This window comes from Lucilia sericata, unplaced genomic scaffold (genome assembly GCF_015586225.1).
Source record: "Lucilia sericata isolate MDLA Ls3-8-SP2 unplaced genomic scaffold, ASM1558622v1 Contig000751F_arrow, whole genome shotgun sequence".
Taxonomy (NCBI): Eukaryota; Metazoa; Arthropoda; class Insecta; order Diptera; family Calliphoridae; genus Lucilia; species Lucilia sericata.
This window is the reverse complement of record NW_023994748.1, coordinates 84,603-212,500: the sequence shown is the minus strand read 5'-3', so window position 1 is coordinate 212,500 and position 127,898 is coordinate 84,603. Positions and strand designations below refer to the sequence as shown.

Sequence of the window (127,898 nt, the reverse complement as noted above, 5' to 3'; positions counted from 1 at the left end):
ATTAAATTTTCACAGCAACTAAAAATTAAACAACAGCATTACTTTACCTCCTACGTATTTAAGAGGGCAAAACTAGCAAAGGCAAAAATTTATACATTTTAACTTTTGACATAAAAATCATTAAAACCGCAAAACTTTATTGAGTACTTTTCGCGTTAGTTGTTGGCACAACTGTCTTTTATTTGCTCATCGTAGTAGTAGTAATACAACTAGAAAATATACGGACTTACGTACCGTGTGAATGTTCTCTACCGTCATTTATTATTTATTACAAAACATGGCAGGAAAAAGCAGAACAAAATTGTTTGTAATGAATTTCAAAAAAACTTAAAGTTGGTAAAAGTTTAACAAAATATATGTATGTATGAATGTATATGGAAATAATAACTTGCCTTTTACATAGAATGACCTTCAATTTTTGTTTATATTTTTTTCTTCGTAGAAAAAATTTATGAAAAGGAAAATAGTAAATATTACAAAATAATAAGTGAGAGAAGAGATCATGAATAGAAGAATAAGTACGTAAATTTTATTACATAAACATACATACATATAAGACTATTATATACAAATAACTATGTTATTATATAATATACAAAAATTATGTTTTTTATGTGCGTAATTATATAAAATATCGAATAAATGGCGTTGTCCTAAATTCCAACTCATACCCAACTCATAACTGTGGTTATTTGGCTTACTGTCATGACGAGAACAAGTGTTAAAATATGTTATTAAATGGCGTTAATGGTGTGTAAAGAGTACATACATATATACACATATACATAAAATATATTTTGGTTGACTGGTCGTCGTCGCGTTTTGCTCAATACCTACATACAATCAGTGGAAAATATACTCACTCCCTCTAGTTATTAAGGCGGCCTCAGCAAAACAATAACTTATCGTTGCCGCAAAACCACAAAAAAAAATTGGATAAATTGTTTCATTAATTTTTAGAAAAAAATTGATTTTTGTACAAAATGATGTAATTATTTAGCTTTTTGTATGTGGGACCCTCCTAATTTTGTTCATACACACACATATATATATATATAACAAAGCAGACAGCCATAGAAAATAAATACATACACTCCAGTAGAGAAAATTGGAAAACCAAATGATTGGTTGTGGGTGGATGGTTTGAGGATTATTTTGACATTCCTTAATTTTTGTTAGATTTTATGAGATTAACCCACTAAGTAAGTTCGGTAATTTATTGTTATGCCATTAAATCCTGTAAAACCCACACCATATGAATTAATACATCAACACATCGAATGTTAAGTCTGATCTTTGAAGAAACTCAAGAACAACTTCTGATGGACTCTAATTTCCCATCTGGTATAACGGCTTACGATGGAAACAGCAACAAACGTAGAATTAAGTGGAACGATTATAAACCCAGATTTGGTTGTGTCCGATTGCAAATCGAAAACAGCAATTTTTCGGAATTGTGAAGCATTGATCTAAGATAATAGATCATGGGTAAAGCGAAACATAAGAATAAATTTCAAGCTACATAGATGGAAGTCTATAGTCTAGTCTAGTCTAGTCTATAGTCTAGTCTATAGTATAGTATATAGTCTAAACTATAGTCTAGTCTATAGTCTAGTATATAGCCTAACTATAGTCTAGTCTATAGTCTAGTCTATAGTCTAGTCTATAGTCTAGTCTATAGTCTAGTCTATAGTCTAGTCTATAGTCTAGTCTATAGTCTAGTCTATAGTCTAGTCTATAGTCTAGTCTCTAGTCTAGTCTATAGTCTAGTCTATAGTCTAGTCTATAGTCTAGTCTATAGTATAGTCTATAGTCTAGTCTATAGTCTAGTCTATAGTCTAGTCTATTGTCTAGTCTATAGTCGTCTATAGTCTAGTCTATAGTCTAGTCTATAGTCTAGTCTATAGTCTAGTCTATAGTCTAGTCTATAGTCTAGTCTATAGTCTAGTCTATAGTCTAGTCTATAGTCTAGTCTATAGTCTAGTATTGTCTAGTCTATTGTCTAGTCTATGGTCTAGTCTATTGTCTAGTCTATGGTCTAGTCTCTAGTCTAGTCTATAGTCTAGTCTATAGATATAGACTAGACTATAGACTAGACTATAGACTAGACTATAGACTAGACTATAGACTAGACTATAGACTAGACTATAGACTAGACTATAGACTAGACTATAGACTAGACTATAGACTAGACTATAGACTAGACTATAGACTAGACTATAGACTAGACTATAGACTAGACTATAGACTAGACTATAGACTAGACTATAGACTAGACTATAGACTAGACTATAGACTAGACTATAGACTAGACTATAGACTAGACTATAGACTAGACTATAGACTAGACTATAGACTAGACTATAGACTAGACTATAGACTAGACTATAGACTAGACTATAGACTAGACTATAGACTAGACTATAGACTAGACTATAGACTAGACTATAGACTAGACTATAGACTAGACTATAGACTAGACTATAGACTAGATAGACTAGACTATAGACTAGACTAAGACTAGACTATAGACTAGACTATAGACTAGACTAAGACTAGACTATAGACTAGACTATAGACTAGACTATAGACTAGACTATAGACTAGACTATAGACTAGACTATAGACTAGACTATAGACTAGACTATAGATAGACTAGACTAGACTATAGACTAGACTATAGACTAGACTATAGACTAGACTATAGACTAGACTATAGACTAGACTATAGACTAGACTATAGACTAGACTATAGACTAGACTATAGACTAGACTATAGACTAGACTATAGACTAGACTATAGACTAGACTATAGACTAGACTATAGACTAGACTATAGACTAGACTATAGACTAGACTATAGACTAGACTATAGACTAGACTATAGACTAGACTATAGACTAGACTATAGACTAGACTATAGACTAGACTATAGACTAGACTATAGACTAGACTATAGACTAGACTATAGACTAGACTATAGACTAGACTATAGACTAGACTATAGACTAGACTATAGACTAGACTATAGACTAGACTATAGACTAGACTATAGACTAGACTATAGACTAGACTATAGACTAGACTATAGACTAGACTATAGACTAGACTATAGACTAGACTATAGACTAGACTATAGACTAGACTATAGACTAGACTATAGACTAGACTATAGACTAGACTATAGACTAGACTATAGACTAGACTATAGACTAGACTATAGACTAGACTATAGACTAGACTATAGACTAGACTATAGACTAGACTATAGACTAGACAATAGACTAGACAATAGACTAGACTATAGACTAGACTATAGACTAGACTATAGACTAGACTATAGACTAGACTATAGACTAGACTATAGACCAGACTATAGACTAGACTATAGACTAGACTATAGACCAGACTATAGACTAGACTATAGACTAGACTATAGACTAGACTATAGACTAGACTATAGACTAGACTATAGACTAGACTATAGACTAGACTATAGACTAGACTATAGACTAGACTATAGACTAGACTATAGACTAGACTATAGACTAGACTATAGACTAGACTATAGACTAGACTATAGACTAGACTATAGACTAGACTATAGACTAGACTATAGACTAGACTATAGACTAGACTATAGACTAGACTATAGACTAGACTATAGACTAGACTATAGACTAGACTATAGACTAGACTATAGACTAGACTATAGACTAGACTATAGACTAGACTATAGACTAGACTATAGACTAGACTATAGACTAGACTATAGACTAGACTATAGACTAGACTATAGACTAGACTATAGACTAGACTATAGACTAGACTATAGACTAGACTATAGACTAGACTATAGACTAGACTATAGACTAGACTATAGACTAGACTATAGACTAGACTATAGACTAGACTATAGACTAGACTATAGACTAGACTATAGACTAGACTATAGACTAGACTATAGACTAGACTATAGACTAGACTATAGACTAGACTATAGACTAGACTATAGACTAGACTATAGACTAGACTATAGACTAGACTATAGACTAGACTATAGACTAGACTATAGACTAGACTATAGACTAGACTATAGACTAGACTATAGACTAGACTATAGACTAGACTATAGACTAGACTATAGACTAGACTATAGACTAGACTATAGACTAGACTATAGACTAGACTATAGACTAGACTATAGACTAGACTATAGACTAGACTATAGACTAGACTATAGACTAGACTATAGACTAGACTATAGACTAGACTATAGACTAGACAATAGACTAGACATAGACTAGACTATAGACTAGACTATAGACTAGACTATAGACTAGACTATAGACCAGACTATAGACTAGACTATAGACTAGACTATAGACCAGACTATAGACTAGACTATAGACTAGACTATAGACTAGACTATAGACTAGACTATAGACTAGATAGACTAGACTATAGACTAGACTATAGACTAGACTATAGACTAGACTATAGACTAGACTATAGACTAGACTATAGTTAGGCTATACTAGACTATAGACTAGACTATAGTTTAGACTATACTATACTAGACTAGACTATAGACTAGACTATAGACTGGTCTATAGTCTAGTCTATAGTCTAGTCTATAGTCTAGTCTATAGTCTAGTCTATAGTCTAGTCTATAGTCTGGTCTATAGTCTAGTCTATAGTCTAGTCTATAGTCTGGTCTATAGTCTAGTCTATAGTCTAGTCTATAGTCTAGTCTATAGTCTAGTCTATAGTCTAGTCTATAGTCTAGTCTATAGTCTAGTCTATAGTCTAGTCTATAGTCTAGTCTATTGTCTAGTCTATTGTCTAGTCTATAGTCTAGTCTATAGTCTAGTCTATAGTCTAGTCTATAGTCTAGTCTATAGTCTAGTCTATAGTCTAGTCTATAGTCTAGTCTATAGTCTAGTCTATAGTCTAGTCTATAGTCTAGTCTATAGTCTAGTCTATAGTCTAGTCTATAGTCTAGTCTAGTATAGTCTATAGTCTAGTCTATAGTCTAGTCTATAGTCTAGTCTATAGTCTAGTCTATAGTCTAGTCTATAGTCTAGTCTATAGTCTAGTCTATAGTCTAGTCTATAGTCTAGTCTATAGTCTAGTCTATAGTCTAGTCTATAGTCTAGTCTATAGTCTAGTCTATAGTCTAGTCTATAGTCTAGTCTATAGTCTAGTCTATAGTCTAGTCTATAGTCTAGTCTATAGATAGTCTATAGTCTAGTCTATAGTCTAGTCTATAGTCTAGTCTATAGTCTAGTCTATAGTCTATAGTATAGTCTATAGTCTAGTCTATAGTCTAGTCTATAGTCTAGTCTATAGTCTAGTCTATAGTCTAGTCTATAGTCTAGTCTATAGTCTAGTATAGTCTAGTCTATAGTCTAGTCTATAGTCTAGTCTATAGTCTAGTCTATAGTCTAGTCTATAGTCTAGTCTATAGTCTAGTCTATAGTCTAGTCTATAGTCTAGTCTATAGTCTAGTCTATAGTCTAGTCTATAGTCTAGTCTATAGTCTAGTCTATAGTCTAGTCTATAGTCTAGTCTATAGTCTAGTCTAGTCTAGTCTATAGTCTAGTCTATAGTCTAGTCTATAGTCTAGTCTATAGTCTAGTCTATAGTCTAGTCTATAGTCTAGTCTATAGTCTAGTCTATAGTCTAGTCTATAGTCTAGTCTATAGTCTAGTCTATAGTCTAGTCTATAGTCTAGTCTATAGTCTAGTCTATGTCTAGTCTATAGTCTAGTCTATAGTCTAGTCTATAGTCTAGTCTATAGTCTAGTCTATAGTCTAGTCTATAGTCTAGTCTATAGTCTAGTCTATAGTCTAGTCTATAGTCTAGTCTATAGTCTAGTCTATAGTCTAGTCTATAGTCTAGTCTATAGTCTAGTCTATAGTCTAGTCTATAGTCTAGTCTATAGTCTAGTCTATAGTCTAGTCTATAGTCTAGTCTATAGTCTAGACTATAGTCTAGTCTATAGTCTAGTCTATAGTCTAGTCTATAGTGTAGTCTATAGTCTAGTCTTTAGTCTAGTCTATAGTCTAGTCTATAGTCTAGTCTATAGTCTAGTCTATAGTCTAGTCTATAGTCTAGTCTATAGTCTAGTCTATAGTCTAGTCTATAGTCTTGTCTATAGTCTAGTCTATAGTCTAGTCTATAGTCTAGTCTATAGTCTAGTATATAGTCTAGTCTATAGTCTAGTATATAGTCTAGTCTATAGTCTAGTCTATAGTCTAGTCTATAGTCTAGTCTATAGTCTAGTCTATAGTCTAGTCTATAGTATAGTCTATAGTCTAGCTATAGTCTAGTCTATAGTCTAGTCTATAGTCTAGTCTATAGTCTAGTCTATAGTCTAGTCTATAGTCTAGTCTATAGTCTAGTCTATAGTCTAGTCTATAGTCTAGTCTATAGTCTAGTCTATAGTCTAGTCTATAGTCTAGTCTATAGTCTAGTCTATAGTCTAGTCTATAGTCTAGTCTATAGTCTAGTCTATAGTCTAGTCTATAGTCTAGTCTATAGTCTAGTCTATAGTCTAGTCTATAGTCTAGTCTATAGTCTAGTCTAGTCTAGTCTATAGTCTAGTCTATTGTCTAGTCTATTGTCTAGTCTATGGTCTAGTCTATTGTCTAGTCTATGGTCTAGTCTATAGTCTAGTCTATAGTCTAGTCTATTGCCTAGTCTATAGTCTAGTCTATAGTCTAGTCTATAGTCTAGTCTATAGTCTAGTCTATAGTCTAGTCTATAGTATAGTCTATAGTCTAGTCTATAGTCTAGTCTATAGTCTAGTCTATAGTCTAGTCTATAGTCTAGTCTATAGTCTAGTCTATAGTCTAGTCTATAGTCTAGTCTATAGTCTAGACTATAGTCTAGTCTATAGTCTAGTCTATAGTCTAGTCTATAGTCTAGTCTATAGTCTAGTCTATAGTCTAGTCTATAGTCTAGTCTATAGTCTAGTCTATAGTCTAGTCTATAGTCTAGTCTATAGTCTAGTCTATAGTCTAGTCTATAGTCTAGTCTATAGTCTAGTCTATAGTCTAGTCTATAGTCTAGTCTATAGTAGTCTAGTCTAGTCTATAGTCTAGTCTATAGTCTAGTCTATAGTCTAGTCTATAGTCTAGTCTATAGTCTAGTCTATAGTCTAGTCTATAGTCTAGTCTATAGTCTAGTCTATAGTCTAGTCTATAGTCTAGTCTATAGTCTAGTCTATAGTCTAGTCATAGTCTAGTCTATAGTCTAGTCTATAGTCTAGTCTATAGTCTAGTCTATAGTCTAGTCTATAGTCTAGTCTATAGTCTAGTCTATAGTCTAGTCCATAGTCTGGTCTAGTCTAGTGTAGTCTAGTCTAGTCTATTGTCTAGTCTATAGTTTAGTCTATAGCCTAGTCTATAGTCTAGTCTATAGTCTAGTCTATAGTCTACTGTATAGTCTAGTCTATAGTCTAGTATATGGTCTAGTCCATAGTCTAGTTAATAGTCTAGTCTACAGTCTAGTCTATAGTCTAGTATATAGTCTAGTCTATAGTCTAGTCTATAGTCTAGTCTATATAGTCTTGTGAATGAATCATGGGTCCATCGAAGTTGATATTAAACATGATTACAATAGTTAGTTAGTTAATTTTTTTAAATTAAATTTATGTATATCATTAAGTGGCACCATACCACCCCTCCCCCAATGGGTTAATTGTGGTTACCAAAAAGAGCACATACAAAATATTTGATTTGAACTTTTTGTATGTAATTTTTGGCCAAAATAAGTATATGTTCCTGGAAATCACAAAATCTGTCTATTTTTTTCGTTTCTGTACATTCAACTTCATTTGATTGACATTGTTGTTATTGGTGGTGTCGGATATTGTGTTCTTTTTTTCAGTTTTTCCTCTTTGTTGTTGCTGCCATGATGTTATTGTTATTATTATCATTGTGTTGGCTTCTAATATATTTACAATTTAGTATTTGTTTGTCTTGCAAAGTGTTTTCTAGTTTTCTGGTTTGGGGTTTTGCTGTAATATTATTATTTAAACATGATTATTGATGAATGCCAATGGCTAGCAGTGTATACAATAAAAGCATATAACAGAGATTTTGTTTTAGTTTTTTTTTTTTTTGCTCTATTATGTCTATGTGTCTAACTGTCTGTCCGCCCATCTGTCTGTCTATCTTTCTATCTATCAATCTGTTTGTTATAAATATATTTATTTGATATGCGGAAAATGTAATTTTGTTTTTGTGTTTGAAATGATATTTAAAAATGTCGAAACGTTGTAGTGAGTATAATTTTAATTGAACATTATGTTTAATTTTACAGAAAAATTTTAATAAGTTATTACAACTGAAGGGATACCAAGAGTAGCGATAAACGTCCTCATTTTATTCTAAGATGTTAAGGATGCTAACGTCTTAGTATATTGGTAACTTGTGAAGTTTTCAATGTTACTAGGACATGTTTGCTTTACTTTTCGAAAGTCTTCATCAGCACTTTAACGAAAGTTCCCTCACTGATATATTATTCCCTCACTGATATATTCTTCTCTTAAAGTTATACAAATATGTTCAAGCTAGTATAATAAATCATCCAAAAAGTTTATTTCCTTTAATATTTTAAGCAATTTTATTTTCATATATTTTATTCCTCTGGACCCTTCAAACCATCACATTAATAAATTAATTTATTTTTCTATGTTTTCAGCAAATAAAAAAAAACATACATATGTTTCATGGATGTTGTGTTGTATGAACAAGTAAGTAGATTCTTATCATTATTTATAAATCAAAATCCAAAATAGCGAAAGAATAGGAAGAAAAATACATAAAAAACTCAATTCACTTAATTTTCATTACTTAATTCTACCCATCTCTAGAGGCCCCCACTACGCGCTTATAAGCAAATGAAATATGTTTGTATGTAGTAAATATAAATGAAACAGTTTGAGCCAAAAGTAAGTGGACATTTTGGGGTATAAAGAAAAAGAAATTATATAAATATAAAGTTTTTAAATATTTAAAATTGAATAAATTTTAAAATTTTTTCGACAAGTACTAACACTAATGGTACAAAAATTTTTCGTTCCCACTTTAACCATTATTGTAATGATGCTTGTCTTTACCCAACGGTGTAGCAGAAGTCAATGCATCAGTAGTTAGTTAGTTAGTTAGTGAGTGAGTGTAGTGAGTGAGTGAGTTAGTTAGTAGTTAGTAGTCAGTTAGTTAGTTAGTTAGTTAGTTAGTTAGTAGTAGTAGTTAGTATGTTAGTTAAGTTAGTTAGTTAGTAGTAGTTAGTTAGGTAGTTAGTAGTTAGTTAGTAGTAGTAGTTAGTTAGTTAGTTAGTTAGTTAGTTAGTTAGTTAGTTAGTTAGTTAGTTAGTTAGTTAGTTAGTTAGTTAGTTAGTTAGTAGTTAGTTAGTTAGTTAGTAGTTAGTAGTAGTTAGTTAGTTAGTTAGTTAGTTAGTTAGTTAGTTAGTTAGTTAGTTAGTTAGTTAGTTAGTTAGTTAGTTAGTTAGTTAGTTTAGTTAGTTAGTTAGTTAGTTAGTTAGTTAGTTAGTTAGTTAGTAGTTAGTTAGTTAGTTAGTTAGTTAGTTAGTTAGTTAGTTAGTTAGTTAGTTAGTTAGTTAGTTAGTTAGTTAGTTAGTTAGTTAGTTAGTTAGTTAGTTAGTTAGTTAGTTAGTTAGTTAGTTAGTTAGTTAGTTAGTTAGTTAGTTAGTTAGTTAGTTGTTAGGTTAGTTAGTAGTTAGTTAGTTAGTTAGTTAGTTAGTTAGTAGTTAGTTAGTTAGTTAGTTAGTTAGTTAGTTAGTTAGTTAGTTAGTTAGTTAGTTAGTTAGTTAGTTAGTTAGTTAGTTAGTTAGTTAGTTAGTAGTTAGTTAGTTAGTTAGTTAGTTAGTTAGTTAGTTAGTTAGTTAGTTAGTTAGTTAGTTAGTTAGTTAGTTAGTTAGTTAGTAGTTAGTTAGTTAGTTAGTAGTTAGTTAGTTAGTTAGTTAGTTAGTTAGTTAGTTAGTTAGTAGTTAGTTAGTTAGTTAGTTAGTTCAGTTAGTTAGTATTAGTTAGTTAGTTAGTTAGTTCGTAGTTAGTTAGTTAGTTAGTTAGTCGTTAGTTAGTTAGTTAGTAGTTAGTAGTTAGTTAGTTAGTTAGTTAGTTAGTTAGTTAGTTAGTTAGTTAGTTAGTTAGTTAGTTAGTTAGTAGTTAGTTAGTTAGTTAGTTAGTAGTTAGGTAGTTAGTTAGTTAGTAGTTAGTTAGTTAGTAGTTAGTAGTTAGTTAGTTAGTTAGTTAGTTAGTAGTTAGTTAGTTAGTTAGTTAGTTAGTTAGTTAGTTAGTTAGTTAGTTAGTTAGTTAGTTAGTTAGTAGTTAGTTTAGTAGTTAGTGTTAGTTAGTAGTTAGTAGTTAGTTAGTTAGTTAGTTAGTTAGTTAGTTAGTTAGTTAGTTAGTAGTAGTAGTTAGTAGTTAGTTAGTTAGTTAGTTATTTAGTTAGTTAGTAGTTAGTTAGTTAGTTAGTTAGTTAGTTAGTTAGTTAGTTAGTTAGTTAGTTAGTTAGTTAGTAGTTAGTTAGTTAGTTAGTTAGTTAGTTAGTTAGTTAGTTAGTTAGTTAGTTAGTTAGTTAGTTAGTTAGTTAGTTAGTTAGTTAGTTAGTTAGTTAGTTAGTTAGTTAGTAGTTAGTTAGTTAGTTAGTTAGTTAGTTAGTTAGTTAGTTAGTTAGTTAGTTAGTTAGTTAGTAGTTAGTTAGTTAGTTAGTTAGTTAGTTAGTTAGTTAGTTAGTTAGTTAGTTAGTTAGTTAGTTAGTTAGTTAGTTAGTTAGTTAGTTAGTTAGTTAGTAGTTAGTTAGTTAGTTAGTTAGTTAGTTAGTTAGTTAGTTAGTTAGTTAGTTAGTTAGTTAGTTAGTTAGTAGTTAGTAGTTAGTTAGTTAGTAGTTAGTTAGTTAGTTAGTTAGTTAGTTAGTAGTTAGTTAGTTAGTTAGTTAGTTAGTTAGTTAGTTAGTTAGTAGTTAGTTAGTTAGTTAGTTAGTAGTTAGTTAGTTAGTTAGTTAGTTAGTTAGTTAGTTAGTTAGTTAGTTAGTTAGTTAGTTAGTTAGTTAGTTAGTTAGTTAGTTAGTTAGTTAGTTAGTTAGTTAGTTAGTTAGTAGTTAGTTAGTTAGTTAGTTAGTTAGTTAGTTAGTTAGTTAGTTAGTTAGTTAGTTAGTTAGTTAGTTAGTTAGTAGTTAGTTAGTAGTTAGTTAGTTAGTTAGTTAGTTAGTAGTTAGTTAGTTAGTTAGTTAGTTAGTAGTTAGTTAGTTAGTTAGTTAGTTAGTTAGTTAGTTAGTAGTAGTTAGTTAGTTAGTAGTTAGTTAGTTAGTTAGTTAGTTAGTAGTAGTTAGTTAGTTAGTTAGTTAGTTAGTTAGTTAGTTAGTTAGTTAGTTAGTTAGTTAGTAGTTAGTTAGTAGTTAGTAGTTAGTAGTTAGTTAGTTAGTAGTTAGTTAGTTAGTTAGTTAGTAGTTAGTTAGTTAGTTAGTAGTTAGTAGTTGTTAGTTAGTTAGTTAGTTAGTTAGTAGTTAGTTAGTTAGTTAGTTAGTAGTTAGTTAGTTAGTTAGTAGTTAGTTAGTTAGTTAGTTAGTTAGTTAGTTAGTTAGTTAGTTAGATTAGTTAGTTAGTAGTAGTTAGTTAGTTAGTTAGTTAGTTAGTTAGTAGTTAGTTAGTTAGTTAGTTAGTAGTAGTTAGTTAGTTAGTTAGTTCGTTAGTTAGTTAGTTAGTTAGTTAGTTAGTTAGTAGTTAGTAGTTAGTTAGTTAGTTAGTTAGTTAGTTAGTTAGTAGTTAGTTAGTTAGTTAGTTAGTTAGTTAGAGATTACTTTGTACATTTGCAATCGTGGGGAAATGTGGCTGCAGACTACACTCCTGCAGGGGCGTTTGTTTATCTACTACTAATGCATGTCTATGCCTACTCTAAGTGAATTAAATATTATTTATCTTGTTGTTTAACAACAAACAATAACAATATGTTTGTCTATTTGTTCTGTTTGATTTGCCACCAGAGAATTGCATTAATGCATATTTGTATTAATTTTAACTTTTTACTATTGTTTTTGGAGCTGTTATCTTAAAATGATTATCAACAAGCATTTTTTTTTTTCGATTTCATTAAGGAATTAGTTAATATTTTATTTTCATAGCGTAGATAAATGATTGGAATTATAGCGAAAAATATATCAACAAGGGAACAATACATTCATATACAGGCAAAACAATTCTGTAGAAACTTTTAACAATATGTACTACGTATGTATGTATATCATTACTCATGCCACAAACAGATTTTTTTGTTGCGTTTATTTAGACCATTTGTCAAAAACAGCAGAACATTAATAAAAAGACGAGATCCATTGTTAGATAAAATATGAGGCGTAGTTTATTGGTAGCTGAAGTCAATAGAATATTGAATGTGTCCATAATTAATTTAAGTTGTATAATTAAGTTTGTTTGTAGTGGTGGGTTTAAGTATGGAATTGCATTTTTCTCAAGGCTAAAAAATTAAATTAAATTAAAATTAAATATGGCAAATATTTAAAGCATATATTAAAGAAAAATCAAAAATATAAAGGATACATTCTATCGTCTCGACTAAAGACCAGCCTTTAGGCTTGACCAAGGACCAGTCTATAGTCTAGACTATAGACCAGTCTATATTCTTCACTATAGACCAGTCTATAGTCTTGACTATAAACCAGTCTAAAGTCTTGACTATAAACCAGTCTAAAGTCTTGACTGTATAGACTGATCTTGACTATAGACCAGTCTATAGTCTTGACTATAGACCAGTCTATAGTCTTGACTATAGACCAGTCTATAGGTCTTGACTACAGGCCAGTCTATAGTCTTGACTATAGGCCAGTCTATAGTTTTGTTTATAGACCAGTCTATAGTCTTGACTATGGACCAGTCTATAGTCTTGACTATAGACCAGTCTACAGGCCAGTCTATAGTCTTGACTATAGGCCAGTCTATAGTCTTGACTATAGGCCAGTCTATAGTCTTGGACTATAGGCCAGTCTATAGTCTTGACTATAGGCCAGTCTATAGTTTGTTTATAGACCAGTCTATAGTCTTGACTATAGACCAGTCTGTGGTCTTTACTGTACACCAGACTATAGTCTTTACTATAGACTAGTCTATAGACTTGTCTATAGATCAGTCTATAGACTTGACTATAGACCAGTCTATAGTCTTGAATATAAAACCGTCTATAGTCTTGACTATTGACCAGTTTACAGTCGTGTCTATAGACCAGTCTATAGACCAGTCTATAGTCTTGTCTATATTCCAGTCTATAGTCTTGACTATAGACCAGTCTATAGTCTTGTTTATATTCCAGTCTATAGTCTTGACTATAGACCAGTCTACAGTCTTTACTATAGACCAATCTATAGTCTTGACTATAAACCAGTCTAAAGTCTTGAATATTTAGACTGGTCTAAAGTCTTCTGACCAGTCTATATTCTTGACTATAGACCAGTCTATAGTCTTGACTATAGACCAGTCTAAAGACTGACTATATTTCAGTCTATAGTCTTGACCATAGGCTATTCTATAGTCTTTGCTATGGACTAGTCTATGGTCTCGACTATTGACCAGTCTATAGTCTTTACTATAGAGCAGTCTATAGTCTTGAATATAGACCAGTCTATATTCTTGACTATAGACCAGTCTATAGTTTTGTTATAGACCAGTCTATAGTCTTGACTATAGACCAGTCTGTGGCCTTTACTGTACACCAGTCCATAGTCTTTACTATAGACTTGTCTATAGATCAGTCTATAGACTTTACTATAGACCAGTCTATAGTCTTGAATATAGACGAGTTCATCGTATTGACTATTGACCAGTCCAGCCTAGTATTGATTTCAGACCTGTCCATAGCATTGATTATAGACCAAGATTGATTATAGTCTATTACCTTGACTATAGACCAGTCTATTGCCTTGACTATAGACCAGTCTATAGCCTAGACTATAGACCACTCTATAGTCTGGACTATAGGCCGCTCTATAGTCTTGACTATAGACCAGTCTATAGCCATAACTGTAGACTTGTCTTGAGCCTTGACTATTGATTTATCTGTATCCTTGACTATAGACCAGTCTTGACAATAGACCAGTCTATAGTCTCGACAATATATTAGTCTATAGTCTTGACAATAGACCAGTTTATAGTCTTGAATAGTCTCGACTATAGAACAGTCTACAGTCGTGTCTATAGACCAGTCTATAGTCTTGATAATAGACCAGTCTATAGTCTTGACTGTAGACCACTCTACAGTCTTGATAATAGACCAGTCTATAGTCTTGACTATAGATCAGTCTTGACTAGTCTGTATCCTTGACTAAAGACCGGTCTATAGTCTTGACAATAGACCAGTTTATAGTCTTGAATAGTCTCGACTATAGAACAGTCTACAGTCGTGTCTATAGACAAGTCCATAGTCTTGATAATAGACCAGTCTATAGTCTTGACTGTAGACCACTCTACAGTTTTGATAATAGACCAGTCTATAGTCTTGACTGTAGACCAGTCTATAGTCTTTACTATAGACCAGTCTATAGCCTTGTCTACAGACCAGTCTATCGCATTGACTATAGACCAGTCTATAGTTTTGACTATAGAACAGTCTATAGTTTTGACTATAGAACAGTCTTGGCAATATACCAGTCTATGTATAGTCTTAACTATAGACTAGTCTATAGTCTTGACTATAGATCAGTCTATAGTCTTGACTATAGATCAGTCTTGACTAGTCTGTATCCTTGACTAAAGACCGGTCTATAGTCTTGACAATGGACCAGTTTATAGTGTGGATTATAGACCTGGTTTATGGTGTATGGCTAAGTCTTTATATTGGAGACTATGTACCACTCTGTGGTCTCTTCACTGTATTTACTTTTATGAATCTTAAACATGGAATTTTATAAATAATTTAACTTTAAAACGTATAAGAATTTTTCAAATAAAACAAAAATATTACTCATACAACCTGTAGTTCATTATATCATGCAAGTTCCTATTAACATAAACAATAGATAAATGAAAACTTTTTGTTAAATACTACATTAACTTAAACTGACAAATTTTCTTAAATTAACTAAATTTTAGCATAACTGACTAAACTGAGTAGCTTATAAAGATAAAAATATAATTCTTTATGATTACATCTTAATACAATACGAATGTTGTTGATACCCATTAACTGTACAATGATCCTTTAAATATCGATGTGTTGGACAAATCCTAAGAAGAGAAACGGCAATGATCTTTAAAACCATTTAGATTATTTATGATTATAATAAATAATATTTATGAGTTTATGAGGGTTTGCTAGCAGAAACAAAATAAGAAATAGAAACAAATGGATAAAGTTGAAAAAAGTTAAGTTATAAACAAAACAGAAACTCATACAACAGTCTGTATTTTTAGTTTTCTTGCTCCATGATGACTGTCAAGTGTCTGGGACATGCACATGTGGAAAGAAATGAAAAAAAGAGATGAAAACACAAGTAGTCATTTTGTGGAAAATAGAAAATCCAACCAACACGCACAAAACAAATTCAGTAAAGTTTATAAATAACAGATGCAGGGAGAAAAAGGACCTATTTGACATTTTACAAATGAATTTTTATTTAAATTAAATTTTTAATATAAAATTTTTGTTTGCCTGCAGCTTTTCACCTAAATACACCTTCAGCTGCAGTTTAAACAACTTGTCTTTAACTTAAAACTTATCAAATATTTTCTGTATTTATTTTGCTTTCAAAAAATCCTTGTTAAGTCTTTTTTTGCTAAATCCTGTCATATGACAAAAACATATACATACATATGAACATGTAAGACAACATATTTTTTGTTGTCGGTTAGAAAATAACAATTCCCAAAATATATGTAAATATGAGAAAAAAAGTTTGTTGGTTTGTTTTGTTGTTGTTTTTTTTTTTTCTGCTAAAACCCCCCAAAAAACGGAAAATCATCAAAACAAATTGTTATTGCCACTCAAAAGACACACAAAAAAAAAAGATTTTTTTTATGGAAATTTATCCATATGTATGGGAAAATCATAATTTTTTTTTTTTTTTTTTTTTTTTGCAATGAAGACTTTAAAAAACTGAACTAAATTATTTTATGATTGAAATTTTTAATATTATACTTCAGAATATTTGAAGAATATATTAAAAATATTTAGCATAATAGCAACAATATGGAATTTATTATTTGTGTATAACCATTTATTAGATTCAAATTTAGAACAAAGCCCTGATAATACAGACTCTCCATTATAGAAAGTTCTAGACTATGGTGTGATTAACAGATTAGACTATCTGGACTACAGCTTGAACTATAAGGTTGTCTTTGTCTCGTATTTAGTAATGACTGTTGCCTCTGGTCTATAGTCTTGCCATAGACCAGATTATAATCTCTTCTATAGTCTTGTCTTTAGTCTCGACTATAGGTTCGTCTAAAGTCTCTTCTATAGTCTCAGCTATAGTCTAGACTATAGACTCGCTCATAAACATCCTTATAATCTAAACTACAGTGTCGTCTATGGTATAGACTATAGCATAGCCTACAATCTGAAGTATGGGTTGGTCTACAGTCTGGACCATATTCTGGACTACAGTCTGGACATAGTCTGGATTATAGTCTCGTCTATAGTCTGTACTATAGTCACGTCTACAGTCTGTACTATAGTCACGTCTATAGACTGAACTATAGTCTCGTCTATAGTCTGGACTATTGTCTCGTCTATAGTCTTAACTATTTTCTCGTCTATAGTCTGGACTATAGTCTCGTTTGTAGTCTGGACTATGGTCTCGTCTATAGTCTGGACTATAGTCTCGTCTATATTCTCGTCTATAGTCTGGAATATAGTCTCGTCTATAGTCTGGACTATAGTCTCGTCTATAGTCTGGACTATAGTCTCGTCTATAGTCTGGACTATGTCTCGTCTATAGTCTTAACTATTTTCCTCGTCTATAGTCTGGACTATAGTCTCGTCTGTAGTCTGGACTATAGTCTCGTTATAGTCTGGACTATAGTCTCGTCTATAGTCTGGACTATAGTCTCGTCTATAGTCCAGACTATAGTCTCGTCTATAGTCTGGACTATAGTCTCGTCTATAGTCTGGACTATAGTCTCGTCTATAGACTGGACTATAGTCTCGTCTATAGACTGGTCTATAGTCTCGTCTATAGTCTGGATTATAGTCTCGTCTATAGTCTGGACTATAGTCTCGACTACCGTTTGGACTATGGTCTCGTCTATAGTCTGGACTGTAGTCTCAACTATAGTCTGGACTATAGTCTTGTCTATAGTCTGGACTATAATCTCGTCTATAGTCTGGACTAAAGTCTCGTCTATAGTCTGGACTAAAGTCTCGTCTATAGTGTGGACTATAGTCTCGACTATAGTCTGGGACTATAGTCTCGACTATAGCCTGGACTATAGTCTCGACTATAGTCTGGACTTTAGTCTAGACTATAATCTGGTCTATAGTCTCGTCTATAGTCTGGACTATAATCTCGTCTATAGTCTAGACTAAAGTCTCGTCTATATTCTGGACTATAGTTCCGTCTATAGTCTAGACTGTAATCTCGCCTATAGTCTGGGCTATAGTCTCGTCTATAGTGTTTACTATAGTCTCGTCTATAGTGTTTACTATAGTGTGGACTATAGTATCGTCTATAGTCTCGTCAATAGTCTGGACTACAGTCTCGTCAATAGTCTGGACCATAGTCTCGTCTATAGTCTGGACTATAGTTTAGTCTATAGTCTGGACTATAGTCTCACCTATAGTCTGGACTATAGTCTCGTCTGTATTCTGGACTATAATCTCGTCTATTGTATTGTATTGGACTATAGTCTCTTCTATAGTCTGGACTATAGTCTCTTCTATAGTCTGGACTATAGTCTCGTTTATAGTCTGGACTATAGTCTTGTCTATAGTCTGGAGTATAGTCTCGTCTGTAGTCTGGACTGTAGTCTTGTCTTTAGTCTGCACTATATAATCGTCTATAGTCTGGACAATAGTCTCTTCTATAGTCTGCACTATAGAATCGTCTATAGTCTGCTAAAGTTCACTTTATAGTCTTGACTATAGTCCCGTCAAAATGTGAACCATAGTGTCTTCAAATGTCTAGACTTTGTTCTCATTAATAGCCTCGACTATAGTTTCATCTTGAGTATGGAATTTGGACTCGTTTGTTAGTATGATATTTATTCCATTTTATAGCATGAAATTAAGTATCGTTTTAATATGAACTATATTGTATAACAGTCTATAATCTGAACTTTAGTTGATGGTCTGTACTGTATATAATCTTATGCACATTATGTAATATAGCTACATCATTAGCTTGGACTGAAGTTTCGCCATATTATCTTTTATAGACAGCAGTCTTTCGGCATTTCTCTACTATTGATTTCTCTGTACATCAGGTCTTAAGACTACCCATATATGATTTTGATGATAGAAGTATTAAAATCACATAATGTTACAAAATTTACAAATTAATTTTCTAACTTATTTTATTTCTTTTTAATGTTTTCTCTAATCTTTGTCAATTCGTAATAAAAATCACTTTCTGAGAAAAACAAATTTCTATTAAAATCTTTTAAAAACATATTTTCAATAACATAATAGCTCTGCCAACTTTCATCTGCCAACTTTCCTCTGCTGCCTCTTTGTACTTTATATTTGTTATAAATACCTCGATAAATTTATCAAGACTACTTATAATTTCCACTTGATTTGTTGTAATTTATTCAATTAAGCATGAAATTCATTTAAATAAAATAAAACAAAACACCAATAGCAATAAGAAAAAGTCAAATAATGGACACAATTTGAGAAGATTAGTAGAGAAAAGGAAAATATTTATTTTATTGTAATTTCAATTTATTAAGACACTTAAGTAAAACAAATAATAATAATAATAATAATAATAATAATAATTCTTGAACTAAGTTTTATGGCCAAAAAACAATAAAAATCTAAGATTTAAAAGACATATTTCTAATAGAAGACTTATTAGGGTGAAAGGAAAATTATTAATAATGTATGTTTTATGACCCTTTTTATAAAATACATAATTGGATTTAATTAAAAAATATTAATAAAAATTCTTGTTGGTACTAATCTTCAGTAGTAATCATTTACCTATAACATACTTTTCAAGAACTACTACATACCGTACTTATTACATAGAAGTAGTCTAATAACAGCATAATAATAATATGTTATATACATACTAATTCATTAGCCTTGCAGACATAGAGGATCAAATAGTTCATTCGATTTATATTGACTAATTTTTATAATTAGTTTAAACGGATATAAACATTACTAACCAAATAATGAAGATTTACAGATACATAAATATATCATTATTAAAATGATTTACACATTGTTTATCTGTAGTTTTATAAACATTACTTTGATAATAATATTTCAAAAATTTTCTTCATAAAATTCCACATATTTGTGTCATCTGTTTACTAAATATAAATTTAAATTTACACCACCATAGTGGGGAAAAGTATAATCTAGTCTATAGCCTAGCTATAGTCTAGCCTATAGTCTAGTCTATAGTATAGTCTGTAGTCTAGTCTGTAATATAGTCTGTAGTCTAGTCTATAGTCTAGTCTATAGTCTAGTCTATAGTCTAGTATAGTTAGTCTATAGTCTAGTCTATAGTCTAGTCTATAGTCTAGTCTATAGTCTAGTCTATAGTCTAGTCTATAGTCTAGTCTATAGTCTAGTCTATAGTCTAGTCTATAGTCTAGTCTATAGTCTAGTCTATAGTCTAGTCTATAGTCTAGTTTATAGTCTAGTCTATAGTCTAGTCTATAGTCTAGTCTATAGTCTAGTCTATAGTCTAGTCTAGAGTCTAGTCTATAGTCTAGTCTATAGTCTAGTCTATAGTCTAGTCTATAGTCTAGTCTCTAGTCTAGTCTATAGTCTAGTCTATAGTCTAGTCTATAGTCTAGTCTATAGTCTAGTCTATAGTCTAGTCTATAGTCTAGTCTATAGTCTAGTCTATAGTCTAGTCTATAGTCTAGTCTATAGTCTAGTCTATAGTCTAGTCTATAGTCTAGTCTATAGTCTAGTCTATAGTCTAGTCTATAGTCTAGTCTATAGTCTAGTCTATAGTCTAGTCTATAGTCTAGTCTATAGTCTAGTCTATAGTCTAGTCTATAGTCTAGTATAGTCTAGTCTATAGTCTAGTCTATAGTCTAGTCTATAGTCTAGTCTATAGTCTAGTCTATAGTCTATAGTCTAGTCTATAGTCTAGTCTATAGTCTAGTCTATAGTCTAGTCTATAGTCTAGTCTATAGTCTAGTCTATAGTCTAGTCTATAGTCTAGTCTATAGTCTAGTCTATAGTCTAGTCTATAGTCTAGTCTATAGTTAGTCTAGTCTAGTCTAGTCTCTATAGTCTAGTCTATAGTCTAGTCTATAGTCTAGTCTATAGTCTAGTCTATAGTCTAGTCTATAGTCTAGTCTATAGTCTAGTCTATAGTCTAGTCTATAGTCTAGTCTATAGTCTAGTCTATAGTCTAGTCTATAGTCTAGTCTATAGTCTAGCTATAGTCTAGTCTATAGTCTAGTCTATAGTCTAGTCTATAGTCTAGTCTATAGTCTAGTCTATAGTCTAGTCTATAGTCTAGTCTATAGTCTAGTCTATAGTCTAGTCTATAGTCTAGTCTATAGTCTAGTCTATAGTCTAGTCTATAGTCTAGTCTATAGTCTAGTCTATAGTCTAGTCTACAGTCTAGTCTATAGTCTAGTCTATAGTCCAGTCTATAGCTAGTCTATAGTCTAGTCTATAGTCTAGTCTATAGTCTAGTCTATAGTCTGTCTATAGTCTAGTCTATAGTCTAGTCTATAGTCTAGTCTATAGATAGTCTATAGTCTAGTCTATAGTCTAGTCTATAGTCTAGTCTATAGTCTAGTCTATAGTCTAGTCTATAGTCTAGTCTATAGTCTAGTCTATAGTCTAGTCTATAGTCTAGTCTAGTCTAGTCTATAGTCTAGTCTATCGTCTAGTCTATAGTCCTAGTCTATAGTCTAGTCTATAGTCTAGTCTATAGTCTAGTCTATAGTCTAGTCTATAGTCTAGCTATAGTCTAGTCTATAGTCTAGTCATAGTCTAGTCTATAGTTAGTCTAGTTCGAGTCTTAGTCTATAGTCTAGTCTATAGTCTAGTCTATAGTTAGTCTATAGTCTAGTCTATAGTCTAGCCTCCTCATAGTCTAGTCCTATAGTCTAGTCTATAGTCTAGTCTATAGTCTAGTCTATAGTCTAGCTATAGTCTAGTCTATAGTCTAGTTCTATAGTCTAGTCTATAGTCTAGTCTATAGTCTAGTCTTAGTCTAGTCTATAGTCTAGTCTATAGTCTAGTCTATAGTCTAGTCTATAGGTCTAGTCTATAGTCTCAGTCTATAGTCTAGTCTTAGTCTAGTATCTAGTCTAGTCTATAGTCTAGTCTATTAGTCTAAGTATAGTCTAGTCTATAGTCTAGTCTATAGTCTAGTCTATAGTCTAGTCTATAGTCTAGTCTATAGTCTAGGTCTATAGTCTAGTCTATAGTCTAGTCTCTAGTCTAGTCTATAGTCTAGTCTATAGTCTAGGTCTATAGTCTAGTCTATAGTCTAGTCTATAGTCTAGTCTATAGTCTAGTCTATAGTCTAGTCTATAGTCTAGTCTATAGTCTAGTCTATAGTCTAGTCTATAGTCTAGTCTATAGTCTAGTCTCTCAGTCTAGTCTAAGTCTAGTCTATAGTCTAGTCTATAGTCTAGTCTATAGTCTAGTCTATAGCTAGTCTATAGTCTAGTCTATAGTCTAGTCTATAGTCTAGTCTAATTAGTCTAGTCTATAGTCTAGTCTATAGTCTAGTATAGTCTAGTCTATAGTCTAGTCTATAGTTAGTCTATAGTCTAGTCTATAGTCTAGTCTATAGTCTAGTCTATAGTCTAGTCTATAGTCTAGTCTATAGTCTAGTCTATAGTCTAGTCTAAGTCTAGTCTATAGTCTAGTCTATAGTCTAGTCTATAGTCTAGTCTATAGTCTAGTCTATAGTCTAGTCTTAGTCTAGTCTATAGTCTAGTCTATAGTTAGTCTATAGGTCTAGTCTATAGTCTAGTCTATAGTCTAGTCTAAGTCTATCTATAGTCTAGGTCTATAGTCTAGTCTATAGTCTAGTCTATGTCTAGTACTATAGTCTAGTCTATAGTCTAGTCTATAGTCTAGTCTTATAGTCTAGTCTATAGTCTAGTCTATAGTCTAGTCTATAGTCTAGTCTATAGTCTAGTCTATAGTCTAGTCTATAGTATAGTCTATTAGTCTAGTCTATAGTCTAGTCTATAGTCTAGTCTATAGTCTAGTCTATAGTCTAGTCTATAGTAGTCTATAGTCTAGTCTATAGTCTAGTCTATAGTCTAGTCTATAGTCTAGTCTATAGTCTAGTCTATAGTCTAGTCTATAGTCTAGTCTAGTCTAGTCTATAGTCTAGTCTATAGTCTAGTATAGTCTAGTCTATAGTCTAGTCTAGTCTAGTCTATAGTCTAGTCTATAGTCTAGTCTATAGTCTAGTCTATAGTCTAGTCTATAGTCTAGTCTATAGTCTAGTCTATAGTCTAGTCTATAGTCTAGTCTATAGTCTAGTCTATAGTCTAGTCTATAGTCTAGTCTATAGTCTAGTCTATAGTCTAGTCTATAGTCTAGTCTATAGTCTAGTCTATAGTCTAGTCTATAGTCTAGTCTATAGTAGTCTATAGCCTAGTCTATAGTCTAGTCTATAGTCTAGTCTATAGTCTAGTCTATAGTCTCTAGTCTTTAGTCTAGTCTATAGTCTAGTCTATAGTCTAGTCTATAGTCTAGTCTATAGTCTAGTCTATAGTCTAGTCTATAGTCTAGTCTCTAGTCTAGTCTATAGTCTAGTCTATAGTCTAGTCTATAGTCTAGTCTATAGTCTAGTCTATAGTCTAGTCTATAGTCTAGTCTATAGTCTAGTCTATAGTCTAGTCTATAGTCTAGTCTATAGTCTAGTCTATAGTCTAGTCTAGTCTAGTCTATAGTCTAGTCTAGTCTATAGTCTAGTCTAGTCTATAGTCTAGTCTATAGTCTAGTCTATAGTCTAGTCTAGTCTATAGTCTAGTCTATAGTCTAGTCTATAGTTCTAGTCTATAGTCTAGTCTATAGTCTAGTCTATAGTCTAGTCTATAGTCTAGTCTAGTCTATAGTCTAGTCTATAGTCTAGTCTAGTCTATAGTTAGTCTATAGTCCTAGTCTAGTCTAGTCTAGTCTATAGTCTAGTCTATAGTCTCTAATGGTGTAGAGTTTCTAATGATCGAACATGTCTGCACCCATTTTCTCAGTTGTTTTGTTATGCTTCATAATCGATTCAAATTTTGACTTTTTGCTTATGCAAATTTGTTGTTATTTGATTAACGTGTGCCAAACTTATATTAAATTTTAAAGATTCTTTATGGAATCAATTTTTTGGGAAGTAATACCAAGCAAAAGTGTTGAATACTTATTTTGTTCCCTGCAAACTATTACAGAGAAACTTGAGCCAAGAGATCTAATTGAATATTAGTAGTAAGTAATATAAAAATTGCTCTATATTATTCCCTAATACTGATGCTAGTTTCTTAGGAATTGAATTTTCAAGAGCCTCTACTAGATATTTTTAGTTTTCGGAAATTCATAGTATTTGCATAGCAATTATTGTCATGGCTAATGATCTTTAAATTAAAGTTTTTTTGTATTATATTATAACCTCAAATATTCTAAACATTCTTCTCAACAATGTTCTTTAATTCGTTAAAAATTCTTACTTACAATTTCCCTATATACATACATATTGGGTACAAATACACCCACTACATTGACCATAATTAGTAAACATTCTCCTTATATCCATAACCAAGTCTGTTATTGTCTATAATTGTGGTTGGAAAATGTGTGTGTTAATAAGAAATTTTAATTAAAAATTTTGTAATAAACACAAAAATGTAAATATTTACAGCAATAAAATTTAATTAGATCACAATGAAGATAGTTAGACAATCAAATAATATGAACTTTAATTTTATTTTTAAACAACAAGTATTTTACAAGACGGAAAAGGCGAAACAAATAAGTTACAATTTTAATTACAAACTTTAAAGTAAGATTAAGTTCTTTATGACATAAAAGGGAAATTAAGGGAAAAGAAATTTCCCCCTTTGGATAAACACACATGTACATACATATATTTTCAATAAAGTAAAAATATATAGAATAGTGTTATTAATAGAAATCTACTGCTCATTTCACTACAACTTTTTACAATGAAACTGAAAAATAATATTTCAAATATGTATGTACTTATGTATGTGTGATGAAGTGTGACAATGAGATCAAATAATAAACTGTAAATAAATTTCAAGTACATTTATTTTATTTGTATTATTTTGTCACCCACTGATTGTCAAGTGGTTGTGTTTCATAGTAAGAAAACACATGTCACATAAAAACATATTAAAAGAAAATACATTAAATAAGTGACAAATACATTTAGTTTTCATTAGTTTGAAATTGATTATTTCTTAATTATTAAACGCTTCACTTTTGTGAGATACATATAAGTTTGTCACTCCGTTTGCAATTTCTATAAATAATATAATTTTCCGACCCTATAAGGTATATATAGCCATGTCCATCTTTCCGTCTGTCCGTATGTCTGTCTGTTTTTATATACTAATTCTATCAGTTATACGTTCGGGAAGAACTGTGTTTAAAATCAGCAAAATCTCTCTATAAATAACGGAGTTATGATCCAAAATCCCAGACAACATCTGAAAATTTCATCAAAAATTGAGATTTTTGGTGCATGCTGAGACAAAAATAATAAACAAACAGCAACAACAACACACAACAAGTAAGAAATTATAGTCGGGCGAGGCCGACCATATAATACCCTACACCTTTGACAAAAATATAATGTGATTTAGTTGCCATAATAAAGCATTTAAGTTGAATTGTACCTTACCTTAGATATACATATTTAAGCCGTTTATTGTTGAATAAAATGTGGACATTTAAGTGAAATGTTGATGGGGGCTTTTCATAGGGGCTAGGGTCATATGAGAACCTATTATTATGGAATTCGTGGGGGTCATCAAGTCTTGTATACAACTTGGTTATTGCAGCTTTTTGTCGTGCCATTTGTGCCAAATTTCATTGAATTATCTCCAAAATTGCGACCTGTAGTTGATCAAAAGTTTTAAAAGCCCTATTGGGGAGTTCAGTTGTATGGGGGCTAGGTGAAATAATGGACCGATGTTAACCATTTTCAATAGGCTTCGTCCCTGAGACAATAGAACATCATGTACCAAATTTCATTGAATTATCTTCAAAATTGCGACCTGTATTTTGATTACAAGGTTTACATGGACGGACGGACAGACGGACGGACATAGCTAAATCGACTCAGAAAATGATTCTGAGCCGATTGGTATACTTTAAGGAGGGTGCGTTACAAACATCAGCACAAACCCAATATACCCTCCCCACTAAAGTGGTGTAGGGTATAATCATACGGTAAACTTTGTTCTTGTATTTGCTTGTAAAAAAAACAAAGCAGTGCAACACTTTACGGATGAAGTTGTGTGTTGTTATTGTTTTGAACGCATGGGACTCTTTGGTACTTTTTCGTTCTTCAAAAGGTACTTTTTGAATTTTCTATAACATTGAACCTAGAAACAAAAAATTAAACACGTAGAGCCCGGAGTATGGGAGAACATATAAAAAGGGACCTTTTGGTACTTTTATGTTTTTCAAAAGGAACTTTTTTAATGTTATAAACTATTAAACCTAGAAACATGAAATTAAGCATGTAGAGCCGGGATTAAGGGAAAACCTGAAAAAGGAGCTTTTTGGTACTTTTCATTCTTCAAAAGATCCTTTTTTAATTATTCTATAATATTCAACCTAGAAACATCTATAGCCCGCATTGTGATAGAACATATACAAAAAAAGGCTTTTTGGTACTTTTTCATTCTTTAAAAGGTACTTTTTGAATTTTCTATAATATTGAATCAAGAAACTTGAATCTAAACTTGTAGAGCCCGGATTATAGCAGAACCTATATAGTGCGTAAAAAGTAAACTACTCTACTTTAGACTAGTCTATTAAACTGCATAAAAAGTAAACTATTCTATAAAGTACTCTACTTTAGACTAGTCTATGAATAAGTCTGTCGAGTTATCTATGAAATTTTCTATGGACTGCATCTAACTCATAATTACACATTCTGAAAAATCAGTACAGTATACTTTCTAAAGGATGAAATGATTACGAATCTGGCCTCAGAATTGCCCTATCACACATGGGATTTGATATGTCGTAACCTGAAGTTAAAAAAAAAAAACGCAATTTTTGACCCCTTCTGAGACGTTATAACAACTCCATCTGAAACTCCATTCTGTCAGCTTTGAATGGTAGAAAAGTGGGCGGAATTTGAGCAACTTTTTCTATAGTAAATTCTTTAGAATCTAAGCAAATTTTCTTATAGAAAATTTCTCAGAATCCCTGCAACTTTACTTACAGAAAATAGCTTTGAGTGTGAAAAACTTTTCCTATAGCAAATTGTTCAGAATGCAAGTTGTCATAACCTGAGCAACTTTTTGAATAGAAAATTCTTCAGAATCTGAAAAACTTTTCCATAGAAAATTGCTCAGAATTTGAGCTACTTTTCCTATAGAAATTTGTGATACTTTCCGTATAGAAAAGTGGTAAGAATCTAAGCAACTTTTTCTATAGAAAAGTTGTCAGAACCTGAGCAACTTTTTTCTATAAGAAAGTGGGCAGAATCTGAGCAACTTTTTCTATAGAAAAGTGGTCAGAATCTGAGCAACTTTTTCTATAGAAAAGTGGTCAGAATCTGAGCAACTTTTTCTATAGAAAAGTGGTCAGAATCTAAGCAACTTTTTCTATAGAAAAATGTTCAGAATCTGAGCACTTTTCTATAGAAAATGTTGCTCAGATTCTGACCACTTTTCTATAGAAAAAGTAGAAAAGTTGTCAGAAAAGTGGTCAGAATCTGAGCAACTTTTTCTATGGAAAAGTGTCCATAATCTGAGCAACTTTTTCTATAGAAAAGTTGTCAGAATTTGAGCAACTTCAGAAGTGGTCAGAATCTGAGCAACTTTTTCTATAGAAAATGTTCAGAATCTGAGCAACTTTTTGTATAGAAAAGTATTCAGAATCTAAACAACTTTTTCTATAGAAAAGAGGTAAGAACCTGCAACTTTTTTATAGAAAAGAGAAACAAGCATTTTTACTTATTAAATTTTATTATAAAATCAATTTTCTATAAACATTTAAAATATATACAAGAGTGTGTAATAAATCTTTTAAATTTGATATATATACATACATATGTACATTGTACATATGTATGTTTAGTGAAATACGCCTTATGTTTATCATTGACTAATAAGTAATTTTTCATACTATATTGAAAAGTTGCGTAAAATATATGAAATACAACTATATTTTATGTAAACTCATACTGGTGTATAAGATGTGAACAGTTGTCAACAATTACTCTTAGATAAAATCTATACAATTCCAAAATTCCCCTAGACATTCTGTTATCTGGTATTACAATTAATCTCAAGTAGATCACATACAAAGTATTATACATATACATACATATTTATGTATCTATGTATGTTTCTGTTTAAGTGTTTTGTGGTAAATGCATCAATAATATTCAAAATTTAGAAAAAAACAAATTTTTTAATATTTCATCATGAAACGTGGAAGCAAATAATAATTTGTTTTGACCTCACTTGCGTCTAGTAATTAACGGAGTGTAAAAACGAATGAATCTAATTAAAAATTGTGTTCTTTTTTTGATACTTTCAAAGCAGAACTGCTGAAACATGTGTTAAGATACACATGAGTGCTTTAAATTTTGAATTTTTTTATGATCTTTTGAAATTAATTAATATTTAATAATTGAAATGTGTGGAGATTGTTTTTTTAGGTTTTTTAATGTTTGGTAAAATTTGGCAAACAAATTTATGGGCCGATATATAACTTTCTCTAGAAAGACTGTAGACTATACTATAGACTAGACTATAGACTAGACTATACACTAGACTATAGACTAGACTATAGACTAGACTATAGACTAGACTATAGACTAGACTATACACTAGACTATAGACTAGACTATAGACTAGGACTATACACTAGACTATACACTAGACTATAGACTAGACTATAGACTAGACTATACACTCGACTATACACTAGACTATAGACTAGACTATAGACTAGACTATAGACTAGACTATAGACTAGACTATAGACTAGACTATAGACTAGACTATAGGACTAGACTATAGACTAGACTATAGACTAGACATAGACTAGACTATAGACTAGACTATAGACTAGACTATAGACTAGACTATAGACTAGACTATAGACTAGACTATAGACTAGACTATAGACTAGACTATAGACTAGACTATAGACTAGACTATAGACTAGACTATAGAGCTAGACTATAGACTAGACTATAGACTAGACTATAGACTAGACTATAGACTAGACTATAGACTAGACTATAGACTAGACTATAGACTAGACTATAGACTAGACTATAGACTAGACTATAGACTAGACTATAGACTAGACTATAGACTAGACTATAGACTAGACTATAGACTAGACTATAGACTAGACTATAGACTAGACTATAGACTAGACTATAGACTAGACTATAGACTAGACTATAGACTAGGACTATAGACTAGACTATAGGACTAGACTATAGACTAGACTATAGACTAGACTATAGACTAGACTATAGACTAGACTATAGACTAGACTATCGACTAGACTATAGACTAGACTATAGACTAGACTATAGACTAGACTATAGACTAGACTATAGAGCTAGACTTAGAGTAGACTATAGACTAGACTATAGACTAGATATAGACTAGACTATAGACTAGACTATAGACTAGACTATAGACTAGGACTATAGACTAGACTATAGACTAGACTATAGACTAGACTATAGACTAGACTATAGACTAGACTATAGAACTAGACTATAGACTAGATATAGACTAGACTATAGGACTCGACTATAGACTAGACTATAGACTAGACTATAGACTAGACTATAGACTCGACTATAGACTAGACATAGACTAGACCATAGACTAGACCATAGATAGACTAGACTAGACTAGACTATAGACTAGACTATAGGCTAGACTATAGACTAGACTATTGACTAGGCTACAGACTAGACTATAGACTAGACTATAGACTAGACTATATACTAGACTATAGACTAGTCTATACAAACTGTTTTCGTACTTTCGTAAAATTAGAATAGTGTTGATTAAATAATATTTGTATAATTCACGAAATATTCGTAAATATTACAAAAAAAAAGTAATTACGAAATTTTGTTTCGTAATGTAGATTTTTTCAGTGTATCTAATTGAAAAAAACAATACTTAAACACACTAAAATATGCAAAACCACACCTCAAACAAATTTGCGATATAAATCATGAAATATTTTGTTGGCAATAAATCACGTCTCTTTGTGAAAGCAAAACAATGCAAAAAAGCGGAAAAAAATAAATAAACAATTGTGGAAAATGAGATGAATGGCAATTAAAGCAAAAATTTTTTAGAAAAGAATTTTTATGCGAACGTAAAAAATATACACATAAATTATACATTAAGGACAGTATTTGCTAAAAATATTTGAACAAATAAAAAACGAACTAATTTTCTAAAGTTTACAAAATAATTGTTTGCAAATTTTAAACTTTGAGTGGGTTTACTGAAACCATTATAAACTAGATTTCTAATTAAACTTAACTTTTAAGATTTCATTCTCTGTAATGAAAAACTATGTTAACAAAATTCTCCTCTTCCAGAGAAAAATATTTTAAAACTATTTCCATTTAATTTTTCATAAGAATTTCCATGCTCTTCAATTATGACATTTACATTTTTATGTAAACTTTTATATTCATAAGATACCAACAGTTTTATAAGGAATCGATAAATTTTGAACAGAATTGTTCACAATTTTGTTGCTAAAACAAAGACAATCGCCACTTTAGTGTCTCCTAGTAATCTGAAAAGAAATCACTTGTAACTTTAGGTAATTAAGTAATCTAAAGAGAGGCCATTTTAAATTCATTCTAAATTCTTATATTGTTAGTTTCAGGCAGGACTTACTAATAGTTAATTCTTATGTGAAAGGTTAAATAATTAGCTCGAAAACATCTCCACAAACTGCAGGGTTTTTATGCAATTAAAAATACCAATTTTAAAATGTTTTCCATAAATAAATATTTTGTTATCTAAACATACATACATACATGCATACATACATACGCAAGAGAGTAGTACTTATTTAAAGCTTTTTAAACTATTATTATAGAATTCGTTTAATTAATTGGATACAAAATATTTTTGAAATATTTTTTATAAATATTTGTATTAAATTTTGTTAAGAATCCTAAAAAGTATTTTTATTGTATTTTGCTTTAATTAAAGAGTTATATATAAAATATATCTTAATAAGTTATCCTACAATAGTATCGAAATTAAGTTAATTATGAAACGTTTCCCACGGAAACTAAATGCTTCTTATTGGGTCCATCGGAAAAACGATTTAGAATAAAATACTCGCAATTCAGAATCAAGAAAAGTATGAGTTACACAGCAAATTGAAATTGCAATTTTTCGTAATATTTATGAAAATTCTAAAAAAAAACATTTTTCTAATTTTATGAAGATCTTTTTATACCCTCCACCACCATCAGTGGTGATAGAGGGTATATATAACTTTGTCATTCCGTGTGTAACACCAAGAAATATTCATCTGAGACCCAACAAAGTATATATATTCTGGGTCCTTATCAAATTCTGAGTCGATTTAGCTATGTCCGTCTGTCCGTCTGTCTGTGTAAAACACGCTCACGATAAAACGAAGTAATAGAGCTTAACCAAATTCACCCAAAATGTTCTTCATTTTCCTAAGTTGTTTGGTATTGCAAACGGGCAAAATCGGTTCACACCGGGAAAAGTTATGAATCAAAATTTAAACAACCTCGGAAAAAATAAGCATTTTTTACACATTCTGATGTAATTTTCTCGAAAACTATGCAAGATAATTCAATGGAAATCACCACACATTCGTTTCTGCACAAGATCTTGATTCCTGCTGAAAATTGCCAGAATCGGTCCACAATTTCATATACCTCCCATACAAAAGTACATATTCCCGGAAAATGGGTTTTTTGTTAATAACTTCCGCCACAAAGTCGATATCTTCACAAATTTTACAAATTAAAATCTTATGTCAATAGAATTCTTTCAGAGGAAAAATCTTATGGATCGGTCCATAATTGGACATAGCTCCCATACAAGGTCCCCTCCCGAAAATCACTTAAACGCGCATAACTCATTACTAAATTAATATATCCAGATAAAATTTGGTATAAGTATTGCCCATATGCATAGAAATCTTACTGTGAAATTTTTTTCCGATCGGTCCATAATTGGTCATAGCTCCCATACAAGGTCCCCTCCCGAAAATCACTTAAACGCGCATAACTCATTACTAATTAATATATCCAGATAAAATTTGGTATAAGTATTGCCCATATGCATAGAAATATTACTGTGAAATTTTTTTCCGATCGGTCCATAATTGGTCATAGCTCCCATACAAGGTCCCCTCCCGAAAATCACTTAAACGCGCTTAACTCATAACTAAATTAAGATATCCATACAAAATTGGTACAAATATTACCCATATGCACAGAAATATTATTGTGAAATTTTTTTCCGATTGGTCCATAATTGATCATAGCTCCCATACAAGGTCCCCTCCCGAAAATCACTTAACGCGCATAACTCATTACTAAATTCAGATATCCATATAAAATTTGGTACAAGTATTGCCCATGTGCATAGAAATATTACTGTGAATTTTTTTTTCCGATCGGTCCATAATTGGTCATAGCTCCCATACAAGGTCCCCTCTCGAAAATCACTTAAACGCGCATAACACATTACTAAATTAAGATATAAGGTTTGGTTGAAGTATTACTCATATGCACAGAAATATTACTATGAAATTTTTTCCGATCGGTCCATAATTGGTCATAGCTCCCATACAAGGTCCCCTCCCGAAAATCACTTAAACGCGCTTAACTCATAACTAAATTAAGATATCCATACAAAATTTGGTACAAATATTACCCATATGCACAGAAATATTATTGTGAAATTTTTTTCCGATTGGTCCATAATTGATCATAGCTCCCATACAAGGTCCCCTCCCGAAAATCACTTAAACGCGCATAACTCATTACTAAATTCAGATATCCATATAAAATTTGGTACAAGTATTGCCCATATGCATAGAAATATTACTGTGAATTTTTTTTCCGATCGGTCCATAATTGGTCATAGCTCCCATACAAGGTCCCCTCTCGAAAATCACTTAAACGCGCATAACACATTACTAAATTAAGATATAAGGTTTGGTTGAAGTATTACTCATATGCACAGAAATATTACTATGAATTTTTTTTCCGATCGGTCCATAATTGGTCATAGCTCCCATACAAGGTCCCCTCCCGAAAATCACTTAAACGCGCATAACTCATTACTAAATTAAGATATCCATATAAAATTTAGTATAAGTATTGCCCATATGCATAGAAATGTTACTGTGAAATTTTTTTCCGATCGGTCCATAATTGGTCATAGCTCCCATACAAGGTCCCCCTCCCGAAAATCACTTAAACGCGCATAACTCATTACTAAATTAAGATATCAATATAAATTTGGCACAAGTATTACTCATATGCACAGAAATATTACTGTGAAATTTTTTTTTCGATCGGTCCATAATTGGTCATAGCTCCCATACAACGTCCCCTCCCGAAAATCACTTAAACGCGCATAACTCATTACTTAATTAAGATACCCATATGGTACAAATATTACTCATATGCACAGAAATATTACAGATAATTTTTTTTCCGATCGGTCCATAAACTGGTCATAGCTCCCATACAAGGTCCCCTCCCGAAAATCACTTAAACGCACATAACTCATTACTAAATTAAGATATCCATATAAAGTTTGGCAGAAATATTGCTCATATACAGAGAAATATTACTGTGAAATTGTTTTCCTATCGATCCATAATTAATCATAGCTCCCATACAAGGTCCCTTTCAGAAAAACATTTAAAGGCACATAACTCATTACCAAATAATGATATAAATAAATACTATTTTTGTTCATAAATACTATTTTGTAATGCAAAAAGCACTTAATGCTATTTCAAAATTTTTCACGATCGGTCTATATTTGGTCATATCTCTCATACTAGGTCCTGCCCCTAAAAGCGCTTTAACCGTATTTAACTATATTATATATGTATGTATTTTTAAAATCCTTAAATCTTTCACACACATGCATACATGCAAATACGAGATATCGCTAAAGCATATCTTAGGGCGCTATAAAAATTTAAATGAAAGTGGCGTTTCTAATGTTCAATAAATCTTGGAATTGTAGTAGATTTAAGCTGTTTAAATCTTGGGATTTTTCTATTTAAGACACGAGAAAACTTATTTCTACAAATATTTTATTAATTAGAAATGTATTAATACAAAAGTTGCTGGTGGAGGGTATTTAAGATTCGGCTCAGCCGAATATAGCACTCTAACTTGTTTAATATATTTTTTATCTATATTAAGAAACTTTGTTTCGTGGTGCGCTACCAAGAAGCATTGGATTGGGCATGGATTGTTTTCAGTGTAGCATGCAGTATATTATAATGTTAAAACAAATATTTCTAAATATTTGGTAAGTTAGTTAGTTAGTTAGTTAGTTAGTTAGTTAGTTAGTAGTTAGTTAGTTAGTTAGTTAGTTAGTTAGTTAGTTAGTTAGTTAGTTAGTTAGTTAGTTAGTAGTTAGTTAGTTAGTTAGTTAGTTAGTTAGTTAGTTAGTAGTTAGTTAGTTAGTAGTTAGTTAGTTAGTAGTTAGTTAGTTAGTTAGTTAGTAGTTAGTTAGTTAGTTAGTTAGTTAGTTAGTTAGTTAGTTAGTTAGTTAGTTAGTTAGTAGTTAGTTAGTTAGTTAGTTAGTTAGTTAGTTAGTTAGTTAGTTAGTTAGTTAGTTAGTTAGTTAGTTAGTTAGTTAGTTAGTTAGTTAGTAGTTAGTAGTTAGTTAGTTAGTTAGTTAGTTAGTTAGTTAGTTAGTTAGTTAGTTAGTTAGTTAGTTAGTTAGTTAGTTAGTTAGTTAGTTAGTTAGTTAGTTAGTAGTTAGTTAGTTAGTTAGTTAGTTAGTTAGTTAGTTAGTTAGTTAGTTAGTAGTTAGTTAGTTAGTTAGTTAGTTAGTTAGTTAGTTAGTAGTTAGTAGTTAGTTAGTTAGTTAGTTAGTTAGTTAGTTAGTTAGTTAGTAGTTAGTTAGTTAGTTAGTTAGTTAGTTAGTTAGTTAGTTAGTTAGTTAGTTAGTTAGTTAGTTAGTTAGTTAGTTAGTTAGTTAGTTAGTTAGTTAGTTAGTTAGTTAGTTAGTTAGTTAGTTAGTTAGTTAGTTAGTTAGTTAGTTAGTTAGTTAGTTAGTTAGTTAGTTAGTTAGTTAGTTAGTTAGTAGTTAGTTAGTTAGTTAGTTAGTTAGTTAGTTAGTTAGTAGTTAGTTAGTTAGTTAGTTAGTTAGTTAGTTAGTTAGTTAGTTAGTTAGTTAGTTAGTTAGTTAGTTAGTTAGTTAGTTAGTTAGTTAGTTAGTTAGTTAGTTAGTTAGTTAGTTAGTTAGTTAGTTAGTAGTTAGTTAGTTAGTTAGTTAGTTAGTTAGTTAGTTAGTTAGTTAGTTAGTTAGTTAGTTAGTTAGTAGTTAGTTAGTTAGTTAGTTAGTTAGTTAGTTAGTAGTTAGTTAGTTAGTTAGTTAGTTAGTAGTTAGTTAGTTAGTTAGTTAGTTAGTTAGTTAGTTAGTTAGTTAGTTAGTTAGTTAGTTAGTTAGTAGTTAGTTAGTTAGTAGTTAGTTAGTTAGTTAGTTAGTTAGTTAGTTAGTTAGTTAGTTAGTTAGTTAGTAGTTAGTTAGTTAGTTAGTTAGTTAGTTAGTTAGTTAGTTAGTTAGTTAGTAGTTAGTTAGTTAGTTAGTTAGTTAGTTAGTTAGTTAGTAGTTAGTTAGTTAGTTTAGTTAGTTAGTTAGTTAGTTAGTTAGTTAGTAGTTAGTTAGTTAGTTAGTAGTTAGTTAGTTAGTTAGTTAGTTAGTTAGTTAGTTAGTTAGTAGTTAGTTAGTTAGTTAGTTAGTAGTAGTTAGTTAGTTAGTTAGTTAGTTAGTTAGTTAGTTAGTTAGTTAGTTAGTTAGTTAGTTAGTTAGTTAGTTTGTTGTTTGTTTGTTTGTTTGTTTGTTTGTTAGTTTGTTAGTTTGTTCTTTACTTTGTTCGTTACCTATAGATAGCGGAGTCGATTAAGCCATGTCTCTATGTCTGTCTGTCAGTCTGTTGAAATCTATTTTGTGAAGAGCCCAGATATCTTCAGGATCCAAATCTTCAAAAAATCTGTCAGACATGCTTTTAAGATGTTTCGTGTTTGAAATCAGCAAAATTAGTCCATGAATAATAGAGATATGAGCAAAAATCCGAGATAACCCTGAAAATTTCCTCAAAAAAAAAAAATATAAATTTTTGCGTGCTTTGGCGAAAAAGCAACAACATTGCTTATTGGAAAATAAAAAACATATGTTTGGATGTGTATCGGTTTTATTGCTTTATGTATTCTGTTTTTCGTTCGTTTTGTTTCGTTTGGCGTTGTTGTTGCTCTTTTGTGATTGCTAAAGTAATGGTAGAGTCGGGAAAAATGAAATATATTGAAATTTTATAAAATTTATCTTTTTTTAACACCTATGGAAAAGGTTATATAAGATTCCGCAAAGGCGAATATAGACTTCTTCTTGTTCGGTATTATTTTCTTTACTTTGTTCGTCACTTACTTCGTTACTTAGTTCTGCTAGATAAAGATTGTAATTTTCGTACCCATCTTCTAGTGAAAGGCCCAAAATTTAAAACTTAATGGAAGACTCAATTTAAATACTTTTTTTATTTGTTGCCTGGTTTCACATATTAATACAGATTTTACTTCCTAACATTTTGGGGTTAAACCCTTTTGAATATTAAGTTCTAATTCGAAACTTTATCTTGAATTCATTGCGGTGTTAAGCCAACCCAATGTTAAAATTATTATTCTTATCAAAGATTATGTAAAAATATAAAATACACGTGCATAAAATACGATTAAATTAAAATGAAGTGGGTTTTAAAAAAATTCTTTAAAAACACAGTTGGATACGGATTTCAGCAAAAGATTTTTCTTTTGAGTTTTCTTTGTTGCTTTCTTTAAGCAGTAAGCATTTAGTCAGTAAATTTTGTTTTAATGACATACTTTTAAAGGCAAAGGTTAAATTTAAACTAAATTTTATTTTTCTTCCTGTAGCAAAGTGTAATATTAGCTTTCCGAAGTGTTATTTAAAATGTTGATTATATTATTTATATGGAGAAATAATTATAAAAACAACGTATCTATAAATAAAAAACTTTTAATAAAATTAAAAAAGTATTCATATTTACTAATGCAAACATTAATAAAGAAGATAATGTACATATGTATATCAGATATGGAAAATCAAAATTATAAAATAGTTTTCACTATTTTTATTGTACAAACTGATCTATTGATAAACTATACTATGAATTACTCTTTTGACTAGTCTTTTTGCTACCATATAATCTAATCTATAGACTAGTACATTGACTATTCGATGGATTAGTGTACTGAATAGTCTCTGGACTAGTCTATTGACTATTCTATGGACTAATTTATTGAATTGTCTATGGATTAGTCTATTAACTAGTCTATGGACTAGTCTTTGGACTAGTCCAAGATAATGTAGACTATGGACAAGTCTAGTCTATGAATATACTATTGACTAGTCTATGGATTCTAGTCTATGGATTCTATCTAGTATGGGTTAGTCTAATCACTATCCTATGGGGTTAGTCTATTGACTAGTCTATGAACTAGTTTTTGGCCTAGTCTATGACTAATTGACTAATCTTTGGACTGATCCTTGGACTAGACTATTGACCAGTCTACGGACTAATCTTTTGACTATTTTGTGGCCTAGTCCATGGTTTAGTTTATAAATTAGTCTATGGACTACGCTATCGACTAGTCTATTGTCTAGTCTATTGACTAGACTATATAGTCTATTAGCTAGCCTATTGACAAGTCTATCGACTAGCCTATTGACTAGACTATTAACTAGCATATTGACTAGTCTTTAGACTATAATATTGAATAGTTTTGGACTGGTCTTATGAGCTAGTCTTTTGACTAGTCAATGGACAAGCTTTTGCATAATCTATAGAATAATATATTGAATAGTTCATGGGCTAGTCTATGGACTAATCTATAGACTAGTTTTTGGACTAGTCTGTATACTACCTGTTGACTATATTATGGACTAGCCTATTCGATTGAATAGGTTAAGGACTAGTCCATTGACGAACTTATTGACTAGTCTATGACCTATTATATTTACTAGTCTATAGACTGGTCTTTGAACTAGACTATGCACTAGTCTATAAACTAATCATTTTTATATTAACTATTCTTTGGACTGGTCCTTGTACTAGACTATGGACTAGACTATGAGATACTCTATAGACTAATCTTTTGACTAGTTTATGGCCAAATCCATGGACTAGTCTATGCTATATGGACTAATCGCTAGACTGGTCCTTGGACTAGACTATTGACTAGTCTATGAGCTAATCTATAGACTAATCTTTTGACTAGTTTAGGGTGTAGTCTACTGACTGGCCTATTGACTAGTCAATAGAATATTCTATTGAATAGTTTTAGACTGGTCATATGGGCTAGACTTTTGACTAGTGGATGGAGTAGCTTTTGGGTAATCTATAAAATAATATATTGAATAGTTCATGGGCTAATATACGGACAAATCTATTAACTAGTTTATGGACTAGTCAATAGACAAGCTTATTCTATTAAATAGTCGAAGTACTAGTCCATAGCTTAACTTATTGCCTATTCTATGAGCTATTATATTGACTAGTCTATAAACTGGTCTTTGAACTAGACTACGGACTAGTCTATAAACTAATCATTTGACTAGTTTATGGCCTAGTCTATGAACTGTTATATTGAACAATCTTTGGACTGGTCCTTGGGCTGGTCTATGGTCTAGACTATAGACTAGTCTATGGGCTAGCCTATAGAGTAATCTTTTGACTAGTTTATGTCCTAGTCTATGGACTAGTCTATGGGTTAGTTTATGAATTAGTCTATGGACTACTATATCGACTATTCTATTGTCAAGTCTATTGATTATCATATTGACTAGTCTGTCGACTATTCTATTGACTAGTCTTTGGACTATGCTATTTACTAGTCTACTGAGTACTCTATTTACTAGCCTATGGACTAGCTTTTCCATTCCTGCTATACAAAAATTCATTTATAAACAGATCATTCGTTGAATATCGTCATAAGTTAAAAAATTTTATTTTTATTAGAAATGAATTTTGAATAAAATAGATTTAAACGTATATATTTAAAAACATTTTTATAAAATTACATTTTGAAATATGACAATCTACGCGCCACCGTTGTTTAAGCAGTAAATATAATAAACATGTATGTATATAAATATCTACATATGTATGTATATATAGCTATCTTTAAATATTTGTTTAATTTATTATTTTTTCTATTAAAACATAAGCTTGTGTATAATAAAAAAAATACTTTTTTTTTTTGCTCTAATACTTTTCCATCAAAATAGAAAAGTTTGCAATGAATTAGGACACATCATCAGGGAATTAAAAGCAAACACTCGGTAATATTTTATGTAGAAATAAATTAATACTGTTGTTGTAAAAAAGAAACAAGATTGAAACAATGAAATAATTTTAACTTGAATTTTTTTATGTTTCCACGTCAGAGATATTGTTAATTAAAAAAATATAAATGTGGATTTTGAAAGTTGAAAAATAATTTATTCGAAATTTATATGCTTTTTCAGTAATTGTGTCAATATTGATAAAAAAATCGATGAAAAGTTCTCGGTTTATAGTTATTTTAAAGCTGTTAGATAGGGTTAATGATGTACGAATTCTACTTAATTATTTAAAAAAATATTTTGTTTAAATATGCAAATTTAAAAATTTTCAAATTTAACACTAGGTGGTAGTCTTTGTTTATTTTTTTTCGAAATAATTTTATAAATATGCTTAATTAAATTATTTTTATGCGCATTTTTATAGATTTTTTTGTGTTTTTCATTATTCTAAAATATTTTTATTAGCAACGCTCGTTGATGGAGATGGGGTATTAAAAATCTAATAATAGAATTATATGTCTAGCAGCTATTGAGAAATTGTTGAACACCTACATGTAGTTTGTAATTTGTAGGAAAGTAATTAAAAAAAATCATATAAATTGTTTGAAAAACAACACGCTGCATTTACGTATATGGGACTTTTGACAGTAAATTAGTATCGATTGAACTATAACGAATTTTAATAGTCTAAACTAAAATATTTAATATAAATCATTGCATTTTATTGCAAGTTTTTTTTTTTTTAAAAAAATTGTAACTATTAGTTTTAAATAGTTTTATAGACTAGACTATAGACTAGACTATAGACTAGAGTATAGACTAGACTATAGACTAGACTACAGGCTAGACTATAGACTAGACTATAGACTAGACTATAGACTAGACTATAGACTAGACTATAGACTAGACTATAGACTAGACTATAGACTAGACTATAGACTAGACTATAGACTAGACTATAGACTAGACTATAGACTAGACTATAGACTAGACTATAGACTAGACTATAGACTAGACTATAGACTAGACTATAGACTAGACTATAGACTAGACTATAGACTAGACTATAGACTAGACTATAGACTAGACTATAGACTAGACTATAGACTAGACTATAGACTAGACTATAGACTAGACTATAGACTAGACTATAGACTAGACTATAGACTAGACTATAGACTAGACTATAGACTAGACTATAGACTAGACTATAGACTAGACTATAGACTAGACTATAGACTAGACTATAGACTAGACTATAGACTAGACTATAGACTAGACTATAGACTAGACTATAGACTAGACTATAGACTAGACTATAGACTAGACTATAGACTATAGACTAGACTATAGACTAGACTATAGACTAGACTATAGACTAGACTATAGACTAGGACTATAGACTAGACTATAGACTGGCTATAGACTAGACTATAGACTAGACTATAGACTAGACTATAGCCTAGACTACAGACTAGACTATAGACTAGACTAGACTAGACCAGACTATAGACTAGACTAGACTATTGAAAATTCTAAAGGTATTTTTTCTATAAAAAATAATTAATTCACTAACATATTTTTTAGGCTTTGCACGTTTGGTTAAGCCAAAAATATATTTTGAAAATATATAGTGGGTTTTCTTAACTACTACCTACTACTAGTATACTTCACTTACATCAAGCGTAACCAAATTATTTAACTTTACTCCTAACTTGTCATAGAAGTGTTTCCGGGTTATTTGACACCTGCCGATTACCATAAACCTTATCAAGTTTTGAGAGAGCCAGAGAGCCATAACTTATGAAAATATTTATTACGATTGTTGCTAGTTATATAGTTAGTTAGTTTGTTTGTTTGTTGTTGTTTGCTTGTTGTTTGTTTGTTTGTTTGTTTGTTTGTTTGTTTGTTTGTTGTTTGTTTGTTTGTTTGTTTGTTTGTTTGTTTGTTTGTTTGTTTGTTTGTTTTGTTTGTTTGTTTGTTTGTTGTTTGTTTGTTTTGTTTGTTTGTTGTTTGTTTGTTTTTGTTTGTTTGTTGTTTGTTTGTTTGTTTGTTTGTTTGTTTGTTTGTTTGTTGTTTGTTTGTTTGTTTGTTTGTTGTTTGTTTGTTTGTTTGTTTGTTTGTTTGTTTGTGGTTTTGTTTGTTTGTTTGTTTGTTTGTTGTTTGTTTGTTTGTTTGTTTGTTTGTGTTTGTTTGTTTGGTTTGTTTGTTGTTGTTGTTTGTTGTTGTTTGTTTGTTTGTTTGTTTGTTGTTGTTTGTTTGTTTGTTGTTTGTTTGTTTGTTTGTGTTGTTTGTTTGTTTGTTTGTTTGTTTGTTTGTTTGTTTGTTTGTTGTTTGTTTTTTGTTTGTTTGTTTGTTTGTTTGTTTGTTTGTTTGTTTGTTTGTTTGTTTGTTGTTTGTTTGTTTGTTTGTTTGTTTGTTGTTTGTTTGTTGTTTGTTTGTTTGTTTGTTTGTGGGTTTGTTGTTTTTTTTTTGTTTGTGTGTTTGTTTGTTTGTTTGTTTGTGTTGTTTGTTTGTTTGTTTGGTTGTTGTTTGTTTGTTTTGTTTGTTTGTTTGTTTGTTTGTTTGTTTGTTTGTTTGGTTTGTTTGTTTTGTTGTTTTGTTTGTTTGTTTGTTTTGTTTGTTGTTGTTTGTTTGTTTGTTTGTTTGTTGTTTGTTTTGTTTGTTGTTTGTTTGTTGTGTTTGTTTTGTTTGTTTGTTTGTTGTTGTTTGTTGTTTGTTTTGTTTGTTTTGTTTGTTTTTGTTTGTTTGTTTGTTTGTTGTTTGTTTGTTTGGTTGTTTTTTGTTTGTTTGTTTGTTTGTTTGTTTTGTTTGTTTTGTTTGTTATGAATCGTGTTTTATGCATATGCTGCACTTAGCTCCTCTGTATCCGATTTTCCTCCATGTTCATTTGTCCATTCCAAGTTTCTGTTACAGAGGTTCAATAACATCGCCAGTGAAAAGGAGAAACTTAGAAAAAAGCAAATTGCTTCAAATAGAATAAGTAGTTTCAAAAATATGCCTATTAAATATTTTGGATTCTTTTGTTAAAGTCAAACGAAAAATATGTGTGTATTTTCTTAATTTCACTTCCGTTTAACACAAATAACTTTCTAAAGAATTTTAATTTCTATAGTAAAACTACAGAAATGTAGACCACTTTGTTAGCGTAACTTTTGAGGTTTCAGCCTTATTGTTATGTAAAATAATTTCTAAAGAAATTGGAAAATTTATGGCAAAACAAAAAAATAAAATAAATGAGACTTTTATTCTTAATTTAATATTTACGTTCTTCTTCTCTATTTTTATTTCTTTGCAGTTGTTAAGTTCCACCAACTCCAACCAAGCAAAACCGACAACTTTATGCTTTTCTATAAAGGACACGCAGACGAGAGTAAAAATTTTACATAAAAATCTCAACTAAATAAAAAAATAAAATCTAAATCAAACCAAAGCAAAGGGAAAATTAACTGAAAAGATTTGCTACAACAATTAACAGCAACAAGCTCCTGTAGAGGAGGGAGTAATGGGAAAAAGGAACAAGTTTTACCAAGGCAACAAATAGAAAAACAAATACATACAAAACAACTTTTGCTAGGAAGTAAAAGGGAAGATGTTAAACAGAGAAAAAAGCAGAAGCTAAACAAAAATTTTCATTTGAATAAATAATAACACTTAAGGCAACAACAAAAACAACAACTATAGCAACGATAATAATAACAACAAAAACAACTAAACAAAAAAATCTCTACGAGACTAAAAGCCCACAGTAGTACCTTTGACAACAACAAGCAAGAGCACACAAATACACACAAAAAACAAAGCAAATAGAGGCAAAAAACAAATAATGGGAAACGGAAATAAAATAAAGACAAATTGAACAAGGAAGTTAAAAGTTCAATTGTGGAGAGACTAATACTACTTAAGGCAAATGTTAGCAGCTGAGAGAATTACAACAACAAAAAAGCGTTAAAGAAAAAATAATTACAAAAGATGATGGTGAAAAATGTCAATTAGACTTTAAGCCATAACCCAGTACCAATTTTTATAAAGTACTTGAGGTTACAGGAGGGGTTACAGCTGCTACAGCAAATAGACTAACTAAGCAAAACAAAAAACTTTAACAAAACAAGGACTTAACCTCAATTATTACATTCAAAGTAAAAGAGAAGGGGGAGCTAAAAAAAAGTAGGAAACAATGAGCGCCTTAAATACAACACCCGCCTCCGAACTGGTCACAGCCACTTGGTCTGCCTTAGTGGCACAACGTGCCAATACCACCGAACCGTTTATAGCCACCAGAGTTATTTATCAGCCGCCACCTCCTTACTTAACGACTGAGTATAATACCATGACTTATTCCACAAATGCCCCAATACCTGAAACGGAAGGAGATGACATTATTAATAATAAATTGGTACAAATATTCTTCTGCATCCTATACTCAACGGTGTTTGTATTGGGGGTCTTTGGCAATGTATTGGTGTGCTATGTGGTGCTGCGCAACAAGGCCATGCAGACAGTGACAAATATCTTCATAACAAATCTGGCTTTATCCGATATATTACTATGCGTTTTGGCGGTACCGTTTACGCCTCTATACACGTTCATGGGTAGATGGGCCTTTGGTCGTACCCTGTGTCATTTGGTGCCCTTTGCTCAGGGTTGTAGCATCTACATATCTACCCTAACACTTACATCCATAGCCATCGATCGCTATTTTGTGATAATATATCCATTTCATCCGCGCATGAAACTTTCCACTTGTATAGGCATAATCATTAGCATATGGGTGATATCCTTGCTGGCCACTTTGCCGTATGGCATGTATGTGAGGGTGTTTTCCGGTGATGCAATGCAGTCTGGCTCAAATGAAACTTCTGCATATAATTACACCAGTTCCGACAATATATCCTATGACTACCAGCGTAATTTTGATTCCCATATGCAGGCGGTTAACACCAACAATAATATGGTTTTAGGCGAAACGATACCCTTTTCTCCCAGTTACTGTGAGGAGAATTGGCCTTCGGAACGTTATCGCAAAGTATTTGGTTCTGTTACCACCATTTTGCAATTTGTTTTGCCCTTTATCATTATATCCATTTGTTATATATGGATTTCCATTAAACTAAATGCTCGCGCAAAGGCCAAGCCCGGCTCGAAGTCGTCACGCAAGGAAGAGGCCGATAGAGATCGTAAGAAACGCACCAATCGCATGTTAATTTGTATGGTGGGTGTATTTGGTCTTTCCTGGCTGCCCATAAATCTGGTCAATATATTCGATGACTTCTATGTTAAATCCAATGAATGGCCTTTTTATACACTATTGTTTTTCGTGGCCCATTCCATAGCCATGTCCTCCACCTGCTACAATCCTTTTCTCTACGCCTGGTTAAATGAAAATTTCCGCAAAGAATTTAAACATGTCTTGCCCTGCTTTAACCCTTCAAACAACAACATTATCAACATAACCAGAGGCTATAATCGTTCGGATCGTAATACATGTGGTCCTCGTCTTCATCACGGCAATGGTGGTGGTGGCACTGCCACCCGTGGCAGTAGTCTCGATAATGATGATCAAGATGATGGCAATGCCATTACCCAAGATACCTGCATAACTAAAGATAAATTACTCATAATACCCCGTGAACCCACCTATGGTAATGGTAATGCTGCTCTCTCACCCTGCCTGGAGCGGGGAGTTAATGTTTCTTTGGTGCAATGCAGTAAACAGGTTGAAATTCTACTAAATGACAACGATATTAGACATCATCATCATCACAATAGTCGTCGTAATCGTCATCATAGAGACGATGATGATGTTGATTCGTGTGATGAACAAACTATCGAAATGCGTTTCAATGAGACTCCGTTTATAAGTTCGGATAATACGACTGCTATTAGTATTATGGAGACGAGTACGAGCAACGATCGTAGCGGCAGTAGTGAAAGGGATTATCGATGTAACTGAGGAAGGGTAAGTGTTGATTGGTTTAATTAAATTGTTTATTGCTATTTATATATATGTTCTGTTAGTACTCAGAGATCGTCTTCATTGAGCACTAGTGGATTTTGGGATTTTCCCTTTATCAGTGTTATAAACATTTTGTTTAACTGAGCTCTGGTATTGCTTTATATTGGCGAACATTTTTAGATTTCAGTCAAGAGTCAGATTTAACTTTGGCATATTGGTATGTCCTCGGGAATCCAAAGAAGAGCTCAGTACCATTAACTGGAGTTGAGCGCCTCTATTTGCCAATTCGACTTTCTCGGAATGTTAGCTCAATGAGTTTTATAGATCTATATCTTGTATATGGTGCAATTATGGTTTTTGAGGAGTTGATGGTTATCCCACTTTCTTGAAGCCATTTCGATATTAGATTAATCGATTTTAGAATAGACGCGTGCGTATGCACATTTACGGATGCATAAGTCATTTAGTTTTTAAGGTAGACTACCGATAACTAATGTCCACAGTAATTGAGATAGTACGACTCACTGAAGACAGTCTCTGGTAGCTAATATAATGCTCGATTTTCTACGTAGTTCAAACTCAATGACTCTGTATGTCAACATTGCCAGTGTCCAGCTGGAACGCCTTTTCTGTCCTGAATGTGTACCATTACACTAATCCCGGACATATTATTTATTAGGAGGCTCTTCGTCGTCTCGTTAGTGTCCTAACTACTCACTCGATTATGTTTATAGTTCAGCCTTTCTTACGTTGAACGGTTAACTTCTCCAAGTTCCCTTACCTTTATATCAAGTACATTCGACCTGTCATTGCTTAAGCATTATTCTCGAGAGTCCTGGTACAAATATGTTATAGAGCTTAAAACGGAAGAGTATTCAGTTAGGGCTATCTTACAGATCAATTAAATTTAATATCATAAGCTGATATCGCACTAATTACCTCATGGGTTTCGGAAAATATGTTTGCACAATATTCAATCTACTTCCCCAGGAAGCTAGTATTGGTCATAGTTACCTATTGCCTTTTCACATCTCTCCGACTAATCTTTTGTGTCAAAGTACTATAAGCCAAGTTACCATGTTCGGAAGTAAAGCGTATCCCAGAGACCTGTATTTTAAAGCAAATGAGGTAAAACTTCCCAACCGCTTCTTTCGAAATTGTTTTTTTGAGCGTTGAGAGTTGTTATTATGGAACTTTATGCTTTCCATTCTGGCCACATATTGTGGGTATTTTTTGGCCCAATACTAGTCTATAAAGAATCAGTTGCATTTCTCCTTTGATGATCTGGCCAAATATTAGCATCTCATATTAGATAGAGCACCTTTTGATTACACCAAATATAGAGAAATACCACTAAATACCTTAAAATCATATATATTGAACTTTGATGTGGATTCGACTGGTTGGCTGATCTCTTCTTAAGTTTCTGGTTATCGTAATGACCAGACTACAACGACTAACATCCCAGCAAAATCTTTGTTATAACATACCTACTTATAGAACAACTGATTTTGCAATGGCTTCTACATTTCTATTTTGCTATTTTGTAAGTACTTATTTAATTAGTTATTTGTAAGCAAGCGTGATAAGTACTTGGTTCCAATACCACCGTGTTAAAGTAATGACTTCAAATCCTTGAAAAGCGGCTTTTATATACTTTTTTTAACTCATTACTTTTTAATGTTAGTTCTTGCTGGGATATTATTTTCATTGTTATACTCGAAAATAAAATGAAATGATTTACCTAAAATACTTTATATTTGTTTAAAACCAATCAATTTTCTGTGTCTTATATAGAAATATAAATACATTTATAAACATTTGGAAACATATGAGCTGAATTAGCATGATAAATATAAATCTTAAGTCTTTATTTCCTGTATTATTTCTGTATAAGTATTTTACATTTATTATACCCTCCACCACCATCAGTGGTGATAGAGGGTATATATAACTTTGTCATTCCGTGTGTAACACCAAGAAATATTCATCTGAGACCCAACAAAGTATATATATTCTGGGTCCTTATCAAATTCTGAGTCGATTTAGCTATGTCCGTCTGTCTGTGTAAAACACGCTCACGATAAAACGAAGCAATAGAGTTTAACGAAATTCACCCAAAATGTTTTTCATTTTCCTAAGTTATTTGGTATTGAAAATGGACAAAATCGGTTCACACCGGGAAAAGTTATGAATCAAAATTTAAAACAACCTCGAAAAAATAAGCATTTTTTACACATTCTGATGTAATTTTCTCGAAAACTATGCAAGGTAATTCCATGAAAATTACCACACATTCGTTTCTGCACAAGACCTTGAACTCTGCTGAAAATGGCCAGAATCGGTCTACAATTTCATATACCTCCCATACAAAAGTGCATATTCCCGGAAAATGGGTTTTTATACCCTCCACCACCATCAGTGGTGATAGAGGGTATATATAACTTTGTCATTCCGTGTGTAACACCAAGAAATATTCATCTGAGACCCAACAAAGTATATATATTCTGGGTCCTTATCAAATTCTGAGTCGATTTAGCTATGTCCGTCTGTCCGTCTGTCTGTGTAAAACACGCTCACGATAAAACGAAGCAATAGAGCTTAACCAAATTCACCCAAAATGTTCTTCATTTTCCTAAGTTGTTTGGTATTGCAAATGGGCAAAATCGGTTCATACCGGGAAAAGTTATGAATCAAAATTTAAAACAACCTCGGAAAAAAATAAGCATTTTTTACACATTCTGATGTAGTTTTCTCGAAAACTATACAAGATAATTCCATGAAAATCACCATACATTCGTTTCTGCACAAGATCTTGATCCTTGCTGATCCCATACAAAAGTACATATTCCCGGAAAATGGGTTTTTTGTTAATAACTTCCGCCACAATGTCGATATCTTCACAAAATTTTACAAATTAAAATCTTATGTCAATAGAATTCTTTCAGAGGAAAAATTTTTTGGATCGGTCCATAATTGGACATAGCTCCCATACAAGGTCCCCTCCCGAAAATCACTTAAACGCGCATAACTCATTACTAAATTAAGATATCCAAATAAAATTTGGTATAGGTATTGCCCATATGCATAGAAATATTACTCTGAATTTTTTTTCTGATCGGTCCATAATTGGTCATAGCTCCCATACAAGGTCCCCTCCCGAAAATCACTTAAACGCGCTTAACTCATAACTAAATTAAGATATCCAAATAAAATTTGGTACAAGTATTGCTTATATGCATAGAAATATTACTGTGAAATTTTCTTTCGATCGGTCCATAATTGGTCCTAGCTCCCATACAAGGTCCCCTCCCGAAAATCACTCAAACGCGCTTAACTCATAACCAAATTAAGATATCCATATAAAATTTGGTACAAATATTACTCATATGCACAGAAATTTTGTTGTGAAAGTTTTTTCCGATCGGTCCATAATTGATCATAGCTCCCATACAAGGTCCCCTCCCGAAAATCACTTAAACGCGCATAACTCATTACTAAATTAAGATATCCAAATAAAATTTGGTACAAGTATTGCCCATATGCATAGAAATATTACTGTGAAATTTTTTTCCGATCGGTCCATAATTGGTCATAGCTCCCATACAAGGTCCCCTCCCGAAAATCACTTAAACGCGCTTAACTCATAACTAAATTAAGATGTCCATATAAAATTTGGTACAAATATTACTCATATGCACAGAAATATTGTTGTGAAATTTTTTTCCGATCGGTCTATAATTGATCAAAGCTCCCATACAAGGTCCCCTCCCGAAAATCACTTAAACGCGCATAACTCATTACTAAATTAAGATATCCAAATAAAATTTGGTGTAAGTATTGCCCATATGCATAGAAACATTACTGTGAGAGTTTTTTCCGATCGGTCCATAATTGGTCATAGCTCCCATACAAGGTCCCCTCCCGAAAATCACTTAAACGCGCATAACTCAGTACTAAATTAAGATATCTATATAAAATTTGGTATAAGTATTGCCCATATGCATAGAAATATTACTGTGAAATTTTTTTCCGATCGGTCCATAATTGGTCATAGCTCCCATACAATGTCCCCTCCCGAAAATCACTTAAACGCGCTTAACTCATAACTAAATTAAGATATCCATATAAAATTTGGTACAAATATTACTCATATGCACAGAAATTTTGTTGTGAAATTTTTTTCCGATCGGTCCCCTCCCGAAAATCTATTAAACGCGCATAACTCATTACTAAATTCAGATATCCATATCAATATAAAATTTGGCACAAGAATTACTCATATGCACAGAAATATTACTGTGAAAATTTTTTTCGATCGGTCCATAATTGGTCATAGCTCCCATACAAGGTCCCCTCCCGAAAATCACTTAAACGCGCATAACTCATTACGTAATTAAGATACCCATATGGTACAAATATTACTCATATGCACAGAAATATTACAGATAATTTTTTTTCCGATCGGTCCATAACTCGTCATAGCTCCCATACAAGGTCCCCTCCCGAAAATCACTTAAACGCACATAACTCATTACTAAATTAAGATATCCATATAAAGTTTGGCAAAAATATTGCTCATATACAGAGAAATATTACTGTGAAATTGTTTTCCTATCGATCCATAATTGATCATAGCTCCCATACAATGTCCCCTCCCGAAAATCACTTAAACGCGCTTAACTCATAACTAAATTAAGATATCCATATAAAATTTGGTACAAATATTACTCATATGCACAGAAATTTTGTTGTGAAATTTTTTTCCGATCGGTCCCCTCCCGAAAATCTATTAAACGCGCATAACTCATTACTAAATTCAGATATCCATATCAATATAAAATTTGGCACAAGTATTACTCATATGCACAGAAATATTACTGTGAAAATTTTTTTCGATCGGTCCATAATTGGTCATAGCTCCCATACAAGGTCCCCTCCCGAAAATCACTTAAACGCGCATAACACATTACGTAATTAAGATACCCATATGGTACAAATATTACTCATATGCACAGAAATATTACAGATAATTTTTTTTCCGATCGGTCCATAACTTAAACGCACATTACCCATTACCAAATAAAGCTATACTAAATTACGATATAGATACAAAATTTGACTGAAATATAGCTTTTATGTACAGAAATTTTGCTTAAATAATTTTTTACGATCGGTCTATAATTGATCTTATCTCCCATACTAGGAACTGCCCCTTAAAGCGCTTTAACCTTATTTAACTATTTGCATTATCAATTTGTGTACAACAAAATTATATATATGTATGTATTTTCAAAATCCTTAAATCTTTCACACACATGCATACATGCAAATTATTAAATATTGCTAAGCACTATAAAAATATAAAAGAAAATGGCGTTTATAATGTTCAATAAATCTTGAAATTGTAATAGATCTAAGATGTTTAAATCTTGGGATTTTTCTATTTAAGACATGAGAAGACTTATTTCTAAAAATATTTGATCAATTAGAAAAGTATTAATATAAAAGTAGCTGGTGGAGGGTACTTAAGATTCGGCTCAGCCGAATATAGCACTCTAACTTGTTATGTTTATTTTCGACAATTTTCTATAAACCACTAACAAATAGATCTTCTATTTACCAAACTACTTATTTATATAGAAATGTTTTTAGAAATGAAAATTACCATGAGATAAACTGCTTTAAAGCCAAGTAATTCTGAAGTTTGTTTAAGGTTGGATACTTTTGAGTTATTTGTGATGTAAATGAGAAGCAATTGATTACTTAACAACTCAAATGCAATCCATTGTAGGTTGTGTTGATACTTTTATGTGTCTTAGTAATGTAGAGAGTAAAAACAAACGGTTGCAGGAAGCAAGAATTTTGTAATCAATCAGTTTTAGTATTACTCTAGATCGGGAAATTTATCCAGAACTTCTGGGTATTACTACAACATAAGCAACACACATGTGCTGTGTAAATGCAAGTATGCAATTTGAGATTCATTTTCTTCCATTTTTTTTTACTTTAAACGAAAATAGTGCAAACTATATTTTTTTTTTGTTTTTCCAAAAAATCCTTGAATTTTATTTGCATATAAACACATACATAGATATGTACATACATGCTTGCTAAAATGCATAAGTATATTGTATAAATGTGCAAATATTTTGTGTATATGTTTACAATTTTTCTTCTTTATTTACAATGGTAAATTTAAAATCTCATTTTTATACCCTACACCATTGTGAGAAGGGTATATAGAAGTTTTTCACTTTGTTTGTAATTTCTATAATAAAGTATACATATTCTGGATCCTTATCGATAGCGGAGTCGGTAAAGCCATGTCTGTCTGTCTGTCTGTCCGTTTATCTGTTAAAATCTATATTTTGAATACCACAGATATCTTCGGGATCCACATCTTCAATAATTCAGTTTTTTAAGCACACTATGCTGAAGGGTATATAAGATTCGTCACAGCCGATTATAGATAATACTTACTTGTTAGTTAAAAAATTTACTGTTATGGCAATTTTAGTCTTTTGTGGCAAATCTTGTGTTATATTTTATAAAATCACGTATTATGGAAAATTTTTTTATAAAATGCAATGTTGCTTATGCTTTAGTTGAATATGGGTATTGTTGTAGCAAATATTATATGCAAAGTAGTTTTCCCATCTATGTATGTTCAGACAGGATTTTTTGTGGGACGTGATCTACGTACAAGTTAAAGCAAATGATGTACATAAATTGGATTTTAAAGAGGTTTGTTGCTATTAAATTGTTTATTATATTTAGCTTTAATAGAAATAATAATTTTCCTTTGTTATTAGCGTAAACTTAAGCAGGAAGGAGTAGTGATTTCATAGTTTTATAAAGCAAAATATAATTAGTAATTTAAGTTAAAGGTTTTGAATTGTTTAGACTCATACATATGTATCTAATAATTTAAAATTAAAATATTGTAATTTATGCTTCAAATGGTCTAAGGTAAACTGCCAGCTACCAAAAGCCTTTTACAAAACATAAAGGAATCTTAAGTCTTAAGCAAAGTTTTCTTAAGAAATGTCAATTTTAGACAGGTTTTTCTATTCCTACAAAACTAAATATGTATGTGTGGGTAGGTGCCTTAACAAATTCACAGGTACATACATACATATGTGTAGGTGTTCTCCAGACATCTTGAAAAATTAATTGCATAAAACTTTCATAAGCACAAATATGCATGTACACATACATTCATATGTATATGCAAATAACTATGTATGCATTTAGTAATCATTTTCCTAAAAGCTAAAAAAAACTACATAAAACTTATGCAAAACGTCCTTGAACTAAAAGTGTGCGTATTATGTCGAAAAATAAAGGGCAATCTAAACTTATTCAACACGTGTCTATTTAGAGTGTTAAATTCTCATGCACTCTCGTCAGAATCTGGCTCAAAATGTTAGAAAAAATTAAGCGTTTAAGAGTAGCACTGAAATGAAATTTTGTTGTGCGAAAAGTTGTTAGTTTTAAAAAGCTTAAAAGCTAGTTGTCTAGGCTTTAGAAGGCAAATGTTTGTGAAAATATTAAGTGGAATTTAGTTTTAATTTAGGAAATTAATTTTATAGTAAATGCAAAAAGTAGTTCTTGAACAAATATAATTTGTATTCAATTTTGCGTGCAGCAACTACTGAGATGTGTTAGAGAATAACAGACAAATTGGCACCCTACACTAGCGCAATGCTGTACACTATAAGCAGACTACTCTAAAAGACGAAAATACAATCCAGACTATAGGCTAAATTTTAGTCAAGAATATAGACTATAGTCCAGACAGTGGATTAAAAATAACCCAAACAATAAACTAAAATATAGTCCATATTATAGACTGAATCTATACCTAACTATATTCCAGACTAGACTATAGTTCAGTCTGTATTCTGAGCTATAGTTCAGACTAGAGTCCTATCTCCAGCCCAGATTAAGACTTAACTAAAGAACATACAATAGATTGAACTATAGTCTAAACTGCAAACAAATATAGTCCAGACTATTGACTGAACCATAGCCTAGAATATAGACTATACTATAGACCAGACTATCGACTATACTATAGCCAAGACTATAGACTGAACTAGTCCAGACCATATACTAGACATACTATGAACTAAACAATAGTCTAGACTATATACTGAACTATAATCCAGATTATAGACTGAAAAAGAGTCCCCAATATAGAGTGAACCATGGTCCAGAATATAAACTAAACTAGACTGAATGCACTGTAGTCTACTATACTATATATACCATAGACTGTACTATAGTCCAGACTATAGATTGTACTATAATACAGACTATAGACTGTTCTATAGTCCAGACTATAGACTGTACTATAGTCCAGACTATAGACTGTACTATAGTCCATACTATAGACTGTACTATAGTCCAGACTATAGACTGTACTATAGTCCAGACTATAGACTGTTCTATAGTCCAGACTATAGACTGTACTATAGTCCAGACTATAGACTGTACTATAGTCCAGACTATAGACTGTGTTACAGTCCAGACTATAGACTGTACTATAGTCCAGACTATAGACTGTTCTATAGTCCAGACTATAGACTGTACTATAGTCCAGACTATAGACTGTACTATAGTCCAGACTATAGATTGTACTATAGTCCAGACTATAGACTGTACTATAGTCCAGACTATACACTGTACTATAGTCCAGACTAAAGACTGTACTATAGTCCAGACCACAGACTATACTATAGTCCAGACCACAGACTGTACTATAGTCCAGACTTTAGACGGAGCTGTAGTACATACCATAGTATAAACCATAGAACTGAACTAGAACTGAACTAGAACTGAACTAGAACTGAACTAGAACTGAACTAGAACTGAACTAGAACTGAACTAGAACTGAACTAGAACTGAACTAGAACTGAACTAGAACTGAACTAGAACTGAACTAGAACTGAACTAGAACTGAACTAGAACTGAACTAGAACTGAACTAGAACTGAACTGAACTAGAACTGAACTAGAACTGAACTAGAACTGAACTAGAACTGAACTAGAACTGAACTAGAACTGAACTAGAACTGAACTAGAACTGACTAGAACTGAACTAGAACTGAACTAGAACTGAACTAGAACTGAACTAGAACTGAACTAGAACTGAACTAGAACTGAACTAGAACTGAACTAGAACTGAACTAGAACTGAACTAGAACTGAACTAGAACTGAACTAGAACTGAACTAGAACTGAACTAGAACTGAACTAGAACTGAACTAGAACTGAACTAGAACTGAACTAGAACTGAACTAGAACTGAACTAGAACTGAACTAGAACTGAACTAGAACTGAACTAGAACTGAACTAGAACTGAACTAGAACTGAACTAGAACTGAACTAGAACTGAACTAGAACTGAACTAGAACTGAACTAGAACTGAACTAGAACTGAACTAGAACTGAACTAGAACTGAACCAGAACTGAACTAGAACTGAACTAAAATGAACTGAACAGACTATAGTCCAGAATATATACTATACCATAGTCAGGAATAGAGATTAAACTCTATTCCAGACAAAAAACTGAAAGTCCTCACCGCTTTTGATTTGTTCAAATCTACAGATGAAAAGAAATACAGAAATATCTACATCTTCACCTACATTTATGCTTTAAGGAAATCCCTCTTAGCAAGATTTCTTACAAAGTGCCGTTAGCCAAAAATTTCCTATGCGGAAATCTCTCTCTAACCACTTATTTTCTTTTAGTGTATAAAAATACATAATAAACTTGCGTGTGAGTAAATCTCTACAGCTAAATTACAAACTTTATGAACAGTACGTGAGTAGCTAAGTACTTTTCCAAAGGAATTTATGAGCTTTTTTTTTATATCTATATATAAAACTAATGAATAAATATTGTATTTGTTGAATCTCCTGTTACTTATTGTTTGGTTTTTTTTCGTTTGCTCTTAACACGCATCCATACATCCTGATTTTTATAACTTTTTCAATTAAAAACTGAAAGGTTTTATTTTACACATTAACCTCTGTGTTATCATTTTGCAAGAGTAAAGTGTGTGTTTGTGTGAGTGTGCGAGAAAGAAAGGAAATAAAATTTTTTTGAAATAAAATGAAAAAATAATAGTAAAATATTTATATGTATATGAATTGTATGGATACGAGTTTATAGTTTACAATTACGCTGATTTTACAGATAAAGTGTCTTTAGGTCTCTAGCATGCATATGCACGTATTAATATCAATCATTTTGTTTAAAGTTTCTGATTGTTTTGTTTGTTGAAAACACTTTATGAAATCAAAGTAGAATATTGCTATAATAAAGCCACTGTTTTATACACGGTTTATAAACCCTGCAGTTTTATAGTGAGTTAATGTATCCCTTTAAGACAGTAAATTTCTTTGATTAATTATGGATCATTTGTTTTGTTCCCTTTATAATGCAGAAATCAAACTCACCACCCCGAACTGCAGGGTTTCACTGCAGCATATAATAGATTTATCATACTCGCCGATATCTATAACATTGTTACATTTTCTGTTTACATACCCGACATATTCATTGTGTTATTTATGCTCATAATAAAGTTATTACACAACAGAATAGAACTGAACAAAACGAACTTGTGTTGGTTGAAAATTTATGAATGTTTAATAACAAACTGCCACACATACACACATGAGTTTTATATCTTAATTTAGGCCAATGGCTAGGGGTTTAAATCCAATTTAAGGGTCACTTTATACACTTCCCACTATGAGCTGTAAGGTTTATTTTTATGCATTTTGCCTTTAACATTTGCTTTAAATATCATTCAAGAATAAAATGCCTTTTAGATAGAGCGCAGGCATAACATATACAAACATACATGGCGGTTCAGTTTCCTTTAAGCTGGAGAATAACATAAATATCAAAAGTTTTATTACCATGATCTTTCCCTAATGGATTCGATAGAACCCCCAAAAACAGACAATACGAGAGACAAATATTTTTTAAACCAAACTGTTAAGTTTTAACTTTAAAAGCTTTCATAAAATATTATCAGTTGTTTGAACGCTACGTCTCTGTTTTGGCTTTATTATGAAACTATATACATACATATACATATTCGTATATAAGTATAAGCATTAACTCGTAACATGAATCCATAGAGGAACTAGATGTGTTATTATCTTTACCACTAAATTGTTATTTCAGCAGTTACTAAAAATAATAAACATTTAGTAGACACAAACATATATGTATACGAAAATATTTGTTGCCACTCAAGAAGCGTAAGTAGTTGAGAGAGGATTCAGAGTACTGACTTAGTTAGGGTAGTTCAAAATGTGAGAACTCTATTCCAATGTTAACCAATGTTTGTCAAGATGTCTAAGTGCTTATTTCGCGGTGGTCTTTTTCAGCCACTGGGTAAACTTGAGACGGTCTACCAAGCGCCCCTGAATCTTGCTATGAAGAACTCAGGTGACAATTTTTGTACATGGCTGAGCCGGTCCATGTACAAGCTATTTGCTGAAGGACTCGAGCTATCTAATCTTTTGCCATAGTAGCCCCGTTGCGGAATGACAGGCAGCATGGGATCAATCCCAATGCAAGCACTGACAAGGAAAAACCAATAACTGGTCTAAAGTCAAGGGGAGACTACCCAACATCAGGTGAAATCAATCTTCCGGTATAGCGGAAGTTCACCACCCTTTTGATGTCATGAAAGATTGCTTTATTTAAAATGCAATCTCCGTCAACTAATGACCCATTCCATTACATTCCTTAACCTCTTAAAGCACGCGCCACCACACTATTGAGATGGCTCTGTTGAATTGGCAACAGCACCTGGAGACGTATTCCGAAATACCCAGCCAATAAATTAGGATATGTCAGATAATGTGACAAAGGATGTAGTAATTTCCAAAGTCAATTCGAAACCAATAATTGCCCCGACAAGTTGAGGGAACGGACCTCAACCATATGTCGCGTAGCATGAAACAATATGAATTCTGTTGTGATGACACCGAGCACAGAGAACTTCCCTGAAATAAAAGGTCTACAAAATCAGTTCTATTCTCATGTGCGGTAGAGGCGCCTTTCCCGATCGTTCACCAATCACATCAGTTCCATTCTCACATCATATAGAACGATCTACGGAATGACAAGTGCCAATCTGAGACCAACTGCCAATCTGAGAATTCCCCAACCTATACTGGTACCCTACTATGCGAAGAGTAAGTTATGCTCAACGGGTTCAGGAATTCAGCAACAGAGATGGCAACAGCACCGGAGAGAAAATTCAGACATACGGCTTTTAGATACATATATCAGTCCTTTAAACAACATACTCTCCCAGCGAATTTGGGTTTAAACGTGGATCCAGAAAGGAATCTCAACCTACTGACCAGCCAGGACAAGTCCTGCGGGCAAGGGGCCACCCGTAGTTATTCATAGTAATCATTCCAAGAAAAGGCCGAGGATACATTTGATTATAGCCAGTTTATAGTTCCGGTAGACTAGAGGTATTGGTAGTACCTATTTTCCCCGGAATATTGCAATAACACCAAGATGGTGATTTAACCAAAGTAACATGCCCCCGGGGGGACCAATGTTTATCAATGTTCACCGAGATTTCAGAGAAATTTGGAAACTCTAGGTATTAGTTCAGATAGCAGAATTTTAATATTATAAATTCACATGAATTTCAAATAGCATATATATAGTCTACATATTTGAGTACTAAAATTGAAAGAGGGATAAACCGAGGCCCCTGTTCTTGATTTGTATACTCTTCACGATTTAAGGAGGGGATATATCAGATTTGTGCTAGTGTTTGTAACGCATAGAATTAATGGACCTATTATATCCATCTTAAAGTATATCAATCGGCTCATTTTCTGAGTCCGTCCGTCCGTGTGTTTGTCTGTCCGTCCATCCGTCCGTCTGTCTGTCTGTCTGTCTGTCTGTCTGTCTGTCTGTTTGTCTGTCTGTCCGTGTAAACCTTGTAATCAAAAAATTTAGTTAGGACACTTCTGCAGTAAATAAACTACGTTATTATCTCAACATTTTTGCTGTTTATAGTTTTGTCGGTACACTAGGGCTGAAACTAAATATTCGTAAGCATATACATAGATAAAAAACAAAATGGCAAAAATAATGCATACTTATGAAATATTAAGGAAAAATATAATTCTGTTGAAATGTATTTTTAGTCTTTAGTTTAAAAAGTTGGAGAATTTTAAATAATGATAAAATATACATATAAATATGTAATGTAAAGTTATTTATAAACAGGAAAATAGACTCGTTACCAATTAAATTTGAAATGTAGGTTAAACAACAACTACAGTAGATATAAAAGCAACTTGAACTCTTCTTAATACCTTTAATTGTTTAACCCTTATAGGATTAAGGTTACATCATTTGCAACTTTCTACAAAATTCATCTTTATTGTCATCACTATAAGTATAACAAATAAAAACTAACAAAATTTAAACACTTTATAATAAAAAATGCTAAACAATTCATTCCCTTTCCTCTTGCATGCTAATGTCTATCATAAAAAATCTAAGAAAATAGCATAAAAATAAAAAAAACTATTATTACTTATGTTTGCCTGGCATGCACTAAACCAATAAACCTTTAACTATAATTTAACATTAATTTTCAACAAAGTAAACTTTTACATTTTATATTCATAGACATTAAGCTTACATTTAACTAACCACATTTTTATGAGTGTGTGGTGAAAGTAAAGTTGGTAAGAGTAGTTTCTGTATAATTTGTTGTCTATTAGAACAGGAAGGAAATCTCTTGATGAATCTGAGAAAAAGAATGTTGCAAAAAAAAATATGCAGCTTAACGCTCTTTTTATATTGTTCATCTCAACTTATACTTATTTCTTCTTCAGTTCTCGACAGATTTATTGTTCTCAGTTTGTATTAAAATTATTTTGTTATTTTTCACTTGTTCTCCGTAGTGTGGTTGGTTTCTTTGATGTTGTTAAAATTTATGATATTTATTTATGGTTTTTTAATTTTGCCTGAGAATTAAATGGAAAATAATCATGCTGGAAATAAAGTAGAAAGTTAGAAAAGGCAACACTAAATGAAACTATAAATTTATGAAGGAAGATTGATTGTTTGTCATTAATCCTTTTGAAGAGAGTGGCAAATGCAGAGTTTAACGACATTGAAAAAAGGCTATAAAATTATTTGTTTAAACTTTAAAAGCAACGCGCGATGCAAAGAAAAATTTAATTTCTTTCCCTCTAGGTTAGGAGGGAAAGTTCGAATACTATATTGTTGACAAGGACAGGACTAAACCCACATTTCGTCTCAACCAAAAGAGCTGCATGTTAGACTAACTAAATCGAAAATGTGTCTGATCTTATGAAAGACGAAAACTGATATAAACTTGATGGCAGGAAGTCAATGTTAGACTGTAAGAGGTACATAACTGAGTGCAGCAGGCTACCCTACGGTAATCATAAACGAAAGAACGAATGTGGTTGCTAAAAAGAGAGGTGAGCTGGTTGAAGACAACCTGTGGAATACAAACCGTTCGAAGTTCGAAATAAGAAAAAGCTTATTCGAGAGGATATAATACTACCACATGGAACAATGGTGGTAGAAGTACTGAAATCCTAGGAATTAACAACGTGAACTATATATAATTGAACGAACGGGATCAGACGAATGCAGATCGGATATTGAGGACTAACTAACTAACTAACTAACTAACTAACTAACTAACTAACTAACTAACTAACTAACTAACTAACTAACTAACTAACTAACTAACTAACTAACTAACTAACTAACTAACTAACTAACTAACTAACTAACTAACTAACTAACTAACTAACTAACTAACTAACTAACTAACTAACTAACTAACTAACTAACTAACTAACTAACTAACTAACTACTAACTAACTAACTAACTAACTAACTAACTAACTAACTAACTAACTAACTAACTAACTAACTAACTAACTAACTAACTAACTAACTAACTAACTAACTAACTAACTAACTAACTAACTAACTAACTACTAACTAACTAACTAACTAACTAACTAACTAACTAACTAACTAACTAACTAACTAACTAACTAACTAACTAACTAACTAACTAACTAACTAACTACTAACTAACTAACTAACTAACTAACTAACTACTAACTAACTAACTAACTAACTAACTAACTAACTAACTAACTAACTACTAACTAACTAACTAACTAACTAATAACTAACTAACTAACTAACTAACTAACTAACTAACTAACTAACTAACTACTAACTAACTAACTAACTACTAACTAACTAACTAACTAACTAACTAACTAACTAACTAACTAACTAACTAACTAACTAACTAACTAACTAACTAACTAACTAACTACTAACTACTAACTAACTAACTAACTACTAACTAACTAACTAACTAACTAACTAACTAACTAACTAACTAACTAACTAACTAACTAACTACTAACTAACTAACTAACTAACTAACTAACTAACTAACTAACTAACTAACTAACTAACTAACTAACTAACTAACTAACTAACTAACTAACTAACTAACTAACTAACTAACTACTAACTAACTAACTAACTACTAACTAACTAACTACTAACTAACTAACTACTAACTACTAACTAACTAACTAACTACTAACTAACTAACTAACTAACTAACTAACTAACTAACTAACTAACTAACTAACTAACTAACTACTAACTAACTATACTAACTAACTAACTAACTAACTAACTAACTAACTAACTACTAACTAACTACTACTAACTAACTAACTAACTAACTAACTAACTAACTAACTAACTAACTAAAACTAACTAACTAAATAACTAACTAACTAACTAACTAACTACTAACTAACTAACTAACTAACTAACTAACTAACTAACTAACTAACTAACTAACTAACTAACTAACTAACTACTAACTAACTAACTAACTAACTAACTAACTACTAACTAACTAACTAACTAACTAACTAACTAACTACTAACTAACTAACTACTAACTAACTACTAACTAACTAACTAACTACTAACTAACTACTAACTAACTAACTATTTAACTAACTAACTAACTAACTAACTAGATTTCATCCTGAAAATATCTGGGTCCTCAGAAAATTGATTTCAACAGACATACAGATGGACAGACAGACAGACGGACATGTCTGAATTGATTTCGATATATTGTGGAAATTATATTGTGGAAATTACAAAAGGAATGACAAGGTTATATAGAGAACTTCTACGAAAATATTATTCAACATTGTTTTTCACGCTTAGCGCATGAAAACGAAATGACCATTTGAATAACCCTTTCGTATTGGGAGAGAGATTTTGAAAAAAACTTCACTTTTGATTTGAAACCACAGTGCAGTGCTATACAACAACATAATATTAGTTATTCCCCCAACATCTACAGGCCTAGATGTCTTCTTTTCAACCTAACTTAAGCTTGTCTAGATCCAAAAGATTTTTGTTAAAGTCATATTACAAAACAAATTATGCTTTGTTTTGGGAGTCTACCTAATGTACGAGTGTATATGTATATGTATATTTCTTTGAACTTCTTTTCCTAGAATACCATAATGACATCATTAAGTTTGCTCACTCATCACGAGCTCATTATACTCTGTCTTTATGTATTTTGGACAATTTTCATAATTATCATCATTTTGGTAATGTAAACCATAATTTGAGCTAATAAAAACATAAATGATTAAATAAAAAAGTAAAGTACTTCAAATGGTATTTATTTAATTAAGTTCATTATTGTTAATGTTTGTAGTATTACAAACATAAATGTACTTCTAAATGGAGTTAATATATAGATGAATAGTAAAAATTTTTAATAAAATTCAGGTTGATAAATAAAGATACTGAAAGATTTTTAACTTTGTAACTAACATTTTATTCGAATTTGATTCGAATAGTTGTCCTTTTAGTAATTTTTGGAAAGATTTATTATAATTTATAACACAATTCTATTGCTTGCCATTTGACAAAGTTGAAGTTCATCATTTTGAAGATATTTCTAGAAATATCTATTTTTAGTATTTTACTTCAAATATAGCAAATAATATTTATAAAAGTACTTTTAGCACAATTTAACAAAAAAATTGTTCTCCTCGAGCTGTTTTCTATTGTATTTAAATATTCATCATAAAATTTGACCAAGAGTGACAGATAACCTGACAGCTAGACAGCTTCAGTTAGAATTATTTAGAACTTATAAATAAAATGTATGTTAAATTTACTAGAACACTTTTTCAAATGAATGACAGAAGGAGTTCATATCAAGTGTTCCCTATTTTGTTATATTATATCGACTGAGAATTTAGTTAAACGTTAATGAGATAAATTATTTTGGATGTTAGAAACATCATCATAAACCCATAGTTCTTCTACCACTATGGTGGTATAGAAAGCAAAAATGTGTATTTAATCATTCAAATTTGGCCTTGTACTACATGAATTCCTACACACTTAAGGAAAGAAAAGAAATTTAGTAATATTTTTTATTAAATTTAGTAAATGAGAAAGAAAATTTTCCAAAACTATTTACAAAACAATCACGTTCAAAATGCCAAATATTTTTTTGGAAAAATTTATTAAAATATTACAGCAATTTAATATTCTGGGAATGCAAAAAAAATTTTATCAAATGTATATAAAAGTTTAATAAATATAACACATACAAAAAACTAAAAACTTTTACCCCTACAGTACAGGCTCCTGAGAAAGGATGTTTTCTTCCTTAGGAAAAGATTAAGAATTCACTAAGTAGTTGCAATAAAAACATTTAAAATTTTCTATTTTTTAACATATAGTTTCAAGGTCATGTACATACATACATATTTAAATAGCAATTTATTAATAAATTTTAAAAAATTTATTATAAAATATATAAATTTAATACATATGTACGTATGATTAATATTTATTTAAATAAGTGATATGTTTGATATCAATCATACGTCCTGTATGTTAATAACTTTTAAATATTTTTATATTTAAAATCACGTTCACATACTTATAAATAACCTATTTATGAAAAATTACAATTTCTACAAAATATTTATTAATTCTATTAGCTATTTAGTAGAAGCTATAGACAGAAAGACAGACATACATACGTTCTGACAGGTAGACAAAATGAAACAAGTGTTTCTGTTTACTTGAATAAATTATTTTAATGATACATTTGCTTCAACAACACACATGTATCGATTTACTTATTATAAGATAAAAGATAAAAATGTAAATTTAGAAAATTGCAAGAAATACTCTAATAAGAAAAATCTGAAAACATTTATAAAACGGAAATATCTTAATATATGCTTTGAATTATCAAATAACAAAATTTTTGTGAATGAAATATATCGCATCATTAGGTTGGTATTTTATTAAGAATTTTGTATATTATAACAATTTGAATCAAGTTTTAAGTTTCATCATTGTAAATTGATAACTTTATACTGTAGAGATATTTGGTGACAAAAGCACGTTTTGAATAAATTAATTGTACTTATGGGTTCTTTGAAAAAGAAAAGTAAAAAAAATTACAAGAATAGAAAACCAAATAGATTTAAATAAACCTTCATTGGTTGGATGTTTAATGCGTACTGTCAGGTCACTAGCTTCCAAAATATCACTTCACTTTACAACTATGCATATAGAATGGTTTATGTTGATTTGACATCATCGCCTAGAGACATAATCAGTAGACCGAAATACGAATCCATCTAATATGCCAAGACAAGTAAGTCTAGTATGAAAACTGTAAACCCTGATCATTCCCTGGCAAGGAAGGTAACTTCAATGATGTTTCCTGTATAGGTTACCGTATAAACATCGCTATTCACCCTACCACACTTCACATTTATCTGACACAATCAATGAGTAAAACACTCCAAACATTTCATCTAGGTATACGGATGGATATATACCCCTTTATTCAATTTGCATCATACATATTTTAAAACAACGCATTTCCCAGTCACTTCCCTGAGCGGTATCTGTTGTCTTTTCATACAACAGCACTGAACTTATCCCGAGATATTTATTTCATATTCAATAACCGGAACAAAGCTAAGTCCCAAAATCAAAACTGGGGGCTATTGGTTCTCGTGGCAGCAGATAGGTTCTCTGATTCGTTCATAGAACAACTCATTCCAAGGAGATACTAGAGAAACTGTTACTAAATCTTTTCCCCTAGACTGTCCTGACTAAAAACTTAAACCAAAGCATTGCCGTAACTATTCTAAATGTAGTATCTTAGTTAGTTAGTTTTAGTTAGTTAGTTAGTTAGTAGTTAGTTAGTAGTTAGTTAGTTAGTTAGTTAGTTAGTTAGTTAGTTAGTTAGTAGTTTAGTTAGTTAGTTAGTTAGTTAGTTAGTTAGTTGGTTGGTAGTTAGTTAGTTAGTTAGAGTTAGTTAGTAGTTAGTTAGAGTTAGTTAGTAGTTAGTAGTTAGTTAGTAGTAGTAGTTAGTTAGTTAGTTAGTTAGTTAGTTAGTTAGTTAGTTAGTTAGTAGTTAGTTAGTAGTTAGTTAGTTAGTTAGTTAGTAGTTAGTTAGTTAGTTAGTTAGTTCGTTAGTTAGTTAGTTAGTTAGTTAGTTAGTTAGTTAGTTAGTTAGTAGTAGTAGTTAGTTAGTTAGTAGTTAGTTAGTAGTTAGTTAGTTAGTTAGTTAGTTAGTTAGTTAGTTAGTTAGTTAGTTAGTTAGTAGTTAGTTAGTTAGTTAGGTAGTTAGTTAGTTAGTTAGTAGTTAGTTAGTAGTTAGTAGTTAGTTAGTTAGTTAGTTAGTTAGTTAGTTAGTAGTTAGTTAGTTAGTTAGTTAGTTAGTACGTTAGTTAGTTAGTTAGTTAGTTAGTTAGTTAGTTAGTTAGTTAGTTAGTTAGTTAGTTAGTTAGTTAGTTAGTTAGTTAGTTAGTTAGTTAGTTAGTTAGTTAGTTAGTTAGTTAGTTAGTTAGTTAGTTAGTTAGTTAGTTAGTTAGTTAGTTAGTTAGTTAGTAGTTAGTAGTTAGTTAGTTAGTTAGTTAGTTAGTTAGTTAGTTAGTTAGTTAGTTAGTTAGTTAGTTAGTCGTAGTTAGTAGTTAGTTAGTAGTTAGTTAGTAGTTAGTAGTTAGTTAGTTAGTTAGTTAGTTAGTTAGTTAGTTAGTTAGTTAGTTAGTTAGTTAGTTAGTTAGTTAGTTAGTTAGTTAGTTAGTAGTTAGTAGTTAGTTAGTTAGTTAGTTAGTTAGTTAGTTAGTTAGTTAGTAGTTAGTTAGTTAGTTAGTTAGTAGTTAGTTAGTTAGTTAGTTAGTTAGTTAGTTAGTTAGTTAGTTAGTTAGTTAGTAGTTCGTTAGTTAGTTAGTTAGTTAGTTAGTTAGTTAGTTAGTAGTTAGTTAGTTAGTTAGTAGTTAGTTAGTTAGTTAGTTAGTAGTTAGTTAGTTAGTTAGTTAGTTAGTAGTTAGTTAGTTAGTTAGTAGTTAGTTAGTTAGTTAGTTAGTTAGTTAGTTAGTTAGTTAGTTAGTAGTTAGTTAGTTAGTTAGTTAGTTAGTTAGTAGTTAGTTAGTTAGTTAGTTAGTTAGTAGTTAGTGTTAGTTAGTTAGTTAGTTAGTTAGTTAGTTAGTTAGTTAGTTAGTTAGTTAGTAGTTAGTTAGTTAGTTAGTTAGTTAGTTAGTTAGTAGTTAGTTAGTTAGTTAGTTAGTTAGTTAGTTAGTTAGTAGTTAGTTAGTTAGTTAGTTAGTTAGTTAGTTAGTAGTTAGTAGTAGTTAGTTAGTTAGGTTAGTTAGTTAGTTAGTTCGTTAGTTAGTTAGTTACTGCACGTTTTGTAAAAGGTTATAGAACTGTGCAAAAAACTCAATTGGTGACGTCATGAGTAGTATTTAATTAATAGAGAATCATATATTAATCATACTCCTGCAAAATAGTACTTAAATATGTTTGTATATTCAAGCCGATTTATATAATAAGTACATGAATATACTATGAGGTCAGCAAAGTGCTCTAGGTATAGCTAGTTCACTCATATTTGTTATTATTTCATAAATATTAAAATATCTTCACTTAATTTCTTCATATTGTGGCTATGACATAAATAAGACCTCATACTGTTTTACATTCCACATCAAAATTAATTTATTTACAAAATTTACTTCCTGTCACTTAAAATTTATTCGAACATTTAAAACGAATCCATCACTATTAACTCCAACGATTACATTTATGATGGTGGCACGAATGAAACCGGAAACTTACTAATTTCCTTTATTATATTCGAATTCAATGTTATTTATACCTTTTTTTTGCTTCAGCCCAACTTTTTAACGTCAAGCCAGGGCAAAACAATTAATTAATAATAATTCTTAAAGCAAAAGTCGTACAGCAAATATTGTTGCTATTTACTTAAATGGCTTTTTTTATGAGGCGGAAAAATACCAAAAATTATGAAAATGAATCGCTATACATTTTTTCCTTAAGTTACTTAGTAAATAGTTATAAAGATAACGAAAAACGACAACAAATAGAATTATAAAGGAAAAGTGAAATAAATAAATAAATAAATATATTAAACAAATAAGCATTTAGTAGTAACGTTGTTGATATTTTGTTTGAACAAGGAGAATAAAGTAAAACAGAAATACTACAGAGAAAAACTGACAAAAATTGTGGAAATGTAATCCTACCAAACAAATCCATAAATGTGATGAAAATATTATGAATTGCTAAAATGATTAATAGTCGTATATAAATATTTATAATAATAATTTTCTACTCAAGGTTTATTTTAAGCATTTTAGAAAAAAAAAACTTCTTCAAATTGTTGTTTAAATATTGCTCTTTTTAAAGCCACCAGCTGTTGTCAAACAAAATCTGTTGAAGTTATATTTAATACCTAAGGCAAAATTTCATTCATCATTATGACTTTTTTCTTTTTTTGAAAAAATTTTTTGTTATTTATTGGCAGGTAAACCTCAATAATAACACGTATAAATATATGTATATGTGGGTAGTAATATTAAACAGCAAAACAAATTTTAATATTTAACTTTAAACTTTTCTTTAAAATAATTAAAAAAAAAAATACATAAAAATTATATAAATATTGCTTAAACTCGACTATATTTTGGCTTATTTTTAGGTCAATTACTTTAAAACTTTTGAAATACTTATAATTTTTCAATATTTGCTTTTTTGTACGTATTATATAAGTCGGTTTGAATGTATTTTGCAGCAGTATGATTATTATTTATTAATTGAATATTACTCATACGTCACCTACTGGATTTTTTGCACGGTTCTGTAACATTTTACGAAACGTGCATTTTTGCATTAGCTTATAACTAACTAACTAACTAACTAACTAACTAACTAACTAACTAACTAACTAACTAACTAACTAACTAACTAACTAACTAACTAACTAACTAACTAACTAACTAACTAACTAACTAACTAACTAACTACTAACTAACTAACTAACTAACTAACTAACTAACTAACTAACTAACTAACTAACTAACTAACTACTAACTAACTAACTAACTAACTAACTAACTAACTAACTAACTAACTAACTAACTAACTAACTAACTAACTAACTAACTAACTAACTAACTAACTAACTAACTAACTAACTAACTAACTAACTAACTAACTAACTAACTAACTAACTAACTAACTAACTAACTAACTAACTAACTAACTAACTAACTAACTAACTAACTAACTAACTAACTAACTAACTAACTAACTACTAACTAACTAACTAACTAACTAACTAACTAACTAACTAACTAACTAACTACTAACTAACTAACTAACTAACTAACTAACTAACTAACTAACTAACTAACTAACTAACTAACTACTAACTAACTAACTAACTACTAACTAACTAACTAACTAACTACTAACTAACTAACTAACTAACTAACTAACTACTAACTAACTAACTAACTAACTAACTAACTAACTAACTAACTAACTAACTAACTAACTAACTAACTACTAACTAACTAACTAACTAACTAACTAACTAACTAACTAACTAACTAACTAACTAACTAACTAACTAACTAACTACTAACTAACTAACTAACTAACTAACTAACTAACTAACTAACTAACTAACTAACTAACTAACTAACTAACTAACTAACTAACTAACTAACTAACTAACTACTACTAACTAACTAACTAACTAACTAACTAACTAACTAACTAACTAACTAACTAACTAACTAACTAACTAACTAACTAACTAACTAACTAACTAACTAACTAACTAACTAACTAACTAACTAACTAACTACTAACTAACTAACTAACTAACTAACTAACTAACTAACTAACTAACTAACTAACTAACTAACTAACTAACTAACTAACTAACTAACTAACTAACTAACTAACTAACTAACTAACTAACTAACTAACTAACTAACTACTAACTAACTAACTAACTAACTAACTAACTAACTAACTAACTAACTAACTAACTAACTAACTAACTAACTAACTAACTAACTAACTAACTACTAACTAACTAACTAACTAACTAACTAACTAACTAACTAACTAACTAACTAACTAACTAACTAACTAACAAACTAACTAACTAACTAGATTTAATTGAAAGGGCACAAAGCACTGCGACCCAAGTGTGGGAGGAAACTGTTTTAGTTGGTGAGAGTTTGAAGATTTTGTAATAATGGACAGTTATATAGAATATGTTCTGCGGTTTTCTTTTGTAGCCACATACCTCATAGTATCTGAAACCACAATGGCCACTAAATAATCTCCTTATTGCTTTTATTTAGCGGTGTTTTAAATCTTTTGGTTTTTTTGCACCGTGGTATTGCTTCCTAATGGTGAACGAATTCAAATTTTACCCAAAAGTCACATCTATCTTTGTCATATCCTCGGGAAATAACATAGGAGGGCTTATGACAAATACATTGAAGATCAGCACCTCTATTTGCAAGGCAGTCTGTTCGTTCATTGCTAAAGTGACTTTCAGGGTCAGATATCCTACGTAAGCCAGTTTTTGATGTCAAGCTAATTCATTAACTACAGTCAAGTAGTCCGAGACAACACTCGATCTAATTTCAAATGACAATAAGGCCTTGACGGATGCTTGGCTATTCGACATTATAAATATGTTTAATACTTTTGTTTTTCTCCCTATATTTCTGCTTGAAAGATTGTATACCTTGGGAATGGTCTCTTAGAAGTTGGGTCCCGTACCCTTTTCGCGATTTATTTCTTTGGACTCATCTGTGAACCAAACTTGATCTGCAATAACATTTAGATTTACACAAAACTAAGTTGGATCATCAATTTATCCTAGTAAACGCCATATCGAAGCTATGCAGATTTTGTGGCTACCAGGGGGAAACCTCTGAACACATATTGTGCAATTGTCCAAAACGTTGAGAAAGATTCTTAGGTGCTGCATCACTAGCCCCGAAAGATATATTCAACCTCTCAACAATTAAACCCGTTATTTTCATACGTGTATTAAACCTGTCATGGTGAACCCTCGGGCTGCACAAAAGAGCCAAAATAGGGTCGCAGTGCTTAGGGCCTTCACTAATCGAATCTAAGTTTTGCCGATATTTGACATAATTGTAAGCTCAAGAACCCTATTCGATTGGTACGGTTGTACGGAGGCTAGGTGATATATTGAACCTATATCATGGGCTTCGTCTTTTGGCACATTCAGAGAGTTTGTGCCAAATTTCATTAAACTGTCTTGAAAATTGCGACCTGTAGCGTGTGCAAAAAGTTTACTTATACAAACAGACGGACAGTTAAACGGACGATAGGACAGACGGTCATAGCTTAATATCAGTAAGTAATTCTGATTTGATTGGTATACTTTTTTTTGTGTTACAAACATCACCAACAACTTATAGTAACCTGTAGAATATAGAGGTGATATTGTTGAAAATACTAATCCTCAAAATCTTCCGCCTTCCAATTAACTCAAAGAGCAAAAAACCTCTTTAATTAAACCACTGTGTAAAGCTTAAACTTTAAATACAAAATTTTGTTGCATAAACTAAAGGCGTTTAACTGTTAAAACTTAATATGTAAACAAGTGTTTATGTTAGAGAGAGAGAAAGGAAAATACTGTTTTTGTAAGTATACGAGTGGCAATTATTGATGACGATGTCAGAGATGATGATGATGTTGGGGGTAATGTTGCCTAAAGTGAATAGAAATTATAATGGATATTATTCTTTTTTAATATTAAACGACGTCAACCAAACCTCTTTAACTCATGATGTCAGCAGCTAAAATATACATTTTTTTATTGTTGTTGATATACATATGTATAGATGTGTGTTTAAATGTTTTATAAGTATAAGCACGCGTGCATTAGTAGAAGTTTTTGTTTTTTCTTGTTAAACAATAAATTTATTTTGTTGTTATTTTGGCAAAACAAAAAAAAAAAAGAAATATTTACACATATAACAAGTGAAAAAAAACTCCCTCGCCTTCAAGTAAATATTAGAAATTTTGAAATGTTTTCTGTCTGTCTGTTTAGCTGTCTATTTTCTAACTGTCTGTTTAACTGTCAGTTTTCATAGTCCTTTAATTTGTGCAAAATGTTTAAAAAAATATTTATATATATGAATTTACTTTTCTACTTATTTAATAGAAATTTTTATTTATTATTTATTTCGTTTACTTTTCTCATTGCTTAATCATTTATTCTGTATATTTTTTTCATATTTTTCTATTTTTTTTTCTGTTTTATTTTGCTTCTTTATGTTTTATTTCCAGCAATTAAAAATACATTAAGAAAAATATGTTTTCCCTGTGCAGATCTCTTCCCTCTTCGCTATATATGTTGAGTTGGGGCAGTACAGTGTTGTAGGAATATAGAGAATGTTGTCTTTTACAATTGTTTGTTTAATTTTTTATGTTTGTTAAATGTATTAATAAGAGAACAAACAACAAAACAAACAGAAGTGATACCCTACACAGATATAAAGTACTTTATGCAAGTAGGCTTTATATAGCAGCTAAGGTCAACAAGAGACTCATCATTAGAAATATCGAAAGGAATAAGCCAATTATGAGCCTATCCGTCCAAACTTATATGACAAATTTAAAGAAGATCCAACTTATTTCATCCTTAGACTAAAGAAAAGGTTTCCATGTACAAAAGAACATCCGTAAATCAGCTTGAATCTGAACCCATGTAATACCTTTGTTTCCGTATGTCACCAACATTATCCCAAACCCATTATACCCTCTCCTCTATAGTAGCTTAAAAATATGAACGCAAAAAATTACACATTTTTTTTTTTTTTTTGTTTTTTGCTCTATTCTGTTGTTCTATTTGTATTTGTTCATTTAAATGGATGATTTTTCTGTCTTGAAATGAAAAATGAATGAGTGAACGTACGAATGAATGAATTTATTTAATTAAAATATTTCAACAATTTCCAGTAAAATCTCAAGTATACTTAAGTAAACAATCTCATCATAAATAGGAAAAAAACAACATAAATGAGTAGCATAGAATTTTAAGAAAGTATAAAATTTCTTTCACTCTAAATGGATTAGAGTAAATCTGATTTAGAACGTATGTTATTTTGTTTGTTGCGACTTAACTGGTATCAGTTTAATGTAAATTGCCTTCAACTGGGTTTTTTTAATTATTAGAAAATTAATTAATTTTGTAAAATGTTTACTAAAATGACTTTTGAGTGAAAAATATTAATTTCTTTAAGGCATTAATGAAGATAGATGGATTGTGTAAGTTGATCTTTTTCTCAAACTAGACTATCTAGACTATAGACTAGACTATAGTCTAGACTATAGACTAGACTATAGACTAGACTATAGACTAGACTATAGACTAGACTATAGACTAGACTATAGACTAGACTATAGACTAGACTATAGACTAGACTATAGACTAGACTATAGACTAGACTATAGACTAGACTATAGACTAGACTATAGACTAGACTATAGACTAGACTATAGACTAGACTATAGCCTAGACTATAGACTAGACTATAGACTAAATTATAGTCTAGGCTATAGATTATGATATTGACTAGACTAGAGGCTAAACTATAGAATTGATTATCGACTATTATCAATTTGTTTCCAATACGGCCAAGCAACAGTTGGTTTCAATATTATGAACGACCAACAGGATTAGCTGGCAATATTGATCCATAAATTACAGGTCTAAACAATACATTCATTGAAAACAACAACAATATACAGCTTTATGTTCGTAATAATAAAAGGCAACTTTAATTAAAGTGAGGAATAAAGTGATCTTTAAATATTTTCATTATTACAACATAATTAATATACAAAAACCGTAGCATACTTTTATTCGTTAATAATATTTTTCATATGAAAAATGACATTGAATTTATTTTTTATTAATATTTTTAAAAAAATTATTAAAGCTTACGTTAAAAGTTAAAGGTAACGTGATCTCCCCGTTAGCCTATCGGACACTTTTAGCTAAAGTTGACTTGTAATAACGAAAAACACATTATCTGTAGGATAACTTCCTAACATTAGTTATTGGCAAGTTATAATAATGGGCCTTAGTATTGTATTGTAGGAAGCTGTATGTTATTATTGTTCTGTCATTGCCAAAGTTAATAGTAGAGCCAAGAATGGAAGATTGCGTATGATGATGAAATTAAAATTCTTAAGAATTAATAAAATATATACAAAAGAAATCAAATTAATTTCATAATAGTGTTTAAGTTTTTTTTTAGATACTCTATGGCAAATTGTTTATAATACTCGGTATAGACGAATATGTATTTTTCTACTTGTTATATTTCAATTACTGGAAAGAACAATTTATTATACATCTAAATAACTCATAAACTCATAATTATACAATTGCAATTTGAAGTATTTTATATTAAATAATAAAAATAATAAAGAAAATTAATATAAAATATTTTTTCTCTCTTTTGCAGATTATTGAAACACATTTCTAGATAAACCATGCACTTACAGCCACAAAAAATTCAAGGGAAATTTTTTAATAAATTTTTTGGAAAAAAAAACTGAAAAATCTCTACAAATGTACAAGAATAAAAGTAAACTTATATAATTAAATTTAAAGGAAAAATAGTTTTTAATTAGCAACGAAGTATATAATTAAAAAAAATTAGAAATATTTAAATATAAGATAAAATAATAAATAAATTTAAGTGAGTTAAATTAAAACAAAAAATAAATTTAACTAATAAAACCATGTGTAAATATGTTTTATTTTAGTCTCTTAATTAAGCTCCCAAATGTATGCAATTTAATGTAGTTTATTGAGCCCCGTTTTGATAGACTATAAAATATTTGCTTAATTGTTTAAAACACACAAACAGTTACAAATTAGTAAAGGCGAAAAACAAAAGCAAAAAAACATTATAAGCAAACATCATTATTAGACTATCATTATTATGAATACATTATTTTGCATAATATTTTGAAAACAACAACAACAAAAACTTTTTTGTAATTATTAACAAATATTTAGTTGTTTGTGTTTTTCCACTAAATATTATAGAAATTGTTAAAAATATTTAAAATTTGTCTAGTAGTTATTAGAATATAATATTTATGAAATTGTAGGCAAAACTAAAATTAAATATAATATAATAAATACTCATTATAAAACAAACAAAAGTTGCTGTATATTTTAAGGGGGTTTTTATATAATCGGTTTAAATTTACAATTTAAAAACAAAATGGCTGTTGAATTAAAAACAAAAATATAATTAGAAATGTCAATGTTACAAAAAATAAAAAAAATAAAAGTAAACTAATTTATATACACACAACAACAACAAAAACAAACTAAAACCCTAAAACTATACTATAAATAATGAAAATCCTGGCAGTCTTAAAGTATGCTAAGCATTTTCTATATATATTTAATTTAAATTAAAAAAAAAACTAAATGTAATTAAAAAAACTATTACTACAACTAAAACAACAACAAAGAAAGTATTCTAGTCTTGTCATTAACCATTTTGATGGATTAACTTTTTACAAAAACATACAAACACACAAATACTAATCATAGATTAGTTTACCTACACTTATACTTAGTTGTTTACAAAAAATACAAATAATTTTAAGAATTTCAAAGAAAATGCTGGAAGAAATTCTTTTTTTCTTAAATATAAGTGTAAAAATTAGTTAAATTATTTGTAATGTTAAAGAAATTTTTATAAAAAACCAATAAAATATATTAATGAAACCTAAAAAAAACCCAAAGTGTTACATAAAAAATTTGTAAAAATAAACTAAAAGAATGCCAAAAACAAAAAACATGTGAAACTACAAAATATTATTTGTGTAATTGTGCAATTTAACGAAAACAAAAATAAAATTAATAAAAACAAAGAAAGACAAATTAAATAAACAAACTAATATGGATGAAGAAAAAATTTAAATACATAAATAAATGTTTAAACAAGGATTTTAAAAGTTGTTAAATTTATTGTAAATTTGTTGACAGAAGTAAAAGTAAGTATGAACATTTAGCGCTTAAGCCAAAACTCTTGGAAGCTATTTGGTTCATAATTTTATTAGGGAGAAGCTTCCGGTAAATTTAAATAAATTTTTTTAGGTTAGGTTATCACGGGTAGCCAGCCATATGCAGCTTTACTTGAGACCAGGTTGATCAGTTTGTAAAACTAACTGTAAAAAGAAAAGAAAGATAGGAAAAAAGTAGAAAAGAGATAAGATAGAAAAGGAAGAGAGGAGATGTAAGGAAACCGTTGAGGAAAAAGACCAGGCCTAATTGTCATGGAGTAAAAAGACGTGGCCACAAGTTTACGTCCTGATTAATGTAAATGCCGAAGTTCACACCCATTCTGACAAATTAATGAAAGCCAGAAGACGTTTGGATATTCAACAATTCGGATAGATCGCTAAAGTAGGCCGATCCAATCGTCCGAATTCGGGTCTATGACAAGGCAGGACAATCACAGAGAAGATGTGATTGTCCTGCCTCATTTTGATAACTCCTACAGAATTCATTGAACTGAAGGCCAATGCGTCTAGTATGATTATCTAATTTATAGTGACCAGTAACAATCGATTCCAGCCTAGCTAGTTGTGGTCTTTGGAGACCAAAAAGATATTTAGAACTACATGTTTCTATATGTGGCCACAGTGCTCTAGCTATTGAGCACGTGTGTTCACGTGACCATCGGTCACGAGCAATAGACAGGCAGTTTTCAGTAATCTGCCTCTTTATTACATGAAGTGATCTATTCCAGTCAGCTAAGTAGGTGCCAGCTCTTGCCAAGGTGTCAAGAATGTCGAAATGCTTTACGTGAGTACCTAGCGTGTAGCCCTCACGGTGGTACTTTTTAAACCACTGGTTGAGTAAAAAGTAAACAACTCACCACACGCAGGTCACAATTTTTGTACATGTACTTGAGCTATCTAATCTCTGACCATTGCTGTCCCGTTGCTTAACTTCCGAGATGTAAAACATCACTTCCGTTTAAAACCACGCAGATGGGATGGCCTCTGTTGATTCGGCAACAGCACCTAGAGACGTAACCGGCAGACCGAAGTACGAATCTATAAAATAAGCTGAGACTTTTTTCTTACTCACAGTGACACGCTGTGGTAATTATGATATGAACAGAGTTTACTCTGAACATATCTGGACAAGGAAGGAAAATTCAATAATATCACTTGTATATGATACCTTTCATCCATCATCAGACAACCCAGCACACTTCCCATTTATCCGACACATTCATAGGTAAACGGGTGGGTGAGGGCCGCATACCCCATTCAATCTGTACCATATACAATTAATACCAACTCATTTAAAACGCTTAGTCCCATAGCCACTCCTCTGTGGGGTATCTGTTGTTTCGGCAACAGCACCGAACTTATCCCGAAATATTGACTTTACCTTACATCAGTCTTTAGTACCAGATTATGTGGTTCTCTGGTTAGACCTCTTTCCAATTTATGCAAGGAGTAAGCCAGGCAGTAAATTGTATACACCAATTTATAGTCCCGGCCGACTAGAGGTATTGGTAGCACCTATCTACCCCCGGATTACAATACACCAAGATGAGACTATCATCAAGGATAACATGCCCGGGGGCTGCCAAGATGTCAATAATATTACTGTCATACGAACTTCCGTGTCCCCTGACCCAAATTAGGGTGATGTACGATTGTCTTCCCATCTCATTGAGAAACGTCCGGCATTCATAGACAATTCTACATGTGGAAAACACACCAATTAGGGAGCTTGACTATCGGAGTAAATTCGTATATCCCTTCTAGATATTAGAATTTATACCATAGCCAATTTGACGCCCTCTTTATCGCTAATATTTCAGCTTGAAGAATACTACAGTCATCATTGACTCGGAAAGAGATTTTCATACCAAATTTCTCAATGAATATGCCACCACCAACTCCTTTCGTCGTCTTGGGTCCGACTGTGTACACACGGAAGCCATTATTTGACCGAAGGGGAGATTCTTGAGACTCCGTAGAAATATACTGAGTTCCGGAATGCAATAATCAACAGCATACTGATGACTCGGCATAAGATCGGTGATATTAGCATGGCCCATGGAACAATATTTCCACAAAAATATATGCCAGTTGAGCATAGTAAACAACTCCCATTGAGGAAGTTGTTCTAACAGCACCGGTAATGAGAAGCATAGTAGATCTCATGAACTTTTCCAGTTGTTGCCTGAGGGATGCCTTTTTTAAGCGCCTGCCAACAGACAACTACCCCATGGTTTAATGTGAACATTTCTTGGGTTTATACCCCATCATGTTCCTATGGCCTTCCTACATACATATAGCACCGTAATGGCTTTAGATGTCCTAGAGAGTACATTTGTGCTCCAAGATAGTTTCTTAACTAGAATAACGCCCAAGTATTTAGCGGGAATAAAAATCACATTGCACTTGGTTCATTGAATAGGAAAGTAGGACCAAGAAAGACAGACTGTGTATAAGTTCAGCAGCCAAGGAACGACAAGAACAATGTTGTGTTGAAGATTCGCAGGGATAATACCATCAGTTCCAGGCGTTTTTTGAGGGTCAAAGCTCTTAATTGCACATCAAATAATGTCGTCATCAATAGGTACTCGTGTTACCGCACGTATTGAATTTAGAGAGGAGTTAAATCTTCTATTAAGATACAACCGGGAAAGTGAGTACTTTCATTCTCAGCTCTACATCGATCTGTGATGCCTTATACAAGCCCACAAATTTTTAACCCGGACGTCAAAATATACTTTTCTAAAGGATTGATCCCCGCTGAATCCAAATCAGAATTTCTTCATCACATCTGGGATTTAAGATATCGGGCCTTGAAGTTAAAAAAAAAATGGCACTTTTTGAGACCTTATAACGGCTCGAAGACAGACGGACGGAATGTTTTCAAATTTTAGAACACGATATCTCAAACACCAAATGTGATGGAGAAAATCTGAGATCAGATTCGGATTCAGCGTTGCTCAATCCTTTAGAAACGTTTAAATTGGTCTCAGGGTTTCGAATTTTTTCAAATTTTATCGGCTTGTGTTATTGAGGCGGTCTCGATCATGAAGATTAGAACAAAATAGTCACTCACTGATTTCTCTTCATCCCTCTAAACAATTTCTGCATTAGCTAGTACTTAGGCAACCCATACGATATGATATACACATATATATGTATGTATATACATATATGTAGGGATCCTTCTCCTTGAACCAGGGCCAGAACAGTTTAAACATCTGTAAGTGGTGATAGTAAATCACTTGAGTTCCCATGGTGAATATAATTATTCTTTTCGGAAACTGTTTCATCAAAGGATGATTCGACAATTGCACACTCTTAGGGAATTTCAATAGACAGAGTGTGGTAGTTGTAAATCGTTTAGCGATCTCTACCACAGGCAGTGCAAAAGAGTTTCGTTTAAGGATAAAGCGTTAATTATGCATTCGTTAGCAATTTCTTTACATAGAGTGTTTCTAAGTTTGAACAGGGAGCATATAATATTCATAACACTTTTCTATGTTATGTATCAATTAGACTTATATAAAACTAAGTTGTGCCTATTTTTGAAGAGATACTAAAACATTTAACATAATTATGAGCTCAAGAGCCCTATTCAGAGGGAATGGTTTTATGGGACTAGGAGAAATAATGAACCGGCTTCGTTATTGGGTCAAAGCAAGCGTATGTGCTAACTTTCGTCAAATCTTCATCTTTCGAAATTCACTTTAATTTTACAAGATATGATTTGATGATGAGTATATAAAATTCGGCATAGCCGAATCCAATACTTTTACTTGTTATTTATTACTCTTTTCGATTAAAAATATTTGCATGTCATTTACATCATGTACAACAAACCATTAGTGTTGATGATTCTTGCTACAAACACGTTTCTTAATTAAAGATCTAAGGTGTGTATTTCTTGAATAATTACTTTCTACAGATATTTTGCTATCAAAACTCATGTATTGTAAATGTAACGCAACAATAGTGCCACTTCCAATTATCCACACAATTATCAACAATACAAATTGTTCTAACTATGAACTTTTGCAAATATTTATAGTACCTGAACTGTATTTGTTGAGTTGCATACGAGGGATGTGTGAAAAATTTTCAACAAAAAGAACCGTAGAAAAAAAGACAGTGAAAATGTATTCCGACTAAAAGTTGGTAGTCTGAGTATGCGAAGTACATCACTCAATCCCAGTTAAAGCTGAATGACATGTCGGATTCTCTTTCCACCTCTGAGTCAAAGAGAACCATACCTCCCTAGAATCAGAATATTGAGCACAAACTCAAGAAACAAAGAGCTACACTTTTAAATGTACTGACAAAGTCAAGCTATACCTTTTTCAAAGGAGTCTCCATTTGTAATCTTGTGAGTATGAGAGTCTATATAAAGTTGGTGGTCTGAGTATAAGACAGTACTCTAAGTTGAAATAGAAGATTGCTCTAGTAGAAAATTCTAAGAAATTTGAGCCTTTTAATACTTTCTGAATCTCAGATAATAACACTATCCCATCAAGGATGAAGCAGTGTGAATGGTGTAAGATCTCATTGGCAACATAGCCATCTATCGGCCATCAAAAGTCTGTTATCTGGATCATAGGGGATGATATTGAAAAAGATGAAGTTCATATAGAGTCAATCCTAGGTAACGCTGAAAGACATGTCAGAATCTCTTTTAATCTCTGAGCAAAGAACACTTGATCCCCCTAGGATCTGAATACTGTGCACAAAGTCAATAAACAAAGAGTTCTATATCTTCAAATATACTCACAAAGTCAAGCTACACCTTTTTCAAAGTAGTCTCCAGTTGTAATCCTATGAGTATGAGAGACTAAGAAAAGTTAGGCGAGAACTTCGGCTAAACCAACTACGAAGAAAAAGGGTTCTGAAAGGAAGAACCTACCGAAGCAAAAGAAGACACTAGACGTTGGAAAGGGAAGAAAGCCGTCATCCTACACCGTAGAAGCCAAGAGAAGATATAAGGACCATCTCAGCTATTCAATATACGATGACGGTAACCCGACACTAAAAATTCCCATAGGCCGATAGTATAGGTAGACGATTTGGTCAACAATAAGATAGTGTACCATGCCATCGTTTCTAAGAGGAAACAACCAATAGAAAGCGTGAGCAATGAGTTTGGAATGGGAATGATGGTCATGAGGTTGGCACATATTTATGTATGTCCTTACACCCTGAAGAACTTAGTGGAAAGTAATCATACTTCCTAGAGATGAAGAGATGGGACTGTTCAACAAGACGGTGCTCTCAAAGTAAAGTGTCTACATAAAAGAATGTGACATTAAATTGGCGATTTGGCCAATTCTTGGTAATCAAAATGCTGAACTGGCGTTGGGAAAATGGTAGGTTTTTCATAGGAATTAGGACTCTGTGGTAGATACGCTTTGCCTTAGACAAATGTATAAAAACATCTAAGTATCTACGACTGTCCACAGAGCCACTAGATACTACAGGCAAGACGGATGGATAACAAAGACATGAAGTCGAAGTGCTTTACGTGAGTACCTGGCGTGTAGCCCTATCTCACGGTGGTACTTTTTCAACCACTGGGTGAGTATCAAGTAAACAACTCACCACTGCCCCTTTGTGTTTGTTACACGCAGGTCGTAATTTTTGTACATGGATATGCCGGTCTATGTACAAGCACTTTGCTCAAGTACTCTATCTATCTAATCTCTTGCCAAAGTAGTCACGTTAAGGAAAGACAGGTGTCATGAGCAAGCTCAATCTACCCCGACATAATGTCGCCCAACCACACTACTAAGGCTCTGTTGATTCGTCAACAGCACCTAGGGGACATAATTGGTAGTCCAAAAAACTCAGATTATATTAATTGACAAGACTTTATTTCAGTGGTCACATTCACCCACTGTGATAAGTTGAGCATACACTCAACCATGTTGGAAAATCGCTTCAAAATTAAAGAAAGGGCAGTGACGACTTCGCACTCCATTGGCTAGATAGACCGTAGTCTAACTCTCATTCATCATTCATCGTTCATCTTACTTCGGTTCCCCATTATAACACATCCGTCAAATCCATCAATCACGCCATTCTCTTTATAGAATCAAAGTAGACATCAGAAACATCGTTCATCTTCGTTTACCAATTCTTCGCATTATCAGCTCAATACCAACATTTTATTAATCCACAGTCATGATCTGTAATTTGTACCGCTCCTTGCATCTAGGAACGATAACAGAAATGTATCTTGAAAATTTATATTTCACCGTGTATCAGTCTTTTAACCAAGCACCCCCTTCCTGCGATTTAGGTTTCAACCACAACCACTACGTGGATCCCGAAGAAACCTCAACCAACTGACCAGCCACGACAAGTCCTGTGGGCAACTGGCCACCCGTTGTACCAGATTATGTGGTGCTCTGGTTAGACCTCTTTCCAATTTATGCAAGGACTAGGCCAGGCAGTAAATTGTCAACACCAATTTATAGTCCTGGAAGACTACAGTTATTGGTAGCACCTATCTACCCCCGGATTGCAATACACCAAGATGCGGTCTGAACATCATGGAAACATGCCCGGGGGGGGGGTGTGAAAGGATAACAAAGACAATTTAGTTGTCACCTTCAAAGTTAGGAAAAAACGCTGCAGCTATAAATATACTGGAGTAATACGGATGGTGCTAATAGTAACATCAGCCATTTCAAGCTGCCGGGAGAATTCAAATCTTAATATATAAGTGGTGATCAACTCCCAAGAACATTGAAAAACCTCAGCCAGATTGAGAAGGCAACTAATTCTCCAATGGGTTAAATAAACATGGATAAGATATTCATAGCTTTAGGACTATAAATTTCTGACGTGTTCACTTTGATGCAGAGTCTCATCTATTGTGTCCAAAGAACTTCTCTCAGGTTGGTCGTATGCAACGGTACCGAAGCAAGGGAGTGGCAAAATATTTGAACTTATCATTTGCTTATAAGCCCTACTCTCTCTGCTGTGGCACAAAGAAAAGAGCACATGGCAATGTGAATATAAAGCCGATTTTGGGGTCTTAGTCCATATTGGTATCGAATTGTAGAGTAACGTCTAAGATTTAAAGACTATGAACAGATTTTTGTACTCCACAGGAACTCAATCTATCTTAACTAAAACATTTAAGCCAAATTTCAAACGCTGTTTTTATCTTATAGTACTTAACCCTCCTAGATAATAATAATAAACTGTTTTGAACTGATGTCATCTTGTTACTGACATTTTAACAACAATAATAATAGCAAAATATTTGTCATAAATAATAACAAACAATTCCAATTTAGATATGTATTGCATTCTATTAAAGAAATAGCAAACAGATCTGTATCTCGTAAAATATTTACACATAACCAGGATATAAAATGTATTAAAACAAGTAAGAGTGTTATATTCGGCTATGCCGAATCTTATATACCCACCATCAAACCTCGTTTGACTCGAATGAAACTTACTTATGTCGAATTTCATCTATATAATCGTATTATTAGGCCAGTTATAAGCGTTAAAGGAATTTTCTGAAGGGGACCTTATATGGGGGGTAGGGTCAATCATGGACCGATCAACATAAAATTTTTTAGATAGATTTTGACTCGTATGAAACTTACTTATGACGAATTTCATCTATATACTAGAATTTTTAAGCCAGTAATGATAGTTAAAGTCATTTTCTGAAGGGGACCTTATATGGGGGGTAGGATCAATTATGGACCGATCCTCATAAAATTTTGCACAGTGATTTTGGATAACAAGAAACTTACCTATGTCGAATTTCATCGCTATATTCGTATTTTTAAACAAGTTATGGCTGTTAAAGCTGCTTTTCGAGGGCCACTTGTATGGGGGCTATCCGAGAACGTGGACCGATATTGCCCATTTTCAATACCAAACAAACCTTACCTATAAGAAATATTTATGTGAAATTTCAACCCTCTAGCTCTTTCCATTCGGACTCTATCGTGCTTTTAACAGATAGACAGACAGACAGACAGACAGACGGACGGACGGACAGACGGACAGACATGGCTAGATCGTCTTAGAATTTAATGAGGACCCAGAATATATATACTTTTGTGGGTCTATGACCAATATTTCGATGTGTTACAAACGGAATGACAAAATCAATATACCCCCATCTTTTTTGATGGTGGGTATAAAAACAAAGTTGACATAGAGAACTGACTGAAAAACCATGACTGAATGCATGAAGAAAACAAAAACGAAAGAATGTATGAATGAATGACAGACAGACTGACTGACATGATATACACAGGAATGAAAGAATGAATGAAACAAATATTAATGTATGAGAATGCAGTAAAATTTTGCACAAAGACAAACTTTAATAAAAATGTAAAGTGTATTGTATGAGAAGGTATTAACGAGAAGAGAAAGCGATGATATCGGTTATACGTCGTGTTGAAAACAACAAACAGCTGTCAATAATTGAATTTTACGTGATACGAGCGAAAAAAAATTGCAATAAAAAAACGAAATGGCAAGTAAACATGCACGAAAAAAAAGAAGAAAACATTTTGCACAAAAGCAATAAGTACCATGTAATGAATTTAAGCAGTTGCTAAAAGTATGCTACGAATTTTAATATTATTATAACATGTAAAAGTAGACTTTAATTTTGTGCCTTTTGTATTGGATTATTGTTGTTATTAAAATGTGGCAATAAAGAAAAGATAAAACGAAATAATATTGTTTTATTTTCCAAATAAGTCTAATAAACAAAAAAAGGTTTTGTGAACTTTATTGAGTAGATTACTTATAATGTCAAGGTGAAGAGCATTGACATTTTCTTTATTAGTCTGTCATAGATAAGTTTTGTCTTTAAGGTCTTCCTTAAAGATTTTTAATTTAATTTAAACCACCTTCAAGTTAAAGAGAATATTTTTCTATCATTTTCCTTTAATGGTCTTGCAATATACATATCGTATGCGTATCATGACAAAATTTTCCACAATCCTTTTTTAAATAGAATTCTTTAATATATTTTTTATTGTAAATGTAATGTTTAGGAAAACTACCAAATAATATTCTATGGTCGATAACATTTTCCAAATGTTCATGCAACATTTAATATAAAAATTCATAAACATAATGTGCGTAAAATGTTAATAGTGCGAGTCAGTACTAGAGTTTTAAATAAAAATGTGTATGAAAAAAAAAAACAACAACAAAATTTTAGAAAAATCTAGCACGACTACATGGTACATTATAACAACATAAACATTGCAAAATGATAATTTGAATGTAAAGTATTTCTGTGATGGAGGTCTGGGTACAGAATCATTTTGTCTAATTTAAGTAGGTTGGGTTGTATGAGCTACTCGTAATTTCGCAAATAAAACAAGTTAGAGTGCTATACTTGGCTATAGCGAATCTCAAATACACTACATCTTTTAGTCTATATATAGAAAAGACTATAGACTAGATTATAGACTAGATTATAGACTAGACTATAGACTAGACTATAGACTAGACTATAGACTAGACTATAGACTAGACTATAGACTAGACCATAAACTAGACTAGACTATTGACTAGACTAGACTATAGACTAGACTATAGACTAGACTATAGACTAGACTATAGACTAGACTATAGACTAGACTATAAACTAGACTATAGACTAGACTATAGACTAGACTATAGACTAGACTATAGACTAGACTATAGACTAGACTATAGACTAGACTATAGACTAGACTATAGACTAGACTATAGACTAGACTATAGACTAGACTATAGACTAAACTATAGACTAGACTATAGACTAGACTATAGACTAGACTATAGACTAGACTATAGACTAGACTATAGACTAGACTATAGACTAGACTATAGACTAGACTATAGACTAGACTATAGACTAGACTATAGACTAGACTATAGACTAGACTATAGACTAGACTATAGACTAGACTATAGACTAGACTATAGACTGGACTATAGACTAGACTATAGACTAGACTATAGACTAGACTATAGACTAGACTATAGACTAGACTATAGACAGACTATAGACTAGACTATAGACTAGACTATAGACTAGACTATAGACTAGACTATAGACTAGACTATAGACTAGACTATAGACTAGACTATAGACTAGACTATAGACTAGACTATAGACTAGACTATAGACTAGACTATAGACTAGACTATAGACTAGACTATAGACTAGACTATAGACTAGACTATAGACTAGACTATAGACTAGACTATAGACTAGACTATAGACTAGACTATAGACTAGACTATAGACTAGACTATAGACTAGACTATAGACTAGACTATAGACTAGACTATAGACTAGACTATAGACTAGACTATAGACTAGACTATAGACTAGACTATAGACTAGACTATAGACTAGACTATAGACTAGACTATAGACTAGACTATAGACTAGACTATAGACTAGACTATAGACTAGACTATAGACTAGACTATAGACTAGACTATAGACTAGACTATAGACTAGACTATAGACTAGACTATAGACTAGACTATAGACTTATAGACTAGACTATAGACTAGACTATAGACTAGACTATAGACTAGACTATAGACTAGACTATAGACTAGACTATAGACTAGACTATAGACTAGACTATAGACTAGACTATAGACTAGACTATAGACTAGACTATAGACTAGACTATAGACTAGACTATAGACTAGAACTATAGACTAGACTATAGACTAGACTATAGACTAGACTATAGACTAGACTATAGACTAGACTATAGACTAGACTATAGACTAGACTATAGACTAGACTATAGACTAGACTATAGACTAGCTATAGACTAGACTAATAGACTAGACTATAGACTAGACTATAGACTAGACTATAGACTAGACTATAGACTAGACTATAGACTAGACTATAGACTAGACTATAGACGAGACTAGACTATAGACTAGACTATAGACTAGACTATAGACTAGACTATAGACTAGACTATAGACTAGACTATAGACTAGACCTATAGACTAGACTATAGACTAGACTATAGACTAGACTATAGACTAGACTATAGACTAGACTATAGACTAGACTATAGACTAGACTATAGACTAGACTAGACTACTAGACTATAGACTAGACTATAGACTAGACTATAGACTAGACTAGACTATAGACTATAGACTAGACTATAGACTAGACTATAGACTAGACTATAGACTAGACTATAGACTAGACTATAGACTAGACTATAGACTAGACTATAGACTAGACTATAGACTAGACTATAGACTAGACTATAGACTAGACTATGGACTAGACTATGGACTAGACTAGTCTGGTCTATAGTCTGGTCTATAGTCTAGTGTATAGTCTACTGTATAGTCTAGTCTATAGTCTAGTCTATAGTCTAGTCTATAGTCTAGTCTATAGTCTAGTCTATAGTCTAGTCTATAGTCTAGTCTATAGTCTAGTCTATAGTCTAGTCTATAGTCTAGTCTATAGTCTAGTCTATAGTCTAATCTATAGTCTAGTCTATAGTCTCGTCTATAGTCTAGTCTATAGTCTAGTCTATAGTCAAATCTATAGTCTAGTCTATAGTCTAGTCTATAGTCTAGTCTCTAATCTAGTCTATAGTCTTGTTAACGTAGCTGCATGAACTGTCGAATGACTCATTAAGGACTGGGTGTGCTTATGTTAGATGTAATGAATCATTTCGAAATCTCATAGAATCTACAAGATTATCTTTTTTTTATATCTTTAGAAAGAACATAAAATTGATATGGCTAGAAAACTAAACTAATATCAAAAATTATTCTGACTAAAGCCAGGAAATCAAAATACACAATAAGAGTTCTAAACAAAGCTCTGTTTACTAATGACAGTTTTATACTCTGATTTCCGGTGAATGAATGTTAAGAAACTAGGACGATGAGAGCCATTGATTAGCTAGCTAAGAGTCGGGTGGGGGAGTTCGTGTCCTAATTCCTTAACAATCAAGGCTTATTACATGCTCTATTATTATAGACTCTCAAAATACTAACATTTATATATCATTGAATGAAACGAATTAATAACTAGAAGAAAAAACAAACAAAACCCCTTTATCTAGTCATATTAAAACTTTACTCTAAAGTCTAGTTGATTTTCTTTAATATTACCAAAAATTTATTTATGCGATCCTGATGTTGTAGGATACACATGCCTCAAAACCCTCTCCATCCTTAGTTCTAGTGGCATATATTTGTTTTCTAGAACCCCTAAACTAAATTTAATTAAAATATTCTCACATTACAAACAAATAAGAAGACCAAAACTTTACAATTTTACACATTCATTGTGAAATATTTATTCCGAAACAAATTTTGCATTGTAGATAATTAAATTTTTAAATTTTAAATGTTACACAATGTTTATTAAAATTCAAATTTCATATTAACGTCTTATTAATATTAGGAAACTAATTATAGAAATAATAACATTATACTATAAAAAAATTAAAACAATTTTTTTAGGAGTTTACCAATTAACAATGTTTAACAAAGGTATAAATTTTTTTTAGTAACAAATCTAACAATATAATTACATAAAAAAAAAACAAATTAATTTTTTTTTTCTTTAGAGTTAATAAATTATAAATTAATTTTTAAATAAATATTATCAAATTTTTTTGTATTTTAAAAAAATAATCTAATTTTTCTCATTTAAATTTTCTCAAAAGTATTATTATTTATTCCTTTTCTACCCATGGTGCATTTTTTTTTTAAAGAAAGCAAACAAAGAAACAAAGTAAATCTTATTAAAGTTCATTGAACTTTTGTTCGAACAGCTGTTCATTTATCATAGGTTTGTGTGGATATGTACTTTAGGTTGCATTCAAATCTAGGTCAAGAAAGGTTTGACGCTCTTTTAATTTCGGTTGTAAATAATGGAATTAGATTACAACTTGTTTGGTTGCATGTTCGAACGATCTTTAATAAGTTCTCAGCGTTTGGTTGTTTGTTTGCTTTAATAAGAAAGCAAGAAAATAAACAAAAGGATTAATTTTCACTCACCAAGCATTCTGCAAAAGGCCTTTTCCATGAACGGGTTGCTGTTTTGATGTTAGGATAAAATGTTTAAAAAAATTTGGAAATTTTCTTGCTTTTGGGGTTTTGTTTCGACTTTTTAAATGGATTAATTGTTTTTTTTTTTGGTTAATTTTTTTTTTTTTTATTGGTTTAATTATTTTTACATTTTTTAGGGCATTTAGTTTGTTTTGGGTAGATTTTAGCATTTAAAGGAAAAAATATGTGTTTTGAGAAATTTTATAAATTTTTGATATTAAACTTTTAAATTTTTACACATTTTAACTGTTAATTTATATTTTCTGTGATATTAGGGTAAGTTTAAAATCAGGCAATAGGGTACACAATTTTATTTCTTTTCATTGTTTTAATTTTTTTTTCACGGATTAACCTTTTTGGAACATTATTATTCTTGAAATTTCTTAAATTTTTAAATTTTCTTAAATTTTCCAAATTCTATACATTTTCTTATTTCTTTACGAATTTTCTTTTCAATTAATATAAATACATTCATCTATTTTAACACTCTAAAAAAATAGTTAATTAATAAATCTCCTTTGACAATAACATTTTGGGAATCACTGGGTTTTATGCTCTTTTACATGTTTCGGAACCACTGTTTTGTTTAATTCTTCTTGATTTTGTTTTGCACTTTTCTTTAACTTTTGGTTTGATTGAACTGTTAGGGATTTATTATTTTTGCAAGAGAACTATTTATTTTGAGTTTTTGAGAATTTGCGGAGTTTGATGATTTTTGGTGGTGGTTTTATTAATATTGTTGTTGTTGTTTCAAGAGGATTTTAGAGCTGCCTGATGAGTTTATGTTGGAGTTAAATGAAAAGAGAACACTAGCATTGCGCAATCTCCTTCTAGAGATCGTTCTGGTGACTCATTTAAGAAATCCCCTGGAAGAGGATTCCCTCGCCAGGTATGGGAATTGTGTTCGGAATGCAAAAATGAGTGATTGTTACTGGTAACTGGTGGAGATTAAAAAATGAGGTTTTAGATATAATTTATCTGCATGAAAGAATTGGAATTTTAATTACCTTTGTAAATTTCATTTACTATAAAGGGATTCCAAAGCAAGATTAATCCAATTCACTGATTGAGTTGGATTATGTGGGTTGAGTCCAATAAATTTAAGGTGCCAAGTAAAATTGGAGAAAATCGTGGCAGAAACCTTTTCCTATTATATGAAATTTATTAAATGAAATAAAAAATCTAAAAATTGGCAAAATTTACCTGATGGAGTATAAATTCTAGTTTTTCGATGAAAAATTTTAAGAAAAAGTATAAAATTATACTTTGATGACTTGGAAAATTTTAAGATTTTTTTCCGACTATCTGAAAATTTGATGTCTTCAGTTCAAAGATATACAGGAAAAGGATCTTCTAGAAATTTTCTTCTGACCAAGAAACTTAATGTTTATAAAATTTAGAAAAAATTTGACATTAAATGTCAATTAATTGTCAATTAATTATATTAGGTTGCCATAAAATCAGTATATTATGTTGCCACTATAATTAGACTATATTTAGTCAAGACTCAATTAAATATTGCTGTTGAATGGTTCAGTCATCATGCAGACTGATGATAAGGAAGTGCATGAAATATTCTAAAACAACATGATGATAAAAGTTCATGTTGCATTTGGATATAACTTTTTAATGTTTAAAATTTTATAATCTCAAAAAAATTTCCTCCAAAACAAGTTATTTACCCACTGTTTGAGTATTTTAAGATTTATTTTCCACAAATAGTTTTCCGAACCCTGACCACACTTAGCTCAGACAAAAACTCTTATACTCATTCATTAATAATTCTCATGCATAAATCAAAACAAGAAAATCAAAACAAAACAGTATGTAAAAAACCATATGATCGTAAAGATCATAAATAAACAAAGTGTCTTTTGAAAATTAACAAAAATTATATGAATTTTAAAATTTATACTAAAATAAGAATATAATAATAATTGTGCAACAAATCAATAATAAATAAGTTTTCCATTAGTGCTCTGCACTGTGAGCAGAAAAATGTTCAACAAATACCAAAAGGTCAACAACCAAATACAATATGGATTATTGGAAAAAAAGTGACGTTCTTATATGAATGTAAGTCTTGTTTCCTATTTTTTTCATAGCAAAATATTTGGTTTTAAATAAAGGACATAAACGTCCATTACAAAACTAGATATTTTTGAAGTTATACTTAACAAAAATAAATAGAAAATAGGGTTTATGGCCGAATGTCTTTACCATGATATGTTCCTACTAGTTTACCCTGTAGATCTTCTAGAACGTAATAGTGATTTCCTAGTTTTTCACGAATTCTTGCTTTAACGAATAAAGGCGACAATTTGGCATTAAAATTCTTTTCCATATTGCTCTGTGAAAAATTTCGCCGAAAAACTTCTTGATTTATGGAAAATGTTTGAGGTCTAGTTCTTAAATTGTATTGTTTTGTGTTCTTGTCATAGGCTTCTTTTATATATTTCCTTAAGTTCTTTCTAATGAGCTGTAAATTATCATCTCTTGAGATTTGAGCAGTTGGTTCGTCAAGTAGTTGTAGCTTTCGAAGCAATTCGTAGGAAGAAGCGTGTGTTATCATGTCGAAACCAAAAAGTGCATGATAGGGTGAACTATTTATGGCTTGATGGTAGGAGTTGCGTAGAGCACAACTTATAGCAGTCAGCTGCTCATCCCAAAGTCGATGGTCATTTTTAAGGTAGGCTCTTATTCCCGCAATTAGTGAGCGATTAACTCTTTCCGACGCATTAGATTGGGGGGAATAGTATGCAGTGTATATATGTTTAATGCCATATTTAGTAAAAAAAGCATTCAATTCATTTGCCTTAAATTGACTACCATTATCACTGACTATGACCTCTGGAACACCGTACGTATGGAAAATGTTTTGCTCTAAATAATTTTGTATGTTGATCGATGTGAATTTCCTCAGAGGACATAGCCAGTGAAATTTGGTTAAGTGGTCAAGCACGATCAACAATCCGATATAACCAGTTTTACTCCTTGGATAAGGTCCCAATAGATCGACGTATAACCGCTGGAAAGGTCTTTCAGAGATTACATGTTTACCCATAGGCGGTTTCATGATAAAGTTTGGAGCTTTTGTCGACTTGCATACATCGCAATTTCTAACATAGTTTCTTACATCTCTTATTAATCCAGGCCAGTAAAAATGTCTTCGTAATAAATCAAGTGTTTTTACTATACCACCATGTGAAGTCGTGGGCAAATCATGAGCTTTCTTAATTGTTTCTTCACGAAGTCGAAAAGGTATCCATAGCTTCCATGACAAGTTCTCTTGATCTTCTATGCCAGTGTAATGTTCGGTGCGAATATATACATACTTATCATCGATCTTTACATCAGGGTATTTATTTTGGTTTTCAGATACTTTTGCTTTTAAATCCGTATAATCTTGATCTTCAAAGTAGGGTGAATTTAAATCAATTTGGGGCTCGACAATTTCTAAAGCGTTTATTTCCTCGTTTGGTAATCTTGACAATACATCGGGTACAATATGCTCTTTTCCTTTCCTATGACTTATGGTGAATTTATACGGTTGTAGTTTAAAAACCCATCTGGCCAGTCGACCGCTTAAATCTGATTGTTTCATTAACCATAACAGGCTAGAGTGATCTGTCACAACCTCAAATTCCTGCATCTCCAAATAGCATCTGAACTTCTTTATGGCTTCCATTGCCGCCAAGCATTCCCGCTCTGTGACGGAGTAATTACGCTGCGCTGCATTAAGCTTCTTACTCATGTATGCAATGGGCTTTTCTTCACCTTGGGCATCCAATTGCACCAGAACTGCGCCAATGCCATAATCACTCGCATCACAGTGCAGGAAAAACTTTTGGGAGAAGTCAGGATTTGTAAGGACAGGTGCGGTTGTGAGCAGATTTTTGACTTTTTCAAAGGCAACTTGAGCTTCAGGTGTCCATGTAAATCTCTTCTTTGTGCTCAAGACATCGGTAATCGGGCTGACTTCTGAGGAAAAGTTTTTTATAAACCTGCGATACCATCCCGCCAATCCAAGGAATCCTCTCACTTGCTTTAGGTTTTTAGGAACAGGCCAGTTGACAATCGCACTGATTTTTTCAGGATCAGTTGTGACTCCACCATCTCCTATAACAAAACCTAAATAATTCACCTTAGTTACGCAGAATTTGCTTTTCGCTACATTAAGTGTTAAATTTGCTCTTCGAAATTGAGATGCTAATCTCACCAGGACCTCAATATGGGATTCAAAATCCTCAGAAACAATGATTATATCATCAAGATAGCCAAAAACGCAATTTTTTAAGTCTGGGGGAATGAGCTCGTCTATTAATCTACACATAGTTTGTGGCGCGTTACATAGCCCGAAGGGCATGACCACAAACTGGTACAGAGGGCGTCCAGGAACGGTAAAAGCAGTTAAATGTTTAGAATTTTCGTCAAGGCCAATTTGCCAGTACGCGTCTTTAAGGTCAAGTTTTGTTATAATATTTGCCTTGGGCAATCTAGCAAAGATTCCTCCTATATTTGGAAGCGGATATGCGTCCTTTTTCGTAACCAGATTTAGTTTTCTTGCGTCTAAACATAACCGAACCTTATTAGGCTTGACTACTAGCCTCATAGGCGAACTCCACGGAGATGAAGAAGGTTCAATGACCCCAAGACCTAGCATTCTATCTATTTCTCCAAACATAAGTTTTTCTACTGCCGGAGAAACAGGATAGAATCTCTGTTTTACTGGAGTAGCGTTTCCTACCTCAATCTTATGTTGGATTAGTTTAGTCCTTCCTAAGCCTTGCTTATCAAAATTTGGAAATAATTTGATTATCGAGTCTAATTGAGTTCTCTGTTCATTACTTAACGGATAGAAATTTTCGTCTATCGAGGAACTAGATTTGGCAAAATCTGTCAACACATCAGTCATACTATTTAACTCTGAAGGACTGATTGTAGAGTTATTTAAAGCAATGACATTAGTAGACCCGATGAAATCTGGGCAGAGGTTAAACCGACGCCAAAAGTCTAATCCTAAAATTAAGCGTTGAGAGATTGACGGAATTATGAATAGTTTCAATGTTTTTGTAATGTTTTTAAACAGAATATCTGCATCCAACCAACCTATAACTATTTGCGATTTGCCATCTGCTGTTTTAACATAAGATTTGCATTTATTAAAATTTGGAAATTTGGAATAATCGTGTTTTGCCAAATCTGCTCCAATGCAGCTTATATTAGCGCCTGTATCTAATAAACCATATTCTTGCAAATTTAAAAATGAAACTTTAGCATAGTATCTCATGTCACTTTTATCGGTAACTATAGTTGAAATCAAAAATTTCCTACAAACTTTTTTAAGCTTATAAAATTTCCGTAAACGTAATGTAGATCGTTTGATTTTCTTTGATAGAGGCACAGAAAGAGAAGAAACATTGAAAATTTGATTTCTCTTTTCCTGATAAATTTGCCATCTTTTATGGTAAGGTAAACGGGGATGAGGAGCTACAGATTTAGGTTCTACATAGATTTTATTTGTATCATGGACTTTTCGCCGAATTTCAACCTTTCCAAATTCATAATTAATATCTTTCTCAAGTATAGTTTTGCTAGTGTCGTCTTCATAAATGTTTTGTTTATCATTGTTGTTTTGTCGAAGTTCAATTTTATCAAATTCTTTGTCCAAATCATTATCCAGTTCAGTTTTGCCAGGTTCAATATCAGGTTTAGTTTGGTCATTATAGATTTTACCCCACCTTTCAGTTTGTTCGTCATGGCCTTTACGCCGAATTTCAATATTATCATATTCGTAATACAAGTCTTTGTCCAATATAGTTTTGCCGGGCTTTTCATCAGATATATTCAGGGTTTGATAGGGAAAATGTGCGTTTATTATTTGCTGTCTTTGGGAAAAGGAGTTTTTAAGTTTTTTGAAAACGATTGTTTTCTATTGGCACATTTTAAGCAGTTGGGCTTATAGACTCCTTTTTCACCACAACCGTAGCAAAAAATAGTCCTATCATGCAAACAATCATGCCAATGGTGGCCAATTCCATCGCAATTCCAGCATTTACCATTGAATTCCACATTTTGAATTGCGTTTATAGATATTTCGGAATTTATTTCATCAATAGATTGGGTTGTTTCCGAAATCTCATCTGATGAAAGTTCAGCTAAGCGTCGAGGATATGTTGCATTTGGCATTCTAGAGGCAAAATTCTTTCGAACATGCTCTTCTGACAAAAAATTTTCCCTCATTTGGACCAGTTTTCTCAAATGTGGTATCGAATGGACTGGAACATATAAAAGGTCTTGTCTAATGTCTGGTCGCAAATTTCTAGCCAAAATTTCAATCAGCTCTAATTCTGACATAGGAGTCGGAAGTTTGTCTATTATTGTAGAAACTGATTCGTAGAATGAATCAAAACTTTCGCCAGGTTTTTGTTTCCTGTTGCGAATTTCTTCTCTTATATCGAATGAAGATTTAAATTCCCTATACTGGCATCTTATGGCTTCACAAAATTCGTTCCATTCTATAGTATCAACACGTTTGTGATATCGCCAGTACCATTCTCTAGCCTTTCCAGTTAATAAAATGTGTAAATTGCGACAAATTATGGTGAAGTCATTGTTAAAATAATCTTTAGTTAAGGTTCTGATTCTGTATAAAAATTCTTGAATGTTTAGTCCATTAGAAGTCCCGTCAAATGTAACATTCCAATTTTTGATGATTAATGAGATTTTGTCAGCATTCAAAGTGCTATGGTAGGAGTTACCAGTTGAATTGGGTGGCAAAGGGGAATCTAAAATATGTGCATTGGGCTGATCAAATATATGAATATTAGAGTTATTAAGACTTGAAGCTCTTTGTGGGTTTTGTGGTAATTCTGGATTGGTATTTGGAACGAAATTCATATTGGATAAAAGTCTTGTTAGGTTTTGTTCAATAAGTCTATTGATTTCCTGATAATCTATCCCATTATTACTAACACTTGCCTGATTATCATTTTGTGTTATTACATTTTCAATTGAAACATTAGGAGTATTGGTTTCTGGAGCTCTTACCGGTTCATCAACATTATAAGCATTAGGATTAGATTCAACATTGTCTTGCGTTAAATTTCTACTGACACTTCTAGTCTGATAATGACGTGCTAGTGCACCTCTCGGTTTTGTACCAGTAGACCTTGCTAATGTACCTTTTGGTTGTATTACAAGTTTTCTCAGCTCTGATAATTGGCAATTACGTTTACAAGTGGGGCATTCGGATGAGGTTTCTAAATGGGTTTCTATACATAAACCATGAAAAGCGTGGCTACAAAGATTTAGAATCAAACATTCTTGACCTTCTTCCATTGTTTTCTTACAAATTTGGCAAACAGACGGCTCTATAACAACTGGTGCCGAAGGCAATGGTGGTGGTATTCCACCTTGAGGAAATGTTGGATCGGTTGCCATATTAAAAAAATTTATCAAAGAAAAGTCTAAACAAATCCGAATATAGTAATATAAAAAAATATTAAGTAATTCTAATTGAGTGTATTTTAACTCAAGAAAATATTTTGCTAAAATAAATCTAGTGAAGAAACTGGAAATCTTATTTGTGATTTGGAAAAAAATATATAAAATTTTAATTTAAATTAGATAAATTATAAGAATTGTGATTCTTTTGAAGAAGAACTTTTTCCTCTACAAAATTTTCTCATAACAAAACAAATGGAAGTTCAGTTGGATTTTAAATGGATTTTAATAAAATCACTTTACTAAAAGCTAAAAGAAAAAATTTACTAAAATGTATATTCCAAACTATATGTTTATTTTTTTTAAGAAATAATTAGTTTTTAAAATGTAGATTTGTTATAAAAAGGAATATAAATTCAAATATTAAGAGGTATTATTATTACGGAAAATTTAGATTTTAATTTAAATTTACACAATTAATAAGATACTTATATTAATTGAAAAGAATAGAAATAAATATAAACAAACTGAAAATGAAAATGTTGATTAATTTTCTTCTATACGGAAAAACAAAAAAATTCAAAACAATGTCAGAATTATGCAATGTATAAATGATTCGGTTTCCAAATCAAAGATTATCAAAATAATTTATAGATTATTATGGTCTTCTAAATGTTTACATGTGAGATATATTTACTTTGGCAAAAAAAAAAAATCAACTATTAGGAAAAACAAGACTTGTCTATGGAGCTTATATTATGTTTAATACATTTTGGAATTGATTCCACTAGCTATATACAAAATCTCCTATTGGTATATCATATTTTCTCAAGGTCATAAATTGCAGGCAGCATATTTATGATTTCCATTGATTAAAATATGTGCTATCAATCGGATTTCAAAACCAAAATATTTTAAACTAATAACGAGCTATACAATTATGAAATGTTATAAATTAGTTTAAACAAGAGAAAGAAATGACTACTTTCTACCAAACGGTTAGCATATTCGAACCGCTAAAACCTCAAATAGCTAATTTCCTGTAAAGTTTCAATAGATATTCTTCCACAAGTTTAAGACATAAAAAAAACCTTTCAAAATTATAAAAATTTGAAATCTAAAAAATTTAAACAAAAAATTCGAGCCAGAAAGAACCGAGCTATTCCTTCGGGCCCCACGTTGGGCGCCATTTTATGTAATGAATCAATTTGAAATCTCATAGAATCTACAAGATTATCTTTTTTTTATATCTTTAGAAAGAACATAAAATTGATATGGCTAGAAAACTAAACTAATATCAAAAATTATTCTGACTAAAGCCAGGAAATCAAAATACACAATAAGAGTTCTAAACAAAGCTCTGTTTACTAATGACAGTTTTATACTCTGATTTCCGGTGAATGAATGTTAAGAAACTAGGACGATGAGAGCCATTGATTAGCTAGCTAGGAGTCGGGTGGGGGAGTTCGTGTCCTAATTCCTTAACAATCAAGGCTTATTACATGCTCTATTATTATAGACTCTCAAAATACTAACATTTATATATCATTGAATGAAACGAATTAATAACTAGAAGAAAAAACAAACAAAACCCCTTTATCTAGTCATATTAAAACTTTACTCTAAAGTCTAGTTGATTTTCTTTAATATTACCAAAAATTTATTTATGCGATCCTGATGTTGTAGGATACACATGCCTCAAAACCCTCTCCATCCTTAGTTCTAGTGGCATATATTTGTTTTCTAGAACCCCTAAACTAAATTTAATTAAAATATTCTCACATTACAAACAATTAAGAAGACCAAAACTTTACAATTTTACACATTCATTGTGAAATATTTATTCCGAAACAAATTTTGCATTGTAGATAATTAAATTTTTAAATTTTAAATGTTACACAATGTTTATTAAAATTCAAATTTCATATTAACTTCTTATTAATATTAGGAATCTAATTATAGAAATAATAACATTATACTATAAAAAAATTAAAACAATTTTTTTAGGAGTTTACCAATTAACAATGTTTAACAAAGGTATAATTTTTTTTTGTAACAAATCTAACAATATAATTACATAAAAAAAACAAATTATTTTTTTTCTTTTTTCTTTAGAGTTAAATAAATTAATTTTTAAATAAATATTATCAAATTTTTTGTATTTTAAAAAAAATATCTAATTTTCCTCATTTAAATTTTCTCAAAAGTATTATTATTTATTCTTTTTCTACCCATGGTGCATTTTTTTTTTTTAAAGAAAGCAAACAAAGAAACAAAGTAAATCTTATTAAAGTTCATTGAACTTTTGTTCGAACAGCTGTTCATTTATCATAGGTTTGTGTGGATATGTACTTTAGGTTGCATTCAAATCTAGGTCAAGAAAGGTTTGACGCTCTTTTAATTTCGGTTGTAAATAATGGAATTAGATTACAACTTGTTTGGTTGCATGTTCGAACGATCTTTAATAAGTTCTCAGCGTTTGGTTGTTTGTTTGCTTTAATAAGAAAGCAAGAAAATAAACAAAAGGATTAATTTTCACTCACCAAGCATTCTGCAAAAGGCCTTTTCCATGAACGGGTTGCTGTTTTGATGTTAGGATAAAATGTTTAAAAAAAATTTGGAAATTTTCTTGCTTTTGGGGTTTTGTTTCGACTTTTTAAATGGATTAATTGTTTTTTTTTTTGGTTAATTTTTTTTTTTTTTTGGTTTAATTATTTTTACATTTTTTTAGGGCATTTAGTTTGTTTTGGGTAGATTTTAGCATTTAAAGGAAAAAATATGTGTTTTGAGAAATTTTATAAATTTTTGATATTAAACTTTTAAATTTTTACACATTTTAACTGTTAATTTATATTTTCTGTGATATTAGGGTAAGTTTAAAATCAGGCAATAGGGTACACAATTTTATTTCTTTTCATTGTTTTAAATTTTTTTTCACGGATTAACCTTTTTGGAACATTATTATTCTTGAAATTTCTTAAATTTTTAAATTTTCTTAAATTTTCCAAATTCTATGCATTTTCTTATTTCTTTACGAATTTTCTTTTCAATTAATATAAATACATTCATCTATTTTAACACTCTAAAAAAATAGTTAATTAATAAATCTCCTTTGACAATAACATTTTGGGAATCACTGGGTTTTATGCTCTTTTACATGTTTCGGAACCACTGTTTTGTTTAATTCTTCTTGATTTTGTTTTGCACTTTTCTTTAACTTTTGGTTTGATTGAACTGTTAGGGATTTATTATTTTTGCAAGAGAACTATTTATTTTGAGTTTTTGAGAATTTGCGGAGTTTGATGATTTTTGGTGGTGGTTTTATTAATATTGTTGTTGTTGTTTCAAGAGGATTTTAGAGCTGCCTGATGAGTTTATGTTGGAGTTAAATGAAAAGAGAACACTAGCATTGCGCAATCTCCGGCTAGAGATCGTTCTGGTGACTCATTTAAGAAATCCCCTGGAAGAGGATTCCCTCGCCAGGTATGGGAATTGTGTTCGGAATGCAAAAATGAGTGATTGTTACTGGTAACTGGTGGAGATTAAAAAATGAGTTTTTAGATATAATTTATCTGCATGAAAGAATTGGAATTTTAATTACCTTTGTAAATTTCATTTACTATAAAGGGATTCCAAAGCAAGATTAATCCAATTCACTGATTGAGTTGGATTAAGTGGGTTGAGTCCAATAAATTTAAGGTGCCAAGTAAAATTGGAGAAAATCGTGGCAGAAACCTTTTCCTATTATATGAAATTTATTAAATGAAATAAAAAATCTAAAAATTGGCAAAATTTACCTGATGGAGTATAAATTCTAGTTTTTCGATGAAAAATTTTAAGAAAAAGTATAAAATTATACTTTGATGACTTGGAAAATTTTAAGATTTTTTTCCGACTATCTGAAAATTTGATGTCTTCAGTTCAAAGATATACAGGAAAAGGATCTTCTATAAATTTTCTTCTGACCAAGAAACTTAATGTTTATAAAATTTAGAAAAAATTTGACATTAAATGTCAATTAATTGTCAATTAATTATATTAGGTTGCCATAAAATCAGTATATTATGTTGCCACTATAATTAGACTATATTTAGTCAAGACTCAATTAAATATTGCTGTTGAATGGTTCAGTCATCATGCAGACTGATGATAAGGAAGTGCATGAAATATTCTAAAACAACATGATGATAAAAGTTCATGTTGCATTTGGATATAACTTTTTAATGTTTAAAATTTTATAATCTCAAAAAAATTTCCTCCAAAACAAGTTATTTACCCACTGTTTGAGTATTTTAAGATTTATTTTCCACAAATAGTTTTCCGAACCCTGACCACATTTAGCTCAGACAAAAACTCTTATACTCATTCATTAATAATTCTCATGCATAAATCAAAACAAGAAAATCAAAACAAAACAGTATGTTAAAAACCATATGATCGTAAAGATCATAAATAAACAAAGTGTCTTTTGAAAATTAACAAAAATTATATGAATTTTAAAATTTATACAAAAATAATAATATAATAATAATTGTGCACAAATCAATAATAAATAAGTTTTCCATTAGTGCTCTGCACTGTGAGCAGAAAAATGTTCAACAAATACCAAAAGGTCAACAACCAAATACAATATGGATTATTGGAAAAAAAAAGTGACGTTCTTATATGAATGTAAGTCTTGTTTCCTATTTTTTTCATAGCAAAATATTTGGTTTTAAATAAAGGACATAAACGTCCATTACACTTGATGTTATCTTTTCCAAAGTTTTTGTACAAGCAGTAACATTTTAATAGTCTTTAAATCCTTCTTCCACAATTTTCACTTAGTAAAATCATAAATGTACCAAATTCTATGAGGATCAGTCAGTAATTGTCCCTACCCCCATATTTGGTGCCCTAGCCTAAATGCGCCAGCCTAAAAATGCGATTCAATATTAACAAGATTTATATAAACCAAAATCATTTAAAAATATTTGACGAGGATCGGTTCATAATTTTCATAGATTTACCAGTTTCTTTACTTGCTGGTGAACAAGTTTGGCAAAAAAGAGTTTTGCATTTTACACATTTGTAAATGAACATTTTTGCAGCATAATTTAACGGTTCCATTTTTAATGCAATTTTTGCGAAACAGTTTCGTATTGTTGTTGTTTTTGTCGTTGTAACTATGCCGGGTAAGAGAAAAAATTTTAATATTTTGTAAATTTTTAACGTGACGCGATAAGTATTCATTGTATTTTATTTCTTTCATAGGTTTATAGTAACATTTATGCCACACAGTTAGTGACTAGAACTTCGGTAAACGTTAAAGTGACACACACTCAACCATAAACAGAACTTGTGACAATCAATTCATAGACACAGATACACATGTCTATAAGTTTATGTCTGTATTTTTAGTCTGTTTTTTTCTGTTCTCCATAAAACTTACTTTATTCTACAATAATTTTCCTCTCAAATAGATGAAGGTTGTAAGGCAGAAGAGACAACAAAGAGCGAAAAGAAGGAAAGTATGTAATTTAGTCCGTAAATATGATGATACGATTAGAAAATTGTCTGTGTGTGTCCTCGAAATAGTGATCATTATGGAATATTATATCGTAATTGAACAGCACATTTGTGTCAATTAAAGTATGACTTAGATATTTTGTGATATTAAATGAAATTACTTTTTTTGGCGTTGTTGTAACTAAGTATTTTTAGTTGTTGATATCACCCAAATTGCCTTCTGGCTGTCGCTAAATATATTAAGCGCTGTGGGCGCCATATTTATTCTAATCCAATTTACGCATTCCGTTATTGCTCAGACTTCTGCCTGGAAGCTTGTGTTATGATTAGGTAATCGGTGGTATATTTCTGTTTCTGGGTCTTCAATATAGAACTCCAGCCCCACTTTGTGCACCAATTTAGAGACATCCTTGTAACAACGGATTCCTACTGGTATTTGCTCTAATGTTCCGCATGACCAAGACATTCTATCTGGGTTCAGCATTTCAAAGTTTCCGACATATTTCGTGTCTGGTATACGATCAGGCACGTACGATGTTTGTGCAATGTGTCCAGTATACATTGGTGACGTGTCCTATGACAGCTTTTGGCCGGTTCTCCTAAAGTAAAGAGCAGTTCGGCTGTAAGCGCCGCCTCATATCTTAAATATGTTTCCAGAGCCTTGACCCCATTTCATGCCTATAGTTATCCTACATATCGCCCAGCATCGATGTGTATTGTTGATCCTATCCTCTATGTGGTGTCTCCATTTTAATTTCCGGTCGAGGATTATATCTAAGTATGTACTTAACTTTGTCTATCACTGGTATCTTCTTGCCCATGAAGCATGGTTCAGTATACGTAGAAATTTTTGTCTTTCTTGTGAAAAGAAAGATTTCCGTTTTTGCCGGGTTAACATTGAGGCCTCTCGGTTGAGCCCAGCTCAAGGCCGTATTCGGAGCCTCCTCAGCTCTTCTATGCAAGTAATTTGGATCATTTCCCTTTAAAAGTATTACGACATCATCTGCATAGCAGACAGGTCTAAGTCCTTTCTCAGTTAGGGTCCTTAGGAGGCTATTCATCGTGGTAACGCAGAGTAAAGCTGACAAAATGCCACCCTGTGGTATACCGCGAAATACCTTTTTCCTAATAGTAATATCGTACATCTCGCAGCTTATCCATCTGTTCCTTAGCATGAGGTTGATCCAGTTACGAAGCACCCGGTCAATATAAAACTGGTCTACGGAGTGGATAAGAGTATCAGTGTGCACGTTATTGAAAGCACCTTCGATGTTAATGCATATCGCCAGTGTATACAGTTTGCTATCAAAGGATGCACCTATGTATGTAGTGGACAACTTCGTTTAAAGCGGTTTCCACCGACCGTCCCTTTACATAAGGATGCTGCTTAAATTTTAGGTCCTTGTCTGGCTTTTAACCATACTATCGACTGTCCGTTCCAAGGTTTTAAGTAGGTTTTAGGTACTTAAATCATTTGTAAATTCTCTTAATTGTTTGGTATACTGTGCGTATGATTGATAGCGGTTTGAAAATTAAAATCAAAAACATAACTCATACGCCACAATGACTTTTGGTTAAGACCAAAATACATTAAAATACACTAAAACATACAAAAATTAATAATTGATATAATATTTCGTAAAATATTTTAATTTTTTATAAAATAACAGAATAATGCAAAGCAAACTAATCGTTATTCATATTGACAAACAGGAAATATTTTAAATCTACTTTAAAGAGTTTATAACTCCACCAAATTTGTTTTTTAATTTGCACACAGTTAAGACAATACTTCCGGAAAAATAATAATTTTATTCTAAATAATTCTAAATTAAATATTTCTTTAAAAGTTTTAACTTTGACAGCCAACATCTAAAATTTATTTCAATTTAATTTTCGATTTATTGTTTTCTATTTTTTTAACACTTTAATCTATGTACTTTTATGTAATCGTACACATTTGCAGCAAACTATCTAATTAGTAAAGAGTTATATTTGGAAAAAAATTTCCTAAATACTAAAAAATCCGACCAAAATTACTATTTATAAAAACTTTAGAGAGCAGTCAACAATAGCAAAATTTTTTGATTTGTGGGTAATTTTTTCGTATTTTAAAAATTATTAGAAAACAGCACTGAAAGCCATTATTTTTTGTTGTCCTATCAATGAATACAGTAGTACATGCATAATAATGCATGCAAAACTTATACATATGTATATACATATACTCAAATAGCAAGACAATGCCACAATGTCATAAAACTGAATACAATACAAAACACAACATGAAAGAGAACACAACAGATTTAATCAGTATTTTTGCAATTTAGAGAGTAAACATATTGTTAAAGACAGACAGCGAAACATGGATTGATTTCATGATATACGTATTGGTAACTAGATGAATTTATCATGCAAATTTATTCAAATCTTCGAAATACATATAAATAAAATAGCAACAACGAAAACGATGTACAATATATATTACAATAGCAATTAAAATAGAAAAGACACATTAAACTCAAATGCAAGGCTGCTTAAAGTACAAGGTTTTGTTTGATAAGTTTTGTGACAAATTTGTGGAACAATTTCTACCGAGGCTGTTCTTAAATATTCTCAGTATGGACGTCGAGTGCAGGAATAAGATGTTCAAACGGTGAAAAATAAATCTATTCCTGATAAATTTTATTAGGCTGATGTTACAGATAGCAAATAGCTGTCCTACGGGAATTAAACACACTACCTCCATTCTAATAGACAAGAACACTAACCTACTGAAGGCCACATTACTGTCTATGCTATAGTCTAGTCTATTGACTAGTCTGTAGGATGTTCTATTGACTAATCTATGAAAAGGAAGTGCATAGACTTGAACAGCAATTTCGGAACGCAAACTACCAGAAAATATTTCGTTATTCCTTCCGTTTGTTACTAATACTTACATATATGGAATATATGGAGTACTATTAGGGTATAATCAAAAAGATGCTATGTTGTACCAAAACGAAAAAAGTCTGGATAGGTCAAGACAAGATTGTGGAAATAACCATAAAATAGTAGATGACTATAGAGCATGTGATACGTTATAATGCTATGTCACTAGCTGGCTTTCGCCAAAATTGATCCGAATAACTTTGGAACGGTTTTATACCAATTATTACATTCTTCGGGAATACTAATAAGAAAACTCGAGTGATCTTTATATGAATAAAATTTTTGTATGTAAATCACTTCAAAAAAAACAGGCTAGGCGTATTTTCTTTAGTACTGTAAACGCTTCGTACTATAAGCACTTTTGAAAAGCGTCCTTTTTGGGATGCATAGGAGTTGCATAATAAATCATTGATCAGTTAATTGCTTTATACGTAACCAACAAGGCAGGCTTGTTTAGAAGTCGAATCCTATTTGATACTTTATCGTCATGGGGTAAAACAGTGAATGTTTTATATTTTCATAAAATTACCCATTCATAGAAAATTTCTCCAAACTTTATCAGTTAAAAACTGCACTACTTAGTTAAACCAGGTAAATTTCAGTGCAATTAATGCAAACAACATAAATAGTTTTCTTCCTAAAACTTTTCCATTAACAAAGTTCAATTACTCAATAAAGCGATATTTGAAATTAGTTTTCTTTTCATTTAAGAACGAAAATTTAACTTAAATAACAACTAATATTCTTAATATGTTTTGCTCTTTGTTGTTTTCGCTTCAAAACTTTTCGATTCTGTTATCAGGGCAAAAGGGGAGTTTTATAAAAAGTTTTATTACAAAGTTTTTTTTTAATATTTTAATACATTAATTAAAAATAACAACAACTTTTAGCGTTTTATTTTTCCTATTTTGCTAATATTTCACCAGTGTTCAAAGAGCATACGAATTCAAGAGTGCAAACATAAATCCTAAAATCTTAGTTAAATTAAAAGACAAACTATGGTTAGGAGAAGTTTAAAAGTTAAAATTAAACAAGTAAGAAATTATAGTCGGGCGAGGCCGACCATATGATACCCTACACCAATTGCGAATATTAAATGTGAATTATTTCAATAATGAAGCATTTCTGTTAATCTTATATAGGTTCCAAATAATGCCTGTTCATGTTCGGTTGTATGCTGACTAGGAGAAATAAAAGACCGATTTCAATCATTTTTAACAGCCATCATCAGTGGATCCAGAGAATCGTATTTGAACCATTTTAACAAATTATATTCAAAATTGCGATCTGTTGCGTGCACACAAGGTTTACTCGGTCACAAAGACGGACATAGCTTAATAAGGACAAATATTTTTGAGTGTTACAAACATCATCACATTGTGCCGACTTTTGGATAGATAGTAGTATATTAGGCGTAGTTAAAAGATAAACGGCCGAAATAGGAAGGTCCGGATTTATGGAGGCTAAGGCAGAAATTGAGCCGAACCTTATAAAATGTATTATTGGGAATTACCCAGTAGGATTTTGAGTTAACTTAAAACTAACTTATGGTTAACCACAAATGAGTCAGAGGTGACTCAAAAGCTAACCATTTTGCTTATAAAATACTATTCAGTTTTTCAATGTGATGTCATAGGAACGAGTCAGTACTCACTCACTATACATCAGTTTCAGTTAACCAGAAGTTACCTCAAGATGAGTTAGCTTCTAGTGCATAAATAAAAGATCAGGTGTGAGTTACCTGTGCAATTTTCTTATATTTATACCCTACACCACTTTAGTGGGGAGGGTATATTGGGTTTGTGCTGATGTTTGTAACGCACAATAATATTGGTCCTACACCCACCTTAAAGTATACCAATCGGCTCAGAATCATTTTCTGAGTCGATTTAGCTATGTCCGTCCGTCTGTCCGTCCGTCCGTCCATGTAAACCTTGTAATCAAACTACAGGTCGCAATTTTGAAGATAATTCAATGAAATTTGGTACATTATCTTCTATTGTCACAGGGACGAAGCCTATTGAAAATGGTTAAGATCGGTCCATTATTTCACCTAGCCCCCATACAACTGAACCCCCCAATAGGGCTTGTAATCCTTGTAATCAAACTACAGGTCGCAATTTTGCAGATAATTCAATGAAATTTGGCACATGTTCTTTTATGGTATCGTAGACGAAGCCTATTGAAAATGGTTAACATTGGTCTATTATTTCACCTAGCCGCCATACAACTGAACCCCTCGAATAGGGCTTTTAAAATTTGTAATCAAACTACAGGTCGCAATTTTGAAGATAATTCAATGAAATTTGGCACATGATATTTTATGGTACCGTAGATGAAGCCTGTTGAAAATGGTTTACATCGGTCCATTATTTCACCTAGCCGCCATATAACTGAACCCCTCGAATTGGGCTTTTAAAATTTGTAATCAAACTACAGGTCGCAATTTTGGAGATAATTCAATGAAATTTGGCACATGATCTTTTATGGTATCGTAGACGAAGTCTATTGAAAATGGTTAACATCGGTCAATTATTTCACCTAGCCCCCATACAACTGAACCCCCGAATAGGGCTTTTAAAACTTGTAATCAAACTACAGGTCGCAATTTTGGAGATAATTCAATGAAATTTGGCACATGATCTTTTATGGTACCGTAGATGAATCCTGTTGAAAATGGTTTACATCGGTCCATTATTTCACCTAGCCCTCATACAACTGAACCCGCCGAATAGGGCTTTTAAGTTCATAATTATGTTTAATATACTCATATCTCGACAAAAAGCTGCAATAACCAAGTTGTATACAAGACTTGATGACCCCCACGAATTCCATAATAATAGGTTCTCATATGACCCTAGCCGCTATGAAAAGCCCCCATCAATATTTCACTTAAATGTCCACAATTTTATTCAACAATAAACGGCTTAAGTATGTATATCTAAGGCAAGGTACAATTCAACTTAAATGCTTTATTATGGCAACTAAATCACATTATATTTTTGTCAAAGGTGTAGGGTATTATATGGTCGGCCTCGCCCGACTATAATTTCTTACTTGTTTTATACTATTTTTAACAAACTGTTAGTGATTATAAATGCGTTCAATATGCAGCAACATTTCCTTCCTATATACACCATTATCTATGTCTTATATTCCTGAAAATGTTAATTTAATAATAATAAATTCATTTTTCATTGCTGAAACAAATTTTCATTTTCATAATTTCATTTTTTCAATACAAATTGTTTGACAAATTTGATACGAGTTTCTATTTTATTTTTATACCCTCCACCACCATCAGTGGTGATAGAGGGTATATATAACTTTGTCATTCCGTGTGTAACACCAAGAAATATTCATCTGAGACCCAACAAAGTATATATATTCTGGGTCCTTATCAAATTCTGAGTCGATTTAGCTATGTCCGTCTGTCTGTCCGTCTGTCCGTCTGTCTGCCTAAAACACGCTCACGTTAAAACTAAGCAATGGAAGTACACCAAATTCACCGAAAATATTCATTATTGTCCTAAGCAGTTTGGTATTGAAAATGAACAAAATCGGTTTATACCGGGAAAAGTTATGAATCAAAATTTAAAACAACCTCGAAAAAAATAAGCATTTTTTACACATTCGGATGCAATTTTCTCGAAAACTGTGCAAGATAAATTCATCAAAATCACCACACATAAGTTTCTACACGAGAACTTGATCCCTGCTGAAAATTGCTAGAATCGGTCCACAATTTCATATACCTCCCATACAAAAGTACATATTCCCGGAAAATGGGTTTTTTGCTAATAACTTCCGTCACAATATCGATATCTTCACAAAATTTTACAAATTAAAATCTTATGTCAATAGAATTCATTCAGAGAAAAAATTTTCTGGATCGGTCCATAATTCGACATAGCTCCCATACAAGGTCCCCTCCCGAAAATCACTTAAACGCGCATAACTCATTACTTAATTAAGATATCCATATAAAATTTGGTACAAGTATTGCTTATCTGTACAGAAATATTACTGAGAAATTTTTTTCCGATCGGTCCATAATTGGTCATAGCTCCCATACAAGGTCCCCTCCCGAAAATCACTTAAACGCGCATAACTCATTACTTAATTAAGATATCCATATAAAATCAGGTACAAGTATTGCTTATCTATACAGAAATATTACTGAGAAATTTTTTTTCGATCGGTCCATAATTGGTCATAGCTCCCATACAAGGTCCCCTCCCGAAACTCACTTAAACGCACATAACTCATTACAAAATAAAGATATCCATATAAAATTTGGTAAAAGTATTGCCCGTGTGCACAAAAATATTACTGTGAAATTTTTTTCGGATAGGTCCATAATTGGTCATAGCTCCCATACAAGGTCCCCTCCCGAAAATCACTTAAAACCACATAACTCATTAGTAAATGAAGATATCCATATAAAATTTGGTACTCGTATTGCTCTTATATACAGAAATATTACTATGAAAGTTTTCTTGGATCGGTCCACAATTGGTCACAACTCCCATACAAGGTCCCCTCCCGAAAATCACTTAAACGCGCATAACTCATTTCTAAAGTAAGATATCTATATAAAATTTGGTACAAGTACTGTTATATGACTGAGAAATATTACTGAAAATTTTTTTTCCGATCGGTCCATAACTGGTCATGGCTCCCATACAAGGTCCCCTTCCGAAAATCACTTAAAACCACATAACTCATTAGTTAATGAAGATGTCCATATAAAAATTGGTACAAGTATTGCTCTTATATACACAAATATTATTATGAAAATTTTTTGGATCGGTCTATAATTGGTCATAGCTCCCATACAAAGTCCCATCCCGAAAATCACTTAAACGCTCATAACTCATTACTGAATTAAGATATCCATATATTGGTACAAGTTTTGCTTATATGCACAGAAATATTACTGTGAAATTATTTTCCTATCAGTCCATAATTGATCATAGCTCCCATACAAGGTCCCTTTCAGAAAAACACTTAAAGGCACGTAGCTCATTAAAAATTTTTTCATGATTGGACCATTCTTGGTCATACCTCTCATACAAGGTTCCCTCCCGAAAATCACTTAAACGCACATAACTCATTACCAAATATTGATATCCATACATTTAGCAAAAATATACATAAATTAACCTATAAAATTTTTGTACAATCGGTCCATATTTGGTCATAGCTCTCATACTAGGCCCCCTCCAGAAAATCACTTAAATGCACAATATTCATTACCAAAGAATGATATAGATACAGAATTTTGAAATTTTGTCTTTATATACATAATTGGTCATAGCTCCCATACAAGGTCCTTTTACGAAAATCTCTTAAACGCACATTACTCTTTACCAAATAAAGCTATTGATACAAAATTTGGTACAAATATTAGTTTTGTATACAAAAATTCTTTTCACGATTGGTTCATAACATGGGTGCGGTCGGTCCCATAAAAGTTTCCCTTCAAAAAATCAATTAAACACTCATAACTTATTACGATATAGATACAAAATTTGACTGAAATATAGCTTTCATGTACAGAAATTTAGCTTAAAAAATTTTCTACGATCGGTCTATAATTGGTCATATCTCCAACACTAGGTCCTGCCATTAAAAGCGCTTTAACCGTATTTAACTAGTTGCATTATCAATTTGCGTAGAACAAAATTATATATATATGTATTTTGAAAATCCTTAAATCTTTCACACACATGCATACATGCAAATTACTAAATATCACTAAGCGCTATTAAAATATAAAGAAAATGGCGTTTGTTATGTTCAATAAATCTTGGAATTGTAATAGATTTATGCTATTTAAATCTTGGGATTTTTTCTATTTAAGACATGAGAAAACTTATTTCCACAAATATTTGATAAATTATAAAAGTATTAATATAAAAGTAGCTGGTGGAGGGTATTTAAGATTCGGCTCAGCCGAATATAGCACTCTAACTTGTTTATTTAAAATTTTATTGAAATGATTGTTCATTTCCTCGATAATTTTTGAGTTACTTTGAAGCTAGTCATAAGAAGTTATCAAAAAGTTAACTTGATTTTTAGTTAACTCACAAAATCCTACAGGGTATCTATATACATATATAAAAATGTGTGTTTGTATGTTTGTGTATTTATATGTTTGAACGTTATAGACTACTAAACGGCTAAACCGATTTTCTTTAAATTTTCACAGCACATTCCTCTATGTCTGGCAATAGGCTACTTTTTATTTCTGATCATGGCGAAAAATGACAGTGTTATTTATAATTATATCAAAATTAGTTGTGACAATTTTTGGGAAGATAGTAGTATATTTATCGTAGTTATGAGCTAAAAGGCCCAAATCGGAAGGTCCGCTTATATGGGGGCTAGGGTAAAACTTGGTCCGATCCCTATAAAATGTATTGTTGGGAATTATGTTTATATAAAACTCATTTGTGCCAAATTTCATCGTGATACTAGTGCTTATAAGTGAATTGTAGACATTCAAGTCATTTTCTGAGGGGGACTTTGTATGGGGGCTAGGGTCAAAAAATGCCCGATCTTTACGAAAATCACTAGCATTATTAAGATATAAAACTATATTTTTCCAATTTTTGTAGAGGTAGTAGATCATTTAACATAATTATGAGGTCAAAAGCCCTATTCCGGGGGTATGGTTGTATGGGGGCTTGGTGAAATAATGGACCGATTTCAACCATTTTCAATAGCCAAGAGAAGTGTATGTTCCAAATTTCATCAAATTATCTCAAAAATTGCGACCTGTAGAGTGCGCACAAGATTTACATGGACACACAGACAGACGGACAGACGGACATAGCTTACTCAACTCATTAAGTGATTCTGAGCCGATTGGTATACTTTAAGGTGTAGGACCAATATTTTTGGGTGTTACAAACATCAGCACAAACGCATAATACCCTCCCCACTATAGTGGTGTAGGGTATAAATATTACAAATTTTACATATACACGTGTAGCAAAATCACCTAAACAAGGACACAAACAAATCAACATATTTTGTAAATTAATTCCATTAAACTAATTCCATTTCTATGCGCATTTTCTTTCTCTCCTTGCGATTTTATTTGTTCTTAGACGCATTGTTTCCATTGCTGCTGCTATTTGGTTTTGTTATTGTTAGTGAAATGTAACGTAACATGGTAACAATTCCTGCATATTCCTCAAAGATGGAATGAATGAAAATGTTTAGAGTATGCATTTTATGCCTTAATTGTTACTCTAACAATTAAACAGATTAGTGGCAGGAAAAGTTAAACGGTGGGAGGAAAGGTAAGTTATTATAGTCAGGTTATAATTCAGCAAGTACAACCGAGGAAACTTGGTTCAATAATACAACTTGAAGGTTTTTTTCTGCGGATTTTGTGGTGCTTGAGAGTTAACAGATACTTCTGCCAGATTTTATTATGTAGGTTAATAACACGTCTTAGATACAGACAAGATAGGTGGAAGCTTTCCATCTCCAATTTTGGATGATGAAGATGACGGTGTTTAGACTTAATGAAACGCTACAGGGAACTCTATTGAATCATGTCAAGTGGTTTAGTTTGGTATATTTTATAAAAGTTTTTATATAGGGTATATAAAATAAAAGTTTGTCATTCCGTTTGTAATTTTCGTTCGACAACACACTTTATATGTACTGGATTAAGCCATGTCCGTCTCTCTGTCTGTCCGTCTCACGGTCTTTCATAAAAAAGGGAATGTTAGTACATGCTTTGTTTTGCTATTGCTACAGTAGTGTCGAGTTGGGAAAATGAAATAAATTGAAATTATATTAAATTAATCTTTTTTCAAACACACTATAGTGAAGGGTATATAAAATCCGGCAATTAATGGCATAGACTTGTTACATTTTCAAACAATACTAATGTATTTTGAAAGGATAATTACGAAAAATATTTTACAGACGCTGTAAATTAAACTCATACAAACCTTTGCAATTATAGTCGAAAACGTCGAGGTAAATAATAAAATCTATATGTGAACAAGTAAGAAATTATAGTCGGGCGAGGCCGACCATATAATACCCTACACCTTTGACAAAAATATAATGTGATTTAGTTGCCATAATAAAGCATTTAAGTTGAATTGTACCTTGCCTTAGATATACATACTTAAGCCGTTTATTGTTGAATAAAATTGTGGACATTTAAGTGAAATATTGATGGGGGCTTTTCATAGCGGCTAGGGTCATATGAGAACCTATTATTATGGAATTCGTGGGGGTCATCAAGTCTTGTATACAACTTGGTTATTGCAGCTTTTTGTCGAGATATGAGTATATTAAACATAATTATGAACTTAAAAGCCCTATTCGGCGGGTTCAGTTGTATGAGGGCTAGGTGAAATAATGGACCGATGTAAACCATTTTCAACAGGATTCATCTACGGTACCATAAAAGATCATGTGCCAAATTTCATTGAATTATCTCCAAAATTGCGACCTGTAGTTTGATTACAAGTTTTAAAAGCCCTATTCGGGGGTTCAGTTGTATGGGGGCTAGGTGAAATAATGGACCGATGGTAACCATTTTCAATAGGCTTCGTCTACGGTACCATAAAAGATTATGTGCCAAATTTCATTGAATTATCTCCAAAATTGCGACCTGTAGTTTGATTACAAATTTTAAAAGCCCTATTCGGGGGTGCAGTTGTATGGGGACTAGGTGAAATAATGGACCGATGGTAACCATTTTCAATAGGCTTCGTCTACGGTACCATAAAAGATCATGTGCCAAATTTCATTGAATTATCTCTAAAATTGCGACCTGTAGTTTGATTACAAGTTTTAAAAGCCCTATTCGGGGGTTCAGTTGTATGGGGGCTAGGTGAAATAATTGACCGATGTTAACCATTTTCAATAGACTTCGTCTACGATACCATAAAAGATCATGTGCCAAATTTCATTGAATTATCTCCAAAATTGCGACCTGTAGTTTGATTACAAATTTTAAAAGCCCAATTCGAGGGGTTCAGTTATATGGCGGCTAGGTGAAATAATGGACCGATGTAAACCATTTTCAACAGGCTTCATCTACGGTACCATAAAATATCATGTGCCAAATTTCATTGAATTATCTTCAAAATTGCGACCTGTAGTTTGATTACAAATTTTAAAAGCCCTATTCGAGGGGTTCAGTTGTATGGCGGCTAGGTGAAATAATAGACCAATGTTAACCATTTTCAATAGGCTTCGTCTACGATACCATAAAAGAACATGTGCCAAATTTCATTGAATTATCTGCAAAATTGCGACCTGTAGTTTGATTACAAGGATTACAAGCCCTATTGGGGGGTTCAGTTGTATGGGGGCTAGGTGAAATAATGGACCGATCTTAACCATTTTCAATAGGCTTCGTCCCTGTGACAATAGAAGATAATGTACCAAATTTCATTGAATTATCTTCAAAATTGCGACCTGTAGTTTGATTACAAGGTTTACATGGACGGACGGACGGACAGACGGACGGACAGACGGACGGACATAGCTAAATCGACTCAGAAAATGATTCTGAGCCGATTGGTATACTTTAAGGTGGGTGTAGGACCAATATTATTGTGCGTAACAAACATCAGCACAAACCCAATATACCCTCCCCACTAAAGTGGTGTAGGGTATAATTAGGGAGTCCCATGGACCAACTTTATAAAAATATAAGGATTTAATCAGCTAAAAATTACAGAATTTTTGAGACCCTTTTCAACAAATTCGAAGATATTTTATTTTTCAAACATTATACTGAGATCAGGATTTTCAATCGCTTGTAGGGAACTGAGGATTGTTTTTATACTCAGCATACAGTTTGTAATACATCGAAATATTGGTCATAATCCAATATATGTATATTCTGGATTTTTATTAAATTCTAAGACAATCTAGCCATGTCCGTCTGTCTGTCTGTTAAAAACACGATAGAGTCCGAACGGAATGAGCTTGAGGGTTGAAATTTTCCACAAATATTCTCTATAAGTAAAGTTCGTTTGGTGTTCTAAATGGTCAATATCGGTCCACGTTTTAGGATAGTCCCTATAAAAGTGGACCCCCGAAAAACAGCATTAACGGACATATACCATTAAAAAATGTTAGTATACCGATGAAATTCAACATAAATAAGTTTCATATGAACTAAAATCTCTTCACCAAATTTTATGAGGGTCGGTTTAAAATTGACCCTACCCCCCATATAAGATCCACTTCTGAAAATGACTTCAATGCTCATTACTGGCTTAAAAATATCTACCACATTTTATGTGGATCGATCCATAATTGACCCTACACCCATATAGAGTCCACTTCAGAAAATTACATTAACGATCATTTCTGGCTTAAAAGTACGAGTGCAGCTATGAAACTGTATTTCATGCGGAAAGTATTTCGACATGAAATTCTCAAAAAGTCTGTTCTACGGGACACTCTAATATGTGTGTGTGAGTGTGAATGTCTGATACATTGTATGGAGGTAATGTACGTGTAAGTGTGTGCCAAAGACTAAGTTTTTTTTCAAATTACCTTATAATTGTAAGTAGCTTTATGGGCATAGAACATGTACAGAAATATGTAAAGATAACTAGGAACCCTAAAATAATGTTAATTAAAGATATAGTAAAATGTATATATAAGTTGGTATGTACGTGTAAACATTTTCCCAATATTTTCCAAGTAGATATTTGACATTCTGAACAATTGCCTTAAAGATTCTAGATTTCATGAAATTGTATGAGAAACCACTTACTTAGTTTGTAATCTGTTACGACTATTGCTTATTGGTAATTAAACTGGATATTGCTAAATGATACTGAGAGGCAGCTACTAAAAACTGCATGGCACATGTAGAATGTGTATGAGTATATGTTCTAGTATTTAAATCATGTTACAGTAACGTTAATAATTTTATGTAATTAAGTATTAGAGGTTGTTTAAGAAGACTTTTATGTTCGTTTGATGTTGCTACTACGAGGTCAGCATGAAAATAAAGTTTTATCTTTCCTTTTAATTCAGTTAAGTTTTATTACAACAATCACATAATTTAAAACTTAAAAATTATGCTATAATCTAATACAACAGTTCAAGACTAATAGTAATTGAAACGATTCCTTTAATTCCTTTGACGATGACTGCAACATTTTCAAGATTGGTGCAATGAGGAAAACATGAATGAATTGCTCAACCATGACTTGGTTAAAATCTCGGATGTTGCATTTTATTGCAACATAGACTCACTCCGAAAAATTCCCTTTTTATACCCACCATCAAAAAAAATTGAGGGTATATTGATAATACACCGAAATATTGGTCCTAGACCCATAAAATTATATATATTCTGGGTCCTTATTAAATTCTAAGATGATTTAGCCATGTCCGTCCGTCTGTCCGTCTGTCTGTTGAAATCACGATAGGGACCACACAGGAGAAGCTAGACAGTTTAAATGCTTAAATATTCTCTTACTAAGGTTTGTTTGGTATTGAAAATGGGCAATATCGGTCCACTTTTTCGGATAGCCGCTATACAAGTAGACCTCCAAAAAACAGCTTTAACGAGCATAACTGGTTTAGCAGTAAGAGTATAGCGATGAAATTCGACGCAAATAAGTTTCATATAAGCCAAAATCTTTCTACAAAATTTTTTGGGGATCGGTTCATAATTGACCCTACTCCCAATATAAAGTCCCCTTCAGAAAATGACTTTAACACTCATTACCGGCCCAAAAATGCGAGTATAGCTGTTAAATTCGGTACAAGTAAGTCTCTTACGAACCAAAACCTCTCTACCAATTTTTTTTAGAATCGGTACATAGTTGACCCTATACCCAATCGAACCAAAATCGGTCTACAAAAAAATTATGAGGATAGGTCAATAATTGGCCATACACCTCATATAAGATCCTCTTTAGAAAATTTGATGAATAAAATTCAGAAAATTACTAGTACAGCGATGAAAATCGACATAAGAATGATTATACCCAGGAACATAATTCTTCATTCCGAGTTTAATGAAGACTGATCTGACCCTAGCCCCTATAAAAGGTTCCCTTCAGAAAAGAGTTTTGGTTACTAAAATACGAGTTTTCCTTATTTAAGATACGAGTATTGCAATGAAATTTGACATAAACAAGTTCTATACAAAATGAAATTTTTTTAAAATATTTTGTTTTAATATTTTGTTAGTTCAAAAGAGCTCAGCCCATAATTGACTTAAGCCATATTCCAAATATCACCCTGATGTTTACAGGGGAGCATTCCTTTTACAGCATATGGTAGAGGTTCTGATGGTGGGTATATGAGATTCGGCACAGGCGAATATAACACTCTCACTTGTTTAAACTGGTTTCAATATTTAGTGGTACCATATTTACCAAGCCATGTATTCTTGCGGAGTTTGCAGCACATTTTACGAAGTGAACATTCAAAATTTCATACTTACCCACCAACATTCTATACACATGTACATAAAAGTAAATAGAGAGAGTAATTTATATCTGTAAGTCTGCAAACAGATTCCATACACACACACACAAGGTCTAAATGCACTAGTATGTAACTGTATCCAGTTAATTATCATTAACTATAGTTAATGATTCGTGTTTTCTTTAGAATAGCTTAGAGAGACATGGACAACTGGGTATACTATATACATATGTATGTACCTATACGTATAGTTGTTCATTTTATGTTAAACATATTATGTAGGAGTACTAGAATACTTACTTATGTGTATGTATTATAAGTATGTCTACGTGTCTATCTGCTTATATACAAACTTTACTACCGTATGCCTTTATCCTGGTTGATTGTATATTCTACTAATTAAAAGTCCTAGTTTTTGCATTAAAGGCACGACTTAAATGAGTTGTGACACCAGTGTTGCTAAAATTTTTTCTGATAAAAGAACATAATATTAAAATTGGCAACCAACAAATGCCGCCAATTGTTATAGTCTAACAATGAAAATTTAATTCAAACCACACAGGTAAAACGATTATATATACATATGTACTATATATACGAACCAATCGATGGATAGATATTTGGAGTTAAAATACACATTTGTGTAGAATAAAAAAATCACTAAAATTGCTAGATTTTGTAAAGAAGCTCATATAAATCCCTAATAAATGTAAACTTTGAGATTAAATTTCCAATTTCGGAAGCCATGAGTTTTCCTTATTAAAAAAAACGGGTATAGCGATGAAATTTAACATAAACAAGTTCTCTGCAAAACAAAATTTTATTAGTATGGGTTCATAATTGACGCATATAAGGTCCACCTCAGAAAATTACTCATACGCTCAAGGTTTAAATATAGAAAAAAATATTTTGGCTTCAAAAATTAATATTTTGTTAGTTCAAAAGAGCTCCGTCCATAATTGACTTAAGCCATATTCCAAATATCGTCATGACATCAAAAAATTCTAAATTTGGTATGGTGAACTACTCAATCAGATATTCAAACTGCTCTTGGTTACATGTTGAGAGTTTTTAACTGTCACAACGTGTAATATATAAACAAATAATACCCTATAGACCGGTGTAGTTGACCCAAGTATGAATAAAGTCAATTGATAGTTTACAGACTATTCAATTTCTGCGACAAGAGAAATTGTTAAGATTCCACATATAGATTGTATAGCTAATCAAGTTCTTATAAAGCAAAAGGCTGTATAAATATTTCCAAAGCAAATTTCAACTGGGAAATTTTTAGAGTTAGAAAAGCAAAATATTTACGACAATTAACGATTTAATTTGTTTTCGAATGTTTTTCCAAAGTAAGACGAAAGTGTCCTAGTTTCGATTTTATGGTTTTAATAGTACACCTGTCTGTTTAAATGTTTTAAATTTTATTACCCATTTTTGTTCAGACACGAAGGTCACGTTAATTGTAAGAGCAGCCTGACATATGGATTATAAAACATTTAATGACATTTTCAACAAAAGTTCAATGGTCTCAAAGCTCTAATTTGATTTTGAAGATTACCATAGAACAAAGATTGTTTAGAACAAATTTTTAAATCTTTTAAGAATATACATAATTATTTGAGATGTATTACTTATAACTCGTCACTCTATATACACCAAATAAAAACAAGTTAGAGTGCTATATTCGGCTGAGCCGAAACTTAAATACCCTCCACCAGCTAATTTTATATTAATACTTTTCTAATTGATCAAATATTTGTAGAAATAAGTTTTCTCATGTCTTAAATAGAAAAAATCCCAAGATTTAAACAGCATAAATCTATTACAATTCCAAGATTTATTGAACATTACAAACGCCATTTTCTTTATATTTTAATAGCGCTTAGTGATATTTAGTAATTTGCATGTATGCATGTGTGTGAAAGATTTAAGGATTTTCAAAATACATATATATAATTTTGTTCTACGCAAATTGATAATGCAACTAGTTAAATACGGTTAAAGCGTTTTTAGGGGCAGGACCTAGTATTGGAGATATGACCAATTATAGACCGATCGTAAAAAATTCTTTAAGCAAAATTTCTGTATATAAAAGCTATATTTCAGTCAAATTTTGAATCTATATCGTAATTTTGTAATAAGTTATGAGTGCTTATTTGATTTTCTGAAAGGAAACTTTTATGGGACCGACCGCATCCATGTTATGAACCGATCGTGAAAAAATCTGGAAATAGAATTTTTGTATACAAAACTAATATTTGTACCAAATTTTGTATCAATAGCTTTATTTGGTAAAGAGTAATGTACGTTTAGGAGATTTTCATAAAAGGACCTTGTATGGGAGCTATGACCAATTATGTATATAAAGACAAAATTTCAAAATTCTGTATCTATATCATTATTTTGTAATGAATATTGTGCATTTAAGTGATGACCAAATATGGACCGATCGTACAACAATTTTATATTTTTGCTAAATGTATGGATATCAATATTTGGTAATAAGTTATGTGCGTTTAAGTGATTTTCGGGAGGGAACCTTGAATGAGAGCTACGACCAAGAATGGACCAACCATGAAAAAAATTTGAAATAACATTTAAGTGTACAAAAATAATATTTATGCCACATATTTTATGGGTTATTAGGTAATGAGCTACGTGCCTTTAAGTGTTTTTCTGAAAGGGACCTTGTATGGGAGCTATGACCAATTATTGACTGATAGGAAAATAATTTCACAGTAATATTTTTATGCATATAAGCAATACTTGTACCAAATTTTATATGGATATCTTAATTCAGTAATGAGTTATGCGCGTTTAAGTGATTTTGTATGGGAGCTATGACCAATTATGAACCGATCGAAAAAAAATTTCGTAGTAATATTTCTGTATATGGGAGCAATACTTGTACCAAATTCTATATGGTTATCTTAATTTGGTAATGAATTATGTGCGTTTAAGTGATTTTCGGGAGGGGACCTTGTATGGGAGCTATGTCCAATTATAGACCGATCCAGAAAATTTTTTCTATGAATGAATTCTATTGACATAAGATTTTAACTTGTAAAATTTTATGAAGATATCGACATTGTGACGGAAGTTATTGACAAAAAACCCATTTTCCGGGAATATGTACTTTTGTATGGGAGGTATATGAAATTGTGGACCGATTCAGCAGAGATCAAGTTCTCGTGTAGAAACTTATTCATGGTAATTTTCATGAATTTATCTTGCATAGTTTTCGAGAAAATTGCATCCGAATGTGTAAAAAATGTTTTTTTTTTCGAGGTTGTTTTAAATTTTGATTCATAACTTTTCCCGGTATGAACCGATTTTGCTCATTTTCAATACCAAACAACAATGAATATTTTCGGTGAATTTGGTGTACTTCCTTTGCTTAGTTTTAACGTGAGCGTGTTTTAGGCAGACAGACGGACGGACATAGCTAAATCGACTCAGAATTTGATAATATATACTTTGTTGGATGAATATTTCTTGGTGTTACACACGGAATGACAAAGTTATATATACCCTCTATCACCACTGATGGTGGTGGAGGGTATAATAACTTAAATAACATTAACAACCTATACCTTAATTTCTTTCAAAGTTTTCAGACATAAAGGTGTGTGTAAATTAGGAATTTATTTGTTGAATAGTATAGACATTTAATCGATGTAAAACCTTTATTGGTATTAAGGAATGTGAGGTTTCTTTATTGCCTTTAATGGTAGAAAACCATTTTGTTTGTACTATTTTCGAAGTCCTACATACAGTTAATTTGATATCGCAAAAAAAAAATACATGCTGGTGAAATGTGAAAGGTCATTAAAAACACATTTATCAAATTGATTTGGTTTTACATAATCTGGCTGTCTAAGAAAAATATTCAAATTTAGGTGTTAAATTTGTGATTACAGTGAATTGAAGCCTATTGGCTGTTAGAATGTTTTGTTTGGAGATGATCAGTACCTGCATCAGCCAGATTATTTGTGAGGCTTTCGAGGAGTAATGTAGTGGCTTTGATTTAAACCCTTTCGGGGTTAGAAGTAGTAGATAGGTTAGTAGTGGTAAATAGTCTGTGCCCCTAAAATCATTTTTCTGAACTATGACTTTTGCCCTGCATGCTACTGTTTGTTTTTATACCTTACACATATTAAGCATTTGGTCCCTCATCCACCTTAAAGTGATTTCGCTAAATGTCCGTCCGTCCGTTCCTCTGTCAAATTATAAGGATAGGCCCATGTTTACATTGCATTTTTTTTACACACAGAAAGTAAGTCTGAGTCGTTACAAGTATTACCACAAAGGCATAATACTCGCCCCATTATGGTGAAATAGCGTATAAATACTAACTTTTTCTCTCTGCCTATCGCTTATCTAGGAATACAACGTTGTCAAAAGGAATGTGAAAAGTACTAAACTAAATATTTACCCCTCATTTGCCAACACTCATTTAACTATATAAAATTCCCCTTTTTTCTTGGTCGAACTTGTTCGTCTATATTTTCCTTTATTTAACTACTAAATGTAAAGTACTTGATGTTCACGAAAACTTTATTATTTGCAGTTTTCTTTTAATGCCAAAATAGAGTATTTCCATAGGAAGATAAAATAAAGGTGACACTTTTCCAAAAAGAAAGCTCATTTGGTACTCGATAGGAGTATATTACAATAAAATTATATGCGAATACATGATTTATACTAATATGCACTTTACGATATACATTACGCAATTTCACTTGAAATACTCGCATCAGGAAGACGAGGGATGTTTGACAATTGTGGTTAATGTTTACTAAAGTATTTATAAAATTTATCATTATATAGTAGTTGCATTTATGTTTAAGTGTTTTTTCTGTGACTGAATAGATAGCTTTTGTTACCCCCTTTTACCCCTGTATAGGGAACTGACGCTAGGTGATGCTATTATGTACGCAAGATTTTGATATTTTTCTAGATTATACTAATTTCCAGTAGACAGAATTCTGATTCAAACGATTTTAACTACTTTTAAGTTTATAGGGCATCCTCAGCCAATCTTTGTACTCGAAATTTTTTTAACATTTATGCTTTAAATATTGTTACAATCCTCGCATAAAACATATCATGATAAATAAAGTACAATACAGATCGTTTAATTACTCTTACGGCCAACAAACAACATTTAAATTATTTCAACTGAAGTTCATGTTGTTATACCCTCCACCACCATCAGTGGTGATAGAGGGTATATATAAGTTTGTCGTTCCGTGTGTAACACCAAGAAATATTCATCTAAGACCCAACAAAGTATATATATTCTGGGTCCTTATGAAATTCTGAGTCGATTTAGCTATGTCCGTCTGTCCGTCTGTCCGTCTGTCTGTCTGTCTGTCTGTCTGTGTAAAACACGCTCACGTTAAAACTAAGCAAAGGAAGTACACCAAATTCACCGAAAATATTCATTGTTGTCCTAAGCAGTTTGGTATTGAAAATCAGCAAAATCGGTTAACAACGTAAAAAGTTATAAGTAAAAATTTCAGACTACCTCGAAAAAAATTACGTTTTTTTCATAATTCTTTTGAAGTTTTCTCAGAAACTACTAAAGATATTTTGATGAATTTTGTCATACATTGTTTTTTCATGGCAGTGATCAATTATATTGAAAATCTTTAGAATCGATCCAATATTTCCCATAGCCCCCATACAAAGGTATATATTCCCGGAAATTAGTTTATCGTTAATAACTCCCTCAAATATATCGGTATCAACACAAAATTTTGTACATGCAAATATAATATGAACAGAAATCATACTGTCAACGTAGATCTCAGTCGGTCCATAATTGGCCATAGCTCCCATACAAGGTCCACTTCCGAAAATCACCTAAACGCACATATTTCATTGATGAATAAAGCTATTGTGATAAAATTCGAGCTAAATATGTTTTGTGTACATATAAATCATTCTACCAAATTTTTTACGGATCGGTCCATTATTGGTCATAGCTCCCATATAAGGCCCACTTCCGAAAATCATTTAAAAGCTCATATTTCATTGTCATATAAAGCTATCTTGATGAAATTCAACACAAATATGTTTAGTCTAAATATAAATCACTCTACGAAATTTTTTCCGGATAGGTCCATAATTGGTCATAGCTCCCATATAAAGTCCCCTTCCCAAAATCACTTAAACGCATATATTTCATTGAATTATAAAGCTATCGGGATAAAATTCGACACAAATATGTTTTGTATACATACAAATTATTTTACAATTTTTTTACGGATCGGTCCATTATTAGTCATAGCTCCCATAAAAGGCCCACTTCCGAAAATCACTTAAAAGCACATATTTCAATGTCAAGTAAAGCTATCTTGACAAAGTTCGACACAAATATGTTCTGCCTAAACATGAATCACTCTGCGAAATTTTTTCCGGATAGACCCATAATTGGTCATAGCTCCCATATAAGGTCCACTTCCGAAAATCACTTAAAGGCATATATTTCATTGAATTCTAATGCTATAGGTATAAAATTCGATACAAGTAAGTTTTGTGTACGTACAAATCATTTTACAAAATTTTTTAGGGATCGGTCCATTATAGTTCGTAACTCCCATATAAGGCCCACTTATGAAAATCACTTAAAAGCACATATTTCATCAATAAAAAGCTATCTTGATAAAATTCGACACAAACATGTTTTGTGCAAATATGAAACACTCTGCGAAATTTTTCCCGAATAGGCCCATAATTGGTCATAGTTCCCATATAAGGTCCACTTCCGAAAATCACTTACACGCATATATTTCATTGAATTCTAAAGCTATAGGGATAAAATTCAACTTTAATAAGTTTTGTGTACATATAAGGCCCACTTCCGAAAATCACTTAAACGCACATATTTCATTGATAAATAATTCGACACGAACATGTTTTGTATATATATAAATCAATGTGTGAAATTTTTTCTAGATCGGTCCGTAATTGGTCGTAGCTCCCATACAAGGTCCCATTCGGAAAAGAACTTAAACGCACATAACTCATTGCCAAATAATGATATCCATACAAAATTTAATGAAAATATTACCTTTGTACATTAAAATTTTTATTTTAAAATTTTTGCACTATCGGTCGAATTATTGGTCATAGCTGCAATACAAGGTCCCCTTCCAAAAAGCACTTAAACGCACATAACTCATTACTAATTTAAGATATCTATACAAAACTTAGCACAAATATTGCTTTTATTTACAGAAATATTACTGTCATAGCTCCCATACAAGGTCCCCTTCCGAAAAGCACTTAAACGCAAATTACTCGATATTATGTGATGATATCGACACAGAATTGGACATGAGTATTGCCTGACCATGTAGAAATCACATTCTATTTGTTTTTATACCCTCCACCACCATCAGTGGTGATAGAGGGTATATATAAGTTTGTCGTTCCGTGTGTAACACCAAGAAATATTCATCTAAGACCCAACAAAGTATATATATTCTGGGTCCTTATGAAATTCTGAGTCGATTTAGCTATGTCCGTCTGTCCGTCTGTCCGTCTGTCTGTCTGTCTGTCTGTCTGTGTAAAACACGCTCACGTTAAAACTAAGCAAAGGAAGTACACCAAATTCACCGAAAATATTCATTGTTGTCCTAAGCAGTTTGGTATTGAAAATCAGCAAAATCGGTTAACAACGTAAAAAGTTATAAGTAAAAATTTCAGACTACCTCGAAAAAAATTACGTTTTTTTCATAATTCTTTTGAAGTTTTCTCAGAAACTACTAAAGATATTTTGATGAATTTTGTCATACATTGTTTTTTCATGGCAGTGATCAATTATGTTGAAAATCTTTAGAATCGATCCAATATTTCCCATAGCCCCCATACAAAGGTATATATTCCCGGAAATTAGTTTATCGTTAATAACTCCCTCAAATATATCGGTATCAACACAAAATTTTGTACATGCAAATATAATATGAACAGAAATCATACTGTCAACGTAGATCTCAGTCGGTCCATAATTGGCCATAGCTCCCATACAAGGTCCACTTCCGAAAATCACCTAAACGCACATATTTCATTGATGAATAAAGCTATTGTGATAAAATTCGAGCTAAATATGTTTTGTGTACATATAAATCATTCTACCAAATTTTTTACGGATCGGTCCATTATTGGTCATAGCTCCCATATAAGGCCCACTTCCGAAAATCATTTAAAAGCTCATATTTCATTGTCATATAAAGCTATCTTGATGAAATTCAACACAAATATGTTTAGTCTAAATATAAATCACTCTACGAAATTTTTTCCGGATAGGTCCATAATTGGTCATAGCTCCCATATAAAGTCCCCTTCCCAAAATCACTTAAACGCATATATTTCATTGAATTATAAAGCTATCGGGATAAAATTCGACACAAATATGTTTTGTATACATACAAATTATTTTACAATTTTTTTACGGATCGGTCCATTATTAGTCATAGCTCCCATAAAAGGCCCACTTCCGAAAATCACTTAAAAGCACATATTTCAATGTCAAGTAAAGCTATCTTGACAAAGTTCGACACAAATATGTTCTGCCTAAACATGAATCACTCTGCGAAATTTTTTCCGGATAGACCCATAATTGGTCATAGCTCCCATATAAGGTCCACTTCCGAAAATCACTTAAAGGCATATATTTCATTGAATTCTAATGCTATAGGTATAAAATTCGATACAAGTAAGTTTTGTGTACGTACAAATCATTTTACAAAATTTTTTAGGGATCGGTCCATTATAGTTCGTAACTCCCATATAAGGCCCACTTATGAAAATCACTTAAAAGCACATATTTCATCAATAAAAAGCTATCTTGATAAAATTCGACACAAACATGTTTTGTGCAAATATGAAACACTCTGCGAAATTTTTCCCGAATAGGCCCATAATTGGTCATAGTTCCCATATAAGGTCCACTTCCGAAAATCACTTACACGCATATATTTCATTGAATTCTAAAGCTATAGGGATAAAATTCAACTTTAATAAGTTTTGTGTACATATAAGGCCCACTTCCGAAAATCACTTAAACGCACATATTTCATTGATAAATAATTCGACACGAACATGTTTTGTATATATATAAATCAATGTGTGAAATTTTTTCTAGATCGGTCCGTAATTGGTCGTAGCTCCCATACAAGGTCCCATTCGGAAAAGAACTTAAACGCACATAACTCATTGCCAAATAATGATATCCATACAAAATTTAATGAAAATATTACCTTTGTACATTAAAATTTTTATTTTAAAATTTTTGCACTATCGGTCGAATTATTGGTCATAGCTGCAATACAAGGTCCCCTTCCAAAAAGCACTTAAACGCACATAACTCATTACTAATTTAAGATATCTATACAAAACTTAGCACAAATATTGCTTTTATTTACAGAAATATTACTGTCATAGCTCCCATACAAGGTCCCCTTCCGAAAAGCACTTAAACGCAAATTACTCGATATTATGTGATGATATCGACACAGAATTGGACATGAGTATTGCCTGACCATGTAGAAATCACATTCTATTTGTTTTTTTTTTTTTCCTATCGATCTATAATTGGTCATAGCTCAAATTTAAAGTCCCCTTCCGGAATGAATTCTAATTTCTCGCAATAAAATAATGATATTGACTTAATATTGGACACAAAAATGCTTGTTGGTATAAAAGGTTATTTTCTGAAAATCACTTAAACACCCATTATTCATTATTATAATATAATGTTATCGACACAAAATATTGTATGTTTGCGGTATACTTTCCTTACGATCAGTCCATAATTGGTCATAGCTCTCATACAAAGTCCATTTCCGCAAATCATTTTAACACATATACATAAGTAATTAATTAGTTAGCTAAACGCACATTGCTCACATAAAAATATCGATACATACAATTTTCTAATAATCGAATCAGAGTCACTTTCTGATTAATATAAATACGATTATTTAAAATTTCGCGGAATAATTAGTTTCCTTCTAACATTTAACTAAAAATATTAAAGAAGTACTAAAGCCCTCCCGCCACGTCACGGCTTATTCCATGGAAGGGTAAATATGATATTTCACATATTCAAAGTCTGATTATTACAAAGTAAATATAATAAATAAATTTTTTAAATTTAAATAGAGTTTTAGAATATATTCCACTATGTGGCTAATAATATGCCATCATGATGGCTATGAATTGTTGGATAAATTTTTGCATTTACATGGCTCAATGGAATGTTTGAAAAAGCCCAATCAATTTGTGTTCCGTGCTTTGTTGTTGAAGTTGTCGCATTTAGGTGCGATACAAATCCTCTTTCTGTCAATATTCTCTCAGTAATACTATCTGGATCCGTTTTTCGACACTTATTAAAATCTCCTACAATAAGGATTTTGTCAATTTCTGTTGTAATATGTGCCTGCAATTGATCGATAGCTTGCTTTAAGAATAATCTAAAGAGGCCTTCAGCAAATGAAGGGCTTCTATATAAAGTAATTATATAAATGTTGTGATACCGGAAAGCTATGTATTGAAATGAGTATCCAAGAACATGATCTTCTTTAAATAATAAGTTTACATTAGAGATTTTATCAGTTTTTACATAAACTGATATTCCTTTCTTGTTTCTGGATCTCTCTTCATGTTCAGCATTAAAACAGTCTAATTTGCTAAGCAATGAATATCCTTCCAGTGATTGCATTTCTTCCGGAAATGCCCAAGTTTCTACTAAACATAAAATATCTGCCTCCATTATTGTTGGATCAGTAGATATATCCTTATGATGTGCATTAAAACTCTGAATATTTTGATAAAATAATTTTACACTATATTCATCATCATGTACAAAGTTATGTTGAAGTGTAAGTGCTCGTTCTAACTGTAGTCTTTCTAACTCAATTTTTACTGGATCAGTCGTTTCAAACGGTTTTGGTGGAATAAAATTCCCTACAATATACAATCCAGAAATACTTGTAGCTCTACTACACGCTACATATAATGCAGCCCTACTCATTCGCTTGCGTGTATGAACGACCACTTTTGAATATGTTGCACCTTGGCTTTTATGGATAGTAATTCCTTCGGCTAGGACCAATGGAAATTGCTTTCGCTCAATTGAAATTTGTTCATTCCGCCTGAATTGGAAACTTCGAACACATTTTTCTATAGGTGTCCAAAGTGATTCAGTTGGGTGTGGTTTCAGTCTTCTTGCTTCCACACCTACACTTTCTTCGGAAAAAAGCATCCAAAGCGTAATGGGTTTGTTTGTTTCTCTATGAAACTCTATATCCATTAAGACGGCAGTAGCTCCGTTGACTAGACCATCGCTTGTATTGATATTAATGGTCATCATATATTTTGCGGAACATTTCAATTTTAGCTCTAAACATAATCCTTGTGTCTCCGACGTTTTCATTTTCATTACTATATTTCTAATACGACCTCTTTCCTCTGATGATAAAGATTCGGTTTTAATTAAGTCAAATGCTCTAGATTCATATTCGTCCTTTAAAATTTGACCCAATTTTAATTCGTTGTATTGATCAACCTCAGCATTTGACCAAAATAAGTGAATTGCTTCATTCGGAAAATTGAAATTAGAATCAACAACTCTTGATTTTATTAACTGTACTTCTTCGTTATTCATTTCACCTTTAGACATTGAATTTAATGCTTGTGCAAATTCGCGATCTTCCCTTTGCCTCATTATTTCAGTCAGTTCGTAAAATTTGAAGTGGCTCCAAAGCAATTCTCCGACAATAACTCCATAAGGGTTTGACGAATTCGTGCTGAATATCCACCTATCACCAACAGGAGGTAATTGTTTCAAATCTCCAAAAACTAAAACGGAAATTCCAC

At 31.5% G+C, this 127,898-nt stretch overlaps 1 protein-coding gene and 1 long non-coding RNA gene across 2 annotated transcripts; one reads left to right on the top strand and one right to left on the bottom strand.

The window, feature by feature from the left end:
• The first annotated feature begins 8,711 nt into the window (after window positions 1–8,711).
• On the top strand, window positions 8,712–74,240 carry LOC119607804 (neuropeptide Y receptor type 2). Its single transcript, XM_037961909.1, has 3 exons — window positions 8,712–8,764; window positions 42,308–44,968; window positions 72,977–74,240. The coding sequence occupies exon 2, from the start codon at window positions 43,187–43,189 to the stop codon at window positions 44,960–44,962; it is 1,776 nt and encodes a 591-aa protein (XP_037817837.1). The 5' UTR covers window positions 8,712–8,764; window positions 42,308–43,186; the 3' UTR covers window positions 44,963–44,968; window positions 72,977–74,240.
• Window positions 74,241–98,143: 23,903 nt separating this feature from the next.
• On the bottom strand, window positions 98,144–99,571 carry LOC119607803. The gene is made up of 3 exons (XR_005231761.1): window positions 98,906–99,571; window positions 98,710–98,849; window positions 98,144–98,640 (listed from the first exon to the last, which is right to left on the bottom strand). It is a non-coding gene; the product is annotated as an uncharacterized LOC119607803 (long non-coding RNA).
• Window positions 99,572–127,898: the final 28,327 nt, after the last annotated feature.

Coding starts and splice junctions, on each gene's coding strand:
- LOC119607804 (XM_037961909.1), top strand. CDS start 43,187: ATGAGCGCCTTAAATACAACACCCGCCTCCGAACTGGTCACAGCCACT.